The sequence below is a fragment of the Rhinolophus sinicus genome, chromosome 3 (genome assembly GCF_057876585.1).
Source record: "Rhinolophus sinicus isolate RSI-liver-muscle chromosome 3, RSI-T2T, whole genome shotgun sequence".
Taxonomy (NCBI): Eukaryota; Metazoa; Chordata; class Mammalia; order Chiroptera; family Rhinolophidae; genus Rhinolophus; species Rhinolophus sinicus.
In genome coordinates, this window is record NC_142503.1 from 32,754,246 (window position 1) to 32,898,424 (window position 144,179).

At 38.5% G+C, this 144,179-nt stretch overlaps 2 protein-coding genes across 14 annotated transcripts; one reads left to right on the top strand and one right to left on the bottom strand.

Annotated features, from left to right (window-relative positions):
• The first annotated feature begins 4,835 nt into the window (after positions 1–4,835).
• ITGA2 (integrin subunit alpha 2) lies at positions 4,836–92,562 on the top strand. Its single transcript, XM_019736238.3, has 30 exons — positions 4,836–5,042; positions 29,644–29,764; positions 43,516–43,625; positions 46,011–46,102; positions 49,292–49,406; positions 49,579–49,706; positions 52,067–52,215; positions 55,495–55,645; positions 55,924–56,089; positions 58,617–58,693; positions 60,456–60,594; positions 61,486–61,631; positions 63,311–63,454; positions 65,126–65,329; positions 66,044–66,180; positions 68,483–68,622; positions 71,868–72,019; positions 74,234–74,344; positions 74,904–74,986; positions 75,403–75,544; positions 76,653–76,742; positions 77,333–77,409; positions 77,496–77,579; positions 81,254–81,356; positions 82,773–82,883; positions 83,807–83,917; positions 85,738–85,851; positions 88,971–89,060; positions 91,576–91,692; positions 92,180–92,562. The coding sequence occupies exons 1-30, from the start codon at positions 4,985–4,987 to the stop codon at positions 92,258–92,260; spliced, it is 3,543 nt and encodes a 1,180-aa protein (XP_019591797.3). The 5' UTR covers positions 4,836–4,984; the 3' UTR covers positions 92,261–92,562.
• MOCS2 (molybdenum cofactor synthesis 2) lies at positions 84,486–108,827 on the bottom strand. 13 transcript variants are annotated; one of them, XR_016020615.1, is made up of 9 exons: positions 108,680–108,827; positions 107,540–107,661; positions 106,350–106,433; positions 103,405–103,532; positions 102,663–102,813; positions 101,666–101,789; positions 94,599–97,006; positions 93,687–93,770; positions 84,486–89,025 (listed from the first exon to the last, which is right to left on the bottom strand). XR_016020615.1 is itself a non-coding variant. In XM_088796509.1 (7 exons), exons 1-7 carry the CDS (start codon positions 108,695–108,697, stop codon positions 96,944–96,946), a joined length of 690 nt encoding a protein of 229 aa, XP_088652635.1. In that variant the 5' UTR covers positions 108,698–108,827; the 3' UTR covers positions 92,712–96,943. The 13 variants fall into 13 exon arrangements, 9 of the variants coding, with proteins under 9 accessions (XP_088652635.1, XP_074185048.2, XP_019591792.1 ...); XR_016020613.1 differs by having other exon boundaries at positions 93,687–97,006; XR_016020614.1 differs by lacking the exon at positions 84,486–89,025 and having other exon boundaries at positions 92,712–93,770.
• Positions 108,828–144,179: the final 35,352 nt, after the last annotated feature.

Below are 144,179 nucleotides of genomic sequence, written 5' to 3' on the forward strand. Positions count from 1 at the left end.
ACCTTAGTAGTGCTGGTATAGAAGTATGAGTAAAATGCGTAGGAGTATTGATGAGTAGGGAGCTGGAGAACATAGAATTAATTATTTTACTTTCGTTTATTGGGTTTTTTTTGTTTTTAAGTTGCAAGTTTCTTTTTTATTTTTGACATTATGCAACTCAACCAGTGCCTGGAGGCCTGTGTATGATTCAAGCTCAGTGGACTCTGAGCACCACTCAGTCTTATAGTGGATTTACTGAGTAACGTTTGAGGAGTCACTAGTTACTTCATTTCAAATTTTCCAGGACTTATACGGAATTTCACCTTCACTACCGTAGGGAGAAGAATATGGAACTATGAGGAAATTCATTTCAATTTAGGAAGTTTTTTTAGAAACTTATTTGCCAGGTATAAGACTAAACTCTTCTGATATAAATATATATGATTTCAGAGAGCCAGCATTTAAATAAGAAGGTGGAGTATACATATACAATTCCATTCAGGTTGCACTATAATACATCCAAAGGAAAGGGGTTTTGGGGTTTTTTGTTGTTGTTGTTGTTGTTTTTAACCAAGGGAGTCAGAAGCCAAGAAAAAAAGAAAAATTGGTTCTGAATAAAAGGGATGGGAAAGGATGGCAGGTAACATAAAATTCAATTGGAGCCTCAAAGTAGAACATTAAGAAATGGAGGAAAGGGAGAAAGCCATTCTAGGCAGAACAATAGCTGAGGGCTTAGCAAAGAAGAATGGGAGACAGGTCAGCAAATAGGTAAATATGGCCAAAGTACAGGAGGGAGGAATGGTGAGAGAGGCTGCAGAGTCAGATTGGGATTCAATTGGGAGTTTAAACATTAAAGTGCTTGAACTTTATTCTATAGACTTGGAAAGATTTTCAACAGATCAATCGTGCATTTTAGAAAGAGAACTGTGATATATTTGACAGACATTTCTCAAGAATGAATAAAGCAGGCCTTTCATTTCAAACAAAACAATTGATAGTATGTGTTGACAATAATAAAATTCAAACTTTCTATGAAAATTAAAATTTTGGAAAATGTATATCTACCAGCATGAGTTTGCCAGTTTCCCAATATGGAAAGGCTTTTCTGATGAGATAGTTAATGGTATGATTTTTTTGATATTGTGTCATGAAATGTGTCGATAGTCGGAAGAGGTGCATAACTCGGTGAACCAATACATTCCAAGTAACCAATGCCTGATGGGACAAAATCTTGCATGGGTAAAAGTCTATTGAAAGTGCTCAATAGGCCATATTAATTTTACTGCACTACACGTTGGAGGAGGTCATCGAGAATACATAATTGCTGATTAACTCACAGCTGGGCACTCGCAATCAGAGGCTCCTCACTCCCTCCCTTGCCTTTGGAATCTACCTTCTGCCCACTGTTCCCACACTAGAAGCTACTTCAAGAACTCAGCCTTGAGAGAGTAGTGTGTTCCTGATCCCATCTGGATGGTGTACATGTCTGAACCCTGTGAAGACCTCTATACAAACTCTTAAGATTCTGGTGGGTGGGTACAGAGATCCACAATTATGTCCTGTTTTTCCAACTACATATCTATGTGATTAATTCATATAATTTCACTGAAACTGCATATCACAACAAATGGAATGCAGAAGCAGATATGAGAATCCAAGTGTTTATTGTTAAGCCAGATATTAAAAAGATTGGCAAATACATAAAATAATGCAATTCTCATGAATTTTTTTTATTTTGGGAAATATAGTTATTTTTCATAAAATATGTTATTTGTGTTAAAATTCAATAGCCTCATTATTATTTTAAAATGAATTAACATATAAATGTTGGAAAATTTATCTGTTTCAACTTCTTATGTGGTGACTATTGGTAGAAATAATCCACATAAACAGAAATTCTTTGGGGTCCTCAATATTTTTTCCAGCTTTAAGATGTAACTGACAGTTACAAAGTATATATATTTAAAATGTACAAAGTTATGTTTTGATATTTGTATACAATTTGAAATGACTACCAAAGTTGAGCTATTTAATATATCCATCATTTCACATAGTGACTTTGTGTGTCTATATAAGTGTGATGAGAACCCTTAAGATTTACTCTCTTAGCAAATTTCAAGTATACAATACAGTATTATTAACTATAGTCACCATGCAGCACATTTGATTCCCAGAGCTTATTCGTCGTATAACTGAAAGTTTGTACCCTAAGACCAACATCTCCCTATTTTCCTTGCCCCCAGGCCCTGGTAGCCATCATTCTAGTCTCTGTACTATGATTTGACTTTTTTAGATTCCATGCGTAAGGAGATCACATAGTATCTGTCTTTCTCTATCTGGCTTATTTCACTTAGCATAAAGTCTTCCAGGTCATTCATGTGATCGCAAATGGAGGAATTTCCTTCTTTTTTATGGCTGAATAATATTATACATACATATACAGAGGGTGCCAAAAAATGTATGCACATTTTAAGAAAGAAAAACCTATTAAAATAGTAATACTCAATATATACCAACAACAAAAAAGTCACGTTTCACTTCTGCAATTACAATAGGTGTGCAAAGTGGTTACCATCAGCATCCAGACGCTTCTGATTACAATGAACTACTGCTTGAGCAACATTGACCAAAGTGTCCACTTGTATACATTTTTTTAGGCACCCCTGGTATATGTGTGTGTGTATATATATATATATACATATATATATATGTGTGTGTGTGTATATATATATATATATATATATGTACATATATATATATATATATGTACATATATATGTCACATTTTAATACATTCATCCATGGGATCCTCAGTTTTAAGAGTGTAAAGGGCTCCTGAGACCAAAGAGTTTAAGAAGCCCTCCCTTAATCTTATTTCCTCCTCAGAATGTGGAGTCCAGCACAATTACACCTAGATAGGATAGTTGCTAGGAATTTTAAGGCAGGAGTTCTCACTGTTTCGTCTCAGGAAGCTTTTACACTCTTAAAATTAACGTGGAGCAGGAGTTGGCTCTTTGTTTCTTGAAATTTAAAATTTTTGCCTGCTCTGGAAAAATATAACTTGTGATTTATTCTGTACCTCATGCCAGCAAAATGTTAATTTGTCCAGTTCTGAGCACAAAAGCAAGAAGAGTCCATTTTCCTTTTCAGCACCCAAAGACAAAGCACAAATTCCTGCCTTACGTGAAGGGAACTACCCTGTCTCCCAAACAAGGGTCTGTTCCAAACACTTACTCACATTTCAGTGAGTCAAAAGGAAACAGACAGATATTCATCTCTCTGAAACCTGGCTGGTTTCCCACAAGAAGTCTATGAAGAGAGTCAAGGTTGGGTGTCAGGGTTAGTGAGCGGCCACCTAAGAGATCACAGGTGATATCTGGAGTCTTAGTAAGCAGGTGAGTACCATAGGCAGGTCAGGAAAAAAGGCCTTCAAGTGTTGTTAGGATTAGTAAGTAGTTAGTCAGTGACAGAAGAGAAAACAGATAAGAACCGGGGGCTATACATTTTGAATTTAAAAGTATTGAGTTTATAGTCATAATTATAAGCAGTAGCATTTGATGTATACCAATTTAATACTTTTTAAAAATGTTTTATTGGGGAACAGTGTTTCTCCAGGGCCCATCAGCTCCAAGTCGCTGTCCTTCAATCTAGTTGTGGAGGGTGCAGCTCACTGGCCCACATGGGAATCGAACGGGCAATGGCCCCCTGAGCCATCCTGCCACCCCCCAATTTAATACTTTAAAACTTTAAGACTCCAGCCCTAACTATGGTAAAGGGAGCTTTGATTTTTGCCATTTAAGTCCTTCCCACCTTGAACCACTTTGCTTTCTGGTGACAGTATTCTAATCATTCTATTCTGCTTATACTGTAGTACCAGCTCCACAAAGATTTGGAATGGTGATAATGATGATTAGACTAATAACTCCTTAGATTTAATTTATCGAAACATTTGATTACTTCACAAAAGTAGTCACTGAACAAATTCTGGTTTCAGCAATATAATGGGAATTTGTGGGTAGAAAAATCAGATTTAAAGAAAACTGAATATCCTGTTTCCTAGATCGGTACGTAAAAATCTCAGATATGATTATAGAATGTTCTCTTTCCAGACATAAGACTGAAATGATGGGGGGAAATGGTCACCGTGTAATACAGAAAAAGAGGAAGAGTCACAAGTTCATAAATGGGCTTTCTTCTCTGTTGGCGTCTTGTTGTAAATCGCTTAAACTTAGTAGACAAATCAGCTCCTTATTCTCTTGGAGGAGACGAATGAATGAGGATTTATATCACACACACACACACACACACACACACACACACACACACACACACCACACTCTTGCAGCACGTCTGGCTTAAATATCACCTCGGATAATCATAACTTGTGAGCAGATCTTTCCTGATGAGTTAGTTTCTAACCTGGTCATTCTGCTCCTATTTTTGTCCGTTTCTCCACCCACTTGGAAAAGGCAGAGAAAGCCACGCACCGCGGAGCCCCTAAGAGCTGTAGCTTAGGGCTCGCGGCTCCCCTGGCCCTCCCATCCCTGCCAGGACCCGGGAGCCACAAAGGGCTGCAGGAGGGCCAGGGTTCTCCACGCAGGCGGGCGTCAGGCTGTCAGGGGCTGGGTAGTGCCCGTCGGAAGTGCGGGGCAAGTCCCGTCCAGGGACAATCGCCAGGCGCGCCGTCCCCATTCCCACGGCTTCCAGGCCTCCAGGGCTCGGTTTGAAAGATTAAGGTGCGGCTTCCGTGGGTGTGAAGGAGCTCAGGTGTAGCCCACGGGCTGCAGGGCTGAGGCTCGGCGGGGCGGGGCCGGGGCAGATCCGGCGGTTGCCGAGGCCGAGGGGCGGGCGGGGGCGGGCCTTGGCGCCTCAGGAGCTGCCAGCCAACTTGTCCCTGCTCTCACCCGGGGAAGGAGAGAAGCCCTCGGAACGGTTTCTTTAGTCTCTGGGTTCTAGGGTTCCTCTGCAATCCCAGAGCAGCTCCAGTCTCCAGGGCAGTGTCAAGATGCGGCCCAGACGGACAGGGGGCGCGCCGCTGCGACTGGTATTAGTGCTCAGTCAAGGTAAGCGAGGAGTTCGCTCCGCATTGGCTGCAGGGGAGACCTGCGCGGGTCCCGAGGGAAGGCGGGAGGGGTTATGGTGGACCAGGACGCAGGCAGCCGGCGTCTCCGCTCTGGTTCACGTGGACCCTGGCTCTCAGCCATCCGGAGCCAGATGGAGAGAGACTCCCCAACCCCACTCTCCCCCACCTTGGTGTCCCCATTAAGGCATGTCTCACTCTATCTGTTAAGCACTCTTTAAAGTCACCTCAATGCGAGCTTTGGTTTTAGGCACACACGCACCCGCACACATGTGTGGAGAGTGGAGACGAGTGGGTGTCCCGGGGTTCAGGAATCCTGCAGCCTGGCTTATGCAGGTGCCGTGCCAGACCCGCACCAGTTCAGTGGGTCCCGGGAATCCGGTTCTGGGCAGCAGCCTGCACCTCCTCAGAGCCTGGTGGCTATGGCTATGCAGAAGCGCAGGAGGCCCAGGTGCTGTTTGTTCAGTCCAAGGGTGTGAATAACGCCCTCTTTTCTTCAGGATGCAGCACTGATGTTTCTTGCCATAGGGGACATAGAAAAACCAAGCGCCTCTTAAATACTTGGCAGAGGGGAACTCTTCCTTTCTTTCTGCCTTCCTCTTATTGTTGTAACGTCGTCTGTTCAACGAATGTAAACCCAGGCCAGGAAAAGTTCTTTCCACTTTCTTGATCTTGGCCGCCACAACAAGAGAACCGAGCAGCAGCTCCAGCTGCAGGACGGTGAGAGGGGGGCCCACCCGTCACCTGACTTCTTTTGTGCTGAGTGGGGGAATGAAGCTGGGGAGCCCAGCTGCTGTGCCACCACTGGGCATCAAGAAGACTTTCTCCAGACCTTACCCTGGGCCTCACGTGTAGCTACTTTAAGAACCTTAGTTTCCTTGGTGAGTGGGAGTGGCATTTGTATTTTGTAGTTTAAACAGCCATCAAAACAAAAACATGGTCTCTGATTTTCAAATGTTTTTACAAAGAAGATAAATGTGTCCTAAACTGTCCTCCTTTGAGGCACTTAGCCAGTCACTATTCTTTATTGTGGAAGAAACCTAATCCAGATGACCATGTAGCATGTTTTCCAGGTCACAGAGAACAGAGAAATAGCCCCACCATTCCCACCCCTAGCAGCAGTAGGCATCATTAGATTTTCTGTCTAACACTGTTGCTTCACAGATACTCTCTGCTGGGCCCCCAAGAGTGATTTGAGGGGCCATCAACCATAACCTAGGGGTTTCATACAAAGTTGGATTCACATTGAAAATCGCCCTGGAATACCACAACCTTCCCAAGACTAATAGACATTTAATTCCAAGCTTTTCATCTCTTTTTAATTGCCCATTATTAACAGAAGCTATGGAAACATAACATCATTTTCTTTTCTTCGAAGTGTTCAGGCTTGTTTTTCAAACAGCAGTGAGAAATACTTTAGTGGAATGTATTGCTTTAAGGCATGAAGTCAAGTACAGAGATTTCAACCTGGAGTTAGTTCATAAGGACAACTCAGTGAGAGCAAGCAGAGGTGATTTAAAATGACACATGTAAAAATATTTTGTATTGTTACTTCTTCCTCCTGCTCCATTTATTTGCATACTCAAGGAACAGGTTTCCTCTTCATTTAGGATGATCATAAGAAAGCTTTGCCATTTGTGATGTCAGTCAAGGTTCTTCGGGAAGCAGCATCATTTTTTTGGTACCATGAATATCCAAGATTAACATAAATAATTGATATTTATGTTATTTACAATATTTCTGTCAGGTCAGTGATAGCTGAAATTTTGTGTGGCATTACCCTATGTGTATAAAGCTTTTGAGGATTCATATTACTATACACACATATATGGTTGTTTATAAGTTGTATCCATGTACAATTGTGTAATATAAATATCTCAAATTAAAATGTTAGAGAGATGTGTGTGTTTATATATCTCGCATCCTCTCTAGCATACAAGCCAAACACTGCAGAAACTTAAAAACCTCAAATCTCATTTTAACACTTAGATTCAAATTCACTTTCCATAAACCTTCTCTTGGGTTTTTAAGAAAAAAGTTGTGCTCATAGTTTAGTTCCATTACCTCTCAATGGTCATTCCTTTGTTTAAGTGCTTGCAATCATTGAAATGGTAATTAGCGGTTGAGGATGGAAAAGAAAGACCATAAGAGGCCTAGATAATCCAGAAACTAAATAACAGGTCTGCAGAGGCCAGGGAAATGTAATTTTTAAATGCACAACCTCACTTACATTTTTCTATTGTGTTGCCAACCCAAGGGTAGTCCTTCCCCCTGGTTTCTAGGTTTCTTCTCTCACTATCTCTGGTACCCTGCCCCAGAGTCACCCCCTCTTTAATGAATAAATTCAAATCTTCTCCCTCATTTCCCCTTAGGCTGTAAATATTTTAATTTCTCTCATAGTTAGCAATTCCTCCTTTTAACATGTAATTTGGCAGCTCTTTCCTCCTGAAATACCCTCCACTTCTGGCTTCTGTTCTCTCTGTTTTTTCTCTTATCTTCCTGGCTGCTCTTTCTTAGTCTCCTTCACAGGCTCCTGTGTTCGGCCTAGTCCTTGTTGGTGTTTGCAGAGTGTCATCCTGGGTCATCTTCCTCCTCATTCTACCAACTCTGACTGAGCTAGTTCCAGCTCAAGTCCTATCTCCAACCAGACTTCTCCCTGACTTCCGGGTTAGTGTTTCCGTCCACTACCAATATTTCACCTGAATGTTGTATAATCACATCAAACTCAACATGTCCTCAACTGAAGTCAATACTCGTCCTCCAGAATTTTCTCTTACCTTGTCTATTGTTGCTTAATGGCAGCATTCTCATGAAAACACGACACCAGGAATCTTTTCCTTGTTTTCAACCTCACAGCCAGTCTCCAACTTCTGTCCATTCTCCTCCCAACTCATGCAACTTGTGCTACCACCCAGTTTAAGCGTTTTTGTTTGTTTGTTTGTTTTGGGTTTTTTTGTTGTTGTTTTTAGTATCTGAGCTATTATAGTTTTCAAATTAGTTTTCCTGTTTTTGTCTCTTATCCCTCCAGTCCAGTCTCCTCATTGTCACCAATGTTATTTTTCTAAACACTTATCTGTATCCAATCACTCCCTTGCTTCAAACATTTGGTGCCTCCCCATCTCACAAGGATAAATTTCTTGGCATGTCAGAAAAAGTCCTTTGCCATCTGGCTGCAGCCTACCTATTCAGCCTTTTCTCTGCCACACTCCTCCTGTACACTCTTACAAGCACACACAATACACTTATGCATGCACACTATACACACACCCTCAAAGTCATGTATGTACATCTGTGCACACCCCTCTGTGTTCTGACTGCACCTGACTATACCACACATTTAGTGTTAGCGTATTTTCCAGACTATTCCCTTTGACTTCTCTGCCTGATGCTTTCCCTCCTTTTCTCTCATCCCATTGCTCTGTGTTCTGTGTTACAAGAGACAACCCCAAGCAAAATTGTAGAGTAGGGAAGTTTTTCTTTTACAATAAAAAAGAAAGTTTGAGGCAACCTCTCATGGCTGGGACCCACCTAATCTCCCTCTCGGCCCTCATCCTCAGCCCCTCAACAGCCTTAGGCCACCCTCTGATAAAGTAACCCCATGGCTCTCCAGCTACCATTGCGCAACCTCCACTAAGCTTTGCTGTCTTAAATAACTGGTTCACAAGCCGATTTAAATTTGTGGATTAGAGCTCAGGTTTTAGTATTTAAAAACAATTACTCATATGTGTCTGATGTACAGACAGGTTTGGAAGTAACTGCTTAAATATTAGCACTGTACCTCCTCTTTCCTAACAAATTAAAATTCCAGTGTTGCCTGCACCACCTTGTTGTGAGATGACCACCAAGACAGGTAGATTTCAACACCAAGAGTCAGTGAATGAGTCATTTTGAATGAATTCCCTCTAACGTGGGTGATGACTGCTCTTAATGTGCTAACAGCCTTGGGCATATTAAAAGGGAAAAGTCTGTTAATGTGAAGAGATGAGCTTCTAATGATGGAATTTTAGATATTCAGCAAAATAAAGACACACATTCATTCAGTGTGTCAAAAATAAAGAATTTCAGGAAGCATGGGGAAAATATTTGGGACCAAAAGTCTCATCCTGACACGTAAATGTTACCACTGAAGTCCAAGCTTTAGTCTGTACTATCAGCCCTGCTTAACTTGAGATCTTAGTGAAAGCTTCAGTACTGCATAAAAGAGAAAGAACCATGGGTGGCTGTCACTCTAATCATCACGTTAACGATGTGGAGGGTTTTGTGGGGGTGTTTTTTTTGTTTTGTTTTGTTTTTCATTTCTAACTAATGAAATACCTGGACATACACACACAAAGGAATGGCTCTCTAAAGAGAAGAATCTTCATACCACAAATCCTGAGACATCAATAGATGCTCTGTAAGAAAGTGAATCCTAGATGATCCATAGGTACTTTGTTGATCTGGCTACAGTGCATTCCATAAAACTAGATTTGATCATATTTGTATGCAGTAACTGCTTTATGTAAGGCCATGGGCTAGGCCCAATGTGAAACCATGGAAAACTTGAAACATGGTCCAGAGAAGTCATATTCTTATTTGAAAAACAAGTTCAAGTATGACGGATGGACACTGTCTCAGCCCCTGCAGGGGGCCTAACCAGCTCCAGACCGTGCCATCCTCCTTTCTGACGGAAGTCCACTTACTGGGTTACCCCACTTCTCTGTACAACTAGGAGATCCAGGGGACGTCGAAGTGTGATAGGACTGAGGCAGGCCTGGTGGTCCCATACCCCTCACCAGTGTCGCATTAGACGTGGGCATGTAATGCAACTTTGGCCAAAGAGATATGTAGGGAGATCTGCTCAGGGACAGTGGGGAAGGAATTGTTCATTCCTAAGAGAGACACTGGTTAAGAAACATGGTCATATCTAGATGTGAAGCTTGGGGCAGGTGTAGGCATCTTGCAACCATGATGTCAGCTAGCATCAGGATAAAGCCAATACACTGGCTTAGTAGAAAGACAGAAAGAGAGCAGGTCCTTTATATTGTCTTTGAGTTTCTGAATTATTGAAATTTAGAGTCATCATACCTCTTGATGTCTTAAAAAAAACTCGCATGTAATTTAAAATTTAATTATGTGTTTTTGTTTTGGTGTATTGTCTATGCTTATAACAGAGATGTAACCTTTCTGCAACATAATAGATGTCATATGGTAGCATATAATTTATTGTTAAATGCGTGGCACAGAACTAAATGTTGAGTTCAGAGGATGGAGAAAAATCACTGTGACACAGTGATTTTTAAGTATCAGGCCCCCAGAGAAATCTTCATGGGGGCAGAAAAGAAGCATTACAATTCAGATCTGCTGTGAAAGGCATCCAAGAGCTCAGAGTCCAGTTCTCGGCTTTTTAAACGGCTGTGAGTGATAACATGGTGGTATGAGATAGAGAGTAACATGCCCAGGAGTAGGACCTAGTCTCCTAGTTCCTGGGTCATATGTTTTAGATGCTTGAATGGGAAGGAAGAAGGTCATTATGCCCAAAACACGTTATTCACAGCGAGTTAAAGCTGAGAGGTTAGTCGGCACCCAACCATGAAGGGCCTTGTAAACCATGGTAAGGGGCCTGGATTTTATCCTGAGGACAATGGGAAGGTTTTGAAGGGCCTTAAGCAAGAGAGTGACATAATCAGATTGGCTCCTTAGGAAGATCACTCTGGGGGCAGGGAGGTTGGTGGGTTTAATGGAGAGACCAGACTGAAAGCACCAAGACCACTTAGAAAAGCATTGGTTCTGGTTTTTTCAGTTTAGTGTGCCAATTGAGAGATGATGGTGGCAAGCACTCCAACAGTGGCAGTAGGGAAAGATAGCAGGGGACAGATTTGAAAGATGTTAAGGAAGAATGGACAGGGTTTGGTGATTGATTTATTATGGTAGCAGCATGAGAGGGAGAACATATGACTGAAGCCTAGGTGTCTGATGGGGACAACTCAATGGAGTGCTATTTGTTGACACGAGGTGCTGAAGGAAGGCAAGTTAGACAAAAACAATGATCCATTCATGCTGACAGGTTGAATTTGAAACTTTCAGGTGTATACATCCACTTAGTAGATAGTTATAGTGGTGGTAGCAACAGGAGAGAGAGCAAGATGGGGATAGAGATTTAAGAGTCACAGGCATCTAGAGAGTACAGAAGCCATGGCATTGATGAGTCAGGCAAAGCGAGACTCGGCAAAGCCAGTGCCCAAAGGACTACCTCGAAGGGATGCCAAGGGAGAGAGAAGGAGCAGCTACAGCAGCAGAAAGAAGAGTGTGGGAAGTGGGGCAGCATAGAAATGTTTTGAAAAGGAAGAGTTGGTCACTAGGTTCGACTTCTTCCTAGAAGTCAAGCAAGCCGGACAGCCTTGTCCAGCGCAGTCTCCGTGGAATAAAAAAGGTAGAAACCAGATGGACTGGGCTGAGGAGTAAACGGCAGGTGAGGAAATGTACATGGTGTCATCAAGTTTGGCAGTAAGAAAGAGGAGAGAGTGACTAGAGGGATGAGATGGAAGCAACTGCTTTTAATGAACACGAGAAAGACTTGCATAGAAATTACTATAATGAGAGATTTTTTTTTCACTTCTGTTACTTTTGGAACTGCAGGATACACTTATAATCTTTGCAAATTCCATTGATGCCCCGACCAGCGGGGCATTCAACAGGGACCGAAGGGAGACACCCTGAAAAGAGAAAATAGGAGGCGCGAAGAAATGGAGGCAAGACAAAGTTCTGATCAAGCCTCAAATTTTTTATTGTAGCTACAAGATTATATGGGTTAGGGTAAACTGGGCGGGGAGTGAATGAGGAAGGAGAGAGCGGAATGAGGAAGGGGCTTTACTTATCAGAGACGTGACCTTCTAAGGGCAAACTGACTGTTCCAGGAATTAGGTCATGTGCTGCCGGATAGCATAGTTTCTCTGAGTCAGGCTCCTACACATTGAGGCATCTGTATGTGGCAGGGTCCCTAACAGAAGAGAAACTGGGGGCAGAGGAGGAGCAAGATGTCTATCTGAACGGTACTATCAGAGAAAAGGGAGAGGAGGGAAAGTGGACAACCCACAACAACAGCTCTGGCAACAGATGAGAAGCCACCGATGATCATATGAAGGAAGGCAAAGTAGGTTCTGGGTTATGAAGTGGAGGGCATATTAACTGATGAGAGAAAGGGGAAGCTAGCTGACCAAGGCATGCAAAGAGGGAAGGAGCTATGGAAATAGGCACCTCCCACCTGCTGATGTGGCTGCTTGATTGATAAGAGAGCTGTTGTGTACTTGTTTGTTTTAGAACATATTTACCACACTAAAGTACTTGTAATTAATAAGTTTAGTGCCCTTCTTAGGGTGTGTATTATATATTACAATATTCCAGTTCTGGTAGTAGAGTTAATATCAGTGCTTTAGTTAGATTTCCTAAAAAAAAGGTTCTTTTACAGCTGTAGATTTATGTTTCTCCAGTTAAGCTTTTAATTCTTTATTTCTATCCAGTATGATGAAGAGCCTCAAAGTAGTATTTTGAGAAGACACAGTCCCATGCAGCAGGGAATTATTGTTGGTTTTGAAAGGTTGTTTGTAAACATTAAAGCCTTTTATTCTGTGTAGCTCAGTGGTGTTTTCAAAGCATTTTAAAACATTTTTAATTAATCATGTAAATTAGAAAAAAAATGTCTATTCTTAATTTTGTTAAAGTTATAATTAGTTCAAAGTGCTTATATTCAAGTGTTTTATCCAGTCTGTACCTGCTGACTCTCATAGTACATATAAATGACATATACTAAGTATAAATTCGAACTGCATATTTAGCTAATATTTTCAGGTCCATAGAGTATTGGGACAGTCAATTTTCAAATATATGTTTTTCCTTTGAGAGAGTTGTCTGTTCTATTGCCCACAATTCATAGAAATTGTGCAGTTTTGTCAGTGAAGATTCCTGTATTATTATTCTATGTTCTGAAAGGGTGGCTACAATTCTTTCTTAGTTTAAAGTGACTAGAGACAGTTTTTATGACAGAAGCCATACGTAACTCCTGATCACGGAAAAGCTTTCTGTATAAAAATAAGATTAATAGAGCAGTGGAAGTAAAAAGTGGCGGACACTGTATTGTCCGTGTGAGAGGTTATTTCATTGTGTTTTGAAAAGCATGAGCAAAGCTATTGCGCCCGTGGATGCCTTGAACATTGGCAGTTGTCATTCTCCCTGATTCGTTTGAAGGTGGCCTTTGTGTGTCTTTGTGCGGGCCTGACCTTATTTCCATGGATACCATGTAGAAATGCAGACTGAATACAAGCTGGCTTCTGGTTCATTCAGTCAGATAACTCTATTCCAAATTGTTTACCAGATACCCTCAATTCCTTTAATCAAATAGCTACTTGGATGCTTGTTAGAATATGAGCACTGAACCTTCTGGACTGTATAACCTTTTCAGAACCATATTTTGAATGCTAGCGCATAAAAATAAATATTTCAGAATAATTGACATAGTTTTCTGTATACTTACTAACATAGTTCCCTAGGGGGGAAAAAGGAAAAACTTAGCCTTGGCAATCAGGATACTTTAATGTGACCTTTATTTTCCTTTCAGCGTAAAAATGTAATAAATAGCCCGAATTAAAAAAAAAAAGTCTTAATGCAAAATTGAAAGATGATTAAATAAATAATTTATGTAAATGTCACAGTGTTTTAGTCCATTCCAGCTGCTGTAACAAATTACCATAGGCTGGGTGATTTATAACCAACCGAAATCTATTTCCAACAATTACAGAGGCTGGGAAGTCCAAGATCTAAGCGCCAGCATGGTCGCCTGCTGGTGAGAGCCCTCTTCCTGGTTCCTAGCTGGCAGTGCCTTTTTGTATGCCCTCATATGGTGGAAGGGGCTAGGGGTCTCTCTGGAGCCTCTTTTATAAGGCACTAATCCCATTCACGAGGATGAAGGCTAAGCACCTCCCAAAGGCCCCACTTCCTAATACCATCATCTTTGGGGGTTAGGATTTCTACATGAGTTTCATGGGACATAAGCATTCAGATCATAGCACATAATAATTAAGAAATCTCTTTATTATTACTCTATTTAATTTTGGCCCCAAACAATCAGACTTTAATACATTAGGGTCATTTTATTATTATTATTAATTATTTAATTAATTAATTTGTTTATTTGTTTTTTGCTATGGCTCAAGTGAGATATGACTTTAGCCCTTTTTAAGAGTGCAGTCTCATGATCTCTTCCCTTTGTCCGTGTTCTCTCTCTGAAATACAATTTAACTTCTGATTCCTATCCTGCACATCATTTAAGTCTCAATTTCTTTGAGGCTCAAGCACCCAGGAAGTCTTCCCAACCCCTAATCCAGTCTAGGTGTCCTCCTCCCATCGACCCTTTCATAGCAGTTGTCACCTTCGATTTCAATCATCTGTTTACTCGGCTCTAACTCGTACAGTTTGCAAACTCCGAGAAGACATGTCTTCTTCGCTTGCTCCAAGTTGAATTTTGTCGAATGATGATGAATGCACGAGACATGTATGACAGCTACTGGAACGCAGATTGAAGACACACTTTTTGAATGAATGCCAAGCTGAAAACTTCCTAGTTCTTTCCAGTTAGTATATGCAAAAACCTCTCTATTTGCAGGTTTCTCTGAATTTGCTAAAATATTCCTTTAGTAGATTATTTTTTTCACTTTGACAAAGTTTGTTTGCTTTTGAAATGTTTCTCCTTTGTCTTGAAATGTCTAACTAGGTAACTAGGATAACTTTATTTACAAGTAACAAGGGGAACTGAAGTATTAGGACAGTGCAGACATCTTTTGCCCCTTTTCCTATTCTGAGCCCTTTTCTATTCTCATAAAATAGCATCTTCAGCTTGACTCTCTCTTCTAATGAAGACTCTTTAAGATCACCTCCCATCTTATTTATCATCATATTCCCACGACCTAGCATATAGTAAGTGCCCAGAAAATGATTGGTTAAAAAAAAAAAATGTTAAAACTAGAATTCATATAATTATGAGGTAAATATGTCCATTGAAATACTAAACTTGATTAGTAATTTCAATTTATAGAAGCTTTTCTTTATAAAACAGAATTTTGAATATTTTAATAGAAAAATGACATGCTAAATATTCATTTTAACAGAAAAATATTTATATTTTTTCTTTTGATATAAGTATAAATGTGATTTTTTCATATGTATGTACTGACCATTTATATGAAAATAAGTGATTTACTTGTTTTCACTTGATGCCTTTGGATATACTTTTCCACATGAGCTTTATATTTATAAGTTTACATTAATGCATCCGGCCATGTCATGGTTAACTATTATCCCATTGTTGGGTATTTAGGTTGTTTCCTGTGGGTTTTTTCTTCCTACTGTAAATAAGGTTACTATAAATATCATTGTACAAGAAGCTTTTTCTTTTTCTTTTTCTTTTTTTTTTTCTTCCTTTGGACAATTTCCAGAAGAGGCATTACTGGGTCAAAGATTATGTATTTTTTAGCTCTTGTTGCATATTGAACAGTTTAGTCATCAGTAATGTGTGAATTTATCAATTTCACCAAGAGAAGATTTTAATTTACTTGTAGTTTTTAAGCTTTTTGTCATTTGATGGATGTAAAGTGGCGCTTCATATTTTAATTCTCATTATTTCTGTTCATCGGGGTATTTTTTTATGTTGCAATTTTAAAAATTCCTATCTTTTAAAAAATATGTGTACATTAGGATGTTTTAGAATTTAGACCTAGAAAAAACCCCAAGGGATCATCTAGTAAATACCTCATTTTTATAATAACCAGCTTTGGAAAGGACAGAAGCCAAGGACTCCAACGTGCAGTGCGCTAGCCATCATTACAAGATGTCCCTTCCAAATTTCTTCTCAAAATCTCTTTGACAAACTTCCCTTTGTCACCTATTTCCCACAGGCTGACTATAGTCCATTTTCACTTGAGGAGTGGCAATCTTCTAGTATAGTTAAAATTTCCATATTTCCATGGGTTAGAACCCTTTAGGGGAAGAGAGAAGATATTTGCCAGAAGACTTGATTCTAAGTAACCAAATGTGGAGATTTTTCTGATTAGCTATTGCCATGGAACCAATCACCCTAAAACTTAGTGGTTTAAAATAGTAACCATCATTTGTTATCTCTCATGGTTTTTGAAGTAGATCTTTAAGAATAGTTTGGCTGGGCAGTTCTGGTCAGAGCCTCTCGTGTGGTTACCATCAGAGTGGAGGAGGTTCTTTCTTTTCATGAGGTCTCATCAGGTGTTTCTCCTGCATGGCCTTTTCTAACCTAGACTCAGAAATCATGCAACTGCATCTGTTCATCAAAAGAATCACAAAGTCCCACCTAGATTCTTGGGGAGAAGATTTCCTCCGCCTCTTGATGGGAAGACTGGTCAAGTAATTCCCAGACATGTTTTAAAAGCACCCCAGTAACTTAATCAACTTACTGGTACTTACAAGACTGTGCATTGCTTAGATCAGAGTTGTTCAATGTTGGCATTATTGACATTTGGGGCCAGATCATTATTTCTGGAGACAGGGTGTCAGGGAGGTGGCTGCAGGAGCTGTCCTGTGCATTGTAGGATGTTGAGAGACATCACTGGGCTCCATCCACTAGATGCCAGTAGCCACCCCTACACATACAGTGTAACAAACAAGAATGTGTCCAGACATTACCAAATGCCCCCAAGGGACAAAATAGTCCCCATTTGAGAACCACTACACTAAACAAACATATATTAAACATATTTAATGTTCATAATGTCATGGGAAAACTCCAGCTCTGAAGAATAAATTAAATACCATTTTTCTGGGTGGCTTTGGATAAGTCACAAGCAAACTATTGCCTGCCTTACTGGGCCATTGGGAGAATCAAATGGGATTATGAATGCAAAAGTAGTTTGCACACAGTAAAAGTATATGTAATGTTATTTTTTTTTAAATCCATAAACTTGATAGTCATCTGTTTTTATCATTCATTTTTTAAAGGGACATTTATGGCATGCCTATCATACGGCAGTAGAGTGTTAGACACTGGGAATTGCAGAATTCCATGAGAATTCAAGGCAACCCCTCCAGGAGCTGTACTTTCCATTTCTAACATCAATTGTGGAGAAGAATGATAACACCTAGGTCCTTACTTAACATAAAATTTGACACTCAAAACAAAGACTTTTAAAGAAAAATGGCACTTTTCTTTCTTAATGAATGCAAGGGGAATGTTACTATATTACAATTTTTCAAAAGCAGTTAGTTGTAAGGGTCATTTTGTGCTTTTGGTTTTATACTACTTTCTTTTTTTGTTAAGCACTATAGCCATACGCCAGATATTATAGAGCTTAAATCTGTGTACAATATGTGGTCATTTCCAAAGGGCCTATAATTTCTAAGTTTAGTTGCCTGTTTTTTTATAAAAGAGGGGAGAGCTCTCTACATTATTTCTGCATTGTTATACTTTCAGCATGGAGAGCATGCTATTGAAAATGATTTCCTGTGGTTATGTATGTGTTCAGATGATCTAATGTGACCTATGACTATTTTCTGTTGTCATACATATTCTGGGTAATGATTAGCTACACTTTAGAGTTTTGAAGTCTATTTTCTTAGTTTCAAAGTCAGGGTCTGAGTAACCCAACTTCCTGCTTATGTGGCTTCCTGGAGGATCCATGGACTGATAATGTTTGCTTGGCTTTTGTGGTGCACTTTGAGTATGCCTCAGCGAAATGTAGCAACATGTCATCCTGCTATCCATTATACAGCACTTCTCAGAAACAAGTGGACATTTATCCAGGATATGTTTTTCATGTTACAAGTGATATGCCTTTTAAAATTTCTCAAAAAATATGCTATTGTCAGTAACACATAATGATATTAATAGTAAAAAAAAAAAAAGAAAACCCAGAAACTAAAACAGTCTTTATTAAGTGTCTTCAATTGCTAGGCATTGGGTTGAGAGTTTTATGTGCATTGTCTGATCACAATGAGGTAAGCATGTATATACTGTCTGTTTCACAGATGAGAAAGCAGTGGCTTATATAGGATGAAGAACTTGCCCAAGGTCACAGAACTATCCTTAGGCACTCTAATATGCTATTGGTTTTGCCCAATATGTAGATTTTTCAGTTAAGAAAAATGCTTTTACTTTTAGCACTGGTATACTTTTTCCATCCCATCACCCCAAAATGCAGTCAGTCTTCTTTTTAGGATTTTTCTATAGCTAGGTAAAAAGCAAAGTTAAATGTTCTCTAAAATTCTAAATAAAAAATAAGATTTGCATGCATATTTTAATGCATATTTATTAATCTATCTTTTAATCCATCTATCTATATGTCTTTTCATAGCCTGAATTCAAGCATCTTCCTTTGAACCAGTCCAGAATTCTGAGTGTTTATATATTAACTAAACTGGTCTTTATTAATTTCCCAATATATGCACAACTTATTTTTAGGTGGAAAAGTGAAACAATCTGCAGTCTATATGTTAATTCCATTGGTTAGTATTGATCCACAACTGTGTGCTAGTCACTGGTCCAAGTACTGGGGAATATAGCAGTGAACAAAATATGCTCTTAGAGACGAAAGCATATTTACCATAAAACAAGTGACGTTTAAACTTCAGGGACCCTCACTGTGCAGGGCCCTTCCCATGTGTTCACATGGCCTGATATTTTTTCTAAATATACAAAAGTTAAGATCACTGTCTTTTTTGTGCCCTAACATAACATGCTTCAACAAAGATATCAACAACAAACTGGTTGATAAACATCAATTCAAAGACTTTCTGGATTAATCTCTATAAAAGAAAACTTGAGAGGCCTTGCAATATTGTAGCTCCTGTATGATAATGATAAACAATCCTAAATACTTGCATGACATTACAAATAAGAAGTTATGAAAATGACAAGAACTTTTCTTAACTATAAATAATAATTTTAAAAATCAATTTAAAAATTGAATATTTTTAGAGAACACAATTTTATAAAGTTATCAAGTGGAAACATGATCAAGATACAAAGCCGAAAACTGTAGGAAAAAGGTATAACAGAAGTGTGCCAGGCAATCAATAAAATGTATGTTAATTTTTTTTATTTGTCAGCTTTCAAAAATAAGTAACTTGCTAGAACTGCTTTTCTCATTCTAAATGAGTATTTCATTTTATACCTGAATTTGTTTCACAATTTTGTAATGTTTTCCCTTAAAAAGCCACTCTCCCACAAATTGTAGAAGCTTTTCTCTACAAAACTTAGATCTTCCCCTACAGATTCTAATAAGGGAGGAAGACAAATGAAAATCAATATATAACATATGAGATAGTGATGCTCTATTAAAATACAGCCAATTTGGGGGACAGAGAATGCCAGACACGTGGTAAGATAACAAATTACCACATATGTAGTGGTAATATAATATTTATCTATTATCTCACAATTTCTGTGGGGTCAGGAACTTGGGCATGGCATCACTGGGTTCCTTTGCTTCAAGGTCTCTCACAAGCTGCAGTCAAAGTGTCAATCAGGGCTGAGGTCTCATCCGAATGCTTAACCAAGGAAGGATCCACTTCTGCGCACTTTGATTGCTGGGAGAATTAACTTTCTCCTGGGATGTTGGACTGAGTGCCTCAGTTCCTTGTTGGCGTTCAACTAAAAGCTGCCCTCAGTTTCTTGCCATGTGGGCCCTTTTGCTTTATCAAAGCCAACAAGAGAGAGCTCTGCTAACAAGATGAAAGTTACAATAGTATGTAATGTAATTGCAGAGGTGATATCTTATGACACTTGATTCTATGTTTTGAATCTTCAATTCTAGTAGTTCAAAATCATAGGTCCTGCCCTCACTGAAGAAAAGGGGACCACACAAAGGCATGAATAAAAGGAGATGGAGACCATTGGGAGTCCCTGGCTACCACAGGTAGTAAGAAAAGGTAGCACTGATAGGTTGATGTTTTTGATACCGAAATAAGAAAGCAGTGAGAATGAACATGACACTCTCTGGGAAACGAGTTATTGCATGCACAGGGAACAAATACAGGAAGCCTGAGGTCAGAGTGTGTTTAAGAAGAACCAGGAGTCCGGCTGAGTGAGCTAAAGGGATAGGGTAGGGAGTGAGATCAGCCAGGTGGAGGAAGGGGTAACGATGCTGCTATCAGGTCAAAACTTACACATGAGAATAGCTGAGTAACATTTGGAGGTAGTATACCATAACAAGAGACGCAAATGATGAATATCAGGGGAGTTAGAAGAAGGGTGTGTGCAGGCTAGGATGTCAGGGAAGACCCCACCCAAAACTTTATAAAGACGTGGCCTGTGAACAGAGAGATAATAGAATAGAAGAAATACTAACTTCAGTTATGCCTGTTGTTTCCATACATGGCCTGAAGATATGTGAGGCATAGCTTGTGACTGAGCAAGTTACTCAACAGGAGCCGACTTGCTAAATGCAGAAAACTGCTATTGAGAGAGAGAGAAGTTTCTGCTTTCACACAGAAGGAATTTAGGAAGAAACTATTCCAATAGAAAGTGAGTTGAGGAGCTGGTATTCATAGTAGTTCTCTTAGTCCTCTTGGTCACTGAGAGACTGTAAGCCTGCCAGATGGCAACTCAACCTCCAAAATCCATTTCAAAAAAGAGATTCCATTGAGTTGTTAGTAGGAAGCACTAAGTTATAATAAATGGACTTAAGGAGCAATTGCAGTAAACTTTTGCAGATGTTTATTTCCTGCCAGGTCAACACATGTGGAAAGGCCTCAAAATCACCTAAGTGCCACAGTACTCCAAGCCTTGATGCGCTGTGTCCAAAAAATAAAAATAAAAAATAAAAAAACTTGGATTTTTTTTTCCACATAAAACATATGAACCTTAAATTATAGAACTGGCATTAATATATATATATATATCTCTTGTATTTATATATGTGCATCTATGTATTGACAGAATTGTCTTTGAAACTCAGAAGGGTAAACTGAAATTTTCTGGTATAATCTGATTTTCCCATGTCTTAATCTGCTGGGGCTGCCTTACCGAAAGTACCACACGCTGGGTGGTTATAACAACAGAAATTTATTTTCTCACAGTTCTAGAAACCAAAAGTCCCAAGATCAAGGGGCTATCAAGGGTTAGTTTCTGGTGAAACCTCTCTTCCTGGCTTGTAGACGACTTTCTTCTTGCTGTGTCCTCATGTGGACTTTTCCCTGGGCAGACATGTCATTGGTACTCTCCCTCTTCTTTTATGGACACTTGTCCTGTCAGATTAGGGTCCCACCTTTATGACCTCTTATAACCATAATTACTGCCTGAAAGGTCCTAGCTTGAAATATAGTCACATTAGGAGTTAGGGTTTCAACATATGAATTTGGGAGGGATGCAATTCATCCGTAACAGTCCCTTAGGCTTAACAATATATTAATGGTTTTATTTCTGACATTGGAAACAATGCACATATTTCTTTGATAAGAACACAGAGTAATTGTCAAATAAATGATATATGCATACACTATATGAAAAAAAAGGTGGCTACAAATCATGAAGCAGCAAATTATTACCTAGATATCAGCTGGAGTCTCTCTGCTTCTTAAAATTGAAATAAGATTTGTTCAAATCCCTATTCCACCCTAGCAGGAAAATACAATGCCCTCCCAAGAGTTTTCCAAACTCTCAGGAAGTATCCATTTTCATTGTCCTTCAGCCCCCCAACTTCCTGACTGCAGAGCTTTTGTTCTCTATTCTGTCAGGCCTGGTATTTGATTTTACCCTTTGTACAAACTAATACATTAGTCTCTTACCATTTCCTGGATGCTGCTAGATGCCATGAGATTCCTGAGTCAGAGAAAAAGACTTTATTAGAGCACAGCAAGCAGCACAGGCATGAGCATGTTTCTGTCAGCTCCCCGTGCACTTCCCCATGAGGTTCCTTGGTGGCTACTTGAAGGGGCCCACGTGGATGCCAGCACAAGCAGTAGGGTGCAGTAAAGGGGAGGAACACTGAGCTTGGTGAACCTGCTGTTTCACAGCAAGAATTTGGCAAACCTGTTCTTTGTCCTCAAGGGAGATGTTACCTCACCCCTCAAGGCTGCTCACTGCAAACACACACCCCCAGAAATGGCCCAGGTAAACAACTGGCAGGATCTTATATTTTTCACATATCGATTGTATTGAATTGAATGGTGCCACCCCAAAAAGAGATTTCTATGTTCTAGTTCCCAAAATCTGTGACTATTACTTTACTTGGATAGAGGGTCTTTGTAGATGCTTTGTGGAGATTATTCTAGAAACATGAGTGCCAAAGCCACTTCTGTGAATGCTCAGAGGAATTGAGGGCCGTGTTGTTGGAAACGGGAGGTCATGTGTTACTTATTATGTAGTGGCAGAAATTTTAGCCTAATTGTGTCCTACCATTATGAGGAAAGTGGAAATTTCAAGCAATGAACTTAGGTACTTAGCTGAGGAGATATCCAATCAAAATGTTGAAGGTGCATCCTGCTTTTCTCCTTGCTGAATGTAGTGAAATGCAAGATGAGAGAGATAAGTTGAGGAAAGAACTGTTAAACAAAAAAGAATAATACTTAATGATTTCAGAAATTCTCAGGCCTATTCAAATTTCCTTTAAAAAAAAAAAAAAAAAAAAAAAAAAAAGCTGATGTTCCTAGTTAGGAAAGTGTGCTCTGAAGAGAAGGCCAAGTGTTGCTGGAAAATGTTTTGCTGCACAGATTGGGCGTGTGATTCATAGATCCTTTCAACCATCTCAGCAGAGGCCAGGAATAGGGATAGAGTTATCCAGGAAAGATCTGTGGAGAACTCCCTTGTCTAATACTGCGGGTCCCCATGACATACACAGCAGACCTACAAGGTTTTTAGGAATGTTATCTCAGCAGAAATGCTGCCATCTTGGACTGAAGGGGACAGAGAAGCAGAGGCCAATAGAGCTGTTATAGGCTCAGAGGACGGAGCCTGGAGCGACAGAGGGTTATTCTCAGGAGTTGAGACTTAATGGAATTTGACCTGCTGTGTTAAACTTTCTTGGTACCAGAGATCCCTTTATTCCTCCGAATTTCTCCCTTTCGAAATAGAAATGTCTATGACATTCCTGTCACACCGTTGTGTTTTAGAAGCAGATAACTTGCTTTCTAGGTTAACAGACCTAGAAAGAGACCTAGATGGAGAGAAATCTTGCCCCGGAACAGATCATACCCGGAATCTCACCAATACCTGATTTAGATGAGAGCATTTCTCCTGGACGCTCAAGCACAGTTCTCTTGGGAACTTTTGCAGTCACCTAAGAGTGTTCCACCTATGTCATGGTGACTCCTGGACCTTCCTGCTACCCTTGTGATGCCCAGCTCACTGTTCTATGCCCCTGATCCCACCAACACCTCTGTAGCTTCCAAGGACCAGTCCCCATCAGGCATGGGAGAAATGTGCTCCACATCCTTATAGCAATGACACCCTGTGCTTGCACTGTTATGGACATTCAGGCCTTAGAGTTCTTACACACACACACACACACACACACACACACACACACACACACACATAGTTGACTCTTGAACACATGAGTTTGAACTGCACGGCTCCACTTACAATTAATTTTTTTTCAATAAATATACAGTCATCCCTTCGTATCTCCGGGTTTCACATTTCTGGATTCAACCAACCATTGTTGGAAAATAGTATTTTTGATCTGTGGGTATGTATCCATGTAGGCAGAGGGCTAACTTAAATTATATGAGGATTTTCAACTGAACAGGGTCAGCGCCCATAATCCCCTTGCTGTTCAATGATCAACTGTATGTGTGTGTGTGTGTGTGTGTGTGTGTGTGTGTGTGTGTGTTTATATATGATTAATTGGGATTTTGTTTTTTATGGAGATGTCATTGACATATAACATTATATTAGTTTCAGGTGTACAACATAATAATTTGATGTATGTATATATCGTGAAGTGATCACTACAATAAGTCTAGTTAACATCCACCACCATACATAGTTACTAATCTTTTTCTTGTGATGAGAACTACTCTCTTAGCAACTTTCAAATATACAATACAGTATTATTAACTGTAGTCACCATGCTGTACATTACATCCCCATGACCTATTTATTTTATAACTGGAAGAGTTCTTATATTTTTGTTCACTGGGTCATTTTGTTAACAGAGTCATTTCCCCCTAAAATGCCAGTATTCATCTGCAGGACTGGGCCAGAGCACAATCTGAGCATCCTAATAAAAAACACCCCTCTGTTCTCAAATCTACCTTTTCCTTTTGGCCTAGATGCTCTTCTCGTAACATGAATTTCTTCCCCTAGCTCTCCCTGAACCTTTCGGCAAATGAGCCCCTTCTGTTAAAAGCCTGCCCCACCAGCCCTTCAACATACGTAGATATGCTTACATTTTGCATTGGCCACACAAATTAGACCCTCCTGCTATCTTTTACTACAAATATGTGTCATTAAGCTCTGACGATATCGTGGAAGTCGATAAACTCCCCTGCCAATTTTTTGTTTTTTAATATAGAATGACATGTTTTGTTTTCTACGTTTATTTCCACTCTTGTCTTCAAAAGATTTTGTTCCTTTCTGAGCTCTATGACATACATTTTGAGAGATAAATTTGGTTAACTATATCTAATCCCCAAACATACAGTTCTCTTTTAAATTACCTTATAACTTAAAATTGGGTTTCAGAATAAAGTTGAAACTATTTTTCTTTTTTAAGATTTTACTGGGGAAGGGGAACAGGACTTTATTGAGGAACAGTGTGTACTTCCAGGATTTCTTCCACGTCAGGTTGTTGTTCTTTCAATCGTAGTTATGTTGGGCCCAGTTCAGCCCCAGGTCCAGTTGCCATTGTTAGTTGCAGGGGGCACAGCCCACCATCCCTTGCAGGAGTCGAACTGGCAACCTTGTGGCCGAGAGGACGTGCTCCAACCAACTGAGCCATCCTGGAGCTCAGCGGCAGCTCAGCTCAAGGTGCCATGTTCAATCTTAGTTGCAGGGGGTGCTGCCCACCATCCCTTGCGGGACTCGTGGAATCGAACTGGCAACCTTGTGGTTGAGAGACCACTGGCCCATGTGGGAATCAAACTGGCAGCCTTCGGCGTTAGTAGCATGAAGCTCCAACAGCCGGAGCTACTGGGCTCACCCCTGAAACTAATTCTTAAAGTATTAAGATTTCCCAAAAATCCATTTCATAGGTGAGCAGGAACTTCAGGGCAGGAGGTCCTTTAAATTTTAAAATGAGTGGACGGAAAAAGAAGTCTGCATTAATCAATGTGAGCTTAACTATCTGGTTTGCCTATGGATATTAAAATGGCGACATGCCAGGTTATAATCAAGGGTGAAACATTAACTTTCTTCTGTTGTGGACAGAGCGCAAATTAGTTAACCCTCTCGCAGATACTATGCTTATATTAATGGTAAGTTTTATTTAGATGCAGTGAAATACTTGGGCTCGGTTACTGTCAACAAATGCATAGCACGTCATCTTTGATAAACATTTTGTTTGCTGCACTATTATTGCATTCATAGGCACTCACCTGAGGAGGGAAGATTTACACTCTGGGTGAAAATGTGCCCCTGGCAGGGCAAAGCTAAAGTCACCTTGAAACTCACTACATCTAATATATAGAACTGGAAATGTATGAAAAAAATGAAACAGTCTGTGACTTGCTGTGCATTCCCACACTTCTGTTGCACATTCCCAGGCTGCTAACTAAGCAGGATGCTCTTTGGGCCTGGAATTGCCTTCCTCTTTACGTGGTGAATTCTGCTCGTCCTCCAAGGTCCAGATTCATTGCCACCTCTTCTGTAAAAGCATCAAACTTAAATTCACCCTTTTCTCAACTTTGGTTCAAGGTTCTTTGTAGTTCTCTAAAATTTAATACTCATCATGTCATGATGTAATTATTTGTTTTTCACTCAAATAACCAGAATGGAAGCTCAAAGACAGCAGGGATCTTATCCAGTTTGTCCATTCCTATATCCCCAGGGCTTAGAAAAATGCCTGGTACAAAGAAGCAGGATAAATATTTTTTTGAACGATCCATTTATTAGTGTGTGTAGACGTGTGGGCATGGTTGAGGCGGGAAGGAAACACAATGAACCCAATATGGTTGTTATTTTCCACATGATCCAATTAAGTTATGAGGACAGATGTAGGAACATATTACTATAAGCCTTGGGATTGCAAACAAGAAGTAGACATTGAATTAGATGGAATACTTCCATTAAATTTACATTAATTAGCAATCATAGGATAAGTGTGAAACCATGCCATAGATATGAGTTGTAACTATATATTTGAAGAGAAATAAATGTAGTGAACTGAGACTTCTGGCTTTATCTTGAGGAAAGTATTTAAGTAGCAGGAAAGGAGATTTAGGATCAATGGAATAGTGATGGAAAATGAAATGTTTTGTGAGGAAAATGAGCAAACCATTTGTAAATAGATATCCTAGTAAATACGGTTGAGAAGATGAATTAGAACAAGATTCAGAGGTCAGCCACCAAATGTGTGACATTGACCAACAATAATATCTAACCTCCATGAATTCCAGTTCCCTTATTTGTACATTGGTAACATTAGCTAGATTTTTCTGTTTTACAGCGTTGCCCTAGGAATCAAATGAGTCAAGATGATTCTGAAATAGGCAGGCAGACATAGCATTAAGAAATAGTATACAAAATGGACTATATGTGGGGGGTGCCAAAAAAATGTATACACATGTTAAGAAAGGAAAACTGTATTAAAACTGTAATACTCAATATATACCGGTAACAAAAGATGAATGCAAGTCACATGTGACTTCTGCAGTTACAAGAGGTGCTCAAAGTGGTTATCATCAGCGTCCAGACACTGCTGATTACGGCGAACTACTGCTTGAGCAACGTTGACCAAAGTGTCCACTTATATATGTATTTTTGGCACTGCCGGTATTGTGGTTTAAGTAATAGAAGAAAAAAATACTGGAAGGAAATATATTTAAATTAACTGCACTTGCATTAGAATGATATGACTATCAGCAATCTTTCTTCCCCTAATTTTCTCTATATTCCACATCGTCATTAAAGAACATATATTAATTAAATTCTAGTTTATTCAAGAAATATTATCTCAGGTGCTGAGAAAATGAGAGTGAAAAAAAGTAGTAGGTCTGCGCTCCCAAGGAGGTTCTTCGTAGGCAGAGACAGACAGAATCTGCAGGTACGTAAGATCATTTCAGATAGTAGTGCTGCAGAAGTGGTATAGTGTGGGATAGGGTGTTGCTGCTAGATAGAGGAGTCAGGGGAGGGCTCTACGAGGACAGTGGAGACCTATTTGAGCAAAGGCCTAAATGACGACTAAGTGCCAAGTCATCAATGCCGAGTAGGGAAGAATTACGTCAGCAGTGGGCCAAGCAGATGCAAAGGCCGTAAGCGGAATGAGCTACATGTGTTCGAAGGTCAGGAGGAAAGCCAGTGGGGCTGGAACACCTTGAGCAAAGAGGGTAGTGGAAAGTGAAGTCGCCAGGTATACAGGGGCCAGATCATGAAGGGCATGGTAAGGACACTGGGTTTTGTTCTCAGTGTAATGGCCAAACATTGGTATTTTAAGCAGAGAGATAGAATGATCTGGATCATTGAAGAATATTTTGTATATGTGTGTATATAAAATATTATACATATGTATATACGTATATACATGTAGCATATACATATAAGTATATGTACACATATGCGTACATATGATAAAATGTAACTGTTACATGAAGAAATGAGCTCCAGTTTGCTTATTTCTAAATTGGTAATAATAATCATATATATATAAATATATATAAATATATATATAGTAAAATTTAACTTCTAGATGATAAAATGAACTCCATCATGATTTCATGTCATTGTATGATCTGCCAAGGTCTAATTAATAGGGAAAAATATGAGGTCATTATAAATACAGTTATATGTGGTCTTTCCAGCATTAGATATTTTAAAAGTGGGAGCAGTTTGACATCACCTCCCCAAGCTTTTACTAGTATGTTAGATAATTGGTAACATATTTAAATAGTATTTTTGAAAGGGGTGAAGTTAAACTGTTGATTGGAAACACCAGTTTTCTGAATGTCTCTTCTGATTCTCTACTTAATTTGCTGCGTTATTTTCTTTTGCATTTTATTTCCTCAAAAGCAAAAACGGAGTAGTGGTACATATGAACAATAGATGTGAAGGAGAAAACTTGCAAATATAGACTTGTATAGATTTTGCTACAGAGTATGTCAAAATTATTATTTTTCCTTCTCTTCCTGGCAGCACATATTTCTAAAATATAATGAGCTGAACCCTTTAGAGTGAACAAATCCACAGTGGAATGATTTGGGCACCTAGAGAGGCGCAGTAGCTACTATAAGTCCCCAAAGCACCGTCGTTGACTCCATTATTCCTTTGGAGCACTCTCCAGAGTCTGCTCCCAGAAGTATGCAGACCCAGGGGAAGAGCAAGCCCTTTCCTCCATCCTTAATGTGCCTGAAATAACAGACTTATGAAATACCATGCACTTTCAGGGCTGCGCAGAAAGTGGGCTATTCCTTTGTGAAAACATGTATTAATGGAACTTTGATGTTGGTCTTAAGAAGTCTGGCTTCGGTGTCTGCAAAGATAAATACTGATCGCAAACAGCATGAAGTGTATTCCCATCTCAGTAGAGAGCATAAAGATCCACGCGACCTTCTTTCTCCAAATGAAGGACTGCCAGAATTAATGCTGTCAGTGTCAGGGAGAGACTTAATCAGCCTTACTCTTTTCCCTCATTACCTGTCCATTAGAAACAAGGTTTTTCAAAAAAAGTCTATCAAGACTTGATCCTTCTTGGTCTTTTAGGTTTTAGAAAATGATTATTTCTTGAGCATTCAGAAAGAAGTATCAAAAAGCAAAACTACTTTTGACAGATCCCACTGGAATATAAGAAATATGATACCTTTCCTTACATTTTCATCTTCAAAAACAGATCTCTTCTGAAAGACAATGATAACACTTTTCAAGGAGCTGTGATTTTTCTACCTCCTTTATTGTAGTCAGCCATGTTTTTTCGACAGACATTTCCTATAGAGTCCATGTCAAGATCTTCAAGGAGATTCAGGAGAAATAGAAGATCGCCTTCAGACCCTGCCCTTGGGTGGCTTAGTGTTAGAAAGGACACTAGAACTGAAGTGACTTAAGAATCCCCAGTGGTAACATGTTGTTTAAGAATTCAAGTTCTTGAATCAGGCTACCTGTGCTCAAATCCTTTCCTTACCCTTATCACTTTCCACCTGTGATACTTCTCTCTGGAACCTCAAAAGCCTCTGGAAAACAATTATAATATTAGCAGCTATCTCTGAGGGTTGCTTATGAGGATGAATGAGATAGTGAGTCATGCATATAAAGTACTTAGCATAGAGCCAGGGCCCCACAGAAGTACCTAAAAAGCAGTATCTGCTATTTCTTGGTAAACTGATAAGGAGAGTAATTATTATGTCAAACAAGTTTTTGTTTTTTTAATGGCATTTGAGAATTCTATTAAAAACTTATATTCACCAATTGTAATTATGGACCATGTTTTTATTTTTCTTAATAGGCATTTTAAATTGTTGTATGGCATACAATGTTGGTCTCCCAGAAGCAAAGATATTTTCCGGTCCTAAAAGTGAACAGTTTGGCTATGCAGTGCAGCAGTTTATAAATCCGAATGGCAACTGGTAAGAATATTCTCTTCTTTATGATTTTAATAAAAATACAAATAAGTTTAATATTTGACTGCAATTTCTTGTTTAAATTGGTGCATGAATATATTATTAATGGGTAGGCCTCAAATATTCTTAAATAAGGTATCTTTCTTTGAGAGTTGATAACTCTCAGATTGATAATGGGATGATGTAATGGTACTCTTTAAAAAACCTGGACAGAAAATTTTCTCTAAATATCTCATAGCAAATTCATAATATTAGTTTTGACTATTTAATAGATGATAGATAGAGAGAGAGAGAGAGAGAGATATTAGATAGATAGATAGATAGATAGATAGATAGATAGATAGATAGATAGATAGATAATTGTCTCCATTTCTTATACCATAATCTGGTGTATCCATTGAGCTTTGTAAGCATTCAACTAGCTGATGCTCTCTCTGCACCATTTCTAGATGGTAGAATTGTTCCCTAAATTTTCTCCTTCAGGAGAGCTTTGTCTGCTGGCTTCATTCTGAGTCAGCCTTCCCTACTTGGTGTGATAAGGGGTCCTCACAAGCATCCATGCAAAATGTACAAAGGTGCCTTTCTCTAGTGCATTTAGCATGTTGTATTTTTGCCAATAAGTGTCCCCAGTTATTTAATGCTGTGAAATGGTTACATTTATAAACCACTTTCATGGATATGGAAATATATAACCCCATTGCCAGTTTAATTTTCCCATAACAGTTATGAAAATAACCTCAGGGAAAATCAGATGATTCTGAAGTTGTCGTTAGGCAGCAGAGCTGTAGCTTGTCTTCTGTCACAGTTGATGGACGGGGTCCTGACATTGGTACCTTATTTCCCTGTTGCAGCAGAAGGCTCCAGACTCAACCTGGAGCTTTGGATCTTGGGTCCTGTGGAGGTCTTTCCAATGATTAAATAGGCTGTTGTTGGCTGATCAAACAAGAACTATAATTTATAACCTTTTTTTCTGTGTGAACTTATGTTTGATGCTCTAAAAAAAATTGAATTGAAAGAAACATTTACAATCCAAGTTATTTACATTTTGGAGTATGCCTGTCTATGGTGGGGAAACGAAATACAGTTATCACTCGAGAAGGTAGTGTTTCTCCAAAGGCATCTTGAACGAGGTGAATCATGAGGTGGGTCTTAAGGGACATAGGTGAATAGACTGGAAAAGTTCATTAACTAATGGGAGGAGACTTGGGAAGTAATGCATATTTCAGTTTGTCAGTCATCCGGAAGGATAAGAACAGTCTGGTTGGAAACCCAATGAATATAAGTCATCATTTGAGTGTGCATCTCTAACTAGTATCTTATTAAGCTTTGACAGTTGTAAATCATGGTAAAGGAGTCTAGAAAGATGTTATAGTCAGTATAGTTCAATGTTGGAATCTGCCAGTTGAAGTTGCTAATGACCCACAATTTTACATATCTAGCCCTGAATCTTTCCTTAACTGCAAACAACCATATCATACATCTCCACTTTAATGCCTACTTATCCAACAGTAAACAAATATCTGTCTTTCTGCACCAGCTGATGAGTCCAGAAATCCTTGACTCCTCTTTTTTTCTCACCTCCCCCATCTCTCTTCCATTAGCCAGTCCTATTGACCATACCACCAAAATAAATGACAATGGACCATTTCTCACCATCTTTTCTGCTGCCCCCTGATTGAAGCCAACACGAGCCTTGCAGGCACTGCTGTAGGTCTCAACTCCTGCTGCTTTTCTTACCCATCTTTACTTTCCTCATCACAGCCAGTGTGGACTTTTTAAAACAAGATGCAAATAATGTCACTCCCTAGATTAAACCCCTCTCTGGCTTTCCACTATAAGCAGAAAAGTTAAAATTCCTTAAAGGATGCTTCATGGTCTGGTCTCAGTCAGCCTCTCCTATCTCCTGTTTTACTCCGTCACGCTTGTTCACTGTGCTCCAAGAATTCTGTCATTTGTCTGCCCCTTGAACACACCAAACTCATTCCTGCTTCGAAAATTCTGCACATGCTTTACTCCTGGAAGGAACAGCCTTCCCAAGATCTTCACTTGGCTGGATGGTTCACATCTTTAGCACTTCACCACACCTCCTAGTCCCTCTCTAGCCTTTTGTGTTGATTTATTTTCTGTATAGCAGTTATCACTATCTGAAATTATCTTTGTTTGTTTATATGCTCATGACCTGTCTTCTTCCCTGTCTCTGAGGATAGGGATATTGTTTTGTTCACTGTGTGTCCTCAGAACCCAGAGTAGAACCTGGTTTCAAGTAGAAGCTCAATAACTATTTGTTGAATGAAAGTCTTATTTCCATATGATTCATCCAAGGAACTCTACAAAGTGAAGTATAGTAGATTGATTTAAGTATGAGCTGAACAAGACCTTCCGACGCACTCCACTCTGATGGTCTACTTCATAAGCGTGGCCTTGCTGAGGACAACCTAGCAGTAAGCTTGAGCTTATTCTTTTTAAGTAACAGTTTGTCTTAGTTAGTGTAACTCTAACTAAGAGAAAGAATCACCATCAGTAATAGATGTATTAGAAATGATAAGCCTATCAAGGATTGTAGGGCAACTCAACAATTGGTTACATTGCAGGTTGGAAGTTGAGTAAGACCAAAAGGGACAAAAAGTTGACTGGAACCTAGTATGCAGAGGCCTGGGAAACTGTGAGGCAACCATATCCTCTTTCTTTCTCCAGAATTCCTTCTAAGGATATAAAATATTGTTAAAGGGCAAGTGCATTAGCCCTGTGGTGAGATTCTGGTGCTGATAGAGTTATGTCAAGACCAAGAACACCAGACAGTTCTATATCCTGCCTTGGCCTTCTCATGACATTCCTGAAAGATGTATAAACATAGGACAATGGTTCTTAGGAAACAAGGTACCACTCTCTTATTGGCTGGGCTAGTGCTTTTAACTTCAGTGCAGAGTTTTGTAGTAGGGTGCAGTATTAGCTTTTCAAGGCCTTACTTCCCTCCAGCTCATATAACCATCCACTGGTATGAGCACACCCCACCACGCCAGAGGAAGAGAAGGCAGAGCAACTGTGTGACCTCAAGGGCTAAGCCCTGTGGAGGTGTTAGCAGGAAGGAAATAGAACAAAAGCTGGCCTGGATGCCAAGCAGGGTCCTTTCACTGATCTGGTCTTAAAAAGCAGAGAAGCAGAAGAGGCCAAGTCATGGACATGATCTTTTAATCCACTGCAGGCTAGAAACTATGTGAGGTGCAAAGTACAAAACAGACCTTGACTTTAAGGCATGTGGGGTAATCGGTGAGGAAGATTTACATGCAGAGTAGGCAGCCATGAATATTGCTGGAGACAGAATAATTGCCAACCCCTTGTAGCTAGCCATGTGTGTGTTCTTTTAGTGTCACTAGCTATATTAATTTACTATTAAGAGCTTATTTTCTGTTCCCAACGCCTGGGATATTAGAGGGACAAGGTTTCCTCCTGAGCTCTCTCTTTACAAAGGTGTCTTGCCGCAGAGGGCAGAGCGTGACAGGACCCAGGTGAGTGGGTTTTCCCACTCCAGTGCTGGAATGGGCCGCAATTAGGACAAGCAGCCTTCACAACTCTCGGGCTCAAGGAAAATAATATGAAGTTTAAAATCCAGAAATGCCTATTTGTTTTGACAATTGGCAATGTGCCGTTCTCCACTCCTAATTTATGACAGTTGCACAGATGTTATGGAAGTAGCAGATGTGGGAAGGACTGTTTAAACATTAACTTTCCTTCTGATACTAATCAAGTTAACTTTGGCACAGAAAGTGGTATTACTATGAATTCTTTTAAAAACTATGGATCTTTTTTCTTTAGATTATATATATATTATATACATAACATATGTTATGTATATAATGTATATTGTATATTATATATTATATATAAATGTCATATATAATATATGTTATATAGTCGTATATATTTTATATAATACACACATGCACACATATATATGTTATATAGGTATATATAATGTAACATGTTTTATATATAATAATTATATATATTATATATAATACATGCACACATATATTTTCTATATAATATAGAGGATATATATGTTATATATTATAATAATCATATGTCATATATGTTGTATATACGATACATATATAATACACACACACGCACACATGCACACACAATTTTATTTTCTTTACTCCCTTACTGCTGCTGATTTGGTACCGTTTTCCTCTGCTTACTTTGATTTTCTTTACAATCTGTCTTATTGAGCGCCAACTCCATGTCTCAGCCCTTTCCTTCCTTCTGACAACTCACAGCTCTAGTCTGAGTTTCCTTAAATCACACTCCACTGTTTTTAAAGTACAACTTTAGCTGTTCCATATGTCCCATGTTTATAAGAATTTATACGCACATTTCATATTGAGATCTGCAAGATTTTAACAAAATCTTTTACTAGTTTTATTATATTTTTATTACACTGAGGAATTTACTCTAGAAATAGTGGTGATATGGCTTTGAGAATTCTAGAGCCTTTTTAACAGTCTCAATTGCGCTAGATAATTTTCAAAGCAAGTTGACCTCCAGGCAAAGCGCCAGAGTACCCCTCTGTCCATAAGTAAAGTTGTGGTCTCTTCTCCCTTCCTGGTAGGCAGACAGTCATCCTGCCAGGGAGCCTTCCCTCATTTTACACACAGGATGTTCAAATGTAGATGATGCAATTCTTATCACAAACAATTGCACAAAGGATTGAGATACGTTTAAAATCATTTCCTGGAATCTTATAATTATACACACTAGTTCTGTTTGTCTACTCTGAAGGCCTATCCCCAAGAACAATCTGAGCTCATTTTATGACTCAAACACCTTAGAACATTGCAATCACTTGTGTAATGAGGACTGTCTGGGAACTGAGGGTATTTCCAGCTGTGGAAATATATGTTCTTGTTCCAGGGACGACTAGTGCATGCTTATTCCTTAAGAAAATAGGAGAAATACAATGAACATGTGTCATGGCCAACAAGAAAATTTCATCTACATGTGAGCTTATATTATAGTTTTAACTTTCTAGTTAAGAAAAAAACTTAATAAAGTTCTATGTGTGCTGTAAATACAATAGATTGCAAGAGATATGTCTGTAAGAGAATTTTAGATAAATAATAAAGAAGAAACATTCAATTTTATAACAAACATCAAAGATTATGTCCTATAGTATGTCGGTAATAACAACGCCTGGTATTTTTTTCAGTATTCTTTTCTTCACCAAACCCACACTATTCAGAATAATTCTAAGAGCTTTGTAAAATTATTGTCCCTGTTACAAATGAGGGGACTGAGACTTAGGTTAAGTAGTTTACTTAAGATTACAGAGCTAGTTAGGAATAAATCTAGGGTAGAGAAATGCAAAACAGAGATAAAGTGTGCTAAATGACCATATTTTTATAAATCTTTCAGGAGAGTGGCAGACTGCAATTGATAAATAATTTTTATAAATAATTTTATAAATTATATTTATCTATCGTTTCATATAAACTATAAAGTAACAGAATTTATAAATAATATTTAAATATCATTTCATATAAACTTTATAAAGTAAGAGAAACTTCCTTCCATATTTTCTATTGGAAGTTCTGTTACAGGAAAGTGTTTCCTGGACCAGGGTGACAGTTAGCATCTGTCTTTTTATTGTCTCATGGAGAAGGATTTGTCATTCTCATGTAAGCCAAGAGCAAGAGCAAGGGTTTTACCCTCAGCTTCACCACCACGAGCTGGGCAACTTCGAGAAAGTCACACAACCTCTCTGGGGCCCACAGAGAGTCCTATCACGACCAAACCTGTGTGCTTTGAGCACCTTGAGACAATAAATGTAAAGCACTTCGAAAACTAAACCACTGTGCATATGTGAGGTGCTCTCATGAGCACTGTATAAAAATATAAAGGAAGAAAATCAGGATTAATAACTAGCTCCTCCCTACAGCTCTCCCTCCACTGCTCCTCAACCATTTCTCATCTGTCATGGGTTAGCGTCCATGCATATTGAATTGGCTTCCGTCCATTTCTTCTTCTTGGCCATGAATGCTATTCTGATCCCTTTTCCAAAATAACCCTATCATTAGAGCCTTAAAATATTAGCCAATATCATCCTTTATGCTTCTTTCTAAGTATAAAATTCTCCTGCCATTAGGTTGTCCTGGCAGTGACATTTAACATGCTCACTTCATTAATTCACAGGGTTTGTGTTTATTTTAAATCCAGGACATATATTCCATTTTGTTCTTCCATTACATTTTAGTTATTTTCACTAACTTATAATTTAGTCCAATTTCTTTATTCTGTAAAGATATTAGAAATCTGACTTTAATATATTCTTTCCCTTTTATTTTAAGTCTGAAAAATTTGTCAATATTTTTATGAATGATTGTTATGCGATTGCCATATAATTGAACCATTTCTCAACACTATTAATATAGGTATGCAAATTGGCATGTCTCCTATCAACAATGACTTGCTCTAGGCAAGTAGTAGAGGCAAGATAAATAGGGAACCAGTACCTTCTAGAATCCCATGCATTACCCTAGTGTTAATTCACCTACATTTGTCACACCATAGTTGTTTATTTTTTCCCCACTAAGTTAAAATAATCTTTATGGCTAAAATGTTTTAATAGTTTGTGTTATTTATCATAAATAAAAGTCAATAGTGAAAAGGACACTTTAAATATTCCCTGCTCTGACTTGCTTTTTTCTTCCCCACTCTGGACATGAACTTGTGTGTATGCCTACAAACACACATACACACCCATGTTTTGTGACTTGCATATAGGAGAGATCTGTTACCCCAGGATCTTTCAATGAAGGATCCATGAAGACCTTCAATGATCTGTGAAAATCCTCTGTGCCTCACACGGTCGTCTTATCACTTTAAGCCTTCCCCTATGTTAACACCTGACTATCTCTTTGTGGAATAAAGTTCATTTATAAAAGTGAATGGCACTTACACATACACACCTTCCTGGTGGCTAGTTGCCTGAAACTTTTCCCTCCGTCTAACTCCATCTGAAGAAGGAGCTAGAGAATGCTAAATGGCACAGGTGAAACCTATTTGTTAATTTGTTTATGGCCCATATGGTTGGAAAACAATGAGTGCCTCTCCTCCAGAAGAGTTGTAAGCAAATGAATATGATAGAAAGAATCGCAGATCTAGGCCTTGTTACCAGTTAGACACTTAGACTCAGTACCTTTATATGAAAACAGGAACAGTTATAACACTTGGCCTCATGGAGAATTTATGAGGATCACAGGAGTTGATGCCTATAAAAAGTGTTTATGAACTGAGAAGCAGTTTATAAGTGTTGATTTTCCAATTTTTATCACTGATAAAACGACCATCTGCCAAAGTACCTAGCTGAAAGGTACTATCTCACGGGCTTTAATTTATAAAAATGTGGTGATCTTAAAATCATTTCTTTTCTCCCCACTGAGGCCCAAGAATTTATATCATCACAAGTCTTTAAATTGAATTGTTTCAGCTTTTGATTTTTAACTTCAGGAAAACTGCATGTTGGATGAGTCAACATAACAGAATCAGTTTTTATTGATTAATTTGCTTCCAGTGCAAAGGCTAATTTATGAGACAACAGTAATGCTTAAGATGTTTTAGCCATAATGAGCTTGGTAACAACGCATCCAGGGTAACTGAAAGACCTTGAGGGTTTAGCCCTTCCACCACCTGAGAAAGGCATCTGGTAGCCAGAGAAGTCTGAGGCAATATAATGAGGCCTAGATACTAAAAATTGCCTTTCAAAATATGCCAAGGAGTATAACTATTATAATAACAGTATTTCCTAACAAAAGCTAAAAACGACCTCTTTTTCCCTGTCTTCCTCTTTCCCAGAGATACAAACTCTTCACGGATGAATTCTTTGCATCATAAATTCTTTTTAGTTACAAGCAGGAAACAGGTAGCCCTATGGCACTCACCAGACCCCTCGTGTTGTCAGTGGCCTGGAACTACACAATATAAGGAATAATATTTATATTTATGTATTATAGGGTTCGAAATTTCTCACATTAAATGTGGGTATTATAGACAATTGGCTTCTAATCCCAAATGGAATATCCCCCTGGATGTCTGATAGATACCTCGAACTTAAAATACCTCATGCTGAACCCCGGAGCTTCTCTTACCTCAAAACCTTGCTCTACGGACAGTATTCCCCTTACCTGGCGATGGCCACTCAGTTCCTTTCAGTTTCTCAGCCAAAAACTCTGAGGTCATTCTTGACTCTATATTAAACAGCTAACCTCACAAGAAATACTGCTGGTCCTACCTTCAGAATATACCTAAAATAATGACACTGTAACCACCTCCCTCTCTACCATCCCCATAGGAGCGTTCCATCACCCCTTGCCTAAATTATTACATTTGCCTCCTAGCATCACTTTTGCCCCAATGCAGTCATTCTCAACAGAGCAGCCTTCAAAATCCTTCTAACATATGTCAGATCACATCACGACCGTGCCCCAAACCCTCTAATGGCCTCTTCATTTCACTCAGAGGAAAGCTGAGTCCTTACAATTTCCTACAAGTCTCTATGTGACCTGACCCCATTACTAATCTGACCCATCTCCTCCCACGCCCCGTTTGTTGCACTCTGGTCAGCCACAGGGCTTTTGCACTTACCGTTCCCACAGCCTGGACTACTCTTGTACCAGAGTCTTATGGTTTATTCCTTTATTTCCTTCAAGTCTTCGCTTAAATGTCACCTTCTCAGTGAGACATTCCCTAACCATTCTAATAAAAACCCAACACCTTCCACCCCACACTCCTAACTCAATCCTGTTTGTTTTTCCACAAAACATGGATCACAAAATCACCCTATATTTTACTAACTTATTAAACTTATTCTCTATACTTTCCTAGTAGAATAAGCTCCACAAGGCCAGAAATTTTTGACTGACTTGTTCACTAATGTATCCCCAATACCCAGTGCCTTGAATCAAGTCTGGCACATAGTAGGTCTGGCCACCATGTACAGCCTCATAGATTGTATACTGCACAAGGCCAGGGCACATCATTCATATGGGAATGGTACCCCCTGCAGTTGTGCGAATGTCAGCCCCATAGGATCTCAATAAACATTTGTCAAATCAAAGAAAACATGTTTTTCCCTACTATTTTTAAGTACCTCAGTTAATAACCCCTAGAAAAATTGCTTGGAGAGTTTAGAGAGACTCACAGACCAAAGGAAGATATTTATAACAGCCCCTGAATTGTGGGTTTAAAACTACCTATAGCACCATAAATACTGTTTACTAACGTAACAAAGTATTTTGAATTCCAGTGGAGGTGGGCAAATTGGCTATGTTTTGAAACTCTACATAATCACTATTTTCCCACAAGATAATTGAACAGTAAGTGTTATTTTAAGTAGTCTTGGAAGAATTCCCAGTTTCACTGTAGGAAAAGAGAAGTTTATATCTTGGGATTTTGTTTTGTTTAGAGACTCAGCACACACGACTGTTCATGCAGCTCTTTTGTCTGTCTGTGATTAAGTGAAATCCATTACTTCAAAGAGGCTTTGCCAAACTTCAACAGGGTTTACCCACTGACTTTTCCTGTTCCCTACCTTTGTAACATTCTCTCCTGGCGTGTCTCTTCCTGCTACAGCTGATTACCTGAAATTTTATAGGTAAATACATCAGCCTCCCTCATCTTCTTGTCTGATTAATTTAAGAATGTCACCGTTCCCTTGGAGTAGCCACTGGTGACGTCATCGCCTTTCCTTACAGGATGAGTTGTCAGGAAGCAGGATTTCACCGAGGCCTTTGGGTAGAAGTGGGGAGGAGACTGGAAACGTTGCCAATCAAGGAGGTGGCCGTGGTTTTAGAAACAGTCTTTGTAGTCACTGGCATTGCCCGTAGGCTACTAATTCATGTGGTTCGTGATATTTAAAAAAATGTGTCATATATAATGAGGATACCTTGTTGTTCTTCATCAGTCACCAGAATGGTCTGGTTTTCACTGTTTTCAGTTGTCTGTGTTAAGCGTTTAACGTGGCCTAATCCTGGCAGAGATGTATATGTATTCTCTGAGAGAATTTCAAGGACCTTCACATCCTTCTTGTTAAGTGTCACTCACTGTGCGGCGCTTGCCTTTGTCTCCTTCCGTCTGATTAATGGAGGAGGGCCTGCCCTCACAGTGGTGGTGGAGGTTTTGCTCCCGACACAGACTTCACAGTCAGCTTTTGCTGAAATAAACACAAGTGTGATGCATGGTAAATATGTGGAAACCGAATCAGGAAAATGTCCTGAGCTGCGAGGTTATCAATCCTGATTTCTTCGAAGAGGTGGAAGGAGGTGAGGGGGTGAGTGTCCAGGGAAGGCTTAGTCGATAGGAAACAGCAAGTAGCCTTTTGAGCTTTGTCACCAAGAAAATGGATAGCTAGTGGTGCAACTTTATTGCCAGAAGCTCTGAGGGAGAAAAAAGGGTTAAATTTTAGATGAGAAACACTTAATTTTTGTTCTTTAGTGTGTTTCTCTGGGCTGCGGTGAGGATGGATGGGAAATGTTCACAACAGAAGTTACTCAAATTACCACATTTGATACTATCTGAACATACTTTGTTCTTACCTGTGTTGTAAACAGGGTATCTAGAGCCTCCACAAAAGTGTGGATGTGCTTTTACAGGATGACCTTTGTCCTTCCAGGCTGCAGCCCCTCTATACACCACAAAGCCACACCCCCATCTCAGTAGGTGTGGCCTGACCCTCAGTTTCCACTTTCTATTCCTTGATGATTCTGGAACCTAACCCATCTTTTCAGATAGTTTTCCCAGTCTGGGCCCTGTGCCAGGCCTTCTTGCAGCTACAAAGGAGAATTGACTTAGGGTGATGAGCTTGGGCTTCAGAATCAGTTACATTTGGCTCTCACTAAGGGTGTGGACACGAGTAAGTTGCTCATCTCTCTTTGTCTCTGTGGTTCCATCTGTAAAATGGAGATAAAATAATCTTAGGCTCACTTTGCACATTAAATTAGATAATGTTTTGAAAGCCTCACACACATTACCTGCTGTCGTTAAGATTTGCTGTAATTAATAGAAATCCCCAGCATGCCAAGAAACAGACACACTTCCTACTAAAGTTTCTTGCTAGAAAGTGCTATTGTGTTCCCTACAAAGACTCCACAGTCAGCTTTTGCTTAAATACAAGTTTGATGCATAGGAGATATGTGGAAATTGAATCAGGAATAGCTGACAGAACAGTAAGAGTATAATGCTTTCCTCTCTGTTCCTCTCATCTTGGTTAAGTTTTTTTCACCTCTTTTTTTTTTCTTCTTAACTTGGACAAAAAGAAATTCTCAGTAAGAACATAATTAAAATTTTTCTACTTAACTTTTTCTCAACCAAGTTCTCTTAAATAATAATGTAGGATCATCCATTCATTTGTTTGTTTATTTGTTTTTTCATTCATTCTTTCAACAAGTAGTTACTCCGTGCTACAGCGCAATTCCTAGCCCTCGTGGACAGTTCTTCTCAAGGGGGGGATTTAGTCAGTAGGCAGGCAGTTACAGGGTAATGGGATAAAAACGGGGTTAGGGAAAGTCAGAGGCTATGGAGGTACTCAGGAAAGCCACCTTGTCCGGATTCAGAAGAGCCTTGGGACCTCCTGGAGCAAGTGGTGTCTAATGGGAGACTTAACTAATGAGTAGAACTTTGCCAGGCAGGGAACAGCATGTGTGAAGCAAGAGAGACTCTAATTTGGTGCAGGAGCTGAGTTCAGTATGATTGAAATACAGAGTTTCAGGAAGGTTCATGGAAAGAAACAGAGTTGGTGAAGTGAGCAAGAGCCAGATTATCTCCTTATTTCTTTCTTATACTTTAAGATGTGTCCTACACACAAAAATCCGAGGTAATGCTGTGTAGTCCCACTATGGAATGAAGACCAAGGACTTGTGCAGATAGAGAAAAACAAGCAGCTGGAAGACGGTTTTCACAGTACAGTCTTCAAAAGTTTCCCAGTTTCCTCTGAGTTGTCAGGAATTTCCTCTAAGTTGTCGTGAAGACCATCAGATATGCTCAAACATGCATTTCAAATCCTACTACTGATTCTCTCCCTTCATTAAGGCAAATATTGGGACTTACCAATAGCCCACATTTAGGTGTCTGTATTTTTCAAAACCTTAACGTATATGCCTGGTATTATTGTAACCCTATCTATGGGTAATATTTTAATAGGTAAATCATGCTAAATTTTTTGCTCATAAAAAGACAAAACTCTTTCAACTCTAACCTTAATCAAAGTTAACAGAATTAAAGTATTCAAGAATGCTCTATAAAATATAAGTTTGAGAATAATTACATAAGATGAATAAGGGGAGAAACTTATTACTGAATCATTAACTGTCTCTCAAAATAATCCGTATTTTCCTCTTTCCATGATTGTTCTTGCTGTTTTCTCTGCTAAGAAGGCCGACTACCACCTTCATCCTTTGATATTCATTTTTGTATTCTTTGTCCATTTTAATATTTGTTCCAGAGGGGAACTTATTCATGTGTTTTCATTCATTTGTATTATTATTACTTTAGTTGTCATGTATTTAAAACATTTTACTAGATTTAGTTAACAGAAGTGTGCCTTAGACTTCTTTTTTATCCACTGTAGCACTTAGCTTGGGCATGTGTTGTTTAATTGATAATGATAGGATATTTATACAGAAGGCCTATGAAAGAATTTAAGTTTCATAGATTATCTATCTGTGATAATCTATGAAACTTCTCAACTTTGACAAAGAAAAAATGTTGACTCAGATACTCTTCCTTAATAGCTGAATGCTGCTGAATAATTAACCTGCTATAGTTTCTAAAAATCAGACTGTTTTGCAGGCTCCTGTCCATTTCTCTGTGACCAGAGAGGTTCTACAGGGAAAACCATAGTCTCTAGTTGGGGAAGCTCAAAAGGAAGTGAAACTGACGAAGGGGAGGATGTGAGCACCCATCTCTGACCTCTATATCCTGTATTATTGCTGTAAACATGATACACATAAGGAGAACCCCGTAGTGCAGTTGCTTTGTAATTTTGCTAATGATCCTCTTATATAGACAATAAACATAAAGCCACTTAGCTAACTCATCTGTTTGTTCCCTAAGTAATATACGAAAGTGCTTAGGGAATAGAAACACTTAACAAATGTTAGTTTCTGTTTTTGGTTTTAATATCGTTTCCTTCTTTACAGTTATGCTGACCAATATGACAGCCACTAGCCATCTGTGGCTACTGCACACTTGAAACGTTACTATTGTTTATATTGATATGTGCTCTAAGCATAAAGCAAACACTGAATTTCAAAGATTTGGAATGGAGAAAAGTAATGTCAAATAGCTCATTAATAATTTTTATATTGATTGCATGTTAGTTTGGATCTATTGTGTTAAATAAAGTATAGTCTTTAATTTCACATGTTGCTTTTTATTATTTTATTAATGTAGCTACTAGGAAACTTAAAATTACATACGTGGCTCACATTTGTGGCTTGTATTATATTTCTGTTAGACAGCACTGCTTTAAAGAGGCCTCCCTGGGAGTTGTGGCAAGACAGCTGTATTGTAGACATTCATCAAGGATCTGATCAGCAAAGGGGAAGGAAAAAGATCAAATTTTAGCTGAACAAATACGAACTATTCATGCATTAAAAATTGAAATCAAATGTGGTTTTCTTTTTCATTCTTGTGGTTAATTTTATCTTTAAGAAACATTAGCTAACATGCTATATCTAATGAAAAAGAATTCCTATTTCTAGGTTACTAGTTGGCTCACCTTGGAGTGGCTTTCCTGAGAACCGAATGGGAGATGTGTATAAATGTCCTGTCGATCTGTCTACCCCTACGTGTGAAAAACTCAATTTGCAAAGTAAGTTGTAATTAGCATTGTGATATTTTACAAATACAATCTGATTTGTTATATACACGATTAAAAAAATAACAAAACCAATGATAGCTCTAGCTTAAAGAAATACAGACAGCTTTTTTTGCCTTTATCTCTTTAGTCATATGGGCCCAATTATATCAAAATTTCCAAAACAGTTTGAAGACTTGATTTAATAAGGTGCCTGGGAAATATGCAGCCTCCTGTACCATCTGCCCCTCCCCAGACTATGAACCAGTTTCAGCCAGAGTTTAGGATTATTTTGTTGATTATTTACAAAAATCTGAGGCTATCCACACCAAATGATTTCATGCTAATAAAATATATTCACAATTGGGAATTATCTGTAATTGTTTGTAATTGCTATTTTAATTATCCACATCAGATGCTTTCTATTAAGTGCAAAAAGTTATTAAAGGTACAAGACTGGAAACCTAAATGAGTCATAGTTCCACACAGCATTTCATGATGCAAGTAAAAAGTTACTTAATTTGATCATCATCATCATCATCCAAAAAAGCCAGCACTGAGGAGTCTTAGCATTCTGAAGAATTAAGGCCTGGATTAGGAACATACAGTGTTACGGAAATCAAGGGGAAAAGAGATTCAGAAACAGTGATTAAGACTTACAAACAAAGGTGGGAGTGTTTCTTACATGTTTCCATATACTTGCTTTCCAGCACCATTTCTGGCTCAATAAACCTATTTTTAGTGAGGTGCAAGGAATATTAGTGGTGTCAAATGATAGAGGTTGAAGAATATGAGGATTGATTGCAGACCATCATTGTATTTAAGGAGGTTGTGGGTGGTCTAAATGAGTGCTTGCCAAACATTTTGAACACTCACCATACATACATAACATATATATGAAACATACATAGTATATATGATGCACATATAATAGATATATATGATACAGATATAAATATGTATGCATGTATAAAATCTGTGAAAATAATAAAAATATATACATTAGGGGTGAATGCTCAAAAGTTTTATTATATCACCCCTAATGTTTCATACCCTCTAACTTTTGAACACTCACCTCTAATGTAAATATTCTATTTTAAAAAATTATTAACATATACATGTACTGACATATTATCTTCCTAAATAAAAATGAATTTAAAAGAATAAAAACATGCACATAGAAGCTTTATTATTTTCTTTCTGTGCTCCATATTATCATATTTTGTAACTTTCTTGTCTAGAGTATAAATCCAACAGTGTTGAAAGAAGAACATAGATTACAGAGAATTTAGGAGTGGTGAGTAGTGAACAAGTACAAGGAGTGAAAGTAGACTTTTCATAAGTTGAGCAGTGAAGAAGAATTGGGGAAATAGTTCAATGGGGCAGCAGGGTTAGGGGAAGATTTTCTAATAAAAAGGGGGTGATCTTATTTGTAGGGAGAGTGGAAGGAGGTGATAAAAAGAGAGTGACTCATAGTAAAGAATAGAGTTAACTGGATGGAATTAACATCACTGGTCCCTAAGAAAATAAGTCCTAGAAAAAATGCTCCCTTCTCTAAAACACAAAGGAAAGAGAAAAAGTAAGAGTTCTAAGAATGGACTTTAGGTAGACAGGAGCGAAGCTGAGATTATCCTTTGAATGTGATTATGTTCTCTGCAGTATAAACAGGTTATTCAAAGAGTGATGGGATCTGAGTTGAGTTTGGAGGCTTGAGAAGAAGGATAAAGTTTTCCAACAGTCAACTTGAGACATGGGTAAATGAAAGTGGCAATGTTGGCTTGGCAGAGATTAAACAGCATGAGTAAATAACATTATTGAGGAGAATTGCAATGTTCAGTAGCTGAACAAGGGATACAGTGGGTGATGCCCCGGTTCAGTGGGAGAGGAGGCTGGAAACATTTGTTATTCTCCATGATTAGTCTCATTATTTCCTTTTAAAATTCACTCACCTTTGAGCCAGATTCTACCATATGGCATTCCTTGATAATACTTTAAAGATTTTTTTTCTGATCCAGAATGAAACCTTAAATAGTTACCATGACCTTGGAAGGAACTAGGATGGCAATCTGGAGACCAACTGGTATCCTCAGAGGTGTTTTGTTTGGCCAACACTTTGTTTTTCAAAAATTTAAATTTAAATGCCTATATTTCATGCCCTCTCCACACTCTACACAGTAGTATCTTACATCTGCAGTCTCACACGTTTACAGGAGCTCCCTGATCACTGAGGCCTCTCATTTCGTTATATCTGACGATATATTATATTTGATGCAAGCACCTGGAGAAATTACATTAAATCTCATGCTATATATACACATGAGTGTGCGTAGGTTTCTTTTAACAACTTTAAATATATGGTGAAACTTTAGTCGCTCTTTAAACTTTTTTTCCCTTTGAAAGCTTTCACGAGCATTCCCAATGTTACTGAGATGAAAACCAACATGAGCCTTGGCTTGACACTCACAAGGAACGCGGGCACCGGAGGATTTCTCGTGAGTGTTTACTTTTCAAATCCTCATTCCCCTCAAGAAAGTATGAAGTCGGTGTCTCTCACCATCCCTCCTGTCAATTCAAATCTTCAGGTGTAAATGTTAGAGCTTGCTTTTTGGTCAGTCATGCTATGTAGATATCCAACATGAAATAGCACTCTGTTGATGTGTAGGCTTCTGAAGATATTCAGCAAAAACCATCGCCACAGAGTGTTTTGGAAAAGGGGAAAAAAAGTGGCATCAATTCCTTGCCCTTGGAAAATGTGCCTGGTTTTGTTGATAACAGAATTCCAGGTCTCATTTCTCCTTCCTCTAAGAACATTCAAGATAGGTTACCACTAATTCAGGAAGTAGGATTCATAGCCAAAAAGTATTTTTGTTTTTAATCATTTCCTCTAACCTTTGGCTAATCTGATATTATTGAAGGCATAGCTCAGTCTCTCATCTTATTTTATGTTAGTGTTTACTTTCGCTTTGTTTCTAGAATGTTGTCAAAAGACATCACAAATCAGTGAAATAGAATGCCTTATTTAACAAGGTGGGACAATTAGTTGGTTAATAACTTGCATATCCAACTATACTTTCAAGTGAATTAAAGAGTTAATATATCAAAGTAGAAGAAAGTAGAAATTTTCTGAGGGAAGAATTTCTGAGTTTAGAACTAACAGAAGAAATAATATAGGAAATTGTTGAAAAGATTTGACTATATAATAAAATTAAAACCTTTGCACATCAAAAAAAGTTTAACGGCAAATGAAAAGCCAATTTTAATATACATTTCCACCAGCATACCCTAGATGTATCACCATGTTAAAATTGTCTTAGAAAGCTTATTTTACCATCTCATTAGTTATAGCTATACCATTGACATGCTAACCTAGAAGTCTATGTGTATGAGTATAACTGGATTATTCTAAAATGTAATCAATTTTGAACAATATCAGTCATCTTTTCACTAACAGATATTAGTATTCAGACAGACTTCGGCCCACTAAGTAAATTAAGTATTGCTTATAATATGTGTTCCATCAGTGCATAAATGAATATTGCAATGAATTTTTGTGGTTTATAATATTCCAAAATCCTTATAATAGAATCACTTTCATCTTTTTTATTTGCTTGTTTGTTTTTAAAGTTGAATAAATTCAGAAAGAGTAATATATTGAGATATAGGGATTAGAGAATGCACTGCAAAAGTTTTTAACCTGTAACTTCAGATAGAGTAAAATAAAATTGCATGAGAATTTAAGAGATTAATTTAACAAAGTAGGGAGCAGAGAGGGAGAGGAAGGTAGCAGGGAAGGAGAGGGGGAAAAATAAAGAAGAAAGAAAAAAGCCAAAACTTCCTTTACATACCTAAAAGATCAAAACCTTAAGATACTCTTAAGAATTATTTGGAAAAGACTGACAATCATCACATTTTTTTGAACCTTCTTAAAGTTCTGGGCTTTAAGCAGGAATGTAGTTTTGGCATTAACAATTGGCATATTCTAATTTCAATTTCTTAATGCTGTTTTCCATTGCTTTTAAAGCAAAAGGAATAATTTTTTGAATATTTCATGAGTTATTATTTTTCATGGTGATTAGAAAAAACAACTTGGGGATGGAGATATAAGAATCAATAATTGTATCTGTTGTTTGATGAACTACCAAAGGCATCAATTATGATTCCCCCCTAATTGGCAAAATGAACCAGTTTTATAGGGGGGAAAACTAGCCTTGTTCATCGAGCATGAAATCTGACTACAGCTGCTTTCTTCTCCTTTAAGCTACCAACAATTAAACTGGGTCAGATAAATTTCCTTTTATTTTTCCAATAGCTTTCTGCAAGTCCACTCTTTTCTGTTCAATTTTAATAACCGGTCCACAGCTCAACATAATGTCAAACTTTGTAGATGTTTAAGATCTTGGCTTCACTTCTCTTTCCCATTTTCTTCCCTTTTACATCTAATGATTTTAATATTATTTGACCTAATATTTCCAGTGTGCTTTAGCCATGATTTAATCAAGAGTCCTTGGCATTTAAGGGCTGCTGAAAACGGGAGACTTGGGATTGGGTTAATGGAGAGATGAAGAACTGAAGCACAGATGATGTGGGCAAGAAGACAGAGTGCCAGCCTGGATGACTAAAGGTTTCAGGGATTGGAAATAAGTGTTCTGAAGTCCTCAAAGAAATCTTTTATAGCAAAGTTAAAAACTGGCAGTTCATGGACCTCATTTGTATTTGTTTAACATACAGAGAGTTGTTGTTGTTGTTGTTTTTTAAACTGGGGATTTTCACACAAAATTTGTCCTCGTTGACTTTCCTTGAAAAGTTGGGAGCTCTGGCAGCACCAAGCCTGTTTCACACCAATCAGTGGGCAGGAGCCGCAGTAGCTGTCCCTGAGTATAACACATGGGCTCTTCCTGCACCTTGGTGTCTACCTGGCCCCAAGCACCCTTGTAGGTTTCCTACCTGGTCCTCGAACACATTTGGGTTTATGGTTTCTACTGAATACCGTGTTTCCCCAAAAACCAGATCGGGTCTTATTTTAATATTTGCTCCAAAAGACACATTAGGGCTTATGTTCAGGGGATGTCATCCTGGAAAATCATGCTAGGGCTTATTTTCCAGTTAGGTCTTATTTTCAGGGAAACACAGTAGTATACCTGGAAGGGATAAGAGGATGCTAGCTAACAATTATATACCACTTCCTATTTACCCAGCACTGTTCTAACTCTTTTATACCTATCAATCCATTTAATCTTCATAACAACTTTAAAAAAAATAGAAGATATGATTATCGTCATTTTACAGATGAAATACCTGAGACCCAGGTAACTGAGAGACAAGAAATGAACTTCACACTCATCTTTCTTCTGGGTGTTCTCTGGAAGGAAAGCACCCCTTTGCTCTGGCTTGGTGGGTGACCCAATAGGCTCCTCCCTCCACAGACACCTGCCCTTGACGGTCCCAGTGCCCCTCTGCCCTAGAGAGACCTGCCACTGGGCACTGTATATCTGCCATCTCCCTCACTTCTGCTGGCTCTGGCTCACTTTCACTCAAAGGAATTTTTTACCTATTAGTTTCAAGAATTAACAATTCTTACTATTTTGTGAAAGAACAGAAATGATTTTTGAGTTTCACAAATGGAAAGGTAGAGGACTAACATCACCCGTGTTTTGTCTCTCATTGTTCTCATGGTTTTGAAGACATGTGGTCCCTTGTGGGCGCAGCAGTGCGGAAGTCAATATTACACAACTGGAGTTTGTTCCGACATCAGTCCTGATTTTCAACACTTGGCCAGCTTTTCCCCAGCAGTGCAGAGTAAGTTAAGAATGTGCAGAGGGTGGGAGCAATGCCTTGCATTAAAAGAAGGGAAAACATTTATCAATGAGTGCCACCCAACCCCTCAACTCTATTTTAAGTCTCATTTTCATACGGGCGTGAAGTCTGACTTACCTATGGAAATCTGTTTCTCTTATCATCCTCTATGTAGCCTGCCCTTCCTTCATAGATGTTGTGGTTGTATGTGATGAATCAAACAGTATCTATCCCTGGGATGCAGTACAGAATTTTTTGAAAAAATTTGTACAAGGCCTGGATATAGGCCCCACAAAGACACAGGTATGGACATCAATAATCCATAAATTAACCCACAGCTTTCTTTCTGAGAAAATATTGTTAGATATGAGGTCTTAATTTTCACATTTGTCAAATCCCCATATTAATTGCATACGACTATAATGGTAATCTTGAAAGTTAATTGACACTTGTACTACATTGAGTTATTCATGTATGACTTTGCCCAATGCTGGTCTTTCAGTTTAGATTTCTATTTCTGACACAGGCATTGGACACAGAATATAGCATTTTAATCCTCTTTACTTCTTTATTGTTTTCTCTTCTAACTCATGAATTTATCAGTAAATTTTACAGTCCAGTATGTATTTTTTTCTTTACACCCACTCGGACTAGTAATGAATTTCTTTTGTTTACTCCTTGCTGGTAAAACAATTATCATTGAATTCTGGGATTTTTGTACATAAGTTTGTAGATAGTATAATTCTACCATTTATTATTGCATCATCTTTTATCATATTCGAGCCTAACTTCCTTTTTTTTTTTTCTACACAGGACAGGTCTTTTCATCAATATAGCTCTCTATATTTTAAGGAGTCTTTAATTTACTTTTCTGCCTTCTTGAGGTAGGCAACCAAAACTCGGGAGCAGAAGCTTCATGCTTCTATAAAACTAACTAGCATTTATTTTTAAAGCTCTGGAGTTGTTTTTCTTTATTTCTTTCTCATTGGATCTGCTATTTCGTGGGTCAGTGCATTGTAGCAGTACATTGGACCAGTATCAACAGGGACCAGTTCACGGAGTTGCCAGTGTATCTTCTTGTGTTGCAAAGGATTCTCCGGTGTTCAACATCTAGTAACAATTGTTGGAACATTTTTCCCCAAATACTTTGCTGTTATCTATATTGACCTTTGCTTTTCTGCTTTCCTACACAACATTATATAATCTTGTTATACTTTTTTCCCATTGAAATTGCTTCTTAATACCACGAGGACATTAATGTCTGCCAAAACTTTGGAGGTTTCAGTGTGGGTTTTCACCAGAAAATTCTGTTAAATAAGACTAGGTATAGCTCTGGTTTCTGGAGAGTATCACTTCACTGGTAAAGCCGCTCATAAGAGAAGTTTTCCTCTGCATCTGTTTATTTTCTCTGTCTCTAAATGAATTACCCCCATAACATGACTTATTTTGATAGTCCCTAGTATGAAATGCACAGCCCCCGTCTTCTTGTCATCCTATCCCAATGCATCTTCTTCATCTCTAGAGGTGGTTTTACTTAGTCCACTTATTGCTTTCTAAATGTGACCTTTCTGTAAGTCTTAATATACCACATTTCTTTAAATCCTCTCATTAGCCTTCCCCTTTCCCACACAGAAGTTCTAGGGCCGTGTCATGGTAGTTACAACCATCTTCCTCTCATTCTAGACTTTGAAATCCTCAGAGTTATTTTTGATCCTTTCTTCTCTCTCAAGTCTTCCAACTTATCCTAAAGGGAGGGACCAAGTACTATCATATTTTTGTCATCTACCCAGTGGCTGGTTAACTGCCTTCCTAGCAAAAGTAGCTGATTAAACTCAGAAATCCAGGCCTTGCCCCTTCCATCTTCCATATATGCTGACCTGTGTTTCAGAGACACTTTTTCCACTGATCTCTTATTGCCACTTCCTGCTCTGGAAGCCCCAAATCCTAGGCATAGAAAGTGATCAATGCTGAGGACAAAGTCATTAACAGAAGTGTTTGACCATCTTGATATGAAGGATTAGGATTATGTGCCTGAATATCTTGTTCAGAAGTTGTTCTGTTTCTCAGTTCTCTCAAATCATTCTCTAGAATGGCATTTTCTCAGAAGGCCAGAAACTCTTGCCCCACATGCATATAGAGCATCTTTCCTCCTGTGGTTAGAGGAAATGCAGCACAATAAATACATCCAAATTGACTGCATTGTTTTTTCTTGTAGTTAACGCTAATTGTTTTTTTATTTTATAATTATCCTCAATTGATGAGATGTAATCTTTAATCTATGACTTCTTATAATTCTTTGCATGTTTATATCCATTGTTAATTTAGAAAATTATATCATTTTAATCTTCCTCTTATGAACTTTATTCTAATACTTATCCATATTAAAATAGTATAGGACAATGCTTAAAAATTTACAGCTATAACACTTGAGAACCAAATTATACACAATAGTACTTCATCTTGCTTATTAATAAGTACTGCTACTGTACATTTACAGCCTCTAACAAAGTCATTCCATTGGAAGAAAAATAACTTCTTATGAACAAAGTCCAAATTGATTCCCTTAAGTCAGAGTCTAGATGCACTTTTGATTTTCATTCTATTGGTTAAATAAAGATGATTTATAACTTAATGGCAACTCTAATAAACTTCTGCTCTTGCAGGTGGGATTAATTCAGTACGCCAATAATCCAAGAGTTGTGTTTAATCTGAACACTTATAAAACAAAAGCTGAAATGATTAGAGCAACATCCCTGACACGCCAACATGGTGGGGACCTCACAAATACATTCAAAGCAATTCAGTACGCAAGGTAAGTTATGAAGCTAACAGGCCAATATTTTGATAAAATAGAAGTTCTTATAAATAACAAAAAGAAAAGACAAAGAAAAATAATATACCTGGTATCCACACTTAAATCAGAAATAATAAAGAAAAGTTTAAACATTCTGTAACTTAAACACTTTGAGAAGGCAGTAGGACACGTAATTTAAAAATCTTTGATTTCTAGTTTTTTCACGAAATATTGCATGAGTTTTTAAGATTTTATATGACATAAATGAACTTAAAAGACCTTAGGTTAAAACAGTAGGAAACAGCAATCTGGAAGTATTTGTTAATATTTATCATGGCTACAAACAACTTGAGCTAATGGAGCACTTCATGCTAATTAAGAATGGCCATAGAATCTTAAATGTTAATGACCTAGGAGTCTGAATCCAATTGAATGGGTTTATAATACTCATTACAATCTGGAGCAATGTGGATTTTACAACTATATAGCACTCTCCTAATTCTTAGCTCAGTTTCTCTCTTTTTGACCTTGTCCTTCACTCTGCTCGAATCAGATGCCTTTACAAAAATGCTAAACACTCTCCTATTGGGGGAAGGGGGTTATCACTTTGTGAGGGATACAAATGATAAATGTCTAACTATTACATTGTTTCATACACCTGAGACTAATAAAAATTTTTTTTTTTAAATGAAGATTAAAAAAAATATGACAACAATCAGCACACCTTCCCTTAAACCTACTTCCTGCCTTTTTCATCGTGTTGTTCATCCCTTCCTTCTTCTTATTCCTTCTTTCCATTAATTACTTGAAAGAAGTGTCTATACTCCCTCCCTCCACCTCTTGAAACACATGGCTCTGCCACCAGGTAAACGTGGCCCCTTAATCACCCAGCAACGCAGTGGTCCTCCTCAAGGCTCACCTCTTTAGCGTCTCTTGAACATTCGGTGATGATGAGCACACACTGCTATTCCTGCTCCTGTTGCCATGACACCACAAACTTCTAGAATCCCTTCCAATTTTTGTCAACAATTTTGCCTCTTCACGGGCTCCTTTTCCTATTTTTCTTTCACTAAACAGAGCCCTCTTTTAGTTATAGCCCTTTTCTCTTAGGCATTGTACCCATTTTCACAGTATCAGTGTCAGTCCTGTGTCAATTACCCCATTGCTATGTCAGCTCTGAACACTCCCAAAATTCACACAGGGACCCAGGTGATACTGAGTGTTGGCTCACTTTTCAAATTCAATACATCCTAAACTGGCCTTATTCTTTTCCCTACCCCTCCTCATGACTTTGTTATTTCGATTCAAATAGGCTACTGCCTATTCCACCAGCCATTGAGACTAAAAACTTGATGGCTTTCTGTATTCTTTCTGTGCCTCCTTAGGTTTTGCATCTGATCAGTCACCACATCCTGTCATTTCTGTTTCTGAATTTCCTTGTATTTGCACCTTCTTTTCTCTGTGGGTATATTTTAGTTAGTGTTTCTATAAACTGGTGACTCTCCCTATATGTCTTGAAGGACTATGACAGAACTTGGGTGATTAAAAAGAAAAAGGCTAAAAGATAAGATGTCCTTTTAAAACACCATGTCAAATATAAAAGACCCACAGAAAAAGTTAATGGGTTTGATTATATCAAAATATAAAATTCTGTACAGAAGTAATATCACTAAAATTCAAAAGATGATTAATGAGTTGAAATTATTTACAGTATATATGCCTGGATAATTTTCTTTGTTGACAAAAGATGTTACTAATCATTAAGAAAATGATAAATAACAAAGAAAAATGGGCAAAGATAAAGAAGTATCGAGTTCATAGAAAAAGAAATTCAAATGGCTAATAAACATATAAAGTGTTCATTATCCCTTCATAATGAAAAAATGCATATTAAAACTGTAGATATATATTATTTGTGACTTCTCAGAATGCCCTGAATTAAAAAGTTTAATAATCGTCACTGTTAAGGAAAGGAAGTGGTGAAATGTATTGTTGTACACTGATGGTAATATAAATTCCTTGAAGTTTTTGAAGGTCAATTTGACATTATCTATCAAAACTAGAAATATATATATATCCTTTGTTCCAGTTATTTTATCATACATATGCATTTGAAAATGTATGCCAAGATATATACACAAGGACATTAATTACTTATAAAATTCAAAGTGGCCTAAATACCCAATAATGGGGAATTTGTTAAATAAGTTATGATGCCTCCAAACAATGCCATATTATACTATTGTTAAAAAAAACACAAAGGCATCATACGTGCTGGTATGGAAAGATCTCTATCAAAATGAAAAGCAACTATATAGAATATGCTTCCATTCTTGTAAAGATATACACCTACATAAAACATTTTCTAGAAGGAAACATAAAATGATAATAATGAGTACCTTTGGAATAGGGGCTTGGTATCAAATTTTTGTTTTATATGTTTCCAAATGCTTTGATTTTTTTTTAACATGTATATTTATTACATTAAAAAAAATGTGTTGAAAAAGTAAATGATGCAAATTCAATGAGTAAAATTTATAACAGGAATGAATATCGTTGCGCTATTGATTAGTATTAATGAATGTATTTATTTATGATTTACTTACAGGATGGGGAATATAATCAATAATGTTGCATAGATTATGTAGGGTGCCAGATAGATACTGGACTTACGGGGGGGATCACTTCATAGATTATGTAGATGTCTGACCACTGCACTGTACACCTGAAGCTGATACAGAATAGTACTGAATGTCAACTATAGTTTTAAATATATATATATATATGTTTACATCACAAGATGTAAAGTACAGCACAGGGAATATAGTAAATGGTATAGTAACCATTATATGTAATGTTAGAGGGATAGTAGATGGGGAGGGGTTTATCACTTTGTGAGGGGAATAGATGTCTAATCATTATGTTGTTTTGTACACCTGAAACTAATAATAAAAATAAAACTGAAAAAATAGTATTAGTGGATTTAAGTTTCTTATCAAAGGTAATCCATAAGTCTAAGGATTCCTGATATAAATATGTACATACAAGTAATACATACACACACCATGGAACCCATGGAAATTATTTTTAATGCCAAGCAAGACTTATATTTTTATGTTTCTCTACAAACTATAAGTAGAATGTACTTAAATATGTCTACAGAACTGACATGGAGAGAATGTCTAAGTCACTATAGGTTATGCTTAAAGAAATCAGTTTCATATTTATATTTCTCATCAGAGGTCCACATATTAACTTCATCTTTTGATAGTGAATCTTTAATTTTATCTACCACAGAGATTTCGCTTATGCAGCATCTGTTGGTGGACGACCAGGTGCTACCAAAGTAATGGTGGTTGTAACCGATGGTGAATCACATGATGGTTCAATGTTGAAAACTGTGATCGATCAATGTAACAATGACAATATACTGAGGTTTGGCATAGCAGTAAGTGGATTTTCTTTTTAACTGTCTCTCAGTTGATGGGTAAATGTTTCTTTATATCATCACTTCCTAAGACTGCCTTTCTTGTTGGCTCTCAAAGCTTTATATTAAAAAAATTTTTTACTCTATCCCTGCTTCTTGCTGATTTTCAGTACCATCAAGTAAGGGATGTGGATTTAATCCTCCAGAGGACCTACTGTAGTGTTCAGAAATAGCCCAGAAAGTGCTAATTAGATAATTGGAATATAGCAGTAATGACCTTTTTCCCCTCTCTTTTCAAGGTTCTTGGGTACTTAAACAGAAACGCCCTTGATACTAAAAATTTAATCAAAGAAATTAAAGCAATTGCCAGTATTCCAACAGAAAGATACTTTTTCAATGTGTCTGATGAAGCAGCTCTACTAGAAAAGGCTGGGACAATAGGAGAACAAATTTTCAGCATTGAAGGTAAAAGAATTTCTTCTTTCCAAAACTGTTTTCAAGAATTCTTGATTTTATTACCACCTATTTTCTCTATTAATGTTAACTTGTATGCCTTGTATGAAAAGAACTCTTATAAATCAGTTAGAAAAATAGGCAAAGAACATGAATAAGTATTTTATAAAAGATAAAATACCAATGACCAATAAACATAAGAAAATATCCTCAATTTCAGTAATTATTTAAAAAAATAAATCAACTTTACTTGGTACGTAAAAGATAGCAAATAATGTCTAATCTTGGAGAGATTAAGGAGAAGCAAAAAAGCTCATACATTGTTGATAAGATTATAAATTGTATAACATTTTGAGGGGCAATTTAGTAATATCTCTTATAATCGTAAATAGTTTTACCTTTTTGCACTAGTAGTTCTATAATCATAAAAAGTTTTCCTTTTTTTATACTGTGTTATATAATTTCTGAAATTCTTGAATTTGTTTACAAAAACATGTATACTTTAAAATTAGAAAAATACAATGAAGATTTTTAGTAGTTCAGATTTTGAGGAAACATTATATTTACCAGTTCTACAGTAATTTACTTATATGGCCTTGGAAGATCTAGTCAGTGTAGAAATATTTCATGTTCAAGAACTCATTATATGGAGGACTGAAACATACTGAGTACAAAATCCCACATGACCCAAATCCTGGATCCTGATGGTTAACCTAAATAACTTTCAGCAATAAAGAGCATATTTTATTGAGCACCTACTATATGCATCATGAACTGCTTCTGAAATTGGGTCCAAGGGGATTTCATAAATTAAGTATTCATTGCTCAGTCATATCTTCATCTCCTGATTATCCACTGGAAATTTCTATCCAAAAAGTTATGTTAGTTCTTAAACATCCTGTGGTGCTTCTAAGTTCTTTAAATCATCCTCAAAGTCTAATGTGCCCTGAGAAAATAAAGAATTATTTGGCTACCTATTGTAATAATTTTGGTTGGTTGTGGTGGCATGAATATGAACAATTGTAATGCAGTCTAAAAGCTAACTGGAAATGATTTCATGTATTATCTGCTAGTATGGATTTTCGGGGAACACTGCTCTACTTTATTAAAAATCATCTCAACTCATCTTGCATAAGTTATTACACCTTCTGAATAAGTTACCATGTGGTGTGATACAGTTTGTCTTCTCTATATTAGAGTGGCAGTCCAGGAATTTAGCTTTGTTTTTGCAAAGATTAGTGAGACTTATGTATTTTGACCACACTGTATGGAAAATGAACACTAATTGAGTCTTATGGTTCTAGTGTCAGAGGCAAGCATTTATGTTGAGAGAGGACAAAATTCCCAGTTGGTAAAATTCCTACTCAATCTTGAATCCTGGTTCCTGAAGCCTAACCCAAATATGTTTAGCACAGCCTTCACTACAGATCAATTGCTGAACTATTCCCATTGCATCTGAGACATATGTGCATTTATTAGTACCAATATTTAAAAGGTAAAAATTCACGTAGTTTCTTAGCTAGTAATGATAATTTGTTTTTTAAAGTCCACCACCTCAGTTTTCATCTTACGTCATCCCACATATTGAGTGTTCTTTGATATCAGGAACTGCATAAATATATCAATAAATATATTAATACATAATCAAGATAAATGCTGTTGATGTAAGAAACATCCAAACCTATGGAGATTTGTTTTGTTTATTTGAGCCAAACTGACAATTGCTGGGAGGCAAAAATCTCAATGGATTGAGAAAATTCTCCAGAGAATGGTAGTTTTGCAGGTTATTTTTTCCATTAGAATCAAAGGAGGAGTCGTAAGGAGGGTTATGTGAAATCCATTGGTGATAGAATAAGAGGGTGGGAGAAGGCAAAGCTGGGAAATCTCTGGGATTGGATAAAAAGTGAAACAGAGAGACACATACCTGTTTTACATTGGTGGGTACAGTATCATTAATAATTAACATTTACAGCACAAAGAGATGGTATTAGGGAACAGATAACAATAAGGGGACTGTGGTCTCCTGCTCTGGTTCAGTGGGTGTGCCCTCAGTGGTCTGGAAAAGGAGATTACTCTAACATTTCAAAGGTATGTTATCTTAGATACCAAAAGATAATAGGCTCATTTAAGGTAAAGCTTGACCTTTATCAAGGAAGCTGCAGGCCTGGGACATGACTACCCCCATGACCTGCTTTGAGTTAGGAATTTTTATATTCAGACCATCCTGTGTGGTTACTCGTGGTCTCTGAGTTTGTAGGGCCTGCCATGCAGGCTTCCCCTGAGCGTGTCAGGTTTCGTGTGTGGCTCCTTTTTCATCCACAGTTCCAACTTCAAACAATACCTTGGAAATATTGTGTGTTTCCATATCTGCAGAGTACTTTGTTAGTGGTTTCTTACTCTCAGAATTTACCAGCTCTGTATTTTTGAGTAAACACTAGAACAGTGTGTGTTTGTGTGTGTAGGCACGTGTGTGCGTGTGTTTGAAAATTTGATTTAAAATTGATGACAATGATACAATTTTTGAAACTGCTATTTCCAGGTACTGTTCAAGGAGGAGATAAGTTCCAGATGGAAATGTCACAAGTGGGATTCAGCGCAGATTACACCCCTCAAAATGTGTGTATATCACATAACTTCCCGCCATGGCTTAATGATTCTGGGCACGGTGGCCTTATACATAAAATGGGAAAAACAGCCATCTAGTGATCAACAGTTCTGATTCCTAGTCATAATCACTTAGTTTCTTCGTGCTGCTGATTTGCAATCCAAAAAACAAAAGTTAATAATGCCTTCCCTTCCCCATTTCACAGGGATTTTGTATGGGGGGAAAAAAAGATAATATACGAGAAAGCCTTTGAGCGCTCCAGGGAACAGGCACTGTGTTAATTCAAGGTATTATTGTAGGCATTTCCCTTGAATCAATTAATAACTGGAAAAGTTTGTAAAAACGCAGACTCTTGTCATCACTGTCATTGTTGAATTCTGAGTTGCCATAATATCTCCTTGCTAAGAGCAGAGACACAAAATAGTTGAAAAAGGAAGGAATGAGGAAAGCTGTGAAATGGGACGTTTTCTTAGCGCAGCCAAAGTCCACTCTTCTTTCTCAGAAGCATCCATCTCCCTGGCCTCTGATTCTAACTCTACTCAAGATATGAGCGGAGTAGTAAAAAGGCAAAGAGCTGGGTGACATTAAGAAATATTCAGGGACAAATATGAACTCAGAGGATTTGAGCAGCATAACAAAGGACCAGACACAGCTTGTTTTCTCTCTAGAATTAAAGGTGCTGACTTTTTCTGGATCACCAGTTGTTAGAGATGTTCATAAAAGTTACAGGTCTTTCCCTCAAAATAAAATAAAATAAAGTAAAATAAAATATCTACACACAGAGAATTTTGCACACAGTTTCCTGAGGTTTTCGTACACTTTCTGAACCCCTTGCTGCTCCCCAGATTCAGAGTCCTAGATTTATGACAATTATTCACATAGTTTCGTGGTCTGTTATTCTCAAAATGAAACATACCATTTCCCTATTTGCTATTTTTTAATGGCTTATACTTTTCAATCCAAAATCGTATCATTCATGTTTCCCAATATCTACGATCAAAAATTTTAAAATAATAAATCCCATCCTGACCAACCCGGCCTTTTACGAGGGTTTATAGCTTTGAATATTCGGATTGGGCTCTGAGTCAGTCCAGAGTAAGTCATCTTCTTGGCCCTCCCCCCTAACCAGTGCTGACCTATGGCTGTTTTCTTTACATTAGATTGAATGTCACAGCTACAAGTGCCTTTGGTAGCTGTGCTGTTTTGAAATAAGTGGGATAGGATAGAGTTGATAGAGGAACATTTGAGGAGGAGTCAAGAAGAATGAAGAAGAAACTTGAAATTAGAATGGGTCTGACATGGGTGGGATAGCAGCGCCACCGGACCTCTTCCTTCCTCTGTCAGCGGCACTTCCTATTTCTCAAGCCTGCCTCATTCCAGACTTTTCTTAGGAATCTGTGACTGGAGGCTCCTTTCTGACTCCTTTCTAAAGGCTCACAGCTCTTCAGCATTTGCAAATATGTGCCTTTGAATGAAAATTTGAAGATGGCTATGTGCTCCTCGTGACTACAGCTTATTACAAAGATTTATCTATACAATGTGTGGTACTAAATAAAGCTTGAGGTAGCACAGCCCTCAGGAAGCCTTGTCCGGCACAAATAGATTAAAACAGTTCTGAGATATATCAATATACATTTGTATCATTTTACTTCATCATGCTCAGTTTTGTTTTCCTTAAATCAAGGTGATTTATTTCAATGGTTTGCTTACCCTGCATTTTTGTGATTTTAAGGTGGTTTGTTTTTAATGATCTTCATTTTTTAATTATCTTAGGATATTCTGATGCTGGGTGCAGTAGGAGCTTACGACTGGAGTGGAACTGTTGTTCAGCAGACATCTCATGGACATTTGATCTTTCCTAAACAAGCCTTTGACCAAACTCTGCAAGATAGAAATCACAGTTCATTTTTAGGTAAGGCATGGCAACCTTTGGCTCAGTACATTTAAGTTCCCGTCCTTTAAACCAGCTCCTGGTTGAACCTCAGAACCAGTTCAAAACATCCCTTAAACTGTCATCTATTTATTATATTTGTGACACATATTTGTGTTGCCTCATTGCCAATCAGGCCTTCACCCATAACCAGTTAATGAAATGCTATATTATTCTCACTAATCTCTTCTGGCTGTTCAAGCAGTTGTTATTCCTGGGACATAATTGTGTTTCTCCAAAGTGGAAATAGTTCCTAAAAGCCAGTACAGTTAGTAGAAGTCTTATATTAATTTAGAGTTCTTTGTATTTTTGTTCCTACAAAAAGCAATTACCGATTTTGAGTACTACTATAGGATGGGCTATTCTATCGATGTAAACATTTAAACCCTCCCAACAACTCTTTGAGTGAAGTATTAGTATCCCCATTGTACCTTTGAAAGCCAATGAGGTTAATGACTTGCCTAAAAATGTGAACAACTTAGTAAGTGGTAAATCCAGAATTTGAACCTGGAACTGTCTGACTCTAATGCCTATGTTCTTTCCACTGTGCAATATTGCCTTTTGAATTCATTTAGCTATTCATTAAACAAATATTTGTTGAATGCCAGGTTCATGAGTGGCTGATGGGAACAACCCAGAATCTAGGGTTCTAGGGTCTACCTTTATACATAGATGTCCACCTACGCAGGACAGTCAAAAGGCAGAAACAGTTCACCTTAGGAAAAGGAAGACGTGCCCGTGATGAGGTGCTCAGGACACCAGGAACTGTGCCTCACACCTAACAAGAAAGGACCGCGATCATCTCTACTAACTCTGCAGGCCTATCTGGCTGAGATATTCAGTGGTACCTACTCTGTAACTCCTTCTTTCTAGGTTATTCTGTGGCTGCAATTTCTACTGGAAAAAGCATCCACTTTGTTGCTGGCGCTCCTCGGGCAAATTATACTGGCCAGATAGTGCTGTATAGTGTCAACAAGAACGGCAATGTCACAGTTATTCAGGCTCGCAGAGGTGACCAGGTAAAGTCCATTTTTAGCAGGTAAAATTAATTTTAGGGACAACCAGGGCAGGTGGGGAGTGGGAAGCTGGTAGAAATGAAAACTACCATTAATTGACTGCCTAACCTGTGGTTGGCTCTGTAATTTGCCTTTACTTTAATATTCCTTAAATCTTTACAAAAATACTGAGAACTACCATCTCCTTTTGACAGGTTACTGACAGAGTAACTACCTTTCTAAGGTCACTTGGTTTTCATGGGGTTGAACTGCCATTAAAACCCATTCCCCGGTGGCCTCAAAGCCTGTATTGTTTGGCTACTTCCCACTCCATATTTTTGATTCCCCAGATTAATGATGCATGGGCGTTATTTAGTCATGATGACAGACACCTAACCATGGCTTTGTAGGCAAGCGCCTACTAGGAGCCAAGGATTTGGAGGCGAGACAATGAGAAGAAGGGAGCAGGATAGCTGAGCTACTGCATCTGGGCCTGTCAATCTGTCCTATTGCTTTGACCTCTCTGAAAGTAAAGCAACTCTCTTCTTTGCCATTTTTTTCTCACGTGTGACCGTTTCGTAGTCAGAAGGTATCATGACTCCTAGTCATGGTCCACTAGAGCTAAGGGCAGCTGATAGATTCCTATTTCCTTACTAAGCAGTTTTGACACATGGGCTTGGCACATATTTGAAAGGAGCATCATGGATCTCCAACAACTAAGAGGAATTTTTCTTCCTTGAGTAGCTACAGATTTCTCTTCTCTGGGATTAAGTCTGAGTCCATTGTCTCCATGAATTTTCCAGGAGTAAGAAGACCTGAGTCTTTGACTTTCTTGACCAAAAACCAGCTATGGTCACATACATTTCTTTCTTCTAATATGTTAAAGAAGGGTGCTTTTATTTTGAAAAGGAATCATTTCTTATTCATTGTCAAATCCTTAAGAGGTATTCACAGAGGCATATGTTGAACATCAGTTAAATGGGACGAACATTCAAATTCCCAGATTCCCAGCCTCCTTTATTTCACTTTATCTCCACCTAGTCCTTGCGTCCCTATCTATCTGGCAATTACTGTCCTGACCCAGATCATGCCATGGTCATGTATATCACTCATGTTTTCCCACTCCTCTTTACCTAGAAAGCTCCCTGTCATCTTTTAAGATGCAATTCAAATAATACTTAATCTTTCTAACTCTTCTTGACTCCCTTGTACTCTAATAACACAGCATTTGGTACTTGCCTCTATAATAATATATTTTACCATGGACCCACAATTATTTGTTCCACTTCCCTCTTCCCCTTCCCCTTCTCTATAATACACCCCATATAACTTTTAAGTGTTTCTCTTTTAAGTGTTGTCTTCAACCCATCAGCATCAGAGACACCTGGAGTGTTTGTTTAAAATACTGTTTTCTGGATAGCATCCTAGGCATTGCATCAGACTCTCTGGAAATGGGTCTTAGGAATCTGTATTTTAAAGATACTTTCTTGGTGATTTTCATGCACACTAAGGTTTAAGAGCCTTCGATGGTGATACAAGCTGCGAGAAGGGACTATGTTATCCGTCTTTATGTTCCTAGCACTTTATAAGTATGTAGTAAACGCTCACTTTTTGTTTGTTGAATGCATAAATAAAAGTTCAGTGTAACGGTAGGAGCATATGAACCCTACGGATCCTAAAGTTAATATGCTTTATTACTCCAGATTGGCTCCTATTTTGGTAGTGTGCTGTGTTCAGTTGATGTGGATAAAGACAACATTACAGATGTGCTCTTGGTAGGTGCCCCAATGTACATGAATGACCTAAAGAAAGAGGAAGGAAGAGTCTACCTGTTTACTATCACAAAGGTAAAAAAAAATTATTACACTGACTTAGTTTAATTTGCTTTAGTATTGGCAAATGAAAAGCTAACCTGCATTTTTGCAGATTAAAGAAAATTTACTAATAATGCTAATTTTCATATATAGTATGGTTTATATTTCATCAATTTGAGGATTTCACCATTAAGTTATAATTTTAAAAATCACATTAAAAAGCATAACCTAGAGCTTAATATATAGTGCCATTTTCCATGAGAGGTCTTTGAATATGTGTTCTCTTATTCAAATAAGTTGTTATAAATTCATATCATTTTATAAACACACATACACACACACACACACACACACACATACATACACACACACATATACACACATTTGTGTATTTCCCAAGTCTCTTATCCAATTATTCTTTGCTGTCAAGGGATAACAATAACAGGTCAAAACTATCTTGTTAACATTTTACAGTGAAAAGGACAAATTGTACCAGGCACTTTGGAAACCTCCATATAATCCTGGATGCTTTCTACATTAGTTTGTCAGGAAATTCCATTGCTTTGTGTAACATTTAGGTATATATCCAACTCTTGGAATTTCTAGTCTTTGCACATAAAACTTAGCATACTCTAACATGGAAAACACAGTTTTTCCAACTTGTAAACTGAACTCTCTAAATCCATGCACATAAATATAGTGACATAGAAAATTAGATGACTATAGAAGGGAAAGGATGGAAAATGACAAGCTGATATTAATATAGTAAATATTATGTTTAACTATTGTGATATTTTTGTCCTACCTTATTTATTTAAATTAATGTAAAAATTTCTTGAACAGAAGCAATTAAAACAATTCTAAAGCATTTAAAGAATGTATAATTGAGTATTCAATAAGGGAAGGGCATATCTACTTGTCTGAAAATTTAACAAATCCCAATTTCTTAAATGTTTCTTGCTTATCAACTATTCTGAATTATCATTAATTGCTGAAAGTAAGAAGATCTCCTAATACTTTATCAAACTTAGTAACAAATTGATTTCTAGAAGATTATATAGAGGAAAAAGAATCAACACCTCACCCAGTTTCATGGTTGAGGAACATTGCTTTCTTGTGAAGTCATGAAATATTTCCATTCTTAACTTCAAAATCTAAAACAATTGTGTCTTTTTAAGGAAATTTCTTTGGGTAGAACTATTTAGTGTTTCTTATAATGGGATATTAACAATCTCATTTTTCACTCCTTATACCATTATAATTATGCCACTGTTCAGTAATTTTTAAGTAAAAGCCTAAATTAAGATTTTGTATTTTATTTTGTCTCTACCTTAATTTTATTCAAGATATTAGTAGATTTTTCACTAAAAAAATGTTTAAATCAAAAGGTTTAGAAACAGGTGAAAATACTAATATTGAGGAAAAATAGAGACAAAGGAATAGATACTTTTCTACAGGTTGTGTAGCTACAGTAAACAGAATTGCCTCCTTGCACCTTGGTGTACGAGCAGACACTCTATGGCCTTACTAAAATTTTTATTTATAATTCTCACCATAATTAGAAAATTTTGAATTCTAGGTTTACAACCCTATCTATATTTAACAATTTGCAAATTGGTTTGGGCATCATTTGCTCTGAATTTTAATTATGAAAGTTGTAAAGTTTGCTTTAATCATCCCCTATTTTTGTATCCCTTTTGCAAGGGCATTTTGAATGGGCACAAATTTCTTGAAGGCCCCAAGGGGGTTGAAAATGCTCGGTTTGGTTCAGCAATTGCAGCTCTCTCAGACATCAACATGGATGGCTTTAATGATGTGATAGTTGGTTCACCTTTGGAAAATCAGAACTCTGGAGCTGTGTACATCTACAATGGTCAGAAGGGCACCATTCGTACAAAGTATTCCCAGGTAATCCATGAGTTTCATGGTGATGTATTTACATGTGAGTGTCATCGTGTTGGAGCTAGAGACTATCACGTGGACCATCCAGTCCATCCTTCTTCTTTTATAACTTTGTTCACTCAATCAGTAAATATTCAGTGAGCTGCTACTGTGTGTCAAGGACTGTTATATTCATTGGGGATGCTGTAAAGAACAGGCCAGACAGAACTCTGTTCTTCATGGATCTTACATTCTTGTGTAAGAGACAGAGGAAAAGTATGATAAATAAAATAAAGTGTTCCAGATAGTAACACATGATAAGAAATTTAAAAAAAACTAAAATAGGGAATACATTTTCAGGAATGGGAGGTGTCAGGTATTTGAAAAGGTGACCAAGAAGGCCTCGCTGAGAAGGCAACTTTTGAGTAAAGACCAGTGAGGTAGGAGAGGAATCAGGACCTGAATTTGCATCAACTCCTTCCCGGTTCACTGATCTTTCACTGCTTCGTGCTGGTTTGTGATTTTATGTTAAGATTAATGCTGTTTCTTTGATGAAAATATGGCTGCAAGAAGGATAAACAGATTAGATAAGATGTGATTGAAATATCAGTGGAATTTTATGAAGAACGAAGCTACCTGGGAAATGGCTATGTAGAGAATTTAACAATACCGTATAGAAGCTGCCTTTTTTCTGTTTCAGTTGTTGTGCACTATAATTTCTTGTCAAACTTGCTCTTTCAGAAAATCTTAGGATCCGATGGAGCCTTTAGGAGCCATCTCCAGTACTTCGGGAGATCCTTGGATGGCTTTGGAGATTTAAATGGGGATTCCATCACGGATGTGTCCATTGGAGCCTTTGGACAAGTTATTCAGCTCTGGTGAGTCAGTGAGAGCCAGAAAGACACAAATCAGCTAACTGAAAACTGACCTGCTAAGTAGAACATGTTGCTGTGCTTGTTATTGTGGAAATGCCACACGCATTATATAAGACTCTAGGATGCTTGTGTGGCATGGTTTGCATAAGGGAAGGAATATGTTTTCCTTGGTGGGAGAAAAAAAATATTTGCCTAACATTAGAACTAAGTTTCTCAGCTCTACGTGGTGAGCAGAAGTGCATTGAAAAGACAAAGTCCTTATATGGTATCCAGGAAGTTTTGAGATATTATCTCCAAATAGCCTTACCTCAGCACACGGAAAGGAGGCCTCATGAGAATGCCCTAAAAACACTGAGCACTCAGACCACACAAGTAAAGTGCAACTTCTCATGTGGTTAAAAGGTATCTTTTAGAATTATTGGTCATAAACCAGAAGCCATTATTTAGCTTTAGCTGACCTCTCATTGACCTCAGTAGGAGTTGACGAGCAAGGGGGTGAGGGTGGCGGGGAACAAGAAGGGATTCAAGGACTATGTGATTCAAGGACAAAAATAAATATATTGGATGGGTGAGGTAATAGAATCAGAAAGAGAGAATTTTATCAAGAGTCCCCAAGAAAATATAGATCAGCCATTCATTTGTTTCTGTTGAAAAATGTGTTTTAAATGTAAAATATATCAAGAATAGAAAAACACTACATATCGATGCTGTTTTCTTTTTAATGATACTATTTAAAGTATCTCACTTGTGCTTTTAAAGGATGAAATGCACTGTTTTCAGTGCATTGTTTTAATGAAACCCTCTGTGGAAAAAATACAACTCAAGGATAATATTTAAGACTTTAAAAATTACGAAACTATATTTATTGAATAAAATCAGTTAACATCAATTAAGAGTAGCTTACCATTAGAAAAATACAAGGTGTGATAACATAATTATATGACTGATTTTTAAACAATAAGAAATCCCACCTTTCAGTGAATACCACCCTGAAGCCATCTTGGTAGCTTTTTTCCTTGGTTGGCTATATCCCTACTATGCTATAACACTCTCTTTAATATAGTCAATAATGGCCAAACTTTTTTCTTTAAAGGTGGATTTGATTCTTCAAAAAAGTTAAGACACATGAAATCAAATCAATTTATTAAGGTTCAGTCAAGCTAGGTTAAGACCATTTTGTGGTCACATTCCTATAAGGTGCTGAGACTGGTTTTTCTGGTGACTTCCTGAGACTAGTTTTTAAAAAACAAGTTTACAAAACAATTTACATCAGTTCTACCTCTATTGGGATCGGTGCTCAGTTTCTCAAAGAGATTGACTTAAAGAAAATATTCACTTAGACATTGTAGATCCTGTAAGTTTGAGGACGTGTTGCATTTGTGATGAGATGTTTTATGACTGCTTATTAGGCGACCTGATAGATTCATGATTAACTATCTTAATAATTTTTCAATGGACTCAAGTCCTGAAATTAAAAGAAAATGTTTTCTGTCTTCTTGTGGTACTTTTCAAAACAGGTTAATTATTCATTACTACTTGATTTTTTTGTAAGGAAGTTAAGGGTGTATACAAATTAGACCATGGGCTCCAAATCTCTCACTTGCTAATAACTATTACTCAGCGAACTGGCAAGTTACCAAATGTCTTTGTGTCTCAGACTGTTTCATTAATAAAATGGAGATAATATTTGTTCTCCCCCTTTCACAGGAGTATTGTAGCAGCAAATGAGCCATGTGTATGGGAAAGCCCTTCAGATATCTAAAGGGCTAAACTAGAGTCAGAAGTCTGTAGCACCCTGCCTGAGATGGATTCCTTAGCCACATTCTGGCATCAGGCTAATTGTCACTGTCCTCGTCTTAAGCCACACTTCAGTGACTCATTGCCAGCCATTGAGGCAACAAGTGCCTCACAACACCCACAACCGCGCCTCAGTCCTGCCACCCCCACCTTGCCACCTACTCTCTCCCCTACCTTTATGAAAAGAGTGAATATCACTGCATCCGAATGGCAACACAACAGAGACCATGACTTTGTACTTCACCTGCAAAGAGGTTACTGATTCTCATCCTGTGCTCAAGCGTGCATTCATTAAACAAAAAATATTAAGTGTGAATTATGCGAATACTATCACAAAAAGAACATTATCTCTACCTGCCATCTTACAGTTTTCAAATATGAAATAGTGCTAAAGTGCTTAGATAGAGAGTAGAGAGAATAGCTGGATAATGCTGGCACTGGGTCCCCTATGTAAAGGTTATATGCGCACTCAGCAGTATGTCACTCTGTTTCCATTTATGTCTTTCAGGTCACAGAGTATTGCTGATGTATCTGTAGACGCTTCATTCACACCAGAGAAAATCATTTTGTTCAACAAGAATGCTGAAATAAGCCTCAAACTGTGCTTCAGTGCAAAGTTTAGACCTACTAAGCAAAACAATCAAGTGGGTGAGTAGCCCTGAAATAATCTGTATGGAGACAGGTTTGCTTATAGAGCTTTAGTCCTGAATGTAACCTATATGTGGAGTTTGTAGACCAAAACAAACAAGGGTCTTAAGTTGCAGATATTTAAATTCTCATACATTTGAGGTGCCTGAGAATGGTTAATTAGGTATGGAATGTTTGTTTAGATCTTCCTCTGTCATCTCTAGAAGGTGCTATTCTGCAGAAAGTTGTAATCTCTGTGGCATAATCGAGGGCTCTCCCAACTCTAGCCTTCAAGTGTCTCTTATCCACAAGTCTCTTACTGAAAACCTTGGGCACATAGATTATGCTGGACTACAGCCTGTATTAAAGGAGAGCTCTGTATGTTGGCTCTGCCATGATCTAAGTCGTGTGTTCAGTACAAGTACCAAATATTGTTCCTATTCTTGAGGAATTAATAAGCATGAAATAATGAGAAAATATAAAACAATTTATGATTTATGTGCACTGTTTTCAATTTTCTAAATAATCCAGAGAAGTGAGTAAAAGTCTGAGACATGTTGTATCAGCAAGTGAGAGTGAGGAAAACTGGGCAAATGTCAACAAGAAGTGGCATCGTCTCTCTCCTGGTCCAGGGCTTGGTCATCTTTCAGGGCTTGGGTGAGGTCCTGCGTCCTCTCTCAAGTCTTTTGTAAGCACTCCATCTCCCCTTCATTTCTCCTGCTCCAGTTGTGTCCTCACCCTCCACATGTAGCAGTTGATTTAGTACTTGATTCAACTCTACCTTCTTTCATTTGCTGCTGTTTCATGGGTCCTAATCTCCCTGCATCAGCTTTTGATTCTAAACTTCAGAAACTTATAGTTCCTGCATGTATGTCATTAAATGGTATACAAACTTAAAGACTAGAAATATAGAAGCAGGCTATTTGTTACAATTCATACCAAGAAATAAATAGATTATGAACACAAAGCAGAAGTTAGATTCACATCTTGGCACACTTTCCATGTTTTCCTACTTTTCTTGTCTATCTGGCCTTTTTTCCCTTCAGATGCTCAATCACTGACCCAATTCTGATTAGCCCATCTCACAGACCTGCCTTATAGCACATCCATCTGAGGAGCCATGATCGTTCAGTCAAAAACCATTAACTGTGTAATCATTCAGTGGCAAGATGTAATGTACAGCTTGGTGACTATAGTTGATAATACTGTGTTTATTTCATATTTTGAAAGTTGCTGCAAGAGTAGATTTTAAAAGAAGTTCTCACAACAAAAACAGTTGTAACTGTGAGGTGACTGATGTGTTACCTAACCTTATTGTGGTAATCATTTTGAGATTATATATATATATATATATATATATATAAAATCATTATACTTTATACCTTAAACATAAACAATGTTGTATGTCAATGATATCTCAATAAAGGGAAAAAATATTAAGTGGCTAGTCTGCCTGAAAGATTAATTTGGAAAATACATTAGCTGGCTGAAATGGCTGGCTGGTCACCTCTCCTGATGCTGTAGCATGGATTTGTCTCACGTATCTTCCTTCCACTTTTTGACTGTATTTACTCCCTTCTGTTGCCACACACTTGGAAGAGAATTTCTGCTTTCAGAGAACGTCCTCCCCGTCTACCCACTGTCTAGGGTCTCTGGGTCCTGCTGTTGGGCACCTTTCTCTTTCAATCCTTTTCCTTGATGCCTTCAGGTCCGTAGAGACCAGCCGGTCATGATCGTTTGTTACTTAACTGCTTGGCTGGCAGTCATAGTATGTAAGACATGAATTCCATCTTCACAACTTTGAAAAGTAAAATTATAAAGCATATGGTCTTTATTATTTGTTTCATTAGGTGCTCATTCCAGTTTAAAATTAACAACATAGTTCACACAGTGTGAGGGATATAAATGATAAACGTCTAAGTCTTGCTTTGTCTTGTGCACCTGAAACTAATTAAAAAAATAAATAAATTAAAAAAAAAAATTAACAACATAAAAATTAGTATTTTGCCTATGAGACTATTTATCATTTTTAGCAAGCTGCTTGAAAAAAATGACATAGTATTATCATGTGTACTAACTTTGTTCTAGCTACGATCATCTCCCTATCATTATTTTTCCTCTACATTGTTTTTACCACTTATTTTTAGTTTATTTGATTCTGTTATATTTTAGCTATCATTGTTAAACTCCTATGAGCAAGAAAAAGTATGCAATACCAGTAACAGATATTTCAAAGGTAACACGTAGAATTAATGTTTTCAGAAGTCTATTCAAACTTTAAAATATTGAAAGGTAATAAAATAAGATAGAGTAACCCCAAATAATGCAGTTGGTGCTATGAATAGTATCAGATCGCTCTCAGTTTTGGACATGCAGTCAGCAGACTGTAGTTGAAGATTCTGATCGTTTGGACATTGGGTACTGACATCAGTTTTTATCACATTTGCTTTTCATTTCCATTTCCCTCAATTCTATAGATGAGAAAACGGAGGTCCAAAGAGGTTTAACAAATTGCATGAAGTCGTACAGTTCATAAATGACAGAATTAGGATTCAAACCAAGTGTGTCTGATTAAGAACTTATTACTGCAATGTTGCACACCTTTCTCCATGTAAGCATCTAGAATATGCCAGGCACTGCACATGTCCCCTTGGAATAGCTTAACCAATCCTCAAATAACAGTTATCCTCCCAACTGCATAGAAACAGCAAAAACATGGGGTCTGATTTCAAAATTACCCAAATTTTATTTCTGACCATGCCCTAGCTGTGTGAACTGAGGTGAATTATTTTACCTCTTTTATTTTGTTTATTATCTGAAAACTAGGGTAATAATATCTACTTTCCAGGTTTAATGTAGAACTTGTAAAAGGTAACATAGAAGAATGTGTTCAATTGTAGGCACTCAATAACTGTTCCTTTCCTTTTGTATTACCATGTTATGGGTGATGTTTGGAAAACGATGTTTGAGGGAGTAATTTGACCAACATCATTCAGATTTCCCAGTGGCAAGTTCACTTTTCTTTCCACTGCTTCAAGCCACATTTCTTTAAATTACATTTTTTTGTATCCAGTCACATACATCATACCAGAGCTAGAATTACAAATGTCATGGGCTACCCATGATTCACAATCCATCAATTTAAAGACCATTTTATCTTTTCTCGATGTCAGAGACTTTCTCCAATAAGACAAAATAAAGCAGGGATGCTTTTGCCCTAAAAAATTTTTTTTTGTAATAATATTTGTTTATGATTTTTATCATAGCCATTATATATAACATCACAATTGATGCAGACCTATATTCATCCAGAGTAACCTCCAGGGGGTTATTTAAAGAAAATAATGAAAGGTGCCTGCAGAAGAATATGATAGTAAATCAAGCACAGAGTTGCTCTGAGTTCATCATCCATATACAGGTGAGGCCTCAGGATCATCCCTTTTCCGCTCATTTCTTCTTAAAGGCTAATGAATGATGAAAATCTAAAATGGAAACTTAGGAGTTAGAATATGCTTGTCCTTTTAATCAAATGCTTTTCTAGTTCTATGAACAGGAAGCATATTTCCTTTATGCTAATATAGTCATATTTTATTATAAGTTAGCAGCATTAACTTTTATTTTGGATTACAACTAAAATGGCTAAATATATAAGATTCTTAAAGAAATCAAAGGTACAGTGCTTTATTAAGTGTTTAACAGAGAGAACTTTTAGGTGATAGTAAATTTTATTTTGCCATTTTCCTATCATCGAAAAAATTTATTTATTTTTAAGCCACTAAAAAGGACAATTCCAATTGTGTTTTCCACTACTGGATTTAAATTAATATAAGTGAAGGATGTTAGGTTATGAGATAAAAATTGTTTGCTCTAATCTTATACCATAATTACTATAGTTCAAATGGATTTTGAAAGTCTCCCAAGTAGGAAAATTGCTCTCAGTAGAAAACTTCCAACAGGAAATTCATTTTGTAAATTGTATGAATATTTCCCTAAGAAAACACATAATGGTATTTTAAAGTATAACTTACTCAGGAAACCATTTTTAAAAGAGCTGTTTAAGAACTTCTAGAATATGGTTCTCAGAGTTTAAGATGCGCAAGAATTGCCAAGGAAACTTTTATAAAATGCATAGTCTGGGTCCCCACCACCAGAAATTTGAGGGTTTGAAGGTTTAAAGGGCAGGCACCCCCCAGATATTTCTTATGTAGATAGACGGTGCAGAGACCAGATATCAAGAAATGTTAAGTATAAGAGTTAAATGGAGGCTTAAATGAATTAAAATCAGTTGAGTTGTTTATTGTTCAAGTTGAAGGTTTCTTATTTGTGAAGACAGGACTCTTTCTGTCGTTAAGGGCCAATTATACAGATTATTTAAAGGAATAAAAGCTGATTTCCATTCTCTCCTATCCTTGAGCTAAGTGGTAAATCAAATTAAATGTGTAATCCATTGTGGGGGCCTGAATACAGCCAGGCCGTTGTTCGTATGTAGATCCTATTCACTCTCGTGTGCACTTGTGAAGTTTTTAGATGGCGTGTGTTATTTTGGTCAGCTAAGAGATGTTTCCGTTAACACGCCCTATTTGATATCAATCCCGAAGTCCATCCTATGTGCCCACCCTTTGGCCAACTGAGGAAGCATTGCCGTGGAGTCGGGAAGCCATCCTAGTAGTCAGGCCCCCCAGAAGGGCTCAGGACAATAGTAAGTCCTGCCTGTGAATGAACTAAGTGATAACCGAAAGATCACTTCTCAGGAAAAGGCAAATTCAATTTTTAGTGTTCCTCATTTGTGCATTGTTCTTTCCTGACAAGGCCTGGGAAGATGTTTGTGAGGCCTGCTAGATAACACGTACAACCCCGTTTTGGCATTTTTACATTTTTCATTCGCCAGGAAGCCTCAAAAACAAAGTGGCCCATGACTCCTGGAATGCTGCTCGTCCTCCCATTCTATACTAAACACACAGTGGAAGAGTTGTGCTTATAGCCGGGTGGCGTCAGCTTCAGTGACTGCTGAGTGATATGTGCCTCGTCTTCTCTGTGCAGGAGCAGTGCAGCTTCTCAGTCTGCTAGAGCCAGAAGTTGGGGGACCTGGTTTTGCATGTGGGCGTCACCTTTATCTGGTTTTGTAGCGAAGTTAGGTTCTGACAAAAGAAGGGAGACTCGTGTCCATTGCCTGGCAGCCAGCCCAAGTACCTTCCCATCAAGGTCCTAGTATTCCCTCCCGGAGACTTGGTCAGGACCCCTAAGGAGTCTTGGCAATAGGAACTGAAAGGACATAGCCAACAACCCAAGAGCCGGGTGCTGACATAAGGGTCTTCGGAGCATTAAAACTGGGTATATCATCTATTTATAATGGTGTATAAATAATGAGACTACTAATGAGCTTAACTGGGAATTTGCTGCTTCCAGTATTTCCTGAACCCATATCATTGAGTTTCTTAGTAGTGGACAGGCTAAGAGCAAAATTAGGACAGTAGGGAAGAAGCGAGGGTCTTAAAAATTCAGAACAAGGATATTCTACATAATTGAGAATGGGCTGTGTTCTTAACTGTGAACACCTTTGTGGTCATTTTCTTGTTTTGAAGCTGCCATGCCCTAATAAACTGCGTGTTGTGTGTATGTGTGTATGAGTTAGAAGCCCTCGGATGTTGTCAACGCCTTGGACCTGTGTGTGAACATCAGCCTGGCAAACCCTGGCACCAGCCCTGCCCTCGAAGCCTACGATGAGACTGCCAAGGTCTTCAGTGTAAGTGCGGTTTGCCCTTCCTAGAATTCAGACCGACTAACAGAGTTTCACGTCCCTGCAGTAGTGGTTGAAACATACTTAGGACCTTAGCCTTTAACGTGTTAATTTTCTAAATGCAATAGAATTACTTATGTGTCAAGTTCGCCAGCACATAAACTCCACTAAGGCTGAGATTTTTGTCTTCCTAGTTCACTGCTCTACTCCCAGCCCCATCAGCAGTGCTTGGTTGACCCACCATAGGTGCTCAATAAGTATTTGTTGAAGAAATGAGTAACAATAAAGCAAACGCCTTGGGCTCACCGCCCAAATAAAATGTTACGAAGACCTATAAAGTTCCGTGTCACTCCCCGCCCCCCTGAGATCCACATTCCTCTTGTTCCCCCAGACATCAGCACCTGGAGTTTTGCATTTATCAATGCTAAACATGTGTATATCCCTAAAACATTGTTCAGTTTGGCATGGTTCTGAACTTTATGTAAATGGAATCATAGGTATTCTTCCACAATTTGCTTTTCTAACTCAAGAGCAGATGTCTGAGGTTGTTCTCCCTTTTTTGTAGATCCCTTTCTATAAAGACTGTGGTGATGATGGAGTTTGCATCTCCGACCTAGTTCTAGATGTGCAACGGCTGCCACCTGCTCAGTAAGTTTTACTTTAAAGCTCAGTGTAAAATGCAGAAATAAAAGACACATTTGGTTATGTTATTCAAATGAATGTTTATAGAGATTTTTTTTCTACAAAAGAAATACCCATAACTAATAAAGACCTTTAAAATCTAAATTTTAATGTATACCATCCATATAAGAGTGAAACAATACGAAATATAAAACCATTTGTATTTGGATGGTTCCTTTCCCTGTAATGTAATTAAAGAAGAGAACCCAACAGTATTTATTTATTGTACCATTTTACAATGAAGATAGTTTATTATTAAGGAATTTTCTCAGTATTCCAAATAAATCTAAAGAGTTCATTTTTTTTTAAATGGGTGAAGTATTTGAATACTGGTCTTTTTTTCCCCTTACTGACTTTTTTTCCTTTTTCTCATTTTTGAACAGAGGAAAACCCTTTATTGTCAGCAACCAAAACAAAAGGTTAACATTTTCAGTAACACTGAAAAACAAAAAGGAAAGTGCATACAACACTGGACTTGTTGTTGATTTTTCAGAAAACCTGTTTTTTGCTTCCTGGTCCATGCCGGTATGTGATGACACCCTGGGCCTACCGCTGTTGTGTTTCCTACCCATTGTCAATTACCCTCTTCCTTATGCGCAAACCTCCCTGTCCTCTGTGTTGTCTGAAAAAGCCCTTTAACCAAGATCAGCATGATAAGTCCTAACTTTGTGGCTCCCAACTAGTTAAACCGCCTGAGAACATAGCCTAGCTGCCTGTATCTAGGCCAATTCTGCTTCAAAGTTTGGGTCAGTTTTTCCTTTGCCCTGAGACTTGGCAGCAGTGGCCAGATACTCGCATAACTCCTCTTAGCCGTCTGTGTGATGGGGCTGCCATGGTGCCGCTCAGATGCTGTGAGCGGCACTTGCTCTGAGAAATTAGAGTCCCGCAGCTCAGCCACAAGTCTTCCGGCTGCCAAGATGACGCATTCCAGCGAGGTCAGTTCATCATATTGACTTGATCACTATACCAGGAACACACTTGACCACGAATGCCCCTGGTCCCTCCTTGGGCACCAGCAAAGAAACGGAGAGGAGGGAAAAGCTGAGATTTTCTAAATTAGCTACCTACTTGATGAAAGAATTCTAAGATGGTTTGTCATCCAGTTTAAAGTCAACGTGAATTTAATAGATTTAGTGTTCTCAGCCTATTCTGACTTCAGTGTTTAACTTTCCTGTGCAAAATAACTTGTTAAAGAGGAAAAAAAACTAGCGGAAAACTGAAAAAAATTCTTTAAATTATTTAAAATATAAAGAAGCACCAACGTAGAATTCTGTTTTCTTCTTGAGAAACTATAAATTTCAAAAATATTAAGAGAAAGTTATGTATTAAGGACAGCATTTCTGGTTATTGGATTACAGTTATGTTGTGCTTCTGGAATATAGGAACTATGATTTACTTCTGGGGGGAAATTTGAGTATTTGAGCACTCCTTTGATTTGTTGGGTGTCCTTCTTAGCAACGAAAATAGTATATTAGCCACCAGGACAATACACAATTTTCCAATCCTGAGGGACAATAAATTACTTCAGTGTGAAGCAACCTCACTGCTAAAACGTCCATGTGGTTGGTACATCCTTCAGCAGGCACACACACGTTACATACTAATTAATCACTGTTTCCTTGGTCTCATTCAGGTTGATGGGACAGAAGTAACATGCCAGGTGACTTCTCAGAAGTCTGTTACCTGCGATGTAGGCTACCCTGCGTTAAAAAGGACACAACAGGTACAATTTGCATTTCCTCAAACCCACCCTACCCCCTCCTCAGCACTAGTGTTAATTCACCAACATACCATCTCCTTTATGAGGTATCACCATTCGATACGCATCACAAAATAACTGGTTGCGTGTTTAGAGGAATTTTTTAAAAATTGAATATTTTAAGTTAATAATAAAAATGGGATTTCCCCCAGGCAGTTCATTCCAAAAACCATATACGATATGGAAATTTCATTTTTTCTGAATACGTTGACCAACACTGGTCAAAGTGCGGTACAGAGCCCTAGATATCATTTGTTAATCTCTGGTAAGCCAATTTCATGCAGCACAAAGCTTTTAAATTCAGACAAGTATATATTCTGTGATGTGATGACTTGTATAGTTTGGTGGAAAGTTAAGCCCTTCTAAATATAAATGTGTGGCATGCGAAAGCAAGGTGGACAAATAAATAGATGTTCTACAAATCTGAAAGCGTAAGGTATGTAAAATTCAGAATCAAACTGGAGTGAGTTTAGCTTTATGGGAAAATTTTTTTTTTCATGTGGGCCCCTAGGTATGAAACATCATAGAGTGATGACTTTTAATTTTGTGTGTAGGTGACTTTTACTATTAACTTCGACTTTAATCTTCAAAACCTTCAGAATCAGGCATCTGTCAGTTTCCAAGCCTTAAGGTAAAACATAATGGAGTCATGAATGGCGGATGGGTGGCTTTTATAATATTTCTCTTTAAATAATTTCCTAATGCTTGCTTCAATAGTGAAAGCCAGGAAGACAACAAGGCAGATAATTTTGTCAACTTGAAAATTCCTCTGCTGTATGATGCCGAAATTCATATAACAAGGTAGGTGAAACAGTGGGACACCTAAAGCACACTGGTTTGTAACACATCTGGCTCATGACTAAACAAGTCCTCTATTTGCTCATTCTTACCTGGAGAATTTGAATTAAAATGTTTCCCCCTTATCAACTAAAACAGAAGTCTAGGGACAAATGGTTTCCTAGGGAACTTGAGAAACTCCATAGGTCTTTTCACCAAGAGCACCACGAGCAAGGCAGAGAAATAATCCTTCTGCCACATGCCAAGGAGAAATTGCTCCGCAGGCCCTCAGACGAGCTGCAACCTTCCCAAGATGTGAAAGTGAAACATTTAGAGCGCTCAGAGTTGCACTGCTTCCTTCTCTGTGCCTCTTTCCTACTGTCCATATGCGATCTCAAGTGATAGCCCCATTCCTGGACATTGAAATGCCAAGCACAGTGCTCTGCACATAGTAGGTCCACCATAAATATTGAATCTAGTCCCCAAAAGTGTGTTTCTAGGTAGAAAATTCCTGCCATAACAGATTAGGACTTTCTTGCAACCAAGAGGAAATGAGGCATTTTCCAAAGGAGATCATGAAGAAATGCTTTACTCCCTTTGCTTGCCTGCCCAAAGCAAGTAAACCTGAGCGCACCGGCCAAAATGGTACTGGATGACACCAGTTATAGTGATATGTTCAGAGACAGGTGTCCTGAGACGTGAGTAGTAGGTGCTACTCGCCACAGGTGCTAACACGTGGGCATCACCACCTTCACTCCCACTGAGAAGTGGTCTCATGAACACAGATACACTGGGGCACAGCAATGCTATGCCAGGCCACACGTGACAGCCCCTCCATGCCTGGGAAGCAGTTCTCTCGCTGGTGAGGCAGGGAGGCAGCTTCCCAGCACAGATGAATGACCCCTGGACAACACACAGCCGTGTATTCCCAGGAAGCTGGGCTGCCAAGCATCCAGTGACAACGGATTTCTCTGACACCCACCACATCACCCCAGCCCATGAAAGCATGGAATATGGGGCTCATCCAATAGATCAATGAGCAAAAACAAAAAGGAAAATGTCATTATGGCTAGAGCCTGAGACACATGAGCAAGGATGAAAAGAATGCTTCTGTACCGAGTGAGTTGCAAATAGCAAAAGCAGAAACCAAGTACAGTCCAAGTCTTCCATCCCTGAAAAATTCATCAGTAACTGCAGATTGAAAGGACCCTCAGTTGCTAAAATAAGTCAGTGAAGACAAATGCAGCCGACAAGATTGATAGTACCACATTGCCTTAATTTTTTTCTTCCTACCTATATTGATTCTTTCTCATCCTAAATGCTTTTTCTTAATACAGCCTTTTTATGATTCCACTCTCCCACCATGACCAATTTTTTTCAGATATTTTAACATGCAATAAATGTAAGATTGAAGTGGGACTTCACTTTTACTAGCTAACATCTTAGCTATGTATTTTTGTGATGGTAAATTGGACTTTAAGACATTCTTTAAAAAAGATGTTCTTTGGGGCGGCCACTTAGCTCAGTTGGTTATAGCATGGTGCTGGTAACACCAAGGTTGCCGGTTCGATCCCTGCATGGGTCACTGTGAGCTGTGCCCTCTTTAAAAAAATAAAATAAAAAAAATAAGATGTTCTTTAAAAAGTATGATACAGTTTAAAAATTAATATGGAGAATTATCAAGAATAAAGCTAAAGTGGCTCTTAATCCTGCCACCCAGATAATTCCTCTACATGTTTTTTAAAAAGAAAGAATAAAGACATTAAATGTACATGAATAGAAAATCCAAACATTACAGAAAGATCCACAATGGAAAATGAAATCATCCCTCCCCGCCTCCTTTAGTCACAACAAAGATGACTAACTCAACTGTTTTCAGAATACCCTCCAGATGCAGGTCTGTTTATCTGCAAGGATATATGTATAACACATGCACACACACACACACACACACACACACACACACACACACACACACTTTATTTACCCAAATGGAATGATAAAACTTTTCTGTACCTTACTGTTTATTTAATCCTAGAAAAATTAGTATCAGGACACAGAGATCTAACGTGTCCTATTACTGGATGGATAATAATTTATGTAACCAATTCAATATTAAGGACATATTTTGTTGTTTTGCATTTTTACTTTGTTTTGTTTAATCATCACAAGGAATGCTATTTAAAAAAAATTTTTTTAACAAACATCTGTGTAAGCTTTTGAAAAAAAGTCCTGCCCAATTGTGTATTGAGTGTATCGTTAGCAACCACTTTCCTGCTATATAAATGTGCTATATATATATATTTCCTACTATATATATATAGTATAAATATGATGGGTGGAAATAGGTGATAATATAATTATTTCTAAAACAGGATCCCCCAAGTATTGCTAAGTGCTATTATAAATATATTGACCAACACTTAAGTAACTTACGGGACACTTAAGTAACAAATGGAGAAATGTCAGATGTCTTTAAAGTGCAAAAGTAGAACATATTAATGAACTTAGAAATGGGGTGTACTCAGGGGTTCACATGAAGATCTAGAAGGCAAAGAGAGTAATTCATGCACAGACAGCCAGGCTTTCTGTTTCAAATCCTAGTCAGTTTTCCCATTTTCCATGTAAAGCTAACAGATCTTTGTTTCCTCTCATATATGTAACCTTGACAAATACTACATATATCTATTTAAGTTTCCCTATGACATATTTTCCTTTTGAGCATTAGGAAAATATGTATTTTTTAATGAGGCATAAAAAAGAGGCAAGATTTTCAGTAAAGAAATTTTGAAAACTCTCAGAAAATGTGCAGTTCAATTTTTTTTTAAACAAATAAGAGTTAATATCCTATAATTAGGATAGATTTTTTTTCTGGTGGAAATAAATATTGCTTCTCAGACTTCTGCTCCTCACCCCCAAAGAAGCTGCCCTGGTTGAAATCTAATCTCAGAGCCCCAGAAATGAGTCCATAGAGGGGAGGGTATCCAGTTCCATTCCAGTCCTGATGGCTCTGTGGGGTTCCTCTGGTGGGGTCATCACTTCACTTGCAAACCCCTTTGGCAATCCCAAGCCAAGAGGTCACATCAGCCCAGTGTCTCTGGGTCTCTACACTAGTGGTGGAAACAGACTGACCCACACAGTTCAGACCTAAAGCATTAGAGTAGGTTTGGAACCAGAGAAAGAGAGGGAGAAGGAACAGTAAAGAAATGTCCTGTTTCACAGGCATCCAGTAATAAATTCTGCCAGAGCTAATGCCCAATGACCTGGCATTGTATTTCAGCCATACCACATGGAGAATCATCGGGTTTACAAATCCATTCATCCCATAGCAGGGACTAAATGTCCAGTATATTAACACTCCAGTCAATATAACACCAATGTGGGAAGAAGAATTCCGCTATCAGTTCTAAAGTAAGATATTTGTACTTACTTTAGAAACTTCACAACTGATAAAGATATAACACAAAGATTCTCAGCAGAAAGATTATGAAGGAATAACGCTTTTAAAGGAATTTGTTTTCACCTTAGAATTGTACAGTGGACCATAGCCCATAAATAAGTATTTGTTTTCATTTAGAGTTTTTGTACCTAAATGTAAACTGTTTTGCTTGTAATATAAGCTAGAAGATACTTAAAAGAAATATTCAGTTTCAAGAACAACAGAAACTAAAATGTGTGGCTTTATAAACATCCAACAGATTTACCAACATAAATTTTTATGAAGTCTCCGCGGATGGGAATGTTCCTTCTATCGTACACAATTTTGAAGATATTGGTCCCAAATTCATCTTCTCCATTAAGGTTGGTAAGCCTGTCATAAGGATGGGAAATCAGGAGGAAGGGGAAGGAAGAAAATGGGGCCAGGAAGAGAAGAAGAAAGTAAAAAGAAGTTGAAATGCATAAGCGGTTCCCCAACTTGTGCAGTAGAATCACCTGGGGACTTGCTAAAACGCAGGTCACTGGGCTCCATCCCCACAGTTTCTGATTCGGTTTCTGGGGTCAGCCTAGAAGTGTGCATATCTCGTAAATTCCCAGGTGATGCTGCTGGTCTAACTGTCCTACTTTGAGAATCACTAAGATTGATCACAGATATTAAACATCTGGACTATGTGCATAGTGATGTGTCCTGGGTAAGGGATAATTGATACATTTGGAAAGAAAATGTTCAATATTAATCAACAGAGCATTAATTTAATTTCATTACTGTGGACAAAAGTCTCTGGAATATCATTAGTATGCCAGTTTTTCCTTGGAGACCACTTCCATTTAAGAAGTTTACCATTTATATACCAATACGCACTTTGTGCAGTCTAGGTAGTATCTAGAAATATTTTAAGATCACTTTCTATTGTCTATTAGTATAAGCAATTGTTAATGTAAAGATTGTTATTATATAAGGAGAAATTAATTTGCGAAAGTATCTATAATATAATAACATTACAGAAACTTTGGAAAGTGGGGGGGGGGGGAAAGAATTCATCCACCACCCCCAGTTTGTACATTTCCTACTCGTCTGTTACATGGTTGCAACCCTGCAATTTGGTGATTTAAAAAAAAAAAATCTTTAAGGGTCTTGATTTATGATCCAAATACTGGAATTTATAAAATATGCATGGTATTTGGCAACTACTTCTTTAATGAAACATTTAGTCAACTAGTAGTAACAAATAACAGTCAAAGAGAGTGTAGTAAGTGTCAGCCTTGTGTCAAGGGTTTTACCTATGTTGATTCATTTAATCCGAGATCACTTATGATGTTGGCAGGGTTATTATTTCTATGGGTGTTATTTTAAATGTTTAACAACCAGCAGGGTATGAGGATTGGCCATTTGGAACAGACTCCCCGCCAAAGAGAACAGATGCTACACCTGTACAACCTACTGAGCTGATTATTTTACAGATGAGAAAAACGGAAGCACAGGTTGCTCTAGTACCTTGCCCAAGCCACACTGCTAGTCAGGGGCAGAGACGGACTTCACGCCCTGGCAGCCCAACGCCACAGATGGTGGATGTTTGTAACCATCTCCTAAGTCACAAATTACTTACCAGTTAAAAGTGTCAATGTTGAGATTTTTCCAAGAAGGGAAACATAGGGACCCCAAGTCTGACTATCAAATACTGACTCAAGCCCACCACTTAACAGTTGCTCTTCATCACTTTCTTTGTAACATGTGCATGATGTAGTGGTAACCAGAATGTTTTCTTCCGTACTATGTAGGTGACAACAGGAAGCATTCCAGTAAGCAGGGCATCTGTCGTCATCCACATCCCGCAGTACACCAAAGAAAAGAACCCACTGATGTACCTGACTGGGATACACACCAGTGAGGTAAGGGCAACCGAATTGCCTATAAAAACGAGCACTTTCAATATGGAGGCACCCCACGAGGTAGGGGGTCATGTGTGTCAATCTACAGGTGGGAAACCAAGAAGATGACCCCTATGCATCCCACGTGCTGATTAACTAGCCATCCGTTTCCCATTAGAAGCAGGATATTGTTGTAAGAAAACAAGTGTCTGAGTCTGGGGATTTACAAATGGCAGAAATGATCCAAAAGCCCCATCCTGCCCAGGTGAAGATCTGATCAGAGCCTGTTCACAGAGCAGACTGGGAAGTGAGAGGTTAAACCCATGGCAGGAAATAGGTCTACACCGTTGCAATTAAAAGCTGGTCTTCAAGCTGTCAGCTTGGACTTTCAGCCTGTAAATACTCAACCCTGGCTGCTATTTTTAAGTAAAGAGTGATGCCCAGGCAGCTGAATCAAAACCTCTCTGGCTAAGGCTCTAGTCCCGGTGTTTTATCTTTAAAAGCCGCCAGGTGGTTCTAACATGCAGCCTGATTTGAAGAGCAGTGTTCTTGCCAAGCCCCTTGACTTTGGCTCAGCACTTACTTAGCTGGTTCTCATGTTGTTGCTGGGATGTGCATAGGTGACTACAGGAAATCAAAATCCTAAAACGTTCCACAGGAGAGAACCCTGAATTGAATCACTCACAGTCTCGTTACTGCAAATTTGTCTTCATCCCACATGGGCTCTAAGAACGAGTGCCACCCCTTCCAGTCATGTCAGGAGCATCTGAATGCTTCCGAGTTTATATCAGTCATGACCAGAAGTGTGGCCAGGTCAACACAGTGAAGGAAGCCTAGCAGTCCTCCCCTACCCCGACATGTGACCATGGGATTTCCTAACAGGTCATAGGAACATCATAAAACTGTTTTGCTTCCTGAGACTGACTTGATGTCGTTTTTTGCAGGCTGGTGACATCAGTTGTAATGCTGAAATAAATCCACTGAAAATAGAACAAACATCTATGCCTTCCTCTGTATCGTTCAAAAGTGAAAATTTCCGGCACATAAAAGAACTGGTGAGGGCAGGTTAACAGGGTGACAGTTTCCTTCAGCGACTGTTTGTTGTAGCTGGAAATCAAGGACCTCCTTTTCTCCCGCCACCTCGTAGCACAGAACTTCCTTATTTTGTTTTTAATGGCCAGTATGAATCAAGATTTCGAAATACATGCTCAAATCTAGGCTATCGGCATTATTATTTATGCCGTTATTATAAAATACACGTCCCAGTTTTCATGAAATCAAAAGCACTCCAGGTAAAGGTGCTGTTTTAGTGGCCTGCACTTTGGAAACACTGCAAAGAACTGTGAGGGAACTGGGCATATGGTTTGGAGATGAAGCTCCTTACCGCCCCTCCCACATAATCACTGGTGTCTTGTATAGCTGCTGGGACATCTCCGTCGCCAAGCACCCTTCTGTTTCTCAGTATGGATTATCTCCTTGCTCCAGAGCTATGCCCCTTTCTTTGGGAAAGAAACTAGCATCTAGCATGGTGCTTGCTTGGCACCTATTAAGTATTTAAAAAACTAAACATTTAGCCAGCAGTGAACCCACAGTTCTCCCCAATGAACAGCACTGAAATGTTGGTTTCCTTTTTCTGAAATTGTTTTATTTCATGAAGGTGGGGGAAACAGGAAAATAGGAGAATGAAACACATATTTTTTAAGTAATTACAGTATAATTACAGTATAAGTGTGGTTTAAATCTAATATTTGAAAATGCCCGGTAGAAACTCATCTCAGGGTATGCCAAAATATAACTCTCAGCATTTTCCTTATTTTTGTGAAGATGTTTTGATTTTGTAAAAATGACAATTGCTAAATGGGAACAACGTAAAACATGACACAACAAAGAAACTAAAGTTCTCTAGAAATATAACAGCTGACCACTCTTTTTTAATTTTTTTCGATTAGAACTGACATTCAATATTGATGAACAACGTCCACACCTCTCAGCATTAATCAATATAGATAACGTACGCTGCGACATAAACGGACCATGCTGCTCTTCCTAGGCCAACATCTCATAGACTTTTCAAAATAGACTATTTTTTAGAGCAGTTTTAGGTTCCTAGCAAAATTGAGTGAAAAGTCCAGAAATTTCCCATTTACTCCTGTCCCCACACAGGCACAGCCTCCCCCTCTATCAACCCCCCAACACACCAGTGGTACATTTGTTTCAACTGCGGAACCTCCGTGGACACACCACCACCACCCAGTCTAGTTTACATTAGGCTGACTCTTGATGCTGTGCATTGTGTGTTTGAGCAAATGTATAACGACACGGATCCACAATGACAGTACCACGCAGCGTAGTTTCACTGCCCTGAAATCCTCTGTGCTCCACTTACTCATCATCCCCCCTAAACCTTGGCAACCACGGATTCTTTTACTGTCCAGCTTTTTACTTTTTAGTCTAAGAAAAGCATCTTTATCAGTTATGTTTAATGAATAAATTGTACTGCATTTTTTATATTTGTGTTCAATGATTTACTTAACTAGTACATTGTTGATAAACACAAGTAACTTAGTGTTTTGTGTTTCGCTGTCAGCAATAGTAGTTCAATAAGCAGACTTGGTGAGCTTTTCTCCACACATTATGACTATCTCCTGAGGCCTTCCACACAGAGCGGAAATGGCTGAGGCAAAGGTGTGCACTTTTTACATTTTGAGGCACAATGCCGAAACCTCTGGATGAAGAGTTCTAACTACTAAGAGTTCATGAGACTGCCCATTTCCCTAGATCCTTCCCAGCACTGGGTCTTATCTAACTTTGTAAAATTTCAGCATTTATTTTTTAAAGCCCATACTAACCCTCCTTCTCTTCCGTTTACCCCAAGAACTGCAAAACTGCTTCGTGCAGGAATGTTACCTGCTGGCTCAAAGACCCTCAGGTGAAAGGAGAGTACTTCTTTAATGTGTCCACCAGAATTTGGAACGGGACTTTTGCAGCGGTAAGTATTAGCTTGATTTATTGGGTTTACCCACAGCGAGGAAATCATACCCTTCGACAAAATTAGTATTTTGGCTGTCAGCAGTGCCCAAATAACCGAGAGCAATCTTACCCTGGAAAGCAGCGTGCTTCCACCCCTTTGAAAAACTTGTCCAATTTGGCTGTGCCTCAGGATCACCTGGGGTGCTTGTAAAGCATCTGATGCTTAGACTCCACGCCAACCCACTACATCAGTCTCTGGGAATGCCATCAAGATCCCCTCTGCTGCCCTTGGGGTACGAGGGGCCACCTGCTCTGTCTCCCTCCCCATGCTCTTGACATTTTTTACTTCGTCTCCTCCACCACACCCACATCCAAATGCACATGACTCTGTCTCCTTCCTTGAACTCCCAGCTAATTGTCTGCCTGGCTCTCAAACCACCCAGATGAACCTAACATAAGCATCCACCTTCCTATAGTAGAGCCAGGTAACCACTCTGCTCTCCTGTTGGACCCTTTCTCTGCTGGAAGCTCAGTGTGCATACAACTTTTCAAGTCCTCTCAAGCTCATGAAAAGTGAAGAAAGTGCCAAAACAATGTCAGCGTTTTTCCACTTGGCAGGTGTAACAGTAGTGTATCTGCTTTCAGCAGAGATTTTTGGTAGCCAAAATTTTAGTCTGGAATGAAAAATATAAGCATAGACAGAGCTCCTTACATATGACTGCACAGTGGCTAGCTATTCCTTTCACCAACACGGGCTCTGATTGAGGCAGCAGAAGAGAAATAAGTAAAACCTCTCGGGCCTTTGGCTCTCTGATTCTTTTTTTTGTTTTTTGTTTTTACCTAGTAAATCAGTCTGCAAGGTGCTTACCAACTGGACGGTAATACCTCTTTCCTAACCATTTCATGATCTCTCCAACAAACCCCATGCCGTGCTATGCAGTTTTTATATAAGGTTACAGAGAACTAAGCTTCCTCAGAACTTGTCTCTGGAACCAAAATATAAGCAATATTCTTGGATAGACAGAACAGAAAGAGGAATCGTGAAAGATGGGGGGAAATAGAGAATGGGGGATGGAGGAGTGAGAAGTTGTTTTCTTCTTGCTTTATTTTGTTTTCTCATTAGCTGCATTGGCTTTCAAGCCTTCAGGACTCCTAAATCCTGTAAGATGCAATGCCCGCCCTTACTGATACAATCCTCCCAGCTTCTGCAGTTCAGTGCTCAGTTTCACCAACTGGTGGTTCTTGGCTCCTTGGATTTGAGGAACGAATGTTTTCATAGCAAACTTTGCCAGCTGGGAAGGAAAACTGACTGTTGCAAATAAAAATGCAATCATGCCGACTCTGCAAAACACATTGGGTTTTTCTTTAGTTTGTTTAAAGCTACATCATTTTACTGTAAGAGTTTTAAAAGTACCTTCCCAAGGCTTTCAGAAGGAGCCGTTTCATTTCTGGGAGCAAAATTCTAAGGGAATGTAGTACTACGGTTTCCCACATGGTTCTGAGCTCGAAACTGAAAAAACACCCAAGGGTTACTATAGGGTATCAAGTCCTGCACATCTTTCTCCTTCGTGAGAAGTCAAGCGTTTATCCCCACCTTGTTTTCAGCTATTTCAACAGCAAAGTGGATGGTCTCAGACCACCGAGGAGATCCAGTCTAAAATATGGATCTCATTTCCTACATTAGGACCCAGTAATGCACTGCCTTTCTGCTGCTGTGCGAATCAACTTAACATTTCAACTGATGTTATCATGAGGTGATTGCTTGGGCCTCCATACTGATGGCATTGTTGGCTGCCAGTTGTAAGGAAAAGCCCTGCTGAATGCTAGTTACTTTACTCTCAGATGTGCATAGTATATCTACCAAAGGTTGTTAACCCTGCAGAATACTGTGTACCTGTGCACACGACGTCACTTGGGAGAGCAGAGATACCAGTTGTTGTAAGGAAATTCTTCCATCTTTAGTCTACAGCGACAATGAAGCCAGCATTCACTGAATAGATTTTTTTTAATGTAAACCATTATCAATACTTGTAATGTCCCCCCAATAATAAATGTTTAAGAGAGCAGGGATCAGGGTTAATTTCTGATGTAATCTTCCATATTGAGAAAATTAAGAATAATCAGATTGAACCATGGAAATAAATTGCTCACTTTTTGGATATGCATTCTCTCTTTCTGGCTCCCAGATATCGTTTAGCAAATTAGCTCATGGAGTACACTGAATCATAAGCCCTAGTAACCAGAAAAGCTTCGTCCTAGTAGCCAGAGCGTGTGAAGGCAGTTCTCACACCGGGGTATTGTATTCTATTTCAATGTAAGCATCAGGCCCAATATTTGCATTATAAAAAATATACACATCAATGTTTCCATTGAAAAAGATTATTTTTCTACAATAGATCCAGGAATACATGTAAAGTTTTTTTCGTATTAGGCAGTTACTAGAAATACCAGCATAAAATATATGTCCTTTCCATCTGCCTGTCCCAAGTCCAGTATTTTTTTATAGAAATGCTTAGATTAGAAAATCTGAAATTATTACTCGTTATATAGCATGACAAAAAGGTTCTGGGTGTACGCTGCTGACATGCATGGCCGAGCTCAAGTGTACTTTTAAATAGTACTATTTTACACGTGTACCCAGAAGAAATAGTCTCTTTCCATTTTAAGATGATCTTCCATTGCATTATGTGATTTATCCAGGTAAATATATAAAAATACCATGTTTGCAATTTCCCCTCATGTCGCAATCTTCATTAAGTTTTTAAAAATTAACTATGGTCTTTCCTAATTAAAAACTTCATTTCTAAACCCTTGTTTTTCAACCCTGTTTTCAAAGTTCGAATCACGTAGATAGATGTTTTAACCTGCTGATGTTTGGACCCCCACCCCCCCGAGATTTGGTTTAATTTATTATGGCAGGGCCCAGTATCCACACATTTTAAATTCCCTGGGCACCTCTCATGTGTGGTCCTGTCACATATCACGGATTTCAGCACACGGAGCTTCTTGAGTATTCAGCGTTGGCATTAGCTCTGTCGTTTTCCGTAAGGAAATTCATACGAGTAAGTAATAGTCATGCCAAGTTTTACAGATTGACTTCTGCTAGGATAAAATACATTCTTTATTCTTGTGTTCCAGTCGACTTTCCAGACAGTCCAGCTGACAGCTTCTGCAGAAGTCAACACCGACAATCCTGAGATATATGTGATCGAAGAAAACGCGGTCACGGTGAGCACATCCCATCCCCCCCACGGGCAGTAGAGTCTAGGAGGCATTCCATTTCTGAAAACTTAGAATAGTGGTTCTTCTCACCTAATGTGTGCACAGGTATCTTAATGAAACTCTAAAAATCTGATGTTTATTACATTGAGCTTTTGGCAAGGGTGTTCGGTGATCTACTTGCCCCCCTCCATGCTCCTCCCCCACCCCCCCCACCCCGCCTCCCATGTTAGCAAAACTGGATCAAGAGTGATGATCCAATAAAAGGCAAAACAAAAGGGGCTCCATCATGCCTGTGGCTCCCTTCTCCAGTTCTTTCTTTCTCCTCATGCTTCCACAAAACAGTCTAGATCTTACGCCATAAAAATCTAAGTCTTGCTTATTTGAATCATGTATTGTAGTACGGAATACTTTTTAAAGAGAAGTGAAGTATGCTTAATAAATAAGACATTTACTGGAGGATTTTTTCATAGTATTCCTTATAGCTAGACACTGACACTGTGTGAAATGTCCATTCATTAGATTTTACATTCTAGAACACTATAAATGCTCCCCTTGATTAAAAAAAAAAAAAAAAATAAGTTTTGCAAAGAAATGGACTTGCAGAGAAAACAAAGGCTCAGTGTTCCAAGGGCTGGCACAGGACAACTTTCCTTTGCATTGAAACTCTGGTTAGAATATGCCGTATTTAGATATAGCGGGATTTCCATGCCTGGCTAATCTGTTGGCAGAGCCCTGAGCATTTTCCTCCCAAAGCTTTTGTTATAAATTGGAAGGCAATGTAAGACTCTTCCCCAAGGCCCGCTTGGCAGCTGGCCTCACAGCCTATGAACTTGGTGAAAAAGCCAGTGGCCCTGTGAACTCTGGACCTCGCTCAATGCCGAGGATAGAACTCAAGTGCTGCTGTCCCACTCTTGTCCCAGGGAAAACGATTCCACACAAAGAGGATGCTTTTCTGCCTCTGGCTTAGGACCTTCTGTGAAGGCCCACACCCTCAGAGATGTCAGAGGCTGGGGTGTGGAAAATCAGAAACAGAGCCAAAGGAAATGTAGTCTTCAAATTCAAGTGCTCTGAACTCAGCCTGGCAGAAAAGCACTATAGATGTTGTAAAAGTCTGTTTTAGAAAAGCGTAGTGTTCAGACAATACCTGGACCTCTGCTGAAGTTTTGGCGTTTTTTTTAGAATGCAGCATTAAATAAATGTATTAGCTAAAAACACAAATTAACAATTTTAATGAACCCTTTAGGAAATTTTTCTTTTCCTGGTTTTCTCTGAACAATACTGATAAATAACAGGACATTTATTACTTTATTGTGTCTATGAAAATATTTTTTGAATCTAAATAAATATTAGGTAATTTTTTGAATGTTTGGAATCCAAATAATAAATTGACATATCCCTATAGGTAAATAATTGATTCTTAAATTTATTTGACTCGTAGGCCCATTTAAAAATTTTATACTCATGGATCCCTGTGGATCCATGAACTCAGATTAGGAAGTTCTGCAATGGAGAGAAGTAGAGACAAGATGCCATTAAGCAGTGAACTGTATGAATTTAACTTTATTCCTAAATTTATAAAGCCTTTTTTAAGTTCTTGAAGTTACAAATGAGAAGAAATATAGTCACCAAAAGGCCAGATTCAAGTTTAGCCCAACTCAAAAGTTCTGTGACAAAAAGCAATTTATCTGCCACTGTAATTCAGTGTTAAATCAAACATTAGGTTGGTGCAAAAGTAACTGCAGTTTTTGCAATTATTTTTAACCTTTTAAACCGCAATTACTTTTGCACCAACCTAATAAATAATGTTTTGTCCCCTTGGTTTGCTCCAAAATATAGGTCTTTAAGAATATACATGGTGGAGGAAATGGTTGTGATTCTTTCTACAATTAAAAAAAGAATATGTGGTTTTACTATTAAAGCTCGTAGGGCAGCCATTCTGTTAGTCACAAAGCTTGCCACAAAGTGGATATAAAGAATCATAGGTAGCCTCAAGGACAATTTGATAGCTGAAAAGGTCAACTTGAGCCCGGAGATATTACTTCTTTCTACTTTTTAACAATCCATATCAAGCAATCCTGAATGGGAGTTAAGACACAGCAACGGTACAAAGGTGTTGTTTAATCACAAGGGATTCGGGCTGTTGATTTGTTTGACCTTTGACTCCCCTCCCCAAGACTGGGCTCCAAATGCTTTCACTTGACGATGAAATTGTATGTAAGAAATTGAAACTGCTATTTCATAAACAATGAATGCATCTGAGACTGCCAGAGATAACATAAACGCTAAATACTGATGCAGTTAAAGGGAGGAAACTAGAAAACTTGATTCCTTGACTGTACTTTGCAGGAACATTTTCTCTAGAACTTGTACTGCACGATGTTTAATTGAGGAACATGATCGTGTGCAAGTCACATCACCTCTGTAGACTATAATTTATGAAATTAGAATTTGATTAGCCCATCTTTTTTTTTTTTTGGTGCTAAAATTAGTTAACTCAATTGTTGTGTATATACATTTGCAGATTCCCATCACGATAATGAAACCCCATGAGAAAGCTGAAGTACCAACCGGAGTTATAGTAGGAAGTGTAATTGCTGGAATTATTCTGCTATTAGCTCTGGTTGCAATTTTATGGAAGGTAAGAAAAGTTTCTTATTTAAAAATAAGGGGCTCCTAAAGACTTCTGTCTTGAATTTCCTGATTAAACAGCAACCTTAAGTTTTATATGGCACCTCCTCCATCATAAGAAAAAAGGTGATGCAAGTTTATTTGCAAATCTCACCCATGTCTTTGAAAACAATCAGTAAGGATTTTATCTCCTTGGTCTTGGTCTCTATGCTTTTTTGCCCCCAACCTTCCTTTCATCCAGACCCTTGAATGTTTTATTCAGCTGCAATTAAGTGGACCCTGAAAAGTTTAACTTTATGCAAGTCAGTACATCTCTGTGGGCATTAATTTCCTCACTGAAGGGTTATACCAAGTGAGTTCAGGAGTCTGCACACCACCCTCTCCAGAACCCCAGCGATTCCCAGAGGTGCTTTGGGGAAAGTGGGCGGCAAAGGGGGTCCAAGGCCCCACACGAAATAAGCCATAGATCGTAACATTTTTACATCATCATCTTGCAGCTTGGCTTCTTCAAAAGAAAATATGAAAAAATGACCAAAAATTCAGATGAGATTGATGAGACCACAGAACTCAACAGCTGAGCCACCCAGCAGTTCTCACTGCCTTGGGACCAGGCAGCATCACAGCCCGGGTTTGCTGTTTGCGCGAATGGATTTTGCTTTCTAAATCCCAGTGTTTTATAATGTAATAGGTAAACTAGCCTGATATTTTATTTTAAGAAAACTGCAGGTCAGTTTGGAAAGAAGAAATTGTGGGGGGTAGGGGGTAGGCGTATAAAGCGTAAAAGATTTATTTTATATGGAAAAAGTGACCTTTATGTTGGCTGGTCCAGAGTTTACATTATAACGTGCATTATGTCAAAGGTGAAATGCTTCCAAACATGAGATGCCTTACAGAAAAATAAAACCCTTTTCAGATTTTTGGGGGTAGGGAAACCCAATCATGTAAAATAATTGTTTTTAAACAGCAATAACAAAAGTGGAAGTACTTGGTATAGATACATCATTAGCTTGTATACTGATGTTGATGGTGAAAAAAAAAAAAAAAACACAGGTCTTCAGCTTATGCTGCTCATCCAAAGTTACCACAGAGAATATCTGACAATTTTGTTTATAAACTAGGTAAAATTTGCTCTTGTCAGCCCACAGCAGCCTCCTCAGAGTCCCTTTCTTGCTATGATGTACTTATCAAAACCTGCTTGACTAACTGGTGGGAGCCTAGAGTATGCCTCCTGCAGAGGAAATCTCTGTTAAAGGGAGAAGTGGTCTCCCATCCAAGTACTAACCAGGCCCGACCCTGCTTAGCTTCCGAGATCAGATGAGATCGGGTGCATTCAGGGTGGTATACCATGTTTCCCCCGAAAATAAGACCTAGCCAGACAATCAGATCTAATGCATCTTTTGAAGCAAAAATTAATATAAGACCTGGTCTCATTTTACATAAGACTCGGTATAATACAACATGATAATATAATAAATATAATATCCGGTCTTATTTTACTATAAGACCAGGTCTTATATAAGACCAGGTCTTACATTAATTTTTGTTCCAAAAGACGCACTACAGCTGACTGTCCAGCTAGGTCTTATTTTCGGGGAAATACAGTAGTGCCATTTGCGACAACATGGATAGATCTTGAGGTTATTATGCTAAGTGAAATAAATCAGACAGAAAAAGTAAGGAGCTATATGATTTCACTGATATGTGGTATATAAAACCGAAAGCAACAAAAGAACAAGACAAACAAAAACTCATAGACACACAGACAATAGTGGTTACCAGAGGGTAAGGGGGGGTGGGGGGTGGTAGATGAGGGTAAACGGGGTCAAATATATGGTGATGGAAGGAGAACTGACTCTGGGAGTGAACACACAATGTGATATATAGATGATATATTACAGGATTGTACACCTGAAACCTATGTAACTTTACTAACCACTGTTACCCAATAAATTAATAAAAAAAGGGAGGGGTGGGGGTGGAGTGGAAGGCAAAGCAGGAAATTACCAGCCTGTGCCAGAGGAAGAAGCAGCAAGTTTCCTTTCTCCTTGATGCACAGCTGGCTGACTTGACGAGCTGGCTGGCAGGAACCTCGTAAATTTTTGAAAGATGAGTACCTCTGGCATTTTCCCTCCTTCCACACTGACCCACTCTCCCCCTCCTGGTGCCCCATCTTCTAGAAGCCCACTGAAGCCCGCTTCCTCTCCAGCAGTCCAGAGTTGTCCATCTTCCTGTAGCCCTTGTCCAGCTCTCCTTTTCCCTCAGGGAAGCTGCTCTTCACTAGGGGTGACTAGGAAAAGTCGTCAGTTTAACTTACACACTTGCATGAATTACTGTATAATCCCCCTAAAGTCAGGGGGCTGTTTTCGTTTACTGCTAAATAAGTAAGAAAAACAAACCTCAGTGAATTTCTAATTGTTGGAATTTCAGGCAGTATAAACAAGGTAAAGTAAAATGTCTCAGGAATTTGCAGGGAGGTTCAAAGAGACTCTGGAAACCACCAAATTAGCAGGTGCATCTCTGCTTGTCTTTTTCCAGAGGACTTAAACTTCCAGGATGACTTTCACCTGGGCACGTTTGCGCAGGAGGTAGATTCTTGGGTCCCAATTCTGAGTTTTATGTGATCGGGTTGGGGTGAGGCCCAGTAACCTGTATTTAACAAGCACCCTGTCATTATGGGAGTAGGCCACCTGAAGGACATCACCCATTTCTCCTTCTGCACCTTCTTTTCTGTACTTCTGAGCCCAAACCTTCTCAAGGAGCTGGGACTGGGAGAAGGGCACAGGCGAAAGCAGCGGGTACTATGCCGTGTTAACACCTGCACACTAAAGCTGAAGGCAAGTCACTGCCTCTATGAACGTCAGTGTCCTCATTACGAAATGGGAAGACTGGGTTGGAGCTCAACAGCGATGCTCTTACCTTGCAAAGTATAGGATCTGGATTTCTTATACGAATAGACCATCCTCCAAGAATCTGACTGAAAAGAAGTCACAGGAAAACAGGCGTTTGCCATGTGCATCTGGCCCTGGCTGCCCTCCTGGCTAGCCCTTGACGGCTGTCCAGAGCTACGCACACAGTCTAGTGAGTTATTTTGTATTTGACAAAACAAAGAAGAAAAAAATTAGCCTTGTCAGGGTATTTTCTAGTTAAGATGTGCTTGAGCCCAATTCTTATAACAACTGTGTGGATTCAAACACTTTTAAATAAAAATTTTATTTAAAAAATGGAGGAGAAACTGGTCATTAAGTTGATAAAGAATATTTAGTAAAGCCACGTAACTGCTGTATATATGCATACATATATACACACACACCTGGTCTTCAATGTGCTATACAAAGAATTATGGCATGGCATGCTTTTATTCTGCTCCGCCTCACCTCCCTTAGATAAGCACTACATTGAGGTCACATACACACAGTGACTTGACTTAGGAAATCTGCCTTGATGGCACTGTTTCCATGAAGTACTTGGATTACTATAAACTAAAAAATTAGCCAGTTGTCTCTGCACTATTTATGACACTAGAGCAGCGTTTCTCAACCTTGGCGCCACTGACATGTGGGGCCAGGTCATTCTTGTGGGGACTGTCCTGGGCATTGCTGGCTGTTTAGCAGCATCCCTGGCCTCTACCTACCAGATGGCAGGCGCACCCTCTCTCTCTCATCGTGTTCACAAGTACAGAAAAGAAGGTGCAGAAGGAGAAATGGGTGATGTTCCTCAGGTGGCCTACTCAAAACATGTCTCCAGACATGGCATTTGGCCTCTTGGAAGGCAAAATCACTCCTATTGAGAACCACTGCACTAAGAGCAAGTGGCCGAAATAGGCAACTTCTGCTATCAGATCAATGGTTTGAAGCAGGGGCTCTATTTCTTAATATAAGAGTATTTCTCAAGCACTTTTCTGCAAAGGTGACTATTCATACACTGTTTGAAAAAAAGTTATGTATTCCTATTCAGCCATACTTTTGGTTTGAAACCATGCAGAGTGTGGGGCTTAAAGACGTTGTCTTAAAGTTTCCATTTCATAAATGGTATGTAGGCAAGATCTACAGAACATGATAAAACCTGAGCTGCTTCATGCATGGCTGGCACACAAGCCTCATAAAGTAGTATCAGAGTAAAATAGTTTGTGAAAAAACAGCATTGAGATTTAAAATCATGCATTGCTCATTTTAGCAGCAAAATGGGAACTTCTAACTAGACAGAAATTTTTTCTAGCTGGCAGTGTTATATAAAGTAGTAAAAGTTACCTATTAACTGTGAAGGGTAAAGAAAATTAAAACCAACTTATCACACAAGTGATTATTACTAAAAATTATTACAAAAGTTGTAATTTATAGTGTATCTATTTTGATGTACAGCTATAACTTAATGTAGGAAAAGCCCATAGATTAAGACATCATTCAGCAGAAAGCAGGAGTCCTCAAACTGAGCTCCCTGGTCCATCTTCATTATTTCAATTTTACACACAGAAAATAATTCACCTTTTAGGACTATGCCCTTTGTGTTCAGTAACACATACCTATTTTAATCAATTTGAAAGACTAAACATCTAAGAGGTAAAAGGTAAACGTGGGGGTAAAATTTGAAATAAAAAAAAATTTAAACTACTTTGAACCTTAAAGAATGGAAATGTAGCCATTATGTAAAGATAGACATGGTTTCATATGTACCTGATATATTTTAGCAAATAAAGTTAAAATTTAAATGTATATATTGCACAATGTTAGAATTGTATATTTTTTAAAGACAAGTTGTCTTGGATATTTTCTTTATACATAATGTATAAATCTTTGTTAAGATGTAATAAGTACATTGTTTTTGATTAACTAGTGTTTTTTTAATCTTTTTTCTCTCCAACAAAAATATGAAAACGAATGTGTGCATGTTTGTACATTGACCTGTGCAATTCATTTGATTTCTGAGAAACAAAAATTAAATTGGAATAGTAATCAACGTGAATTAAGAACTTTTCTCATATTAAAGTATGAGAAGCAAACAGAAAAGTATTATTTAATTGTAGACCACTCTTTTCATACCACATTACTGAGTAGCATTAAAATCGTTTTGAAAATAAAGCTGTTTACTTTGGATTTAGAATATTATGGCTTATGTATTTCACTATATTTATCTTAAGAACTCACTGTGATTCACAACACACTCAAGACTCACCATAAGGAGAGGACGTATCCAGTCTCTTGCATGACTAGCTGTGACCACAAGGATGTTTTGTAGGAACTGAAACTGCCTTCATAGCTTAGGACCTAGGTGTAAAGCCCTGCTCTGCACACTGGTCCACAGACAGGCAGCACTGCATCATCTGGAGCCTGTTAAAAATGCAGATCTCAGATGCCACTTAGAACTACTGAATTCTAATAGACGTTTAAGGAGATCCCCAAATAATTCATATTACATTCAAGTTTGAGAAGCACTGCTCTGAAACACATCTTATCTCTTGAAATAAACGTGTGCTTGATTGGAATAAAGTAGAGAAAAAAAGAGTCAGCCAAACTGCTGCAACCTGCAAAAATAGCCATCAGCATAGTGGTGTTTTTTTTTGTTTGTTTTGTTTTTGAATTTTAGTAGCAAGCAGGAAGGTTTAAATATTTTTATTATAAGGATTAAATAAGCATAAAAGAATGAGCTGAAATTATAAAAGAAAATATGCATCGGGCTCACAGACTGGCCATCACTGTATAGACGGCACATTAATGCAAATGTTGGGTGGTCTGTGCTGCCACTTAAAACATCAAGGCACAAATGTCTCCCATTCTTGCATCAGGTGATCTCTCACACGCTCCTCTATTCTGCCCATCTCAGTTCTGGTAAACCACGTCATAAGGGCAGCTTACTGAAGAACCACCACCACTTAGTGTGTTTGTCATGCACCATACGTTAAAGTACAACTTTGGAGAAAGAGAACATTAGTTTTCGTTTGTTTTGTCATAGGTAGGTTGGGAAGTACTGCTTAAAGACCTGTATTTAAAGCTACCATTTTGTCCCAAATTGGAACATAATTTTATATTTACTCATTTTTAAAATATTAATTCCTTTTACTTATTCTACATCAACCTTTTACAAACTACAAACAACATTTTTAAAACCTCCCTCGTTCTGTCATAACCCTTTAATATTTTAAACTAAAATACCAATTAAAAAACACAAATCATCTTCTTCAAAATCAGGGACTAATTTTCATCTAAGGACCACCCCAACCTAACTTAAAAATGGCTACTAACTAAAAACTGAACTTTTTGGTTCTGTGCAATATAAGGTTAACGGGCTACAAACCTAGTAAGACTCAGGTTGCTCTTACTACTATAGCCCTGGCTCTACCGCCCTCTGCTGGGTGAGCTATGTAACTACATCACACAAATCATTGCCATCTAAGTCTACTTACTACCATCTGTGAACAAACTTACTAAAACTAGTTATTTATTATTAAATATATTCCCTATGCTGTACATTACATCCCCGTGACTTATTTTATACCTGGAAGTTTGTACCTCTTAATCCCCTTCACCTATTTCACCTGCCCCCAGTCCCTCTCTCTGGTTAACCACCAGTTTGTTTCGTCTGACTCTGTTTCTCCTTTGTTTTATTCATTTGTTGTTGTTTTTTAATTCCACATATTAGTGAAATCATACAGTATTTGTCTTTCTCTTACTTCACTTAGCATAAAATCATACATCCAATAAGGGGTTAATATCCAAAACATATAAAGAACTCATACAACTCAACAACAAAGAACAAACAATCCAATTAAAAAATGGGCAGAGAACCTGAACAGACACTTCACCCAAGACATACACATGGCCCACAGACACACAAAAAGATGCTCAACACCACTAATCATCAGGGAAATGCAAATCAAAACCGCAATGAGCTATTACCTCATACCTGTCAGAATGGCTATCACCAAAAAGAAAAAAATAACAAGTGTTGGCGAGGATGTGAAGAAAAGGGAACCCTCCCTTGTGCACTGTTGGTGGGAATGTAAACTGGTGCGATCACTGTGGAAAACAACATGGAAGTTCCTCAAAAAATTAAAAATAAAACTACCTTATGACCCAGCAATTCCACTTCTGTGTATTTATCCAAATAATATGAAAACAGTAATTCGAAGAGCTATGTGCAACTCCACATTCATAGCAGCATTACTCACAATAGCCAAGATATGGAAGCAGCCTGAGTGCCCACTGAGAGGTTTTTAATATGCTCAGTAACTACGTACGCGGTCACCGGATGGGAGTAGGGAAGGGAGTGCAGGAGAAATTTTTAAATATCAACTAACAGTATAACAAACCAACCTTGTTGCTACTCAGTTTGCCTGGTTTTACAACAATTTTATGCTGATTTGTATATTGATACAACACTATTAACTAATAAAGCACAGTAAGTATTATGGTAAGATGACAGTTCTGAAATACTAGAAATCTCTGTATTATGAAATACATTATTTTAGGTATTACCACTGAATTTTAAAAAACACAAAAATAATGCTTTTAAACTTTTTAAATCATGTTTTTATTTGGCTTATTTTTTAAATATATCGATTCTAAAAAATATATATCATATCATGACTGTCCGATAATGACTTTTTATACTTTCCAGTTCTGCCAACATTCCCATAATGCTTGCCCAATAACAGTGACATCACAGGATATGCAGGTAGGGGTCCGGGGGGACAGGTGCTGAGACAAAGTCAGTGAGGAGGGGCCATACTTCAGTGAGTCGAGTTTTAATTAGAACTTAGGCATACAATAAAAGGTCTGCCACAAGCATCTTTCTTCATGTTTAAATTATTCTTCCTTTTTTTTCATTAAAGGCTTTCCTCTATCTCTAGTTCCAGTGTTAGACACCCACTTATTTTGCTTTTTTTCGTCCTCCTTTTCTCACCGGTATAACATAAGAAATCATGCTTCAGTAAACTATCTTAACTTCCGGAGAAAAAAATCAAAATGTACTCAAAGATAAGGTTACCAAACTTAAAATGCAGACTAAAAACCTAAGTGATTTAATCACTTGTTGCCCAAAAGCATTCTTTGTTTCTTTTCCAAGATGACGATGATTCTTCATACATTTCCTAAAAATAGAACCATAATAGGTATTCAAAATAAATCATTTTAATAAGTGCAAATATATTTGAATAATGAAGCAAATCACTATCACAACTATTTAAATCTGTTCCTCTTTTAACAATTCAATAAAAGTTTATATAAGGGCACTGAGTGCAGAAAAATGAATAAACATGTTCTCTATAGGTAAAGACTGCCAATCCAGTAGGAGAAACAGCAAACGAAGCCTTAACAAGACAAGGTGCAACCACAGAACAGAATAAACAATGAATTCTATTTGGGACAAGGACGGGAGATAGCCTGGGCAAGGTCGTGCCGGGAAAACGTAAGGTCTTTAAACTTTTTCTTTCCAAACACACTTACATCTTCAACATTTCTCAATATTCTTGTCCAAAGGCAGAAGGGATATTTTCATTAGCTGTGAAACTAAGTGACCACCCAGAGTTCTTAAATAACTAGGTCTGAGCTGTGCTCTGGTGACAACTGCTCTGCGCCCTCCCTACCTGCCCGCCCCTTGTTGGACCACAGATAATCTCAAAGCACAGACTGAGACTAGAACCAGACTAGAATTCAGATAACTTTTGGAAGGGAGGGCGATAAGAAAATAACATTTTCTCTTCTCACTCTCTAGTCAGTTCTATTTCTGTAGGGATAGGAAGCCAAATTCAACTGCTCTCTGAACCACTGTACACCCCTTCCACCTTCTATAGATAGAAAAGCACAAAGAAAGTCCCACTAGTTCGCAAATGATAATAAGGACAGTATGTCCCACCTCTTGCCCGCTCCCTCAATTTGGGGGCCTACCCTTTCATCTACTTTCTGTCGGCTGGCCATCCATTCTTCCTCCTTGGTAAGAAAGCTACCTCGCCACCCAGGCTCACAACTCATTTTGGAATGCTCTCCAACTTCTACCTCTTTAGGGGTTTTCCTCCTGGTCTATCAAAATTGTGGCAGCCTTGTTCACAGCAAGGAACCAGATATCTGAGCTTCACATATCCTGTCCTCTAATCCCACAGCTTTCCCTCATAACAATGGGCTTCAGTTTTTAGTCAGAAAATATGGCCACTAAATTTCACAGGCCCTGGTTCCGAGTCCAGTTAGCTCATCTCTAGGAAGTAGTGACCACAGCTCCTATGAAGCATTCACCCTCTGGTCCTCTGCTCTGGCCTTCAGATCCAGAGCAGATTCGTTCGCTCCTCAGCTTTGCTACCAGCATCAAAGCTCTGGGCAATTCTAGACCCTTAAGTCATTACACACCTCAGAGTACAGAACAATCCCACTGTCAATGTTACTACATCAGGGGAGAAATGAGGGAGTCGGGTCTTTTCCTCTCCTCAGAATGCTCTATGTAGCCAGAGAATTGTTGGCACGTATTGAAGGGCTTTATGTACTGACAGAAAACAAGGTAGAATTTCCAGTCCTTAAATTCACTCACTATGCATATTTTCCAAGGAGGCAAAACCCCACCCTTCTCCATAAAAAAGGAGGAGCTCTAGGAGAAGGTTCTTTTGCCTTGAAGGATCTCTGTTTCAGCCATTGCTGAAGTAGCCATGCGTTATTCCCACTTTCCAAAGCAAAGACCCTCCCATTCAAGGGAATTCTACTCCAAGGGAAGCTGCCTCATCTATGAAATACTGGAACAATCCAGACTAGGGATGTTAATTGTTACCACTTATTGAGGCCTACTCCATGCCATGTATTCTTTGGGGCATGGATTTTTTCATGCTTACAAACCTTGGAAAAAGACATTATATAAACACTCTTTCACAGATAAAGAAAACAAGATTCTATAAAAGTCAGGGAAGACCCATGAATACAAACTCTGTATGGACTCTTATGCCCTACCCTTCAAAAATGCCTCAGAAAAATCATCTCCAAAGGCAAAATTAGATTATTTTCTTAACTTACCTTTTTCCATATGGGTACCTTGGCTTTTAAAGTATCGATGGCATAGCTCACAGCTTCGAGGGCTGCAGCCCTGTGGGCTGATGACACAGCAATGATAATGCTTGCTTCTGACACTGGAACTAAGCTGTAACAAAATGAAGGAAAAAAGTTATTCTCTTCTCTAAATCAACATGTTAAAGAATCTATTACACTTCAAAAAAAAAAATTCCAGTGAAGCACACTTATAACTAAACATTCAGTTTAGTTGAGAAAACAGAATCCATCCCCGCTGCACTCAGCAGCAGGGGTACCAAGGTTGTGGCTAATTTGTTAGCATCTATCCACCCACCAAACCTGTTTGATGGGCACCAAAAAGAAAAGGACCTTTCACTAATTCAACAAATAATCTGATTCAAACGAACAAGACACAGTGCCAGGTAATGCGTTGAGAAACAAAGTTACCAAATAATGACTATAACATAGAATTTAAAATAGTAAATAGCAACAAACATTAAATAGAATTGATAACATCAATTAATAAAATGTGATAACTGTTGTTTCAATTGCGGGGTTCTTTTGAAATCCTGAACTCCCTTAGTGTACCACAATCCCTTAGTGGTACAAAAAGGCAAACTAATTTAATGACCTTCAAAGGCATTTACATCAAATAATAATAATTTCTTAATAGACTGTCATATACACAGAGTCCAAACTACAAAACAATTCTTAAAAGATTACAAAACAATGCTCAAGGATTTCAACACACATTAGCAGAAGCTATTCGGCTCAGGGCCCAGGACTTTGGCACATGTGGACTCTGTTACAGTATCTGGCACTCTCCAAATGTTACAACGTTAACAAGCAGCCTTAAAAGCGTGGGGAGGTGTCTCCAATGTCTGCCAGAATAATACACACTCCCTCACCGGAAGACAGACTACACGAAAGACTCCAGAATCAAAATTAGTTCAAAGGTGGAAAACAATTATGCTTAACTTTAAATTGACAAAGGAAATCATACCCAAGTCTATGGAACACCGCTATGTGTCTGACTGGCCATTTCTGCCTAAGGTCACTACAAATTTTTCTGACTTCATTTTCTGCCATTGGTAGATATGCTTCATATTCTAAGCTAATGACTTTTTTCCCTTCAAAATTGTTTCTTGTAGTCCCTAAAACAAACAAACAAACAAAAAGCAATTAAAATAAGGTTTCCCCTTACAATAGAAATTGCACATTAACAGAATAAAAAAAGGATTATTCTTTAATAGACAGGTCGCATATCAATTTTTCCAAAAATTACTTTGAAATGTTTTAAAATGAGAACTTGATTAAAAAACAAAAGATAATTATCACAAAGATAAGAAAACAAAATGGCACTAATTAGGCAAGGTAAACACTCATAAAGAAACCAGGATATATTTCCTTTTCTAACAGCATTTGACACTTAAAAGGAAAACATTATTTTCCCAGGATTATCATTAAGTTATTATCATCACTGTTTTTCCCCTCAGTATTGTAAAACACAGAAACCTCTCTGCTAATGACAACTTTCATCCTATTTTTTAAAATGCTTTTAACATGTTAATTTGAAAATTCCTAAAATAGAACAAGAGCTAAAAAGAATTTCTACCCACCACTATGGGTAATTCTGGATTACTGCTCAGTATTTTGTAGTCCTTCATGAACAATGAACATGGGAAACACCTGCAATTTCTATTGTCTTGTGCCGTCCATAGATGCTGGGGCAAGTCACAACTCACCTACAAACAGGGATATTGCACCACAGAGTGGAGAAGTCACCAACTGGGAGACTTCATCTACTGAAAGTTTCTCAGCAGTGAATTTTATGATATCTTTAGGTTTCTCTTCAACTTCATTCATATCTTTCCTAGAAATAAGACATTAATAAACCTTAACATTGGTACTAAAGGGCAAAATACCCAACTTACAGACTGTATTTCAATTCATATTTTTTCTACCTTAGAAGTGTTAGGAGGTATGATTTGATCTGAATGATAAAATTAATCAAGTAAAATTTCAGCAAAACTCAATATATTTAAATACCCCTAATGAATCAAGCATGATACAAAAAGGAATTTACCTGATCAAAAGGAATTAACATGATCACTTAAAAATGTAATCTACCTCATATGACAATTTATTCAAAATCTGGAATTGCTCTTGGGAGATCCCATCACAGTATGATTCAGGTATTGACACCATTTACACGCACATCACCTCTAACCACTATACTACCAAGCACCACACCTAGAACTGCCTTTTCCTTTATCTAAAAAGGAGTGAGGGAGTGCAGATATGATGGTGACTCCACGGGAACTTGTTTCATTTCACAACGGGGCACAATCCCAGTTAAATAACTGAGGAAATAAATTAAACGAACCGCAGGCCTATTCACCAGACGCTGTACGAAGTCCTTTGCCATGCATTTCTCCATTTGTTCATCGAGCACTTACTAGTACACACTCACTAAGGGCCAGAGACTAAATCCACACACTACACATAGACCAGGGAACAAAAGACCTGGCTTCTGCACTCAGGATGCTTAAAGTGGAATGTGAAAAACAAAGCAATAAATAGGAATCACAAGTAGGGGTAACTTACGGAAATAAGTAGGGCTCTCAGACAGCATGAGGGTGGGGGATAAGAGGATCCTGCAAAGCCTCTCTCAAGAAGTAACATTTAGAGGTGAGACCTGAAAGATAAGAAGGCAGCCCTATAAAGAAACAGGGGACAGACCCACAGCCAGAGACAGAGGGAATGGCAAATGCAAAGGCTCGGGACAAGAAAAAAACCATATCATGTTCCAGACACTACAGAGGCCAGGGTCCCAGGGAGCAAAGGAGAGAACAGATTAGCTGAGGCTGGGCAGATATGTCGGACCTTGCAGACCATGAGGAGTCTGCATATAATCATAAATCCTGTGGGGCTTCATCCACATTGGAAGACGAGAGAAAGAAGGCTAAGAGGAGGTAAGGACTCACTCAAGGTGATTCCAACCATGGAATCTTACTACATCCAATGTTCTTTTCCCTATCGCTTTCCACCTACTGAAAAGAAAAGAACATTTATTCACATACCACTGGATTGCAGGATGTTTCAATCTCCTGGACATGCCACCTGACCTTCTTCCACCTCTCTTTTTTGCAATAAGATATACACAGCCCAAACACAGTCTATTAACTTCAAACCACACCAAGTTCCCACAACTAGATTCTGTAAGGGTATAGATTCTAAAACTACATGTTATAAACCCTGTCAAACACACTCAAGTAATCTCAATACTATTGAATAAACTTCCTAATCTTTCCAAAGAATAGCTCTAATCTCAGTCTCTCTCCTCACACCTCCCTCCCTCTCTCTCTCTCTCTCTCTCTCTCTCGCTCTCGCTCTCACACACACACACACACACATACACATACACACACACACACACCCTTCCCTTTAATGGCAGCCCATTGTTTACTGAATAAATTCTGAACTCTGAAAAATAGCATTTTTCTAAAATCACCAGTTTCCAAATAAAATTGAGATACATATCTAACAAGCAATTCTATTATTTCCAAATAGTAGGACTAAGAAAGATCCAATCTCTGTGGACAGGCTGGGTAATTTGCTTTGCAATATTTACTCTTCACTTTTTGCGGCACTGCCCTCTAGAAGAGTACAGGAAAAAATCCTTGGCTTGCTCCTTTCTATAATGAAACCAAAGTTTTACCATTAAGTATGATATTTACTCTTGATTGCAGAGCAAAACCCTATCAAATTAAGAAAGTTTTCTTTTATTCCTAACTTACCAAGCGTTTTTAATTATGCATGATTGCTAATTTCTATATTACTTATTCTTCAGTTGACAAAAAAATTAAGCCTCATTCTGTCTCTCCAGAATATACTGAGAAACGTTCCTACACGTGATCCTACTCAGATATGGACTATGTTGCTTGGAAAGATGGAGAGATGATATGGGTTCTACAGCCACCTGCAACACAGCTGCAATAGTGATGCTGTTTATTTATACACCTGGAAAACGGCAAGCTTTCTTTTTAGGCGCAGTCATCTTTTTATTTTCCAACTATGCAGTTTTTCAACATTTCTCTGTGCCCAGGTGAGCTATCATCCAGTATTAGTAAGCATATTTGTGAAAAAGTACACAGGGAATCCAATAATTTGAGTTCAAATGCTGGCTCTGCCACTTATTAGCTACGTGATCATAGATAAGTTTTGTAACTTCTCTGAGTTTCGGATTTTCCCTCCTACAAAATACAGGTATTAATGCTCCAGCATCCAGCACTGTGCCTGACACAGAATAAAATTTCAAAAAATCATGTTAAGTGAATTGGATGAACATATCAAACTGACATTAAACTGCTTATAACAGAATCCACACAGAAATGATAGGCAGGTATTTATAAGTCTGTCTGCACCAATAAACAATGGCTGCTTTAATAAAGAGCTGGTGCAGACAGACTTATGAAGAGTATACAGTTAAAGTAAACCATACACAAGTTATCATCTGTATGCTCCTTCTCCATATGATTGGTTAAGAAAAACATTTCTCACATACTCAAGTGGCTCAAAAGCACTACCCTCCACTAATGGGGGGGATAATGGCAATTTCGTCTCCTGATTGAAGCAGGAGGAGCTGATCTCCAAGCTCGACATATTCTTGACGAACCGCAAATATCACCTGATTTCTGACGTCAGCCAATCTGAAGGGAAAAAAGTATGATGAGTAGTTATCAATGCTGTATTAGGCCTCAAATTTCTTCTGCTGCAATTAAAAACATACATAAATATTACTTTACGAAGCATCACCTGCAAAGTCACTAAAGTAACCCATATTCCGCAGAGAAAGGACATATCCACTAAAGAACATACTTAGTCACCAAGAACACAGTAAATTGCTAACAGCTCTTCTTTGGATGTTGTGTGCCTTGGGGAATTAAACAAGCAAACCAAAAAAAAGAAAGAAAGAAAAAAAATACCAGACTGAAGAAACATTCAGGCCAGGTTAAAGAGAAACAAAAAATTTTCCTAATCCCAGGAGCCTTCTGTCTAAGTATATAGGTACACTAAGTATATAGGTACGGAAGTGCTCACAACACCAGGTGTCTCCTAGAGGTAAAAGGCTAAAGACAACAAAGTGGGACAGAGGCCCCACCATGTGTCATTGATTATCAGGGCACTATGAGAGCAACTTAAAAGATACCAAATCAAGGACTAGTATTCCTTTCGAAAATACACTGTGGAATATCTTTTATACAGCACTAGGATTTCCAAGTTAAACATCTATGGGGATTTAAGTGACACTATTACTATTCCTGAAACACCTTCAAATAAGCCACTTTTATACTTTGCTCCAAAAAGAACTTGAGATAGGAACAACAGCAGTAAAATGACTGATTTTCAATACCAGAAAAAAAGTATTACACAAATTCAAATTCAGCAGCAGCTAGGGTTTGTTTTCTCTCTTTCTTTTTTTAATCTCAGAAATTTCTATTTTGTGTTCTCTAAAGAAGTGGTGGAACATAAAAGTTTAAAGCACACATTTTTAACAGAATTTGTTAACAATTTTACTTAATGTTACAGAAATGCAGAATCTACATTTTCAGTATTGTGTAAATCACAAAAACAAATATAATCATGTCCCTTTGTATCCCAGCTTACTGTTTTTCAGTAAAATATGTTTAACCTTCCTTAAGGAATTGTGCATTTTTAAATACTAGAATTTACGTTTCAGTTGTAGTTCCAGACAAATAGACCCTTTCTAACATTAAGGAAATCAATGTGAACGTTTTTTCACTTTTATCGTTTATTGACACTTTTTTGAAATATTAAAAAGTGTTAATTATATGCATTCCACTAATTTTTAACTACCTGGGATGTCGTGTTTCTATCTCATTCCACAGCTGCAATGCTTTTATTTCCTGTGGCACAGAAATGGTCTCGGAACGAATTCCTGTTATTTCAGCGCTTTTTGCAAAATACAACACTTCAACCTGAAAGGAAAGAAAATGCCCTTAATAACAACCCATAGTCCTTTTCTGACAGTCCACGCTGAGTTTTCTAAATGTATTACTTTAATCAAAAACAAAATTTATAAGTTAAAGACAAATCACCCACCGAAATTTCAGTATATCTACAAGTTCAAATTTTGGAAAATATTTATGTTTTAAGCACAATTCTGACTAAGCTTCTGGATGCTTTTTAGTTTTACAAATGTAAGTGTGCCACAACTAAAATCCTAACAATATATTCTTAGAAAACATGAAGTCGGTCTTTAGTTGACATAAAACTCTAGCACCTTTTATAAACACTGAAACAGTGAACAACTGTCTGAGTCAAGAGGTGAATGACACAAATAAAATAAATTAAAATAAATGACAAGAAACTTAAAAACACGTCTTTCACGGTTGTCACATGACCTTTGAATCTAGTCTGCATTACACTGAACCCAGCTGCCGAGGATTAAGTTACGTAACAAACCCTGACACTTAAAGCAGGTGGGTTTGAAATACAGGATAAACTGGTATTTCTTAAAACAAACCTATGCAGTCAGCCTGGTATCTAAGGGATCTGACCAGAAAAGTAACCCACTTGCCACTCAGTGGAAATTATTCTCTACGAAATAACCAGAAGTTGCAAATAATCAAGGGTTTACAAACAAACGCACCGATTTTCAGTTAAGTGCATATCTTTTTAAGTTGAAACTTGTCTTCGTCAAAAAGAATAATCTGAGAACCAAGGGCAAACAAAGGTCGAGAGGGTGCCTTCAGAAACCAGCCAGTATTTAACGCCGTCACCCGAACACTAAGAATTCGGGAAGTGGACTTGACCTCTGCTGGGGCTCCCAGAGCAAAGCCTCCAAAGCCAGGAGGGGCCACAGTGGCCCGGGACGTTAGGCACGGGCTAAAGAGGCTGTAGGGGGACGCGGGGTCCAGCTGAGCAGGCCTGAGGCTGGGCGGGGAAGGAGTGGGCAGTGGGACAGAAACGTCCAGGAGGGTTCCCCACCTTTACCTGGCACCGCGGAACCATCCCTCCGGAGCTCGCTGCACCAGTACCCCGGCCGCGGGGGCGGGGACCCTAGGTCGAGCGAGCGCGCAGGCGCAACCTGACCCCGCCTTTCCGCCCGCAGGGGCATGCGCAGAACTAGCTCCGCCCGGGTGTTTTCTCCGCTGGGCTCCAGCTGCGGCGGCTCCACGGAGAGCTTAGTATTTCACTCGCGAGTGGGTTGCGGTGGCAACCCTGAGCTAAAGTTGTCACTAAATGGGAAATGGGAGGGACATGCACGCCAGTCACCTCGGACGAGAAGCAGAGGCGTGGGAGAGCAGACGCCAGGCTCTGCTAGACACTCGCTACCTGCGTTATGGAAGTTAGGCTTTTCCACTCCTTTAGGCTGCCCTTTAACACTTTTTTTTTTTTTAAATCTACCCTGCCATCCGGTGTATGATTACTGTTCTTTAAAGACTTAGGGCATTCAACTTACCAGAGCATTCGAATTGTATCAAATTTACATTTTTCCTGTAGTTTGTCTGCATACTATCCACCCGACCTTCCCAACTTTTTACCAACAAGAACTCTATTTTAAATTGCTTGCATCGTTCTGTGGATATAAACTAAGCGTCCCTTCCCTTGGAGCCCATAGTAGTAGTTGCGAGACAGTCATAACCTATTAATGGTAACTCCGTGTACCAAATGCCATACAAAGGATACACGTTAACATTTCATGGGGCGGAAGGGAAAATGGCTGGTCACCTGAGAAGTGTGTTCTGGGAAGTCTTCACTGAGGAGACAGACGCTTGAGCTAAATCTACTAGAATGAGTAGCAGCAAATGATGGAGTGAGGGTAGGGATGAGAGAATTTCACTAGCCTGTGTCAAGCCAGAGGGCTACAAAGCAACGTAATGAGGTCACAGAAGGGCAACTAGTTGGCAAGGCGAGTGTGCCGCCTGCAAGGAAGTAGTGGAAGATGAGGCTGAGGATACCAGGTAGTAACCCATGGCAAGAAAAATTAACAGGAACTGACTTAACTCCAACATGTATTCTGGTAAAGTTCCTAAACATCAAGGATAAAGAATTATATTCATATTCAGACAGAAAAATGGGAATGATGACAATGGCCTTAGACTTGTCCATGACATCCAATGCCAGGCAATGGCGGTGTGCAATATTTAAAAGGCTGAGAACAAAAACATGACCCAAAATGTTACATACAGCCAAGCTGGTGCTCATAAAGGCCAAAGCCTGACACTCCTCAACCTGCAAAAACTCAAAAAATACAATTACCCAAGAATCCTTAAAAAATCTCCTTGGGCAAAAATCCAGTCAGTCAAGAGAGTAATCAAACTAAAAAACTTAGTAATACAGAAGTTAATGGAAAAAAAAAGTGAGATTATAATCCATTTAAATATAAAACAAAAACATCAATTGTGTGATTATGGCTATGGAATACGAATAAAATGTAAATGGTATCAGAATATTTTTTTTAAAACTGCCCCAAATCGGACATGTAGTTACAAAACATCGATTCAAGCCTCAATATTTTTCATAAGGTTTCTTAATTTTAGAAGGCGCTGTTAGGGGCAACTATGTCTTGTGAATAAAAATGTGATGATTTCTAATTCAGTTTCAGTTATCTTGTTGTTACATTCAAGTAACAATAAATTAAAAAATAAAAATAATGTCATTACAGTTTTAAAAAATTATGTAACTTTAATGCCCAGAGAAGAGGGATGGAATGACATTCATAACAATGATAATATTTACTGTATCTGGTTAGTGGAATTGTGGATGATTTAGAAAGTACTTTTGCTTTCCTCTTTTTAAATTTCTGTGTTGCTTGACCTTTAAAAGTAACGTGTATTTTATAAATATTTATTAGGTGCTTATTGTGAGTAAGGGTGGAGCAGGTGCACATTCCTTAGGGTCAGGAGGGAATGAACACTGGCTTGATCTGAGCTGTGACCTAAAGGATGAGAGGAGGCGGCCTTGTGCAGTGCTGGGGGTGGAGCATTCTGGATAGAGGCAACCTGGCTTTGGGGTAGAAAAGGACTCTGCATCTTTGAAGAATAAAAGGGAGGCCAGTATGACTGAAATAGAAGAAAAAGGAAGAGAGGCTGGTGACATGATTTTGAAGAGATTAAAGGGAATCTGAACCCAGATCCTGGGAAGTCCTGAAAGCCAGTTTGGATTTTATTCTATTATACTTGCTGTGGGAAGACACACACACACACACACACACACACACACGCTCAAACACACTTTCAAAGACAGGATTCTGCATCTACTCTGAGCCATTTTGAGTATCCCAAACACAAACAGGGCTGAAAAGGAAGCCAACGTGATCTTACCCCATGGACTTTTCAGTTATGGGAGATAATAAATTCCTTATTTTGCCCAAGTATTTTCTGCCATCATTTTCAGCTATTAAATAGTACCTAGTCCTAGATATCTGGTCATATGTTTTGGCCCATTATCAGGAACTCTTCATGAAATGCTACTTGGCATACTTTCTGCACTTACTTTAAGTAAGTAAGCTTTCCTAAGCAAGTTGAAGCCTATATTCACATGCTATGTTAAAAATATAGAGGACATCGATTTTCAAATCTCAGTCCACATGTACCCCTTTATTATTAACTGTAGCAGAATTTGTGAAAAATGAAAACATCTTTGTCTGGGGATGTTAGAACAGTGTGGTGTGAGATCTATAGATATTTGACTAACATCTTTAAAATGTTTTGGTGGTATTTGCATTTCTCATTAAAAAATAGATGCAGTAGTTATTTTTTGAAAGACTAATTCAACATAAACCCTTCTGGAATTACTCACTTTAAGAGATCACTCAGAATTTCAAACACCTTTCTATACTAAGTGGCTTGTAAAGACATGAGAGTTTACTAATAAACAGCCTAGTAGTACCTTGCAACTTGTAGGTGTACAAAATATTATTGAGTTGGTTTTGTGATTGAATGAAATTATTAACAAAATATAACATTCTTCTTGTGTAATTTTTTCATTGGTCGTCTTGAATAAAAACAAAAAAAACCAGCATAAACTACATATACTTGTTACTTTATTCTAAGAAGTTCACAGAAGCAGGCCCCCTTGTGGTTAGTTATTCCAACTGCAAATTCTTCACTTTACAAGTGGAAAGTAACTTTTTGCAAATATGCCCTTCATTGCCGTATTCTGAAACCAATATACTGTCTTCCAGTTTTACATGGCAGAGGAAAGCTAGATCTCAAAATTTTATTTTTGCAAAATCTATGATAGGGACAACAAATAGGTTAAAACCAAAAGAAAAACGCACCATACAAGGGTCGTTATCCAATGAAAAACAAAGCTCTTTTAAGGAGCAATGGTGTGGGATTTAGAAAGCTCCAAATATTCACTTTCCTAATACTCAATTTCCTAAGAGGGAGACCTGAGGAAAACAAAAGCCTGAAAAATCTTACTAAAGGGGAGTTGGTGAAGCACAAATCTTTATAGGAATAGAAAACCCACCACTTCAGAAATAAAAATTTAAAAAAAAATTGATCTGAGGCAGTTGCAGGTGCAGGCAGAGGCTGAGCCCAAAGCCCTTGCTGGATAGCCCAGGAAAAATCCTCCTTGTTTTAGAGGTGCTCAACCCCACCTTTCACACACCAGTCAGCAATTTGGGAATAGAAATGGCTGATGCAGGGCTGCTTCTCCTTAAAAGTGGCAAAAGTTTCTGATGCCCAAATCTAACTAGATGTTGAGGATGATCTGAAGCTCAAGTTTATCCCTGGACATAAAGAAGAGATCCTGGGCATTATGAAGTAAACCCAGTTATTTAAAACAATAGTGAAAGAGAGAACAGAGACAAGTTCGACCAATGGAGGATGCATATAAACCTAGCTGAGAAAAATCCCTTTCAACCATATTGGCACCCACCCCATGCCCTCAGGCTACAGATAATTTTTCCATCTCCATACCTTAGCGGTGGGCAAACCTTTTCCATAAAGGATCTGATAATAAATATTTAGACATCCCAAGCCACGTGATATCTGTCACAGCTACTCAACTCTGCTATTGCACCACGAAAGCAGCTAGTGACAATATGTAAATGAATAAGTATGGCTCCACTTCAATAAAATTATTTATAAAAATAGAAGATGGGCCAAATTGTCAGCCATATTTGCTGATCTTTGCAGTGATGCACATAAAGTAAGGAAAAAAAGACGGGCATTTTTCTCAAAGAGGAATTCAACCACATTAAAATCAGCATAAATAGGTCTAGACAAATATTTCATGTTAAGTATCAGTAAAATGAGAAACAAACAGAAAAAATATATAAACAAATAAGGGAAAGTACATTTCAGCAAAAATTAAAACTAATATGAAAAAATGTAGTATGCAAACGATAGATGAAAAAAAAAACACTGCTGTGGAAAGCAAATCCCCTAACAAAGGGAATGTTCCTCCAGAGTGATTAACACTATGAGAGAATTTATAAGGACACAAATATGTGTAAGACTTCAAGGATATAATAAAACTACAAGATAGAAATAAAGGTTATAAGGAAATATTGAGGATGAACATATGAACACTATAGAACAAAGCAATAAATATATAAGAAAGAGAAAAAACACAACAAGCAGCAGAAACTCAATTATTGGCATAGAACAGCACTGTCCAGGAGAACCTGTCACAATGATTGGGCTGTTCTATAACTGTGCTATCCAACAGAGTAGCCACAGTGCCTACTGAGCACTTAAAATGTGGTCAATAAAATCAAGGACCTGAATTTGACATTAAAAGTTTTTAAATGAATTAATATTTTAATAGCCACGTATGGCTAGTAGCTATTTATTGAACTGTAGGTCTAGAGGAGATGCTAGAGACAATTACAATGAACCCAGAAAGAGAAGAGGATAAACAATTACAGAGAACATAGTAAATATAGAGTGGGTACAAAGATCATAGAACATAATCTGTGTCTCTGAATGAGAAATCTGAACAAAGTGAATATGACATGAGTTTTAAATCATAATCGATAATTTTCCCAAATAAAGAGGAATTTATACTACAGAGTCAAAGCACACAGTGTATTCCAATAAAATCCTGAAACCTCATAATGGACAATAAAATATTTTTTGGTCTTTATGGAATTTTAAGGATAAAATTTCTTCAGGTAACCAGGAAGAATAAAAAAGTTAATTAGAAGTAGAAGAAAATCAAGCTACTATTTGATTTCTTCACAAAACCATCCAGCATCCATACATTTTGTCAATGTCCACAAAAATGCTGAGGGAAAGAAACTGAGCCTAAAATGCTTTACATTCTGACATACTGTTACTCAACTATAAAGATAACGGGCAAATATGAAAGATTGTGGGAAATATAGTATGCATACATACCATATTACAAAACCTTTCTCATAATAAAATTTAATCAAACAGAAAATGAAACGTAGGGTGGGAGATGAGGGTAAGGGGGATCAAATATATGGTGATGGAAGGAGAACTGACTCTGGGTGGTGAACACACAATGGGATTTATAAGTGATGTAATACAGAATTGTACACCTGAAATCTATGTAATTTCACTAACAATTGTCACCCCAATAAATTAAAAAAAAAAGACAATGAAATGTAAACCATTGTAAAAAGGACTGAATCCATTTAAATATATAACCAAGTTTAAATAATCATGGAAACTATAGTTATGGAATATTCATGCATTTTAACTTAAGAGGTTAATATTACAGTATAATAAATGATCTTAGACCTGGTTCCCCAGAAGCACAACCTGAAATGAGAAGTAATATAAAAGTGATTTATTAAGAAAATGTTTCCAGGTAACATTGGTTTAGAAATGGGGGGGGGGGGGGAGAATGAATAGGGATGGGAAGGAAGGCAAGCAACTGTGCAACGATGTAAGTTCAGGAAAAACTCCAGCAGATCATAGATAAGAATTCTGATTGAACATGGCAGGTTGAGCACGTAAGTTTACCTCTTCTATCTCTGAAACTTTATGATTAAAGGAGCAAAAAGGCCTAAATCCACTGAGACAAATAGAAGAGACAACAATAGAAAAATGTTGGAAGCTATAGTAGATGAGACAATTTCAGTTCTGGTCATGATGGAGTAGCTGGATGCAGGCTTACCTTCTTACAAAGAATAAAATAGCTGGCAAGACATAGCAAACAACTGTCTGCAAGCACTGGATAGCAGGGCTAAGGTGCTTGAGAGAAGGAAAGCATTTGTGGTGAGCCTATAACAAAGCTGAAAAAGCTTTATTCCAGCTTTTTCTTTGAGGGCATGTTCCAAAGCCTGGCACAGAGAAAGAGAGCTTAAGAAGAGAGCAGGCAGATCAAAAAGAAAAAAATGGAAAAAGATACACTGTGAAAACACTAACCAAAAGAAATAAGAAAATAGTTTTTAAGACAAGAAGTATCATAAGATGTAAAGAAGGACATTACATCACAATGAAAAGGTCAATTCCAGAGAAAGGTATAACAGTCCTAAATTAGTATATACCAAATAACATGACTTCAAAATACATAAAGCAAATATTGACCAAACTAAAAGCAAAGGTAGACAAATCCACAATCATAATAGGGGATCTCAACACATGTCTATCAATAACTGATAGACAAACAAGCAGACAAAATCAGGAGGCAAATAGAAGATTGGTTACAACAATTGACTTGATCTAATTGACACATAAAGCACTACATCCAACTGCATAGTTCTAGATTGACAATTTTTTTCTTTAGGTACTTTGAAGATGTTTCTCCATGGCATTCTAGTATTCATTGTCTCTTCTGTTAAATTACCTTTGTTCCTGTGTACATGATGTCTTTTTTAAGGTTTTCTCAGTGTTCTAAGAATGGTGTTTGACATACCGTGTTTCCCCAAAAACAAGACCTAGCTGGACAATCAGCTCTAATGTGTCTTTTGGAGCAAAAAGTAATATAAAATCCAGTATTATATTATATTATATTATATTATATTATATTATATTATATTACATTACATTATGTAAGACCAGGTCTTATATTATAGTAAAATAAAACCAGGTCTTATACTAATTTTGCTCCAAAAGACATATTAGAGCTGATTGTTGAACTAGGTCTTATTTTGGGGGAAACACAGTATTTTGTCCAATTTTTAGCTATTTCAATTGGAAAGGTAAATCTGGTCCATATTACTCTATCTTAGCCAGAAGGAGATGTTTTTTCCATATAATTTTGGAATAGAAGCCAGAGAGATAATTTCTGGTTTGTATTTTGGTCGTAAGAGTCTGGTTCCTGAAGTTCTGTGCATACAGAGAGAGTGGTGGCTGGGAATTCAGGGTCAACATTTCTCAGTATAGGTTTTAATTTAAAACTCTTGTTTTTGGTCTGTGTTCTCATTTCCACACACACCACTGTGCTTCTTCTCCAGCTTCAGGTTTATGAGGCCTAATCTAGATCTCCTTATCTGTATCCTCCTTAAACATTAAACTATGTTCCAACTCCCTCTACCCTGCCTCATTAGATACCAGTCCACACTGGCTGTTCTTCTACTTCCAGGTATGCACTGATACTTCTCCACTGAGAGATATTCTCTCTCTCTCTCTCTCTCTCTCTCTCTCTCTCTCTCTCTCTCTCTCTCTCTCTCTCGTTGTGGATGTATCCTGTTGAAATTACTTCCCTTTTATTTAAATTTGCATCCAGTCAACAGTCAACCTTTGATATTGATCACGAAACCTTGCCTTTCTATTTTTAATGCTGGCCAATTCTCTTAGCACTCTGTTTTTATTCAGGGAATCAAACTATTTACTAGAGTTCTAGGCAGAGAAAAGCAATCTAATGCTTATTTAAGATTATCCAGGGCCCGACTTCCTCACATTTCACTTAGCTCCAGGAGTCTATTTTATTATTTGTTGTCTATGTCAGGTTCTGATCACAAAAATTAAATTATAGGCCTTTTGCATTTTATGCACATTTGAATTACATGTATTTGAAGTTCATCCAACTGAAAAACAGTAACAAAGTTTCATTTTGTGTAGTATTTGAAATAACAGTAATTTAAATCTAAATACATTAATTAAAATGAATTAGTTCAATTATCAAAATCAAAAATTTCTACTTTCAGAACTGGCTCTGAGTGCATGCTATTTTTGCTCTTGCCACATGATGGCACCACTTCAGCTAATAATTACAAATCCCATCCTCCAATATACTTTGTATTAAATTATTCAACCTTTGAATGCTACTGAGTCTTCAGAAATTATCCCTCGTATAAATTGTGATCACCCAGTTTGCAGACCTGACCAATCTGATAGTTTGACTTTGAACTACGGTCTGTACTAGATTCTCAATGCTCCCTCACTGTAAAGAACGGGGGACATGGAGCTGTTGTTTCCTAAAAGATTTTGCCAACAGGGTTCAGAGATGTCCCTAATGAAAAGCCAAGGGAGGTACAAATTAGTGTTCTGCTCATACAGATATTTAATTCTGAGTTAGCTCAGAGCACTTACCCATGTGACTCCAAATGCTGAGAGGTCAAAATGTGGCCCAATCAATGCAGACATAATCCCCTCATTTATAACGTAAGGCTATCAGGAATAACCAATGAACATAACTTAATTATACCCAAGAAACAGTTATTTAGTATTTTTTTCTCCGTGCCTGTAGGGCCTTAAACATTCAGGTCCCTTTCTGACCATGACTCTACCTTTTATATTGTTCCTTCCCCTGAGGGAGAATAGCTAGCATTTTTGAGTGTCTTCTGTGCAAACCACACTCTGTGCTTTGCATTTTTTAATGTCATTTAATTCTTACCACAACCCTGCAAGCTGAGTATAATCATCGTGTTACAGATGAAGGAAGTCCAGACATTTACCTGGGATCATTCGTCTGCTAAGTAACAGAGTCAGGGTTTGAATCTGGGTCCTTGGTGCCACAAGGCCACATGTTGTCCTTCACCCAGGATGCTTCAGGTCTCCCTCGAAAATGTGCACCTACACCCTCTACATTGCCCGTCTCCCCATCGGAATCGGCATCTCACCGATCATTATGCCTCCCAGTTTTCTACTAGAGATAATTTTTATATTCCTTTATTCTTTATAACTGTTTCAAAATAATGGTGAAAGGGCTTCCTGTCTCTGTTATGGTCCAGTGTCCTGACTAACGTGCACTTTGAGTCACCCTTGAAGGTTCTGAGGGTTTATGGGATAGAGTAATTCCACAAGAATGTACAGCCCGGGGCTCCAAGGAGTCGGGTCAAATCCATATTGTCATTTTGGGACTGAAGAGGAGCACCTGAAGGGATGAGTTCACTCAGTGGGCTGGCCACTGAGTAAAGAGAAGAGCTTTAGAATCTCGGGGTGGGGAGGGACCACAAAGATCACCAAGTCCAAGTAAGTGAACTTGAATGCACTCTGCCATGTGCCCACTAAGCAGGTGGCCACCTGCTCCTTGAATACCTTGAATACCAGAGAATTCTATAGCCCAACAATCACTGTCAGCCTTGGACCAGTGTGACTTTTCTTCTTTATATGAGATCTGACAATGAAATTCGCAAACTCATCCTAGAAAAAGTGCTACCTACCTCATTGCTGAATATCACTGAGGTCACCTTCGAAGTACTCCCTTGGGAAGCTGTGCACCGACACCAGTGCCTAGTCCACCCTTCAAAACAATTTTGGAACTCTTTTACTGGAATGGCCATCAGAGCTGTTGTCGTACTACCCTTGATGCCCGAAATGTTATCAAACTGTCTTCCTTTCAATATTTCCTTTATCTTCAGGTAGAGAAAGAAGTCATTGGGGGGCAGATCAGGTGAGCAGGGAGGGTTCCAATATAGTGATTTGTTGACTGGCTAAAAACTCCCTCACAGACAGTGCCGAGTGAGCTGGTGCATTGTCGTGATGCAAGAGCCATGAATTGTTAGCGAAAAGTTTAGGTCATCTAACTTTTTCACGCAACCTTTCCAGCACTTCCAAATAGTAAACTTGGTAAACCATTTGTCCACTTGGTACAAATTCATAATGAATAATCCCTCTGATATAAAAAAAAAAAAGGTTAGCAACATCATTATAACAAGTTCGTGAACTTAATTGTCTGACCTCGTATTCTTCCATACAGCAAGGATGGCCAGCAGCCATGGAGATGGAGGTGGCCATGGCGGATAAAGCTGGCAGAGGATTTCCCACTTGGTCAAAACCGGTTTAGGAGCTGAGCCAAGACCTGTCCCTGGAGAAGGGCCATCAGGGTAAGTGTGGGCAGGGCAGATGCTGGAGGACAAAAGTACTGGGGAAGACACCATAAGTTTAAAGATTCTGGAAAGTATTTTGACTTGTATTTCAGTGCACTTATTTGGTTCAACTCTTTGAGGTGAAATATAAACGTACATAATGAGCTCTGATTAAAGTTGTTAGAACAGTTGAATCAGATAACAAATCAAGATCCACTTAAGAGAAAACAGTCTTAAAATGTAAATCTGGGAAGGCCATCATTATGCTACATATTAAAGTCTTCTCGTGCACGTCATGCATTAAAAAACTACATGACTTATTTGAAGTCATCGAAAGTGTCTGGAAAAAACACATCTAGGACAGATAGGCCCAATATTGTGTAATTTTCATTTCAAAAATCTAAAATAATCACTTCCACCAGAGGGCGCCAATTGATACCTTATTTTCAGAATAAATGGAAACTTTGGAAATAATGGGCTGTTAAATATATAAACATTTTATATGTATGTGGTTACACCAAACATTTCAAATAATTCACATAGTATACCTTCATTGTTACTGTCTCTCAAGAAAATAACATCTTAGGTTTCACAAAAGAGCAGTTCCTAGCTAATGTGAAAAAGAAGCCTTTGATGTTGAAGTTCAGTATTGTTTAAGTTTTAAAAAATAAATGTTAAAAATGCATTTTATTCATGGAGTCAATATTTCATGTTATCAATGTTTTTACAATTTGCTTACAAAATATGAAAATTGGGCAAGACTGCTTTGCTTTAAATAACAAAACAAAAATGCTTCAACTTCCCCTTTTTGTGGAGACAAATCTATGCCTCAGCAATATCCTGGGATGTTGCTAAATTTATAGGTGGCTCAAATTGGAGACATCCTCCAATTGTTCCTCTTAGGAAATCATGAGTGAATCTCTGCTAGTTTAACTCTAGCATGAGCTTCAGAATCGGCAGGAAAATCTGTTTACCTCCTGGGGATACAGCATCAAATTGGTCCTTTCTAAGAAGTTCAGGGGGACCTTCAACATTTAGCACATTTTTTCATAGTATTGGTCTCTGTACACAAAGGAGTAAGTGTTTAGCAATAAAAATAGTATTTATTGATTACCTGACTGTGCCAGGTGCTATGTAATAACTGTACCAGGCACATTTCCCTTTATCCTCTTAACATCCCAATGACAGCATTATTAACACTTCCATTCTATAGCTGAGAAAACTGAGTGTCAGAGAAGATAAGTACTTGCCCAAGTTTCCTTGCTCTGGCGGGACCTGGATCTGGATCCAGTTCTGTCCTCCTTCCGGGTCCAAACTTTTAACCACTTTTCTTTATGTCCCTCTGGAACCCAGAAATAGCTCCATCATATTGCCAGCTCACACCTTAGATATGGGTCCTAGAATGTATCTAGAGCCCTCAGATTATGTTGGAACAAGGGTGGATCTGGGGCGTCTTTGGCCTCCTTTGATGGTATGATAGGAAGAAGAAGAGATGGAGAAAAGTTATTTCCAAACTTCAACTGGCTTTTGGAGTGGCATCAGCCATCTGCAAACACTGGGCCGAGGATGGGCACACCAAGTCACATTCCAGGACTTTTCTTTGAGCAACTGGGAAAGCAGACTCACTTCTGCTGACATGTGATGATGTGAGCCCTGGGTGGGTCTCTACCCTGAGACTCTTCCACCTCCAATTTCTCATCCAGAGAAAACAGAGTGAAGCTAGAAACGAGGGGACGCTATTTGAGCCAGGAAATCAATGCAGCCTGAAGCCAGATCTTCCCTCTTGGACTATTTTAGTTAAGTGAGACAATATAATTTCTCACTGGCAGAGCCATTTTGGGTCAAGTTCTCTGTCACTCATAACTGGCGATGCCCTAGCTGATTCAGCCAGATCAATTACAACAGTGTAGCAGGATATTGAGCAGGGCTTTCCCAGACTTGGCACCACGGCTCAGAACAGAGAACAACACATGTGAAATCGCAAAGTCCCTGTACTCTGACAAGAAGAGCCAATGATGGACTGGACACCTCCCTCAGGGCTTATAAAGAGACTACAGAACGGACCCTCCCACATGTGGCTGTCCCTCCGCCCCCAGTCTGATGGGCAGAAAACTGAGGAGAGGACAGGGTGAGAGCCAATGGATTCGTTGTCCTCGGGGAAACTGTACGGTTTAGATAAGAGATGATTCACTCCCCTTCCTGAGAGAAGCAGAGGATACTCCTGTCACTGAGGCATGTGATAGGGAGGCTCCAAGGGGACAGCTCAGAGGCCGGGGCCTCCAAGACTCACATTCCTAGTGGAATGGACGGAACCCTGGGAGATATCTGTTTGAGCAGTAAGCTGGCTGAGTTGTCCCTGTACCTACCAGGGTGGGAGAGAAAGCACCCAAAGAAAGACACCAGGAGGGAGAGAAGGTGCAGTGTCCTCTACCACGGATTGGTGGCAAAGATGAGCAAGATGACTGTGGGCAAGTGGGTACCGCAGAAAGGAACCAGGTGTAGGCAACCTGCCTTGCCCACAGTGCTGAACTCCAGGCAAGAGGAGTCCAGTAACAAGAAGCTGTGGGGTGGTGGCACAAACAAATGGAAGGTGAAAGAGGTGGAGTTAGAGCCGGAATTCCTGGTCAGGGAAGGGTGGAACAGAAGGGTCCTACATGGCTCTCAGAAAGAGTCCTACATGGGCCACACAAGAAAGATCACAAAGGAGGGAAGGGATTTAAACCAAATTTGAGATTGATACTTTAAAATAACTGAGTTTTAATGGCTCAAAGTGACTGGAAATTTATGGGATCCATCCCAGATGGTATGAAATGACAAGAAATGGAGAATGACTGAAGCATGGTTGAAGGCAATGACTGGAAAAAAATAAAACCTTTACACAGTTGTACCTCACAGATTTGACACTGCTCGGTAACCCTAATGGGATACTGAAGAATTCCTTTCTCACCATGCAGATAGTATCTGAAAATGGACCAAGAGGCATGAGAGACTTTGGCATTAGGTCAGAAGTGGCAATGGCAAATCCAGCACCAGTATCTCTGTCCACAGTAGTACTGCATTGTTGGTCTTTCTACAAATCCTATTTCAGGAGGCTTTGCTAGAAGAGATTGTGGATGGGAAGGGCTAGGCCGATGGGAAGGGCTAGGCCAACGGGAAGGTCAAGGTATACACCCAGTGGTTACCCGGTTGCATTAAGCTGGACAACTAGCCAAAATCAATTTAGATTCTTATCTTGAGAAGCTATAAGAAAGGAATAATTTTTTTTTTTTTTTTGAAAGTTACGTCTCATTTTTTTCTATATGTTGGGAGGTGGTATTGTTTTTATTTTAAGGTGTAATTTTAAAAGATTACTCTCATCCTTAGAAATTCTTCAAGGGCTTTGAGGACCTCTAAATAATTTTGGAAAGGCTCCTGGGATACAAAAGAATGAGAGTAGAAACCCTGGGTTTTGCACTCAAATATCTAGAGGGACCCAGCAAGCAGGGAACATGACTAGGGAAATAGACTGGGTGGAGCTGTGGAGACCCACAGAGCCCAGGCCTCTCAGATGAAGCAGCTGCTGCTTAACTCCAGTTTACCGTTGCCATGGGAACGTGCATACCCAGTTTAGCCAACTCTTCAATTTTTCAAGGGAAGTGAAAAATTCAGGGTTTTATATAAATCTCATCATTTTAAGTGTTGGAAATTATTCAAAAATGTTCAATAGTACTGTATGGGCCAAATGAAACATCTGTGAGCTGATATGACTGGTGAGTTGCCAGCAACCTCTGGCATAGGTAATGGGAGAAGGTGGTCGGAATTGAAAAATGCAATGAAGGCTCAGGGCCTGTCAATCATTATTGCTCCTACAATGAGTTCTTAGACCAGAGGCATCTCTCAGACTGGAAATAGAAACTTAGTAGGAGGTCTGCGGGATAGAGTACGCAGAACAAATTCTGCCAATGCTGAAGAATGAGGCACTGGTGCCCTGCGATGACATCACCTGCCTCATGGCACACATGAGCTACAGAAAGACTCACTTCAGGCCCCACTGAGCGCAGGTGAGGAGGCTGACTGCCAAGGAAAGCCAGACCTGCTTTGGTAACATATAACTCACAGGTAAGACCAAGAATAGTTTTAAAAAAAGTTTAAAAAAATAAAATAAAAAGGACAAAGGGACAGAAGAGAATTTTTCAAACCTAGAGGTGTCAGAGACACCTTGGAAGAAAAGAAAGATACAAATGCAGGGTTCCTGCAAAAACATTTGAAGCCCTTGGGATGGCTGTTTTGCTCAGTAGGTTAGAGAGCAGTGCTAATAACACCAATGCTGCCGGTTCGATCCTCGCATGGGCCACTGTGAGCTGTGCCCTCCTTAAAAAAAACAAAAAGCAAAAACGAAAAACACATTTGAAGCCCAAAGGAAGAATCTTTGAAAGCCAAAAGGCCAAATGTCTTCCTCCCTTTGAATAGTGTCCCAGAAGTTGACTTGGGTGTGGGTGGATGGGGACATGTTTGTCCATGTACAGAAATGAGATCTCAGTTGGTTATGAATAAGTCCGAGAAAATGCTGGCCATGAGGTGAACATCCTGCTTAAACATCTAACCCAGACAGGGCTGAATATATAGATTTGTAACACAAGAACTCATCTAGCATTTGAATTATTGTCATAGTCTCCTAACTGGTCTCTCTGCTTATGACCTTGACCTCTACAGTCTGTTCTCAACATAGCAGCCAAGGTGATCCTTGTAAGACTTAAATCTGATCGTATCACTCCTCTGCTGAAAATTATTCCATGATTTCCCATCTTATTTGGAGTAAATGCCAGAACCCTTAAAATGGACGACAAGGCCCTGATCTTGCCCTAGACCGGTCTTATCTAATTCATTTCCTCCAACCCCACACACCTTGCCCATTCTGCTCCAGCTACGCCAACTCCCAGCCATTCCCTGAACACACTCAGGACCTTTATACTTCCTGTTTCCTCTGCCCAAAGGGCGCTTCTCCCAGATATCTGCATAGTGTACCCCCTCACTTCCTGCTCAGTGTACACTACCAGAGCAGGCTTCACTAACCACCCCATGCAACGAGCAGCCCTCCCAACCAGCTTTCTCCTTCTCCACAACTGCTTATTTTTCTCATGTCACTTATCACTAACTAGTATATTGCTTTTGTTTATTTGTTTATAACCATCTCTTCTCACTAGAATGCCATTATATTTGTTTATTTGTTTATAATCATCTCTTCTCACTAGAATCTCAACTCCATTATAGCTTGGTCCCCTGATGTATCTATCCCTAAAGTCCAGAACAGTGCCTGGCCCATAGTAGGTGCTTGATAGATATTTGTTGAATGAAGAAGTGAATGAATGAATGAATGAATGAATGAATGAATGAATGAATGAACAAAGCAAGGAAACTTCCAAAACATGAGAAAATTGACAGTCATAGATTAGGGAACTATTTAGACAAGTTTGAAAGAAATTTGGAACCTTTGGGCTATTTCCAAAATTTTACCCTTGTCTATTCCTCCACTGCGATGAGTAATGTTAGTGACATGAAGTTGAAAGAATGGGTGGTTGCTTTCTGGAAAGAAGGAAGGCTGACTCCTCGAAAACTGTTGAAAGATCAGAAAGGAGTAGATAGGGTTTTGGGATTGGATGAAGAAATTTGCTCTGAACTTGGCCAGTAAAGGACCCATATGTGAGTTTACAACTGAGAGGACATTATGTCTAAAAACTGTTACTGAGATTGTGCCAGAACCTGTAATCAGGACATATGATTTTTCTGGATTTCTTAACTTTTTTTTTAAAAAAGTCCATGATTTAGATATACTTCTTCAGAAAGCTGGCTGTCACCAAAATCTAGTAGTGACAGCTGTCTTTAGGGAGTATTAGTAGGCTTTCCTTATTTGCAAAGCATTTTATTGTCTTCTGTTAAGGCATATTTATAAATGTGGGGAGATAAGAGGCAAATGACTAAAACATTTTCTCCCACAGTTTTTTATTTTCTATCTCTCTTTAAGCCATGGATATGTCTGTCTGTAAATATGTGTAAGTATATTTATTTCCCTTCACAGAGTTATCCTCAGCCACCCTTTGCTACAAGAAGTGGATGAGAAGGAGCTAGGCACAGGATGAGTAACTTAATTCATTACCTAATATTAGGCATTTAACATCACATTAATCAAACAGCCTCAACTGGAAAAGACCGAGGGACAAAAATGATTCCCATGTTACAGTAATAAATGTGTATATCTGAGATGGGCAAAGCCTTACAATTTTTAAGACTTGTATTTGCTTAATGTTTTGAATTTTAACTCTATTTAGTTTCAAAAGTTTTTCAAGTTCCAGTGTAGAAAACAGAGCTTTGTTTTTAGAATAATTTATTTTAATTCAAGCTTAATAAATTCAAGATGGGGAAATGACTCAAAAACAATGAAATGTGTTTTTCTAAGCAAGCATATTAGGTTATAATACAAAGAAAACATGTGAAAAAGGCCACAAAGAATACAATTTTTAATTAGAATATTTTATGGGCCCAGTTTTTCTTGTAGAATATATAGAATTATGTGCCCAATTCTCATTAAATGTAACAAAAACAATGCATAAAAGCACAAAAACTCAAAAGTCAAAATGGGACTTGAGACTAAAAAGTTTCTTCATTTCTTGCAATTGACCAAAATCTGATTTAGGTTGTCCTGTAACTGATTAAACTTTTCATGGTCTCTTTACAGTGAGATAATTCCCTGCTCTTTGACTATCTATGTATCTCACCACTTCACAATTCTGTTGCTGCCAACGTACGTCATATTTCAGACACTTAGAATCTATTTCTTCTACTCATGTGAAAAAAAAAGAAATGATTGAACACCTACGTTCAACCCCTGCCCAAGGAAAAATAATGACATATGAACCAAATGTAAGTCAGGGATTACAATTTACAAGAGGAGATGACATGTACATAAATAATCCTACTCTGAGGCTTGGTGTGATCTTCGTTGTACAAAGTTAAGTTCCATAGGAATTCAAAGAAGCTATCACCTCAAGAAAGATCAGGAACATTTTTATGGAGGAAGTCACATGTGAGAGGGACATCCAAGATTATGCAGCGGGACTAGAGACAAAGAAAGGAGGTGGGTGTTGTTGGAAGAATACAAAACAAGGAATTCTATGTGGGAGAAATAACACGAGCTAGATCACTGAAGCAGGAAAGGACAGACATGTTCTGGAAATGGAACTAAGTGAAGACTTTTCTGACACATAAGGGTCAAGTAACCAAGAAAAGGTAGATGTGTATGGAAGAATAACTTTAAATCAGATTGTGTAGGTGTTTGAATGCCAAGCTGAATTAGGAATGATGTCATCTGCAAGAAACAGAAAAAACCTGATTAAAACATACAGACACTTATTGTTTCCTGAACAAGAAATCCAGAAACAGCAGTGTCCGGGGTGTGTCAGCAGCTCAGTAGAGTTCTCCTGGACCTGGATCTTTCTACTTCTCTGCCGTCCTTAACATGAACAAGTCAGTGGCCACTTGCAGCTGAAAGAGAAGCAGAGGACAAAAGTTTCTGCTTTCCAGCTTTTATAGTGGGGGTGGCAAAGAAGAAAAGTGTTGGGAATGGCTGTTGTTTGAGGTAGCCTATGTGCCCAAGCTAGGGAGGTCTGTATGGATCTGACAGGAAACACACTAGCATTAAAGATTTTCAGAAGAGGACCAACACAGAGTCAGGCTTTAGTATGATGGAAAATAGCTTAGAGACCTTAGCTATGGTGAAAAATAGTTTAGAGACCTGAAAGACTGTGGGAAAAAGAAAAAAAATTAAGAACATGTCTCATCTTAACCATCTTGAATTTAAGGTCTTTTTGAATGTTGAGATTTTATCTGTAGATTGTTGTGTAATTTCCAAGTGGGGCAGAGTTTGATGATGGGAGTGTGAGTTTTGGTCAGTTTTTGTCTCCAGCCTTTGAGTGGGTTTAAAATCAAACTTTGCCCACTGCACTGTGCTATAGGTAAGCAGTACCACACCAAAGTTATAGATGCCTGTGTACCTGTCTGCAGACATCTCCACTTGGATACCCAAAATCATCTCCAACCTATCACTTCCCACAATGCATTTAAATGGTCACCATGACTAAAAAATGTTATGGGCAAAGGCATAGTTTTGTACTGAGTTGAAGCATTTCACATTATTAGAAAGTGCGTTAATATCTATTTTAGAGAAACATGAAACAAACACAAGTTACTCTAAGGCCAAATTGAATTGGAATAAACTTCACTCTCTGTGCTATCCACATTTATAATGTGTTTATAATTCAAAGATAACATTTTGATTATATGCAGTGCAAAAAGTTTGACATGCTATTTATACTTAAACAACATAAGAAATTTATTAGTCACTCTATTAAAAACAAGGGCAATTATGAAAGAGTTTGCCAAAATTTACATATTACCTTCTGAATCTGGTTGGCAAACAAATTTTGGGGCAGTGGAAGTTAATCATTTCCCTACCATAAGTATGACAGCTACTAGAATGGCCGATGGAAACAAGGTGGTTGCTCTATCCCATCACTTATTCTCTATCTGCTTATGCTGTATAATTTTTTATGCTGTATAATTTGTATAAACTGTTTCAAATTGGTTTGAGATTGAAATCAAGATATTTAAATAAATGAGAACAAGATACGCTAGAAGAATGGTTACAGGACCGGGAGTCTGGCTTTCATAATAAAGAATAATGAAATCTGATGCCTAAAATATGATCTGTTGCAACCACAGCACTGAAGAGGCCATTGTTCCCATTTCCTGAGTGTCAGTATGGCAGAGTGGGGAGGAAAACGGCTCTGGACTCAGAATGTCTGGGTTTGAATTCTGAACCCGACACATACTGGTGATGTGACTCTGGGGAAGTTAGTTAACTTTTCTGTAACTCAGTTTCCTCCTCCACAAAGGATTATTGTGAGGAGTCAGTGAGACCATCCACAGGACGCAGGCGGAACAGTGCCTAGAGTAAGCTGCTGCTGCTGCTGCTCACTGCTAGTGCTCCTATACTACTGCTACGACTACTACTGCTACGACTACTACTACTGTACTAGCACTACTAGTACACAGTACTATTCCTGTGGCTACTACTGGGGCTGTTGCTACTACTACTCTACTACTACTACTATTACTACACTACTTCTACTACTACTATACTACCACCGTCACCACCACTACTACTACACTATTACTACTACCGTACTGCTGCCACCACTGCACTATTCCACTACTACTGTACTACTAGGCTACTACCGCTACTATGATGTTACTACTATCACTGCCGCTCCTGTGATAGCCAAGGTGGAAATATTTTCTTGATAGAAAAAACAAACAAAGTCCCAAAGCTTGTTTTTGCAAAGATCCTCAAATGACCCGTTTGACAATGATCTCAGGTGGCCTGTCAGCAGCATTCGGCGTAATCATTTTCTACTCCTCAATTCACTGTCTTCTCTTAATTTCTGGGAGACTGTACTCTTTTGGTCTGTTATGTCCCCATATCACTGGCTGCTCCTTCTCAGCCTGCACTGCCGGCTCTTCCTCTTCTTCCTGAACGCCTAATACACTACAGTATGAATGTTAGTGTTAGTACTAGTGTCTGAGTCTGGGGCTTAACCCTTGGTCCTTTCCTTTTATCTTTAGTCATTCCTTAGGTGATACTGCTCAGTCCCACATATCAGCCATGTGCTGAGGACTCAGCGCAAACCTTTCTCTCAAATGTTAGCTTTGATATCAAACTGCCTATTTCACATTTCTACTTAGATGTCTAAAAGACATTTGAAATAATATGGCCAACAAGGAAATTCCAGATCTCCTCACAGAAATCTGTTTCAACACAATCTCCCGTATTTCTGTCTACTGCAACTCCACCATTCTAGTCTTTGGAACTGAAAACCTCAGACTCATCATCGACTCCTCTCCTTTCCTTCTCTCCATCCTTTACCTATGCATCAAGAAATCCTGTTGCCTGAACCTGGAAAGTAGATATGGGCTCTGATCCATTACACCACTTCCACTGCTACCACCCTGACCCAAACAACATTATCTCTTACCTAGACATCCACAATAGCCTCTATGGTGGATTGTCTACAAAAATGGCAGCAACTATTCCCCTTGCTATATCGTACCCCATTGTAATGTGGCTTTGTAGCTTTTCCAAAAAAAGAGGTAGAATCTATTCCTCAACACTTCAATCTGTGGAAACCTCATTACTTGCTTCGACTAGTATAATATGCCTCCAGTGATGGTGTGTTGGCTCTGAGCCTAACCCTCAAGAGATGTTGCACACTTCTGCTCAATTTCTTGAAACCCTGCTGGTGTCACATAAATAAGCACATTGTCCAGTCGCCCCCATTGTCCAAACCATTAGCTAGACAACTCCCTGAAGCACAGCCTATAGCTAACCTATAGCTGACTGTAGGTAAGACCAGTAGAGCTGCCCACTGGAGCCCAGCCTAATTTGCCAATCCACATAATTGTGAGCTAAATAAGGTTCTTGTTTTCAGCCACTAAAATATGGGGTGATTTGTCATAGAGTAATAATGATGGAAACAGCTTCCTAACACATGTCCCTGCTGCTACCCTTGGCCTCCAAAGTTTATTTTCAGGAATAACATTTTAAAAACACAAATCAGCATGACATCGCTCTTTTGCTCAATACTCTACAATGGCTGGTTTTACTGTGGCCTGTAAGGCTTTAATTCATCTGGCTTCCTGTTACTGCTCTACCCACATCCCCTACTATTCAACCCCTTGTGCGCTCCATTCCAGCCCTATCTGTTTCCTTGCTGTTTCTTGAACACACCACATTCCTGCCTTAGGACCTTTGCTCTAGTGGGTTGTTCTGCCTGAAATGCTCTTTCTCCAGAGAGCCCCCCCCTTGGCTAACTCTCCCAGTATCTTCAGATATTTTCTCAAATGTCTTCTTAATAAAGGCTCCTCTTCTTAATAAAATATCCTGATTCCCATCCTGAATATTCCCAGTCCTCCTTATCTGCTCTACATTTTCACTTTTTTCTTCCACATTGATTGTCTTCTAAACTACCATATAATTTACTTAATTATTATGTTTCTTATTTGTTGTATGTATCTTTGTATTATTCAGGGTTCTTCAGAGAAGCAAAACCAATAGGATGTATATGTGTGTAAATAAATAAAGAGATTTATTTTAAGGAATCTGCTCATGTGATTGTGGGGCCTGGCAAGTTGGAATTCAACAGGGCAGGTTAGCAGGCTAGAGATCCAAGGAAGAACTGATGTCGCAGCCAAGGTCTGAAGGCAGCCTGGAGAGAGAATTCCTTCTTCTTCAAGAGACATCAGTCTTTTACTCTTAAGGCCTTCAACCATTACATGGGTCCACCCAAATTATGTAGGGTAATCTGCTTTACTCAAAATCTGAATGATCTCATCTTTAAAATACCTTCACAGAAACATCTAGACGAATGTTGGACCACATATCTGGGTGCCAGGGCCCAGCCAAGGTAACACATAGAATTAACCCTCATACTCTCTTTACTAAAAGGTAAGCTCCTTGAGGAAAGAAATATTTATTTTGTTCACTAATATATCTCAAGTGCCTAAAATTATGCCTAGCATCTAGTTGGCACATATGTTACATGAATCAATGAATGAATGACTGAGTCTTAAAAAATAGAAGTAAAACCCAATAGGAATATTGTCAGAGTGACTGAAGTTTGGTGGGTTAGTCCAGAAAGCTCACTGAAGAATGTGTGTTTTATGCATAGTTTTGAAAGGAATCTGGGATGTAATTTGGCAGAAGGAGGAGTAAAGAAACTCCAGGAAATCAGAGTGATGTGTATATTGGCTCAAAATAAGGAGAAAGCAAACAAAGTGTGCCCTCTAAGATAACCACATCTTATGTAAATAAGAGGGACGTTTTTCAATCATCCCTGAAAAACTAAACACTTCCTTATTATCTCTTGAAGTTCCAGAGCATCATTTGTCTGTCTATAATAGTCAAAAAACTGTGCTCTCTGAAACATTTGAATTTTTTCCAAGTGAAATAAAGCATTTATACAAAGCAGATGCACGCAACATAACCTTCAATTGTGATTTTCCTATAGCCACAATAAGATCATTACAAATGGAAGAAGCCATGCCTGAGATCAAATTAGCACTTGAAAGTCAAGTACAATTTGATGACAGTATTACAGGTACCAACCAAACCTGGGCAGTTTTCTGTAGAAACAAGCAGAATCCCTAGTGCAAACCTGCTACCATATTCACACAGGTGCAAAATTCTCCTAACATTTGATACTAATAAGGACATAGGAAAGTCCCAGGCACCTATTACTTGTATGAACAATCAGAAACTACAGATTGGATAGAGAAGGTATTTTTAAAAGTAATTATTTCTCATTGTAGAGAATTTAATTAATAACACAAAAATAATCTCTGGCGGTCTCTCTGAATCTATGTCTCCCCACCTGCCTGCCTGCCAATGTTTCTCTATGTACTCTATCATGTCCCAGTGTTTTGCACACTAAAATGATCGACTGGCATCCAAAGTCTAATGTAAATGTAACTCACCCTTCTGCTCTCCGAGTCAAGATCCAAATGGGCTGCCTGCTGGATTCAGAGTATGGACGCCTGCAAATTAATGGCATATCAACTCAAACTGCCCTTAAGATTCCAGTGTTTGCAAATCTCTCTGTGACCACAGTTTAGAAAGTAGTCTTCATTTTGTTTGTTTTTGTGAGACTGCAAAGGCTTTCCCCTTCTCAGGGGATAAACTGTTAAAGTTGTATATAATCTTTGAGAACAAAAATCTCCAAAAGTCAGACTGTCTGGGGAAGGCAATGACATCTCTGAATATTCATTGTTCACTTTCGATAGCAGCACATGATATTGGGGAGGATGATCGAACTACAGCAGCACTTTTTATATAAGAGCTAAACTGCCATTCATTCATCCATTCACAAGAAATGTTTATGTAAACTATGTGTAACTGTTTCTTTAAAAATCTAAACATTAATACATAAGCATATACTTAAACATTAATTCCAAACTTTGGTACTTGCACTTTGAATGGAAAGGAGCGATGGGGGATATACTAATTTTCATATACTATTCAAATGGATTTAAAACACATTTATAGAGTAGATTATTTTCATCTACCAATGATTAGCAACTATTTTATTGTTAATTGGTAAGCAATGAATGCTCTAGAGCAGGGGTGTCTAAACTTTTTTCAACGTTTTTTACCAAGGGCCATATGCGGTAAAATACACAAACAGCCGGGCCACTCACTCAAGGTGAAGTACGTATTGCATCACCTGGTTTATTTAAGTAAACTGAATGTATTTTTGGAATTTGCTGCGGGCCAATTAAAAATGGATTGCACCCCGCAGTTGGCCTGCGGACCGCAGTTTGGACACCCCTGCGCTAGAGCAAGCAGATACCTGAGGGGTTATCTAGAAATTTTTATATAAAAATCAGTGTATATGAGTTGTGTTTGCAAAATGTCCCTTACCCATTGCTGGAAGCATAATCCAAGTTTATTCCAGAATCCCTAGAAACCCACGATATATTTTGTGATCCTCTAGGTAGCCTAAATTATTAAAATAAGTTCCTGTTTGGCTTTTGCAATTCATCTCCATCTTTGGAGCACATTACGTTGTTGATCACATATCACTAGAGTCAGAAAAATGAAGTCCAGAAAAGAAAAAAGTAAAATAAATCACATTTAAATTATTCATCTTAAAAAGAGAAGGGAAATGCTGAGTATTTTATTAGCACTTATAATAAGTTTTCTGTTCTTTTTTTTAATCCAAACTTGCTTGGATATCAGATATCCATCCTGGTCATTCTCTTATTGGAAATTTGTTCTACATAACAGAAGAATATCACCAATAATCTTTTAGAATAATTTACAGACTCATAAACTTTTACAGTATAATTTGTAGCCAGACAGACTCCCACCAAATACCCTTCGGAAAAACAGCAACCACTTTCACAGACTTTGTCTGGAAGTTTACTGTGACAGAGTTTAATTTCTTCCAAGTTAACTTAAGTTTGGATTAGTATATGATTTCTTCTAAAGTGGTGCTGGGTATTTCTTCTCCTTATTGGGCAGTTTTAGGAGGCTAAATTTTTTTTTTTAAATAGTCAGAGTAGCTTGAATATCAGTGGGAATAGTGATATTCTGAAAGCTGTTACCCCATTTGTGAAATTATATGCCAGAAAAAAATCTATTCTTCCTTCGCTAGGCCATACCTAAGTAGTTGAAGAAGGAAGAGCATTTATGATGCTACATAAAAACATCTCAATATAATTTACCCTGAATTTGGCCTCTGGTTAAGAAAAGCATAAAAGGTAAAACTGTATTCTAAACTCATCTACTCCATAAAGGTACAAATAACTTGACTCTCTTAGTGGAAAAACAGAGGTAATGAACTAATTTATGGTATGCAGACGATCATAGGATGCCAAAATTTCAGTGGTCCTTATACGAGTATATCATTTGTTTTAATCTCTTCATGTTTTAGATGCTAAAACTGAAACCTAGAGGCCTGATATAACTTCTCTGAAGTCAACAGCAAGTGAGTTGCAGAACTAGGGTTTCAAAGAAGAGTTCTGAAGATCTCTTAATCCATCATCATTCATTAATTGTTTACCACGTGCCTTGCACCATAACAGGTAATATAGTATTAAATATATATAACGTAGTATTGAATATTAATTACCGTTTTAACTACAGCACTCATATTATGCAAGTGAAAAATTATACAAGAATAAAGTAAAACCAAAGTCTGTGAACAACCTTTTCTATTTTCTCACAGTATAAACAAGAGCTGCCAAAAAATAAAAAGCAAAAAGAATACAGGCAAAAGGCAACTAATAATACCCACAAAATTGTTGATGGGTAAAAACAGAACCCAGAAATAAAAACAGCCGCATGTGCACCTGTCTCTTTTGTTCCCTTATAAAAGAGCAGAAATAATATCTATTACAATATGAGGATACAATGATGATTGTTGATGGCCCAGGAAAATAGTTACAAAATGATAGATTTAAAATATAGAAATGCTCTTCAGTCAACATGAGTCATTGATATTTAAAGACTCAAAAGGATAATCTACTAATCCATAAAGAGTATTAAATTCGAATCCTTCCATCTAGCTGTAATTCTAAAATATTCAATTTCTTCTGGAAGACAATCAACATAGTTCTTTTCTATAGAAGCCCCGCTTATTTGTACACTCCATCTGTCAAGCTGTCCCAGCAGGAGTGCATTCAACAAATGTTGGTTACTTACCACATGAAGGACCTTGGGTACTGCTAGAGAAGTGAAAATGGGTAGGACAGTCTCTGGCCCCAAGAAGTGGACAATATAGCTGGGAGAGATGAAAGATACAGAAACACTTAGCTATGATTCAAGTCCCCTGAAAGTCTTCCTAGAACCAGATGGGTTCTAAATTATTTTGTACTTCATAAGTAAGTATCATTTCATATTTTTAACTCTATAAGCTAAAATTAAATAAAATCACAAATAACGTACCTTGAGATTGTCCAAGCAATGCTAAACAGACATCACAGCCTTTGTTTTCTGGCCCGACATCTGTCTTCTGCAGCCTTTTGTTGTCATCCAAGTCCTAAATGAATCTAGAAAATAACATTCTATGGAATAGAAACCACATTCAGAGGATGACATTTTCATATAATCAAATATGAAATCTTACTTAAAGAAAGAGAATCGCCTTGAACAATTAAATAGCTAATGCAGAGCTTTTCATTTACTGTTGAGGAAGCTGGTACTTTGGAGGCGGCAGTATAAGGTATTTAGACTTTGAAGCCAGACCCAGGTTCAAGCCCAGCTCTCCTCCTGCTGTATGTATGACTTGAAAAAAATCTCTTAACATATCAACTTCCGGAGGTTTAGTTTCCTTATCTATAAGATCCAGGTAAGACCTTTTGATGATGTTGTAAGAGCAAGTACATAGTAGGTGTTCAATAAATGGAAATGATTCCATTCAATTTATTTCTATATAAAACTCTCAAAACACCACCAAGTGACAAAAAGTTCATGTACAGAAAGAAAAAAACTGCATTTTAAATATCTTTACTTCTTTGTACCCCCAACCCCAACCAGAGTAAGTGAATGACTGTGATACCCCAGCAGGAAAACCCCACCCCAGATCTACAGCCCCTGGGTCCTCCGAGGCTAGTGAGGCCACATACTGTCTCCATCAACACCGTCATTTTTTCCCCAGTTTTATTGAGGTATGATTCACAAGAAGAAAAAAAACTGTATCTATTTAAGATGAACCATGCGTTTTGGTATATGTATACATTATAAAATGATTACCACAATAAAGCTAATTAACATACCCATCATCTCACATAGTTGCATTTATGTGTGTAAGGGGAATACTTGAGATATTCTCTCTCTTTGCAAATTTGAAGTACACAGCATATGATTAACTATAGTCACCATGCTGTATATTAGATTCCCAGAACTTATTCATCTTATAACTGAAAGCTTGTTCCCTTTGACCAACATCTTCCCATTTCCCCACCCCGCAGCCCCTGGTCACCACCATTCTACTCTTTGTACTGAGTTTACTCTGTGCAGATTCCGTATATAAATGAGATCATGAGGTATTTGTCCTTCTGTGTCTGGCTTATTTCACTTAGTGCAATGTCCTCCAGGTTCATTTATGTTGCAAATGGCAAGATTTCCTTCTTTTTAAGGCTAAATAGTATTCCAAAAAAATTTTTAGGGGTGCCAAAAAAATGTATACAAGCAGGCACTTTGGTCAGTGTTGCTCAAGCAGTAGTTCCCCATAATCCGAAGTGTCTGGACACTGATGGTAACCACTCTGAGCACCTCTTGTAATTGTAGAAGTCAAACATGACTTGTGTTCATCTTTTGTTGTTGGTGTATGTTGAGTATTACAATTTTAATACAGTTTTCTTTTCTTAAAATGTGTATACATTTGTTTGGTACCCTCTGTATATACCATATTTTCTTTATCCATTCATCCATTGATGGACACTTAGGCTGTGTCCATATCTTGGCTATTGTAAATAATGCTGCAATGAACATGGGAGTACAGATATCTCTTTGAGATACTGATTTAATTTCATTTGGATACACTATACCCAGGGGTGGGGTTGCTGGATAATATGATAGTTCTATTTGTAATTTTTAAAGGAAACTCCATACTTTTTTCCGTAATGATCATTTCAACTCATATTCTTACAAAGAGTGCATAAGGGTTCCTTTCACACCACATCATCACCAACACTTACATTTTTGTGTTTTCGTAATAGCCATCCTAATAAGTATGAGGTGATAGCTCACTGTGGTTTTCATTTGCATCCTCCTGATGATTAGTGATGTTGAGCATATTTTCACGTATCTGTTGGCCATTTGTATGTTCTCTTTGGGAGAAAAAAGTCTATTCAGGTGTTTTGCCCATTTTTAAATCAGGTTATGTATTTTTTCTGTTATAGAGTTGTATGGGTTCCTTATATGTTTTGGATATTAACCCCTTATTTGATCTATGGTTTGCAATTATTTTCTCCTATTCCATAGGTTGCCTTTCCTTTTTGTTGATGATTTCCTTCCATCGTTATTTTTAAATGACTCCCCTCCTCTTCCTTTATCCCACCACCTGGACACACCCTCTTCCTTCTCGCCCTTTCTTTTCTTCCTGTAGACCGCATACTGGTACCTGTGAACATTTTCTCAATTAGTCACAGGGATTGGAAAGTTTGCTGATCTTGGCAGAAATCTCAAGATTCTTCTTTCTGAATCCACAGTAAATAAACACCCTTGAACATTAACTTGGTCAATTTTTGGAGCAGGACTGTCATTTATCCTGATGTACTTCTGATGCCCTTTGGCCTTTCATTATTTTTCCTGGTTCAGAAAAGGCCAACCCATCGTTCAGCCAGCGAGCAGCTTTGGTGAGAGTCCTAGTGAGACAGAGGACACTAGGACAGTTTCATGGGCTCCATCTGTCACCTTTCTGTAGTCATAGTTTTCCCTTTTTCTTAACAGAAAGGAAATTAAAATAGAAAAAAAAGAACTGAAATAACGCCCTGTTGAATTTAACTCCCCAGGATCCATGAGATATTCAGAGGTGATCTGTAAACCGCAGGCTTGTAAGGAGATGAGCTAAATTCCTGTTCCCTCATATACATACGATGTGCGGTAATACTTTGGCACAGATGCCCAAGATCCACTTGAAGCGAGAAACATTTCTGGTCTTTAATTTGTCTCGAAGTTGGCCTTTTATGACACTTTAATGTCATCCTTGTGTTTTTATATGTATTAAGATTTATAAATACAAAGGCTCATTTATGAGGCCCTTTGTTTTCCTATCAGCTGGAAGAGAGAATCTGAGTAATTTAGGAAGGCAGGGTTTGTTTAGCTGGAATAAGAAAGGAAATGGTCAAAGCTGAAATTGTTTAATTTTTTTCTTGCCGAGTAACTGCAGAATTACAGATGTCTCTTGAATGCAATAAATTAATTTCAGTCGTGCTTGTTTATTTGTACACATTTTGCCAAAGTAAAGGCCTAATCCAAAAATTAATGATTTGGGGGTCCATTGGGTATTCTTCTGGACACAGTTCCATCATTTTTCACGTGAACACACAGACGAACTCTCCTGCAGTACAATGTGCAGCCTGCTGAGTGAATGATTAGGCAGCTAATGCACGTCAAGGCACAGTTAAACTCACAGCTTCAAGCTAAGGCAAAGTTTAGCTACTTAACTCAAGTCATCTTTAAATGTAATTAAGTCTACTGGGCTCCAGTTAGGTGGAACCAAAAACTAGAGGAGTTGGGTTATTCAGTGGAAATAACTGGTTATAATCCACAGACAAAAGTAATGAAAGTATTCAAGGGAAGAAACTTTTTTGTTAAAAAGAATCAGATGTTGTTATTGACTTTTTAAAAAGTATAACAAACTGTTTCATAATTTGCCAAATACTATCCACCTACGTAAGTTAATAAAAATACCAATGATTAGTTTGGGGGGAATCTGATTAGGATGAGTGGAAAGTTACACGCGCTTGGCTAAGAGGTATATTTTCTCTTCAGCACAGCGTCCTTTCTGTGCTTCTCCACCATGACACACAGGAGGGAACACCAGCCTGCTCTCAGCACAGTGCCCGTCTGCAAACTGAATCCGTACTGCTGCAACGAGTCGTCTCTAAGATCATTCCTGTTGCAGACCTGGAAGAATCAAGTTGTGACAGCTCAGTTGCCTCCTACCAGTTCCTCTAAGGATAATAACTCCAATTACTTTATGTAGTGACATTGTCCTACCCCTATAGCAAATTTTTATTATGTCAGTACACAGCATCCTCAGTTTGCTCCTCTTCTGTTTATCTAGGCTAGACGGGAGAATAGCGCAAGTGGCTGGCCTGTAAATTCCCCTCTCAGTAACAAAACGTTTTCAAGTTTGTTGCACGTCAGTCACCGGCTACCCAGGCTGGTGATCTAGCAAAGGCTCTACTTTATTGTATACTGTTGCCTCAGGCAGACCTTACTTACCATCAGCTGGAACTGAATGACCCATGAAAGCATGAACTCCGGTATATTAACATCTGCCCACAATCTCTCATCCCTCCATCTCTTTCACTCCCTGGATTCCAGAACCCTTGCTCTTAGACATCTGGGCCCCCCGCCCTTCTTCCTAGACCATCCTCCTAGACCTCAGCATGGTTTCCCAGGGTTTCCCTTTTTTTCCACCATGATGAATCACACTATAATCTCCTGTGCCAGTGCCCTGAATATTATGGCCCTGTTTTTCCCGCTACACCTACTGTGAAAGCTTTACCTTTATAGCAATTCTTAGGCCAATCCAATGTGCCTTTTGGACCCCCACCCCTGGGAAGCCAAGCACCACTAGAGAAAAAGCACATAAATCAAACTGATTGGTGCCGGAGCAAATGGGTAGACTTCAACCTTTGCTTGGCTTCATATTTGTTGGTGCTCTTTATATAGGCACATGGTTGACTTCCTTTCTCATTTTTTCTATAGCATCTATTTCAAATCTTTACTACTTTCCTCTTTATGTACCACCGTATCTGTTCTTTTTCCACACTAGTATGATGCTTTAAAACTCAGCTCATACTTATTATACTCCTTTCTTCAATTCCCAATCACATTTCAACTCCCCTGTGCTCTAGTTTGCTTTGAAATTGCTCTAGACAAACATTTTAATTGTCCCCTTTGTTGCTGAAGTCAATGGATATTTTAAATCCCCATCATACTTAACCTGTTTATATCTTTTTTTTTATGAAGCTCTCCTCCCTTGGCTCTTGATTTATTTTTTTTCTAACTGCTCCTTCTCAGCCCCGTTTATAATTTTTCTTCCTTTGCCTGCCCCTTAACTATTGTCGTGCCCTAGGCTTTACCATCTTCTCTCCCCTTGCTCATAGCCCATAACATACTAACCCTGTAACAATAAGTACCAAAGGTACACCATCAACCTACCCTGCTTCTCCAGGTTCCAGACCCATACATCCAACAACCCATTGGGGCTTCAGCATTGGTCTTTGCTGTTAACAGACTCAGTTACTTCAGCCTGTGAATTCATATTTGGGTCTATGCCAGCCTCCATCCCTGCCAAACGGCTTCTCCATCCACTTCTCCAATGCCCGTTATGACAGCATTGGGGTGGCCAATGACAGAGTCTGGCTGATGTTTACTGCCAAGTCATTTTGATTACCTGATAGTTCAATGTCTCTTCTGTGAGAGATACCCTCTGGTGGAGATTAAACATGAGATACAAAGATATTCACACTTTATGTCCACTCCCATGGGTCTAATTGTCTCTCACTTGAAACTTTCTCATTTCCAGATTCCTGAAGCCTGAGCCAGACCATTGGGCACTGCCAGTAAATCTGTGTATACAATGTATATTCTAACCTCAGGCTACTGCTCTTTCTACATAAAGGGCAGGACCAAGTCTGCTGCCTGAAGCTCTATTATGAAGATTTCCCCTTACCATTGACTTTCAAAACCACACCTGAGTGAGGGTATAGTGTACCACCATCCATTTTTGGCTTGCACTCACATTCCTAATCTGATTTATCTATGAACCAAGTTTGTTTGTTTTTTGCCTCCTTTATTCCCTGGTCATAAGGAATTGCAACAGTTGACATGGGTATCTGGGCTATCAGCTTGTCGTGCTTGCATTTTCTCTACTGGTCCCACTTGTGCCTTATCTCGGAGGTACCACTTCTATCCTAAGATTAATGTTGGACTTACTTGGCATTAGGATTTGGAAGGTTTTTACAATACTCATGAGAGTACTCCTGATGAATGGTCATTTGATATCCCATGGTCAGGTACTCTGTCTCTACCAGGTACTGGTAGAAGTACTCTGTCTCAATAACACACCTGAAGCTATTTTTTGCAAGGTATTACATTTTACACTGCAGATCAAATGGCTTTGCATCAGATGGCTTTGCCCCAGAACTGGAACATTATCATTCTCCCATTGAAGCTTTACATAAACTCCATATAGTGTCTCTTCCTACCAGTTATACTTCTAATAACATAGTGTCTTACAAGTCACACGGTCAGTACAGATCTGTTTGCACTGCAACTTGGAACTGATGCAGTATTTTCCTGCTTTGGACCCATCTCAAATCTGACAGTCTTTGGTGTCACCCATTATATTTGTTGGAGCAGAATTAAGAGGAGTAGAATGGCTACCTCTGAAATGTAAAAAAGCTTACCAGATATTGTACTTCCTTCTCGGGGGGAGGGAGATGTACAATAAGCGATAATGTGTCTTTTCCTGTGAAAATAATGTTCCAACCAGTGGACACCCCAGACCACTGGACACCAAAAACTATGGCGACCTCTGAATTTTTGTTAAGTTCTATCTCCCTCCCTCTGGAATGCATGTATTTTACCAAGGCCTCAATGTATTTCCACTTTGTATTCATCTTCTCTTATTAGCATGATGTCATTGATGGGATGTCCAGTAAGCCCAGTTTTCTTTAGACTACATTGTGACAAAGGCCAGGAGGGTTGCCATAGCCCTGAGGCAAGACTGAAGATGTCCATTGGGACTTGTTCCAAATAAATGCACATTGATTCTGAACCTCTTTTCTGATAGGAGTGAAAAAGAATGAATTCACCAAATCAATAGCAAATTACCACGTTCCTGGATTTGTGTTAATCTGCCCTTGTAAACAGACATCTGGCACAGTAGCTTCAATAGGGGCTACTATTTGGTAGATTTCACAGCAGTTTACTGTTATCCTCCAGGATCTGTCTGATTTTTGCAGGACCCAGATTTCTGAATTAAGCAGAAATATTTTGGGGACCACCACCCCTGCTCCTTTTAGATCTTTAAGGATAGCACTGGTTTCTATATAACTCCAGATGTGATGTTGTTTTTTATTTACTCTCTTGGCTTGAGTGAGATAATTTCCGAGGCTCTACTTGGCCTTACCCACTATGACTGCTCTTATCCCAGAGGCCTAGGAACTGGCATGGGTTGTGTCAACTACCAATTTGTTTATTTCAGTTATGCATTTGAGAGCAGGGAAATGGCCACAGGACAGTCTGTGGATCTAGTAGACTCCCTGGGAGCCAGATGTGGAGCAGATCTCCACTTATCACCTTCCCCCTACATTCCACACTCTAACCAGGACCCATAAAGGCATTTCAGGTTACCAGGTATCAATGTCAACTCAGACCCTATATCCAAAGTCCTCAAAATATATGTATATGTTCCTTTTCCCCCCAGAGTACATTTACCTGAGTAAATGGTGGCAGGTCCCTTTAGGAAGAACTAGGGAATGTGATTGTATATGTTCTGCTGTTGCAAATCCTTCTTCCTGGACTTTCCTATGCTCTAGTTTGCTAGTCTTCAGTCAACGGGTTCTAGTTCTAAGAACTGCACAGATGAAAATTAGAAAACTAGCCAGTCTATTAATCACCCATCCTTGATTTCATTTGCCATTAGGAACACCATGCTATTTTAACCATATCCATAACTCTGTGGGTTAGCACCCCTTCCCATTCCTTTTTGTCACTCATTACAATCATTGCATCCACTTGGATTCTGTGGGTAAAGTGGTGTTACTTGGTCTATATTGTTTGAGCATCCTGTCATCCACATTACTACTTGAGCCTAGTTCTATAACGGCATCTCCTACCATCTCCCTGCCTGCAGAGGGGTACCACCAATGCAGACCTGAGTGATGCTGGTACCCCACTCATTAGTACACGCCTTGTTGCTTATCCTGTGCAACATAGATTTGATGGGTGTTTTTATGGTATATCCAATCGAGCATGCCCACTTCTCTGAGCCTTTCAATCTCTTCTTTCCCCATCAGCCATGGCATTTTGGCACTTTCACCTCACTTAGAGTGGGCCACCATTTCTCCCATGCTTTTGCAGTCATCACAGTAACTAGTATGTACCAACATCAGGGTGTTAAATGCTGTGTCCTATAAACATGACCCCAAATTGACAACTTCTCCCTTTTCCAACCCACAGTCCTCCTCCCTCTGAATCCAATCCAATGCATACTCATCTGGCTCAGGACCATGGCGGGGGACCCAGCTCCAAAATCACATCCCAGCATCTACTTCCTCAGAGCATTCATGGCACCAACTATTAAAGTTTGTGTTCCCTGGGAAGCAGACTCTGAGACCAAGATTGGCAAATAGGATGCTAGTAGGTATGCTCTTGGGATCAAGACCTGTGGAAAGGAAGGGAAGAAAAAGATCAGCCAGAAGAAGAAGCCTGTCTGGGATACAACCTCAATGGAAACCAAGCTGATCCTCTGGGTAATTCTGAAGATGGGATTATCCCTGAGGGATCCCATGTTGGGGGTAAAGGGACAAGGCCTTTATGTTATAGCTCCCCCAGATTGAATATTGGCTTTCCCGGGAAGGGGGTATGGCAGGCACTGAGTGAGACCGCTCTCTTCAACTGAGGTAAACCTGAAGGAGGCTGCCAGCCGAAGACTATTTTTGACAGCACACCCAGCAGCTAGGGTAATAAATCCTTCATTCCTTAAGGGGAATCTGGGCGGGGCATCACAGCCTCCACAACACAGTGTTAGAGTGTACTCATACTAGACAAGGCATGTCTGCCAGACCTTCCATTTATCATCTTTCCAAAATTAGATGAGGTTGAAAAATCTTTGGAGGGCATCCCACAGTCTGATCCAAGAGCTTAGGAGTCAGGGAAATTGATATGAGTTAAAAGAATATGACCATGTTTAGGCCATGGTCTATTTCCAGAAGCAGAGCTCCACAAAATTTCTTCACACAAAATACTATATATCTCACAACTGTAGTTGGGAGCCCAATGAAACTCTGTCTTAACTTTGTGTCAATGAACTTGCAAAGGCTTAAAGTCGTTAGGTAAGAGGTTGTACATCTTCTTGCCTTGAAGAGGGAGCCTAGGTCAATCACACAGTTTCTCGTGATGGAAATATAGGCAAGGACACCAGTACTGGGGAATATGTTTCCTCCTAAGTGACATGTTTGTCACTTACGCACAGGGGTTGCATGGGGCTTTGTGGGAGAATCTAGCCAATACTAGTCGAAGAAGTCTAAAGAAAAGCAAAAGGTGTAGTTCATTTACAAGAAGGTCAAGTCATGGACCTCTAGCCAGGAAGGTGAAGTATGGTGTGGGACAATGGTCTTAGCATCTCAGGATTTTCCCCACATCTCTCTCAGTGGATGTGGTCTCCTGGGCCACGAACCCAACAAGTCGTGAAGTTACGCTAATACATCCCCAAAGCTAGAGCCTTGTGGTAGATATTGACAAGGTTCAGCCCATGCCCAAAACCCTATCATTGTCATAAACTGGAACAAACCCCCACCTCCTGGAAACCCACTAGAACTGCAACTCCTCCTTCAGTGAGCTGAGGTGCAGCATTCAGCACAAGTGACTCCAGTTGCAGGATGTAGGGAGACGAGAGAGGGTGGTGGGCCAGAATCACTAGCATCAAGGCAACCTCTTCCTCTTGGTAGGGATGAGAGAGGTGGTGAGAGAAATGTGATCCCTCTGCTAGTCTCACATCTGACATCGCCAGCCTGTGGAACACAGATGTGCACTGCTTCGTTGTGAACTCACTGCATGAGACAGTCCTAAGACTTTCCTAAAGAAGCCATCACAGAGCCGGACTTGCGCAAAGAAGCTGAATCATGCAGTTGACCTCCACAGGGTCCTCAGACAGTACTGGGATCCAACTCACAACGCTGTGACTCGGTATGCCTGAAAAACACCCTGATCACTTTGTTACCCTTGCCAACTATAAAACCAAGAAGGCTAGACAT

Bases quoted from the DNA above. Each gene is read 5' to 3' on its own strand.
- MOCS2 (XM_074328947.2), bottom strand. The intron at 106,434-107,539 runs GTAGTTAAAAAT...TTTTAATTGCAG, and splicing joins ATAGAAACACGACATCCCAG to CAGAAGAAATTTGAGGCCTA. The intron at 101,790-102,662 runs GTATGATTTCCT...ATTTTGTTACAG, and splicing joins GCGGTGTTCCATAGACTTGG to CTTAGTTCCAGTGTCAGAAG.
- ITGA2 (XM_019736238.3), top strand. From the start codon at position 4,985: ATGCGGCCCAGACGGACAGGGGGCGCGCCGCTGCGACTGGTATTAGTG. The intron at 83,918-85,737 runs GTGAGGGCAGGT...GTTTACCCCAAG, and splicing joins TCCGGCACATAAAAGAACTG to AACTGCAAAACTGCTTCGTG. The intron at 89,061-91,575 runs GTGAGCACATCC...ATACATTTGCAG, and splicing joins TCGAAGAAAACGCGGTCACG to ATTCCCATCACGATAATGAA.